Source organism: Physcomitrium patens, chromosome 3 (genome assembly GCF_059467195.1).
Source record: "Physcomitrium patens ecotype Gransden chromosome 3, ASM5946719v1, whole genome shotgun sequence".
NCBI classification, from domain to species: domain Eukaryota; kingdom Viridiplantae; phylum Streptophyta; class Bryopsida; order Funariales; family Funariaceae; genus Physcomitrium; species Physcomitrium patens.
Window position 1 is genome coordinate 7,971,717 of NC_143412.1, and position 133,625 is coordinate 8,105,341.

At 35.9% G+C, this 133,625-nt stretch overlaps 7 protein-coding genes and 1 pseudogene across 19 annotated transcripts; 6 read left to right on the top strand and 2 right to left on the bottom strand.

Moving 5' to 3' along the window:
* Positions 1 to 614: 614 nt before the first annotated feature.
* Positions 615 to 6,591, bottom strand: LOC149989490 (GDP-mannose 3,5-epimerase 2-like; annotated as a pseudogene).
* Positions 6,592 to 7,499: 908 nt separating this feature from the next.
* LOC112279954 (uncharacterized) lies at positions 7,500 to 12,369 on the top strand. The gene is made up of 4 exons (XM_024514778.3): positions 7,500 to 8,935; positions 9,116 to 11,279; positions 11,390 to 11,611; positions 11,759 to 12,369. The coding sequence occupies exons 1-4, from the start codon at positions 8,490 to 8,492 to the stop codon at positions 12,026 to 12,028; spliced, it is 3,102 nt and encodes a 1,033-aa protein (XP_024370546.1). The 5' UTR covers positions 7,500 to 8,489; the 3' UTR covers positions 12,029 to 12,369.
* Positions 12,370 to 18,860: 6,491 nt separating this feature from the next.
* LOC112280040 (kinesin-like protein KIN-14A) lies at positions 18,861 to 31,728 on the top strand. 4 transcript variants are annotated; one of them, XM_024514966.3, is made up of 25 exons: positions 18,873 to 19,168; positions 19,464 to 19,989; positions 20,869 to 20,992; positions 21,391 to 21,477; positions 21,653 to 21,817; positions 22,063 to 22,169; positions 22,692 to 22,823; positions 22,986 to 23,179; positions 23,508 to 23,669; positions 24,239 to 24,330; positions 24,592 to 24,743; positions 25,085 to 25,288; positions 25,593 to 25,739; positions 26,101 to 26,280; positions 26,693 to 26,782; positions 27,089 to 27,147; positions 27,303 to 27,540; positions 27,819 to 28,010; positions 28,369 to 28,584; positions 28,874 to 28,988; positions 29,222 to 29,457; positions 29,648 to 29,746; positions 30,065 to 30,205; positions 30,353 to 30,511; positions 30,759 to 31,728. In XM_024514966.3, the coding sequence occupies exons 2-25, from the start codon at positions 19,720 to 19,722 to the stop codon at positions 31,236 to 31,238; spliced, it is 4,041 nt and encodes a 1,346-aa protein (XP_024370734.1). In that variant the 5' UTR covers positions 18,873 to 19,168; positions 19,464 to 19,719; the 3' UTR covers positions 31,239 to 31,728. The 4 variants fall into 4 exon arrangements, with proteins under 4 accessions (XP_024370735.1, XP_024370734.1, XP_024370737.1 ...); XM_024514967.3 differs by having other exon boundaries at positions 18,861 to 19,989; positions 27,306 to 27,540; XM_024514969.3 differs by having other exon boundaries at positions 18,878 to 19,989; positions 27,309 to 27,540.
* Positions 31,729 to 38,452: 6,724 nt separating this feature from the next.
* LOC112279725 (FAS1 domain-containing protein SELMODRAFT_448915) lies at positions 38,453 to 40,464 on the top strand. The gene is made up of 2 exons (XM_024514404.3): positions 38,453 to 38,734; positions 39,337 to 40,464. Exon 2 carries the CDS (start codon positions 39,424 to 39,426, stop codon positions 40,231 to 40,233), a length of 810 nt encoding a protein of 269 aa, XP_024370172.1. The 5' UTR covers positions 38,453 to 38,734; positions 39,337 to 39,423; the 3' UTR covers positions 40,234 to 40,464.
* A 16,362-nt stretch (positions 40,465 to 56,826) lies between these two features.
* Positions 56,827 to 62,809, bottom strand: LOC112280231 (uncharacterized). 6 transcript variants are annotated; one of them, XM_090248667.1, is made up of 10 exons: positions 61,909 to 62,627; positions 60,660 to 61,758; positions 59,800 to 59,967; positions 59,594 to 59,675; positions 59,165 to 59,344; positions 58,913 to 58,989; positions 58,648 to 58,681; positions 58,462 to 58,519; positions 58,133 to 58,202; positions 56,827 to 57,982 (listed from the first exon to the last, which is right to left on the bottom strand). In XM_090248667.1, the coding sequence occupies exons 2-10, from the start codon at positions 61,521 to 61,523 to the stop codon at positions 57,329 to 57,331; spliced, it is 2,187 nt and encodes a 728-aa protein (XP_090104793.1). In that variant the 5' UTR covers positions 61,524 to 61,758; positions 61,909 to 62,627; the 3' UTR covers positions 56,827 to 57,328. The 6 variants fall into 6 exon arrangements, with proteins under 6 accessions (XP_090104793.1, XP_090104794.1, XP_024371245.1 ...); XM_090248668.1 differs by having other exon boundaries at positions 62,139 to 62,615; XM_024515477.3 differs by having other exon boundaries at positions 59,800 to 59,970; positions 62,139 to 62,608.
* Positions 62,810 to 82,821: 20,012 nt separating this feature from the next.
* Positions 82,822 to 89,517, top strand: LOC112280187 (shaggy-related protein kinase epsilon). The gene is made up of 12 exons (XM_024515374.3): positions 82,822 to 83,738; positions 85,256 to 85,567; positions 85,732 to 85,824; positions 86,234 to 86,293; positions 86,563 to 86,910; positions 87,086 to 87,142; positions 87,375 to 87,515; positions 87,737 to 87,787; positions 87,983 to 88,078; positions 88,297 to 88,380; positions 88,596 to 88,698; positions 88,887 to 89,517. Exons 2-12 carry the CDS (start codon positions 85,409 to 85,411, stop codon positions 88,967 to 88,969), a joined length of 1,275 nt encoding a protein of 424 aa, XP_024371142.1. The 5' UTR covers positions 82,822 to 83,738; positions 85,256 to 85,408; the 3' UTR covers positions 88,970 to 89,517.
* A 5,016-nt stretch (positions 89,518 to 94,533) lies between these two features.
* On the top strand, positions 94,534 to 97,969 carry LOC112279532 (uncharacterized). Of its 3 annotated transcripts, none has more exons than XM_024514051.3 (5): positions 94,534 to 94,744; positions 95,816 to 96,222; positions 96,627 to 96,727; positions 96,928 to 97,078; positions 97,312 to 97,969. In XM_024514051.3, exons 2-5 carry the CDS (start codon positions 96,139 to 96,141, stop codon positions 97,543 to 97,545), a joined length of 570 nt encoding a protein of 189 aa, XP_024369819.1. In that variant the 5' UTR covers positions 94,534 to 94,744; positions 95,816 to 96,138; the 3' UTR covers positions 97,546 to 97,969. The 3 variants fall into 3 exon arrangements, with proteins under 3 accessions (XP_024369819.1, XP_024369817.1, XP_090104795.1); XM_024514049.3 differs by having other exon boundaries at positions 94,535 to 94,744; positions 95,816 to 96,228; XM_090248669.1 differs by lacking the exon at positions 94,534 to 94,744 and adding an exon at positions 94,885 to 95,018.
* Positions 97,970 to 99,510: 1,541 nt separating this feature from the next.
* Positions 99,511 to 104,600, top strand: LOC112280688 (putative isoprenylcysteine alpha-carbonyl methylesterase ICMEL2). Of its 3 annotated transcripts, XM_073532754.2 has the most exons (13): positions 99,511 to 99,647; positions 100,058 to 100,384; positions 100,887 to 101,032; positions 101,274 to 101,350; positions 101,516 to 101,585; positions 101,739 to 101,819; positions 101,917 to 101,991; positions 102,168 to 102,275; positions 102,449 to 102,592; positions 102,890 to 102,955; positions 103,128 to 103,271; positions 103,669 to 103,759; positions 104,073 to 104,600. In XM_073532754.2, the coding sequence occupies exons 2-13, from the start codon at positions 100,166 to 100,168 to the stop codon at positions 104,229 to 104,231; spliced, it is 1,380 nt and encodes a 459-aa protein (XP_073388855.1). In that variant the 5' UTR covers positions 99,511 to 99,647; positions 100,058 to 100,165; the 3' UTR covers positions 104,232 to 104,600. The 3 variants fall into 3 exon arrangements, with proteins under 3 accessions (XP_073388855.1, XP_024372255.1, XP_073388856.1); XM_024516487.3 differs by having other exon boundaries at positions 99,537 to 100,384; XM_073532755.2 differs by having other exon boundaries at positions 99,537 to 100,384; positions 104,122 to 104,600.
* Positions 104,601 to 133,625: the final 29,025 nt, after the last annotated feature.

Sequence of the window (133,625 nt, forward strand, 5' to 3'; positions counted from 1 at the left end):
GACTGATACCAAAAGCCACATCTTATAGGTTTTAATTTTATTGTGTGTTGTCCACCTTGTAAAGAATATGAAATTCTTTTTTTATTTTTTATTTTGATGCTATTCTTTTAGAAGATTAAATTTTAAAAAATTAAAATTTAAAAAAAAAAAAAAAAAAAAAAAAAAAAAACTTATAGAACTTATAGATTCTACATCCTAGGCAACTAGGACCTGTTTTGTTTTAGGAAAATTGGGTAATATCAAGACTTCCCCTGTATTCATGATAATTACATATGTACCCCATAAGTTTTTCGCATAATTTCACTTATATCCCTGGACTTGATAGCGTATCAGATTAACCCTGTTTTAGCTCATTTTGGGGCCCAAATCGCGTGCTGCGCATATTTCAACTGGCCCCCACGGACCAGACCCCGTTGCTGTCGCCACCAATCTCGCTGCTGCCCTTTTGTTACCTACGCCAGGCTCGTTCCCTCAAAGCCTCCTCAATCTGTGGAGTCTTACCGTCGACCTCAACCGACCGACACATCTAATTCACACGGAGAAAAAAACTCAACAATTACAATCACATCATTCAGATTACTTCGAACCAACATGTGGAATTGAGTCGAATTGCTTTACTCCTTGCCATTAGTGGCTCTTATAGAGTCCAGCTGCACAAGCACCTGGGTGCCGACCACCTTGGAGGATCAGTACTTGGATGCAAGGTCTGCATTGGATTCATCCTCCTTCTCAATCTGCTCCTTAATCCACTTGCAGGTGATGGCAAGCCCATCTTTGAGTCGTATGGATGGAGCTGAGCCGAGCTTCTCCTTATTCACAGTGTTATCAGAGTTTTGCCCCCCCCCCCCCACCCCCTCGGGTCCAAGAATGTGCTTGATTGGGAGCTGCTTGTTGTCGAAGCTGAGCACAATCTCCGCCATCTCGTTCATGTTCACCATCTCGTCACTACCGATATTTACAGGCCCTTGGAAGTCGGACTTTGTCAAGCACAAGACGCCTTCTACACACTTGTCGATGAAGGTGAAGGAGCGAGTTTGCTAGCCATCGCCCCACATCTCGAAATGCTCGGTGGCTGTCAAGGCCTTTCTGTTAAAAGCGGGGGGTGCCTTTTCACGCCCACTTGTACAGCCAAGATCAACAATGGGTACTTGGAATCCTTGAGACAAAATCAAGGCAAAACAAGTACATCAACATGTCTTTCCCGTTCCACGCCAAAACACACGCAATGCAAGTCCTCCATCGATAAGGAATTGTCGCTCAAACTGCTTGCAGGACGCAGCACGGTGTGAATATGGTGTCGGTAACGTGTAACCCATTTTGTTGTGTTCCACCGACGCTTCGCCTTGGACCAAAAGCTAGGAGTTTGCAACGACCATGTGAGCGATTTGTTGGGGGAGGGATCGACTCAAGCAGAAGAGATCTTGTAGCATGTTCAGTGTCATGAAATGACTAGTGGCTAGACTCAGCAGTCAGCACAAAGCATTTGCCTCGAACTGGAGGTGTGAAAGAAAAAGCTTCATTCAGATTCATTAGCGGAAATGGCATGACCCAGGCCCCAGTACCCGACCACGAAATGGTCGCATTGTGGGCCACTTTGGAGGACATCCATGACTCATACCATTCATTCAAAACCTGCCTGATTTGTAGCATTTGGAGGCTTGAAAGTCCTAAAAATTGGAAGCAATGCTAATATGCAAGCACGGATTATCCTTGTCGATGACTGTGCTAACACCTTGGCACATACTCAATCATCTGTGCAGTGCTCAGCTCCTGGCTGTGCACATGCAAGTAGTCTTGTGACCTCTATGATCTGCACATAGGATTCCATACATGCACCGGCACTGGTTGCATTACGAAATCAAGAAGGTGAATGATATCATCTCTTTCGATCCAAGTTATGGCACTGTTAAATCTAAGCAATTCTTCGACGCATTTGTTTGTGTTGCAGCTCCTAGCGAATCACGGTGGTCGGTGACGGAATGGAGGCAGTTTATTTGGAGCAGAAATTCAAGCCTTAAAGAGTGATTTCAAAGTGGTTCTAAGCTTGCAGGTGTAATCTACAACACGGCAATCTTAAGAAATTGTATGCTTTACACCAACAGGGCCAGGCGTGACTTTGCAAGCTTGCGTGCTTCAAATCTTAACATGATCCTCTTTCAATGGCACTACTCTTGTTGCAAACCCATTCCATGACCCAAACCATTCAATGTACTGAAAGGCCACAAGTTGTGTAAGCTAGTCACGAAGGTTATTCTTTCAGACGCCGTCGAGGAAGGAATCTGTAGATATTGCAGGTGTTGTGTGCATCTGAGAAATTGGGTTTTTTTTTCATACGAATTAGGTGTGTCGGTCGGTTGAGGTTGACGGTGAGACTGCACTGAATGAGGCTTTCATTGTCTTAGTGTTTGCCGCAAGGATCCAGGCGTAGGTAACGAAAGGACAGCAGCGGGATCAGCGGTGGTGCCGCGGCGTTGTCTGGTTCGTGAGGGCCCGCTGAAATGTGCGCGGCACGCAATTTGGGCCCCGAAATGAGCCAAAACAGGGTTAATCTGATATGCTATCAAGTCCAGGGGTATAATTGAAATCATGAGAAAACTTAGGGGCACTTGTGTAATTATCAAGAATACAGGAGTATACTTGATATTACCACATCTTTCAGAGGTACAATGAAATTTTCCCTTTTTCTTACCATATGTTGCCAAAGTAAAGCAAAGAACTTCAATACTAGTTGAAACAATCTACTCTATTTTTTTAAAAAATGTGGCAAAATATTAAGTTTTATATATATATATATATATATGCTTGTATATTAATGATATTTTATCATTTAATCAAAATATAATATATATAAATAAATAAATTGACAACAATATGAGCTCAAACATATATTTTTATTTTAAAAAAAATCTTATATTTCCTATAATAAATCGATTTTGCACAAAATGACAAACAAAGTACCAAAGTTTGTACAAAAATAATGAACTAAAATAACAAAAAAATCAAAATAACTCATATAAAATTAGACTTATATATGATTTAAACAATTTAAGAAAAATTCCAATACACAATTATTTTGTGTTTACAAACATTGTTCACTATTTAAGGCCAAATTTGCAACTGCAACACAACAATCATTCTACAATCTAAAGAAGACTACAACAAAGCATCTATTTTTGTGTATTTTAAATTAATGTGCATTGTAGCACAAAAAAAAATATGCTCTAAGACACATATGTGAGAAAATAGCATAAAAAAACATTAACCAAAAAATCTATAAGAATATTTTACTGAAAATAAAAAGAAATTTTATCATATCTAAACTTTTATTGAAATTATAAAATTAAACCTTTAGTTTGATGATTTAATGATGTTGAATACTTGCAAAATAACATTTAAAATATCAGTTAAATGTAATCAAAAGAATAATTTATAACTTTATGTTTAAGCCATAAAAAATTAAAAAAATTAAAAAAAAAATAGTGAAAAATCTACACTAAAAACTGATAAATAAAAAAACACATATTTACATATTTACTTATACAAATATTATGATAATTCATTTATAGACATTAAACATTAGAATTGCTACAACTATTATTCTAAAGAAATATGACTTCAAATACAAGAACCAAAGCAATCACAAATTGAATCATCCTTACTTACATGTAAAAATGTATCATTGTTATTTAATATCCCTTAACTAATATTCATTGCTTACTTCATAATATTCATTGGAATGGAGGACTTTTCTAGATTGTAAATTCACTTCTCTTAACTGATATTCCTTGCACAATTTATAATTTTTATATTTAGTAGGATTATAAATTGAATGATGTACACTGTAGTCATTGTTTTTTCTTTTTTATTTTTATTTAAATAAAATAAAAAATAAAACAAAATAAAATAAAATTACTTGTTATAAATCTTAAAAGAACGACTTTCATGCATGAATATGGCTCTAATTTACTTTCAAGTGAATTGGACCATGTGCTTGTTCTTATAAATGTTTTTTTTAGTTAATCCCACTTATTTGATATCCCTTAATAAGCATCTAAACCAAAATTAATAATTATAATAATCATAATAATATCATTTTAAAATTTACTTCTACAAGTAATACAAAGTAATCATCCTAAAATCTTTAATTGAAAAATTACCCAAAAAAAAATAATAAGTAAAAAAATGTACACCTACATAAGGAACACACACAAACTAACCTACCTTAATTTTTAATTTATATGTATAGAGAGAGGGAGAGAATATATATACGAAAAATAAACTAAAACAGCATATAAATACCCTAAATTTAATAGTATTTTGGAACTAATAACAACCTGCCACGACATGGAGATATGCTCCGACATGACGAGGATTGAAACAGGCATACGCACCACGTGTTGGGCTGCCGATGCACGATCTAGGATGAACGCATTTCCTTAAAATTACCACATCCATAAGAAGTTTCATCCAGAAGGGGTATCATCCAACGGTGATGTCAACCAGTACCTTCCTTGGCATGCTGGTCACACGGCGATCCCTCAGCAGAGCTGACTGACTGACTGGCCCAGCCCAGCCAGCGGCAGTGAGTGAATCCATATCCATTTCTTTCATGTCCAAGGCAACGGGGGGGCCCAAGGCTCTCTCTCGTCCCCCCAATCCTGGATATAGCCAGCCAAGCAAAGCATACCCTCATTAATATCCCCCTTTATTTCTACTACTACATAGGAATATTCCACATCCAGATTATTCCACATTAATATCTCATTAGTATATCATGTGTCTCATTCAGATTGGCGTGACTCTCCCATTGACTCTCTCCCAACCCCAGCCATGCCCTGCCAATTCTACTATTCAACATGTGATTTCACTGGGAGTGGATGAATGAATGGCTGGGTGAATTAGCGGATGAATGACACAAAAAGTAACGAAGTGGCTAGAGAGACAAATAACTGTGAATTCCTACGTGGATGAAAGTTGACTATTTACGAATGAAACTGTCCCCAATAGTTTCTTCCATTTGCACGCCTTCCGTTGCACTGCAACTAGATCTGATCGCAAACCCTCCCCCACTGCACAAGGACACAAGTTTTTAATTTTAGTTGTTTTTCATGATTGTTAGTATATTCTTCCATTATTTCTCTTTGTAGACGAGCTCTAGCAGAGTTCATGGGACTGACCCTGAAACGGCAACTGTTGTACTAGGCTGTCTTTGGGTTGCCAGGGCAGGGGACTGTGTATGTGTGTATGCTCGTTTTGTTTTTGTTTTTGTTATTTGTTTTTTGCAACACTACACATCCAAGCTTGCATCGGATGAACGAGAAGTTTGTTAATGCGTTGTTAATGTGCATTAATCAAACTTATTACCCAATGGCGGAGCTTTAATACGGCAGCATGACGAAGATTCTCCGGGCTTGGCAATGATTGTACATCTCTTCCATCCATTTCCTTCTCTGTCCCACTATTTGGAGGAATTCATTAAATTGAGGAATGTGTGGGATGCAATGAAGAAACCAAGCCCAACTAGGAAGTCCAAGCTATTTGGAGGTATAAAGTGGCGGAGCCAAGAAAAGAATTCCGATTTGAGTTTGCGTTTGAAGTTTGAAAAAGACATTGGGAATTGGGAAGATGGGCGGGGAACAGCACATATACATATAAATATGTATATCTCTGTGTAAGTGTGTGTGTGTTGAATGAAGTCTATAGTATTGTAGTAGAGGTAGTGGTGTTTGTTTTTGGTGCAGGAGTTTCCAGAGAATAGTGTGTTGAGTTGGGGCCCATCTGGTAACCAGGAATAGGGACAAACAGCAGAGTTGGAGTTCCAAGGCCCTTGGGGTGAGTAACCAAATTCTGGAAGTTTGTCATTTCTTCTGCCACTTAATGCTTCCATGGATTTGCTTTCACTAATGCAACCTCTATTGCTGTGACTCAATCCTTCATAAAAAAGGACAAAATAGAGCAGAAGACACACCAACCACAAGACTCTTGAGGGATGATACCTGTGAGCCCACAGTCACTACTTTACACATCTGCTTTAGCAAAAAGAAAGCTACAGAAGTCAAGATAAAAAAGCAGTACAGGAGTAGAGGAGTTCCACAGTAGCCAACAAGAGCAAGAAAAGGAGAGATTGTTGTGTTTGTATACAATGACATCCTTTTATGTGCTGCTGCATGTCCTCAACCTCTGGCCAAGAAACTCAGGTTGGGTACAAAGCAAGTTTTGGAGCCCCACAGCAATTATTGCTTAGCCCATCAACAAATGAGGACACAAGCACTGGGTAGAATTCAGATACTTGTGTGGCTTTTCATACTTCACACAAGACTTGGCCTGTCCTAAATTAACCTAACCTGACCTAAGAAAGCTCCTACTCCCACCTGCATCTTCAGCAGCAGCAGGATGAAGGAGTGGAAATGCACACATGATGTGCCTCCTCTTCACGTAAGCAATTGAGACTTTTGATATGAGGGGGAGGGTACTTGAAAAGACCTGAAAGCATGTTGTTTGCTTGTTTGGTGTTTGTTCTCAAAGCAAAGCCTAACCTGCCCATGAAGCTTTTGGTATGCATGGATACAGAGGGAAGAGGTCCCAAGCCATGATGAGCATTTTAAAGAAAGAGAAGTGACAAAAAGTAACAAATAAAAACTAAAGAAAATAAAAAAGGTGGTGGCAACAATTGACATTTTAAGCAATTTTATGTAGTTAGAATTAGCAATATTATCACAGACATCACACACACAATGATGAAGCATTTAAGGGAGTATTCAAGTAAGCATGAACACTGACTAAAACAATACACACACACACACACATGTATGTCTATTTATATATACATATAGACATTAACACATTGTGACAGTAAAAAGCATTGAGAAAACCAAAAAGTAGAAGTTCCTCGGCTCAAACCTAACTTTCATGTATTTCGAATGACAATAAAATTATGCTCTGGAGTATGTTATAAACTCATCCTCGATCACATAGTTGCAAAGAGTTTAAATATCTGAAGGAATATTTGCTCTGACTGGTCAGATTTCGATCAAAGCATGAAACCGACCACGTAATTCTATTTGGTTTCGTCACGTCGATCAGTAATATTCCTTCCGCAGCATTTCTGTGGGCGTGAGCCTAGAGGTCGGTTTACCTAAGAATTGGCTCCATCAATCAATACACAAGGCGAAAAGGTCGGAAGCTTCAGCGGTGTTTCATCAGCCCAAAGGTATTAAAGTGGGAACCTGCCAAGACACAAAATAAGAAGGTTGGGCTTCGTTGCCCCTTCTCGGTTTCTGATATGAATGGATGAAGAAAGAGGATGAATGACTTTCATCCGAATGAAAGTAGGGTCATGAAGACGGGTCGCAATGGTGGTTGGTTGGTCATGACGACGGTGTCACGCCGCGGGAGAAGAAACGTAGAGGAGGCCGTTGCCTGCCAGCCGAGTTCCGGTTCTCGTGCATTGCTACACGCCTCGAATTGGCAAATGTCTTGTGGCCGTTCGACTCACTTTGTTTAGCAGGTTGGCTCCCGGCCCTTCCACCTGCCGCGCGAATTTTGGCAAGTCTGTGCTGGCGGACCTCATGACATGCCTTTCTCAGACCGAGTACATGGTTTTGGTTAAACGCATTGAGAGGTGGGTAGGGTGTGAATGAAGGTCGGGAGGAGGTGCCCGTGTATCGCCGTTAGTCAGTCCCACTGGTGGGAGGCTTCTGGGTTCCTGGTTGCGCAGGGCAGCGCTCAATCGTGCGCAGGAGAATTCGGTTCTGGTGTAGTCGCCAGATGTGAAGGGTTGTGCAGAGTGGAGTCGCCTGGTTGGTGCTCGGGGAATAGCTAGCTTTTGAGCTTCGTAGAAGATCTTCGTTTTCGAGGTTTTCGATGCCCTGTAGGAGTTAGTTGGAGTCCATGAGTAACACTTTCGCTTCTACTACGGACTCTAGATAAATTATTTGTTGCAGGAGGATTGAAAGTGCAGGAGTGTCTGGAAAATGAATTGCTCATTTTGAACACTGGCGTGTATGAGTGTTGAAAAGAAACGCGGAAGCGTTGTAAGCGGGTGCAGCATTATATACACGGAGTAGTGTCGTTATGTTCTTGGCTCGTACTTTTCAAGTTCAGTGGAAACATCAAAAGAATGACCACGTATTATTTGAGCATCCCACGCTCAAGCCATGGAATCGTTGTGGTTGAGTGTGACTGGCCCCTGGGATCTATCGAGTGAGGCCAGCCAACATCTACGTTCGTAGATCCTTGTGTCTATTCCAGCCAAGGTCTACAACTGGAGGCTAGTCCGGAACCTAGTCGGATATTGACACTTCCGCTGTAGGATTTGAGCTGAGGGAATGTGGTTGTTAAGTCGTCGACTTTGGTAGTGACGAACGTGCACACAACGTAACCTCGTCTTTCACCCTTGATCAGATAATTACGGCAGACGTCACCGTCAAATTCATAAAGTCTGTGCAGGTTTTGGAAAGAATATGTTGTAGGGAATTACGTCTCGCGACATGGCAACCACGCGGAGAACAAGCACCAACAAGCAACACTCCGGACCTACCGGCTCATCCACATCCTACATTAGTGCCAATGATTATGCATCCTCCCATGGCACCGCGTCCAACTCTTCAAGACGAACAGATAGCACACTTACACGCAGATCTCTTCAGGGGGATGAGCTCCGAGCACATATGAACATTCAGAATGCAGCGTTCGGAAGTGCCCAGGATTATAATTTCAATCAGTATGACAGTGCCCACGAGTCTGGAAGAGGAGGATTTGTGGGTTATCAGGAAGCGCAGATGTCGAGCTCGGTATTTGGATCCCAAGGTGCGAATTCGAGTGCACGGGACAGGCGGAGGAGGATGTCACTAGGGAGCCAGATGGAGCTGCTCCAAAGTCAGATTGAAGCGCAAGTTCAACCCCGGCCGAAGTCCTTCATAACTACTTCAGCAACGTAAGCTTGTGTCTTTTATATAAACGATGGGCTTTAATATGGCGTTCGCATTGCTCTGCGGTTGAAGCTTTGAGCATTTCCAATATTCGAATTGTGCATGCCCATTGTTAAGTGAGAACATATTTATCGGATTTTGACTGTTTTGGAAGCTAACACGGTGTAGTTGTGGATGATTTGCAGTTCTACTCGAAGAGACAGCCTTGTCATAAGGACAGCGCCGTCTTCGAGGTCAAACAGCGTCCCGAAGGTGAGGACTGTCGAGGAGAATGAAATCCCTTGTCCGCCAGGGTCGGCACGAGCATTGCACTTCGAACGTGTTTCTGAATCTATGCCAAATTTCAAACCTAGTGAGATTAAACCCGACTTTTACATCGACAGTCAGGAAAACACAAACCGACTCAGTACCGTTCAATCCTTATTCGACTCCAATTGTCGTCCAACCGTTCGACCTGTCTCAAAGTCAGAGTCCCATACACCTATCCCACAATCCCCAAGAGGGAAGCAGAGTACTCCCACTAAGTATCTGAGCGCACGCGCTGTCGCGGAGAGACTAGCTAAAGCTATTCGCGGTGGATCGAAGTCTTCCAAGAACAAAGTGGACAGGAAGTTGGCCATGGCTGCTGATAGCCAAGACGCATCTGGATTACTTTCTGATGATAGTAGCGGTGGTAAATGTATTGATCAGTGGCCTGAACCTTACTCTCGCCAGCTCGTCCAGGAGCAAGCGTTAGACCACAGTGATATTTACGCTGAATTTAACGAGAAATCACAGATATCTTCTTTCCGCGAGAAGAGGGTCGAGACCTCGCCTCGCGAAGAGAAGGAGATTGATATGCTCAAGAGCTGGTTAGACGGGATGAAGCAACAGGGAGAGGGTGTGTACGATGATCTCGAGAAAAAAGCCAAAGCAACTTGTGAGAGGTTGGAGATGCTAGACGAGGAACAAGCCATGCTGGATGACCGGTTACTCTGCTTAAACGACTTCCAATTCAACGACAAAACGCAAAGTAATGATTCTCTAGAAGCAGTTCAGCAACGACTTCGGAAGATGCACGAGGAGAAGAAGTCCTTGGCTCTAGAAGCGGCATCTGAGCTGAGGCGGAGGATCTCGGAGCGATCTGCTGCAAGGAAAGTTTTCACGTTAATGAAGCGCGAGATGGATGCCTATGCGAAAGTGATGGACAAGGAGAAAGCGGAATTGCAAAGTAAACTAGAAGAAGAGATCGCACGTAGAGAGTCTAGCTGGATGGTGAAACTTGATAAGATTAGGTCAGAGGAACGAGAACTACGGGAAAGAGTTATGAATTTACAAGAAGAGAACTCTTACATTCAAAGGGAGATCTCTACCTTGTCGTCGAGGGACGGAAGCACTAAGGGGAAGATCAAAGAGTTAGAATCAGAAGTTGACTCGTACCGCACGAGAGCCGAACAAGCTGAGGCTGAGTTAGATGCCCTGCACCAGGCGTACGGGAAAAAAGAATCTGAAGCTCGAAATTTGCGCAAAATTGTTGAGAGGTTGCCAGAGCTTTGCAGCGATTACGAGAAGCGCGTGAGCTCACAACTTCATCATAACTACCAGGACGGCCGAGTGGAGGATTTGAGTGTAAGGTCCCGGATGCCAAGCAAATTACAAAGAGACTTGTCACGGTTAAGCATCCTAGAGTTAGCATTGCAGTCTGAAATGAAAGTTCTGAAGGGTGGGCCTTCGGGCCATGGTAATCTTGAGGACAAACAGAGCAGCAATAACTATGGCCACAAAGACGTTGGCGAGCTCCAGACTGAGTTGGACAGGCTGCAAAACCTGACTGGTGAACTTCAAGACGAAAACAACCTCCTTTCTGTCAAGTTGCGATTGGCTGTAAGAGAGAAAGAAGAGATGCGGAAGGCCCTGAGAGAAGCTGAAGAGGAGATTCACGAACTGCGGGAGGAAGGAATGTGTCGGGGCCATGGCGAAGAAAACCACCGCCAGGGATCGTCGGATACGTCACCAGTAGATCGTGCTCTTGATTTAGACGGAGATTCTATTTCACAAGGATCAAGAAAATCGGCTGGATATCATATAAGAGGAGAAGCTACGAGCCAATTGCAAGTACGCGAATCACAAATCTTGAACATGAAACATGAGTTTGGGAAGCAGGAAGATGTCATTCGTGGTTTGGAGCACAGTCTCTCCGTCGCGGGCAAGACCGTAGAGGCGCAGAAAGTTCGCATTATGCGTCTCTCCGCTCGGAATGAAGAGCTAGTCCGATTATACCACAGTAAGGAAAACGAAGTGCAGGACCTTAGGATTCTGAATTCAGCCGAAGCTGAAAGCAGGCGGGTATCTGAGCAGGAACTGAATCAGGTAAAAATTCTAGTGCAAGCTTCCCTCGGCTATTCTGGTTACTTACATGATATGCCTAGTCTCTGTATTGATTCAGTTGAATTAATGTAACTGGTGCTACTATCTGGCAGTTGCGGGAGCAAGTTGTGAAATGCAAGCAGGAGTTGCGGGCTCAGGATTTGAACTGCAGAATTCTGAAAGAGAAGCTAGGTATAAAAGAGGCTGAATTAGAACAACGAAATGATGAAGTCATAGCTCTCGAGCATCGGCGAGACTGGCTGGAATCTGAAGTTCAGAAGCTGCAACGTCTCTTGAGCGAGGCCAACCAAAGAGTTACCTCCTTAGAGCATCAGGTATCAATCACTGCACTCGACGATTTATAGTCATGTTGGAGGGTGTTTGAGCGTTTAGGGAGTCCACCTTAAGCTGAGTTATGACGTTCAGCCATGTTCATCTTGGTAATCGTAGTTGACTGAGTCTAAAGTTTCTGTGGTTTGTAGTGCGAAGATCATCTCAATAGGATTCAGAGCTTGGAAGGAAATGTGGAAGATCACGTGAAGGAGCTGAAGAAGCTTAAAGAGCAGCTTCCCCGAGTCCTGAAAGAACGTGATGATTTGTCTCATGAAGCGGATCAGATGGGCCGGGAGGCACTGAGATTGGGCGCGGAAGTGGAAGTTCTGCGAAGGAAGGTACATGAGCTTGATGAGGATGTTATGGTGCGCGATGGCCAGCTCTCCATCTTGTGCAACGCCCTGGAAGACCGAGAATGAGGACTTCTATTTGGACTCGATCATTCTTGACGAAGTCTTCCATTTTGACTCGATTCCATGGAAAGAGCCTGCTCGGTTTAAGACACCATGTTTATTCCAAGCCAAGGAAGTAGAGCTTGCGAGAGAATTTAACGGTGAGCCCATGCGCATGGAGAGCTAATTTTGAGATCATGGAAGACTCTTAATTAGAGTTCTAGATTTTTAGCTGTTCATCCCTAGCTGCTAGGAACCTACCAACTACACACTTGTAATTCTGGCTCATTGATGTGTGACTTAAACATCGGTCCGTGGTCTGATGTTTGTATTATACAAACACACTAACATGAAGGATTGGTACTCCACTAATGGTCGTTATTTTTTGTGTGTACATCGAAGTTGTTTTCACTTTTAGTTGCGTCTGTATTGCGGCATTAAATTTTCAGGTTGCATGCAATTTGTGATGAATCGAGTTAGTGGACAGACGCCATGTATAATGAATTTTTAGCATGGTTCAATTCCTGCAGTGCTGTTCATTACTTTAATATTCGCTAGACGACGATGTCAGAATGCATGGTAGGCATCGTTTTCCCATCGTGTTTTGGGGGAAAACGATGAACTTGAAGGATGGCTTAGTCGCACATTCGACGGGCTTTTCTGCAGGCCTTGGGTTCCAGCCTTGAAGTTATCCTGGTGGTATCATCACCTAACCTTTGAAGGCTTGTGTTTACAGCAATAGCTACTCGAGTTAGTCAATTGGACTGGGAATCACAGGGTTAAGGGTCCCGTTCTCTCACACAGCGTTGAGTACCCTGTACATCTCGTACGTCTCGCAAGTTCAATCGAAATTGCAGCTATAACCTTGGACCTTGTCACGCACCCAACTTCTGCATGCATGTCACATCTATCTCAGAGGAAATTTTACATTTCATAGAACTTCGTTTGAGAGGTGTTGCAGCCGAGTGAGCTCCTGTGATAGAGTACTTTTGGTAGTACTCTTGAGATGTTAGTCTTGGGTTTCAACATGTGTGTCCGAATCTGTATTTCCTTGGTTTCTGTTTTACTATTATGATTGAGTCGTGTCTTGCACTGATTGGGAGGTGACAGGCATTGCATATGGCTGGACTTATACCTCTGCAGTTTTCCAGATTTTTTTTCAGGTTGTGCATAATCAATCAGCGGCTTTCGAATCCTTTATTTTTATTTTTAGTTTTTGTTGTGGTCCGTTGAAGGAGGGAATTTTTCTGGGAACTATCTGAGTTAAGAATCAACTGAGTAAACTCTTGCAAACCCGCATCGATTATTCTTTTTCTACTTACAATGTGTGGCTCTGAGTGAGTGTTGGCATTGGGAAACACAACCTTAGTTGTAGTGAATGTTCGTTTCATTGCTTGAGATTAAATCGCTATGAAAAACCTTGTGGATTTTTCTTCTTGACATTTGAAGGGTTTCACATAGCACCTGGTGTAGACGCTTAAGGTTGAAAGTTTTAGATCGGTCTTCCGTGGTGAGATGCGTCAAACAAGGGATCGTTGACGCACGGAATGGTTTCATTGGATGGATTTGGCACGTTTCTTGGCATTCCACAACCTAGTGTTGTCACAAGGGCGTGCAACATTGTATTATCTTGCGGATCTGACAAGAGTGACTATCTTCAGTGCACATTGAAAATGGACAATGAATCTATGAGAAACGCTCAACCCAATCTCCTTGCCAGGCAGGATGGGAATGAAAGGCAGGAGCACAGATGGCGGGGTGCGTAGACCTCGTCGCAGGGTCGAAATGGGATCTTGCACTCACTACAACCAAACCCTCCATGTTCACCTTCATTTCTAACATTCTATTCTACCAAAACTCCTCCAACTCAAGGTTTTTTCTCCCTAGTATTGTCTGGATTTTTTCTGTGCAAGTCATCTCTTGTACAGAATGAATAACATTTACTTCAACCTTTCATTTCGAGTTGGTTTGAGGTGGCGTCAAGTTGGATTGTCGAAGGGGTTTCACGATGGGAAACTGCTAAATCTCGCACACAAGAGCTTCAGTAGAATTATCTGGGATGCAATTATTTAATAGGAACTAAGTAGGGCTATCAACCGTAGCTGTTCACTTCAGATCCTACCGAAGCATAACACAATCATTCTCCAGCCATCTCTTTCACCAAACGAGGTTAGTGACGATTGGGACTGCAAAGATGCTAACTCAAGGATATCTTCAAACATGACCCCCCCTCTTCACACACTGATACTCCTTGCATAAACAGATAACACCTGCTGTACCTATTGATTTGGTCTCTGGATTCCAATGGCCACCAATGCTCACAAATTTGTCATGGCTACTAATCCATTTGATGTTGCCGTGCCTGCTGTGGCCGTCCGATTTCGACCATTAAATTGCAATTTAAAGAGGTGTTTCCAGGGACCAGATGGAGATGTTTTGATATCTGCTGTTTAGAATGTTTTGAACGTTGAGGGGTGTCAGATGTGAGTCTCTTGACCAACATTTTGAAATACTACTGATCGGAATTTGATGAAAACAACCTCTAAAATGAGGCAAAGGAGCTTACCCACTTTGGTTGGTGCTTGTCTTGTTGCAGACACATCGCTTCTTCTTGTGAGCCATGGACAGCTGCCTGCTCGCATGAGAAACAAGACGGTGATTAATTTAACTTCAATGTGATGACTGAATGTGGAGACAATGATCCCTTTCATCTAATCTAGTTTGCAGGCTATTTTCTCAAACTTTTTCCTCAATCTGAGCGAAACCAACACACTCAGAATCATTCAAACCAAGCCTTTAAATCACTTGCGCACGTATTAGTCTCTCTGCAGCAAACCCTACTCTTGATTTCAGACACATGATTCTGCTTGTAGTTCAGAAACATCAAATTGGCAGTAGGCACCAGAGTGCTGCACAGAGATTTAGGGTGGGTTACAAACCTCTTTGTAAGATAAAAGTTCAAGTACACTGGCTGGAAAATCCGCTAGCTCTTGTATATCAGGGTTGTCAGAACTCCAGCGTTCTATGGCTGTGTACTATTAAGAATTGAGACACTGTTCAGATTCCAACAAATTACGTTCCTAGGTTCACTGCAACAAATTTGAATCTTCATTACATGTAGACATGTCCATTAAATAAGCAACTCCAAGGGAGATCAAAACCGTACTAACATATTAAGATGAAAGTAAGCTTCCTTTTATGTCCTTAATTATTCTTTTTTAAATGAATCTGTACATTTTAGCAGTCCTTCAAATAATTGACTTAAATTAGAGATTAGATCAACTTACTTGCCTCGCCTCCAAAGGAACTTGCACAGTTTTTGGCATCACTAATACAAGTGATACTCCAATATCTGAGATCCCAAGTTAAAATTATCATGCTCAACGAATGAATAACTCAAGAGTAGAACATGTTGAGAGTGTCCATACATCCAACTAGTGCATGATACTGTAGTTCAAAGTTGCCAAAATGTTGAACAGGTGTATTTGTGGCCATTTGTGGCACCTTCAAGTGATGTACTTACAAAATGCAGGTCACAGTTTTGTTGTGATACACTCATACATTATCAAGTAATTAAAATTACAGAAAACTATTTAAAAGTGTACAAGCAAAGTTTTTTTAAACACATCTATACAACAGGCCAGGGTAAACATGATTGGTGCTCATTGGTCAGTATATGGCATGCTTTTCCACCAGTGATAAAATCATCTTTTTTCAGAAATGGATACACAGGATTAGAAACAGAAAAGCCAAATCATTTCATTCTGTTTCATCTTATTCATGCCTTAAGGCCTTGGCTGTTATTTGTCTGCTTGGTAATCATGATTTGCCTATAAATTCTCACCAAATGAGCTGTTTCTGCCACCAATACAACCAATTGGGGAACTACACAAAAGATAACCCTCCCTGTGTCTCATTAGCCTAGCAATAGCATCTGAAGACAACATGCATGAGGCACAGTATTGGCCTGAGCCATCCCCTTTGCTCCAATTTACACTGTGCACATATACCACATGCATCTCCCTTAAGTCTACTTTGATGGGCATTGGCCCAGAAACCAGGGCACAAAGCAGGTTTACTCACTTTAAGATATCTGCTTTTGGATTCTCAGGGGGCAGACCACCCAGCCAGCTCATGAATCCCTCTAGAAATCCTGGATAAAATAAACAAAACAATCCTTGGAACATGAGAGGATGAGCTTCCTCCTTGAAAAACCCTTATCAGTGGCAATATAACTCATAGCTGACAGTCTCATACTAAACTGGTTAAGCATGCTGTTAACTTTGTGAGTGAATTTTCCAGCATTAGAGAGTAAGATTTAGTTGCAAGTCCTTGTTGTGTGGAATTTCTGCACAACAAACTATTTGTGGGTTCAGTTGTAGTCCATTGCAAATTGCAGCCTAGGTGGTGGTGGTGGCATTATCCCCTTGGGTCACCAGCTTGCAGCCTTTGCATAGAGTAAGGAGGAGCAGACAAAACAAAGCTGATTAGAAGACATGAAGGTATGGCAACTCTCAAACTGGTTTCAAACCAGTTCCCATCAGAATGAATATAATCTGAAACAGTTTTGCATTCACCCAACAAATTTCAAACTGGTTTTTATTGGTTTGGTACCAATTACCATCTCTACTTGTGGGTGTGTAGAGAAAGAGACTCTGAAGGGATTCATATTCATTGAACTATGTGGATGAACACAAAACCAGTCTGGGGCTTTGACAAACCTCACAAAACCCAACTCCAGAATGGAAAGTGGAAACATGCAAAATCTATTGAAATGGACCTAGTCTCATCCTTCAAAAAATTGACCATTCTCAGAGAATTTGAAGGCTGCAAGGGAGGTTGGAGTATGAACATGCACATGTCTCTAGATTGGGGAGGACCACATCAATATGCCTTGTGAGTCAAAGTCATGCACCCCACCTCTTCATGCTCTGATACACTCCCTGCTTCTTTTGACCAAAAGGTGGGATGTTGCTCCTTTCACATAATGAAGTCATGGACTGGAATGAATTCCTTTGCACAACCAATTTGTTGTACCTATTCCATGAAAAAACCTTGGACATTTATTGTCATTTCATATATATATATATATATAGAGGAAATTGTTAAATTGACTCACATATTTTTAAGTTGACCCACCCATCCTAACCATCACCAAAAAATATCTCCACTACCAGATACACATTGATCAAAAACCAATGAAAAAATGGTTAAATTCTCAACTAATGACAATTGGTGGATTGATTTAGTAAATGCTTGGGTCACTATAACAATTCCCAATATATATATATATATATATATAAATTTCATTCATTCTCACTTTTTTATTTTTTTATTTTATTTTATTTTTATTTTTTGTCAGGAAAGTTTTTGCATGTAAGACTCTGAGCTTCCAAGAGAATTCAGATTCCTCAATTCTGAAACAGTACTTTCTAATTTTTGTCAATATGAGTTATTATTATAGTTGATATATATATATATATATATATATATATATGTATATATGACCTAACATTTCAATCAACAAGTGATATTATTTTTTTATGTTTGTTTTTGTGTTTCAATTAAAAATTCTTTGCTTGCTTATTGTGTGTATATATATGCAATTTTTTATTTTTTATTTTTTATTTTCTAATATATACAAAGCTCAAATCAAATCTTGGTGTGACTAAGTCCAAAGCCACAAACAATCAATTTCTAAACTAGGTATTACAGAAAATAAAATATTTAAAGTTCATGTTCATCTAAATGATGAATTTTGAAAATTCTATTTATTTTGTTTAATTGTGCATACATAAGTTACTAGTCTAAAGATAATAAGATTACTGTAATGGTAGAGTAGGCCAAGGGAAGATATACTATCTCCAAACAATATGATGCATTTAAAAAAACACATCACATGAAGTAAATTAAAGCTAACCCTATCATTTTGATTCAAATTTAAGACCTCTTTGGTATAGTAAACCACCCTTGCCATGTTGAACAGTCTCTCTTGTACTCTCTTGTATATGGTCTCTCTTAAAATGTAGGAATATTTATTAAAAGACTTGTTCTACTTCACACTTGTTGCTCAATTGTTACTCATATGTTGTCTTTTAACCCAGGGACAATAGGCTTTGGCTCTCACATATTACCTTGCACACACAAACTTGACTCCTTGTGGATTATAATCAATTGAATGATATTCATGCAGAAGTCAAATTTGAATTAGTTCTACCAAAGCACAGATTAAAAATGTGATATTCTTACTAATGAAACTGTATGTACATGTATATTTCAAAAACCATGTAAACAAAGCAAAACTCTTATATAACAAGCTACAAAAGCTATTCTATTTAAAATTAAATAAAACTAAGACACAAGATTAGAACAACAAGTTAAAAATTCACCAAAAATATCGTTCAAAAGTATGTGTAAAAAATATCATTTTGCAAGAGTCAAATTATGTTCACCACTTTAAGAGTATTCAATAGGGTTCCCAGAAAAATTTAAGAACGTTGTCAAGAGAGTTATCTCTTGGTAAAATTTATTTATTTATTTATATAATTACCATTAATTTCTTATACAGATAATAAGAAGCGTCCCACTGTGTCTTCTCCCGCCGTGGGAGTCTTTATCCCCATCACTATTACTCCACCTGCAAAGGGGCGGGGTTTTAAAATATACACGTCCATATATTTTCATGGTCGATGGCCCTAAGTACCGCGACTCCTATCTTACCAAACCAGTTTTTTTAAATATACGCGTGCGCTCCCGCCCCCGCCCTCACCCTCGCCCTTGCTCCCAAGTCCCCCCCCGAGCCCAAGAGACTCATCCACCTCAAGGCTCTGTACAAAGAAGAAGAACAAGAGGTTTTGCTGCATTTCTCTGCTTCTGGACCCGCCTGGACCTCTTCCCACACTCTTCTCTCAATTGCCTCAATTCATCCGACGATTCTCTGCCAGGGGCTCCAATTGCCCCTGTCAGCAACGGATTCTATTTATGACCTTGCTAAATGCTCTCGCGATTGCGATGCGCTCGGAGCCAGCGTGGCATATTAAGGCTGTTTTGGATTTTGAATCAATTCCGTCCTGGCCGTTGTAGCTTGTTACGGGCGAACGGAGCAAGTGAAGGGACTGAGAGGGACTAAAGTGGTTTTTCTGGATGCTTGAGAATCGCGATGGCAAGGTTTGGTGATGGCCTCTGTGCGCTGGGAGTCGGTCGATCGCTATTTCCATGTGGTTGATTGGGGAAATGCTAGTTCTGTTGCGGGTGTTATTGTTGTGATCGCTTGCCGACTTTAGAATAGTGGATTGGTCGAGTCTTCCTGGTTGCGATTCGCATTTTGGTGCTTAGATCGACAGGGGACTGGTGAGAGCGAGGATGACCGTGCGTTCTTTCGTTGATGCGGAGGCGTCGATGCAGAGGTTGAGGTGGTCTGGCCGTAGGGGATAACGAGGTTTTGGTTGCTCATTTTATCCAGGCCAGGGAAGAGTTAGGGCGACCTCGTTGCGTCCCAACTTCAACGTCAAGAACTGTGTTTTCACCATCTCTTAGTTTTCCGAAGCTTAGTTTCTGGACTTCTGTTTACGATCTTCCACATACTTGCTGTTCTGCATTTTACGAAGTCTGAATAATGCTCCTTTGAATGCCCTCGGGAGTACCAGCACATAAGGAATTTTGGCGATTGGAGGTTTGTCCTGACGTGTGCGCCCGCTGGAGAGTTAGTGCGAAGACAAATGGGGGATGCAGCAGAATTGCGGTATTCGTGGGGATGGGGGGTACCATCGTACAGGGAGTATGGAATTGAAGATGAACCAAGTAGACGCGAGGCGCCAGTATTCGTGCCACCGTCACCCTCTAGGGCGGGGAGAGTGCATCAGTCTCCTTCTCTGGCAGGGAGACGGCATTCTATGTCTGCCATGCACTACCCTGATACTCCCAAACAGGGGCCCTCACAGTCTCCCTCCTTTGTCAGCAAGGCTTTGAGAGTCAAGGATCGCATATCAGTGAGTTTCTGGGCATCGCCTCTCCATTGATTGATTTTTGATTTTCGATTTTCGATTTTTTTTAATGTCCAATTTTCAAACGCCTCCGACTGTGTATTTGATAGCACTTGAAAAACCGTACCGACTATGCTTGCCATCTGTCTTGATTGGTTGTTTCCTACTACTCCATCTTCTTCTTTCTCCCAGCCGATGGTTGTCGTCGCAAAATTGCATCTTCTATTCGAATTAGCGCTTCATTCAAATGGACATTGCTTGTGACTACTGGCCGCTTAGGCTGGTTAATTGCTTTGCATCCCTTAATCTTTTGATTTGTCGATTATTCTCAATTCTCGTCATGGATATTTTTCCTACTGCACCGCAAGTCTGCGCTTAGTTGTGATTTCGTGTTCAATCCTTTAAATCAATGTGCAAGTATATTCATTCCGGGTTCAGGTATGTAATGGCATTGTTGTTGATATTGCAGAAAGCAATAGAATGGCTTATTATGCTAATTTGTAAGTGTACAACCCTGAACCACGTGCTTAGATATACTCAAACGAGGGAATGGAAATTTAATGATACACTGCTCCGAGATGGGATCAGAATAAATTTCTACTCTACTTATTGTTTGGAAGTACGTAATATCGAAGAAGCGGGCTTCCTAGTTTGGCGACTTTTGCTCTAGATTCAGAGAAGTTTCACGTCAATATTCCAATCATCTTTGGAGTGTAGAAATAGTTTAAATTAACCGCCGAATAGCCACTAGAACAACATGCTTAAAGCGTTTGGCTACTGTATGACTTTTACACAAATACCTCCTCTAGCGTGTTTTCTGCAACCTTTCTAGATGCATCTTATTTCTAAATTTTGTTGACTTTTTGATTCTACTTGCATACGTAGCGTGCACGGGAGGAGTGCATTGAGCTCCGACAAGAGGCTAGTGACTTACAAGAATATTCAAACGCTAAAATCGAACGGGTGACCCGATACTTGGGGGTTCTAGCTGAGAAAGCTCGCCGTCTAGGTGACTATTCTCTGCCTTCGTTTTTCACTTTTTCTGTTGTCGTGGTTGGAACGACTCCTACCTGAATTTGTGATACGTCCAGTTGAATCGTCGACTTTTGAATGAACTGGTCTACAGTTTGTTCATAGGTTTAGGACCGAATAATAAGGTCATATTTTAGAGCGGGACAGTACAAAAGAACGACTGTTTCGTCGCAAACATTCAATTAAGATGTAACTTGCCAACTGCTGCCTGTTATGTGCCTGAAGGCCGATTGACTTATGTTTATATGCATCACATTCTGATACCTCAGGCTATTCATCTTTTACACATCAAACGTCGGTGGGATTTCCTCTAACATTTATGATATGTTTTACGAACTAGTTTTCCTTGACCGGCGGATGCTATGCCTTTTGCAGATGATGTAGCATTGGAATCAGAGTCTCGTGTCATTCCTTTGAAGAAAGAAAAGAAGAAGCTCTTCAATGATCTAGTCTCTGCTAAAGGTGATTATATTTGTGGTAGTTAATCAGATGAATGCCTTGATGTACGAGATTGATGCAACTCTTATCACGTGAATTGATCATGTGCTGGAATACTAGTTTCCTAACGACTGATATCAATGGACTCCTGTTTATTTTCTTTCATGGTAGGACCCTCACATTTTTTCCTTGGATTCAGGGAACATTAGAGTCTACTGCCGAGCAAGACCACAGTTCGAGGATGAAGATTCTAGTTTTATATCATATCCTGACGATTTCACGCTTCGCATAAATTCTAATGTTAGTACTGCTCCAAGTAAGGATTTCGAACTGGATCGCATTTACGGGCCACATATTTCTCAAGGTTGGTCTTCTAAACAGAATGCCTTTCAGAGGGCGGTGTCAGTGTTTTTTCCTGTTTGAGATAGAGAAACATGAGATAGGATGCAGTAATCAAAGAATTGCTATTGTCTAATGACGGTCCGTAACTGATTTGATGCATAAGATGGCCACTTCTTAAGCTTGACATGGATAAGTCGTCTGTTAAGGAATATTCAGCAACGTTTGCATATACTTATGAATAATGACGGTGGTCACTCCTTGCTGCAGGCGATATTTTCCAAGACCTCCAGCCTCTTGTACAGTCTGCGTTGGATGGTTATAACGTGTCCATCTTCGCATATGGCCAAGCCGGATCAGGAAAATCTTACACCATGGTATGTCTATTTGTACTGTTAATCAGTTCTTCGTGGATTAGGTGTGCATTCTCAGCATCCTGTTTGGTTATTCTGTTGTGATGTTCGTTAGGCTTTATTTAAGTTTTTATGGTCTTTATCAATCACTTGTGAGGTCTTTTAGTATCTTTTTGGAGGATTAGTGAAGCGCTTAGGTGCCACTTTTTCCTCTTGATTCAACTGTATTCTAATCCCAATAAATATGAACGGCAATTAACAATCTCTTACAGGCGAGTATGTTCGTATCCTATTTTGTTAATTCCTTAACTCCCTTGAGGCTTTATTTAACCTCGTCACTCGTCAGTAACCTGTGAAAGTAGTTACTGCAGTGGAAAACGCATGACAGTGAGAATGAGAGCAAGAGTTATTTAATCGTTGAAATTATTATCGGCTACGTTGTTACGTGTTAGTACAATTATGAATAGTATGCATCACAGTAGATTGCTCCTGATATCAGTTCAACTCTGCGCGCATGATCGCCCATATGTTGGGACTTTATCACAGGAAGGGCCAAGTCACGACCGAGGTTTATACTATCGAGCTTTTGAAGAGCTATTTGACCTGGTTAACGCTGAAAACTCGCCATCTTCAAGGACGGCTTATTATGTCACTATGTTCGAGTTACACAATGAACAGGTAGGTCAGCTTATCGCAACGGTGTCTTTTGGAGTTTTGGTTGTTAACAAAATCTTTTTTTGGTCGCATTTGGCGACATAACTGGCATCTGTGAGCTAAACTTGTGTAATTAATTAGAATAAATAGAAAAACTCAATGGTTACAATATTTTGTTACTGGTAGGTTCGGGACCTCTTGAAGACCTCAGACAGTAGTGGAGCCTCAACAGTTATGATGGGGGGATTAGGGCATGGTGTGGAATTGGTGGATGAGCGCATAGATAGTCCGTCTGGATTTACTCGAGTATTCAAGTTCGGCAGTCAGATGCGAGCGAATGTGGATGGAGTGAAGTCTGATCGCAGCAACCGATCACATTTGTATGTACTTTGTTTCTGGCATCCGTGTCCTTGAACTTATTGTTCAACCCTAAATGCAACGTTTTCATCTAAAATTCTGGTTTAACTTTGTTTAATATGAATTTTTATACAGAACGAAATTGCGAGCAATGTCGAATTGGGGTACTTATTAATTTTATGCTGCGTGTATTTTAAATTAGTTTGAATAGGGGGTTGATGAACGTCTTTTTGCGGAAGCATTCGTGCTACCTCAGTATGATATTGATGATTTAATGTACTGAATACATTTGAATTCTTGTTTTGGAATTCTTGATTTAAAATGTCCTGATATCTTAACTGGGGTGGACAGGGTGGTGACTATTCATATTTACACCACTGATTCATTAACTGGAGAAGAGCAATACAGTAAATTATCAATGGTGGATTTAGCCAGTAGTGAGCGGTTCAGCAAAGCAGAAGTGAATGGAGATCGTTTGACGGAGTCACTACACATAAACAAATCTTTGTCTGCGTAAGTATCAACCGCTGTCAGATGTTGACAAACGTAGGTGGAGAGTGCTTTATGAAATTTTTCTAATTCCCCTGCAATCTTTGATTTCTTTTGGATGACCTCAAGTTCTAGTCACAATTGATTCTTAGGGCTCTCTAATGAACTCCTTTCCTAGTGCTTTCACCAGAAACTTTTGAACCAGCGGTTTATTTTTTCATTTAATTGCCAAGTTCATTATCAAGTTGGGTCTACTCTTTTTCTTGGAATGCCCTGCTCTTGAAATCTCTCGAATACATGCTTTTGTTTCTTTTAAAACTATCACAAGAAGATTTGGCGAAGTGTAAGTCAAGCATTACAATGAAAGAATGGCACTCAAGGTTGAAAGTCCGTATGTTCAAGATGCAAAAATAGGTAGATTTAGTTTGTCGAAGTGCGTTTAATGTTGTTTTTAACCAGCACCTAATATTGTAGGATAAACTTTGTCCACGACTGCCTAGTTTCTTCAAGGGGATAAGTGGAATTTGTGGTGCATATCTGTGTACTTCCGAAATAATAAATTTGTCTAGATGCTGATATGTATCTCTTCGCAGTCTGGGTGATGTTTTTGCAGCCCTTAGTGCAAAGAAAGATTACATCCCCTACGGTCATTCAAAGCTTACACAGCTTCTTGCGGATTCACTTGGTAAGCTCTTTCGACCAACACCATTGGAAGGTTACTTTTCAAATCTCTTGTTGCGACTTTGTGTGTGCGTGTCCACCCGCACTCCATACCAGGCTTGACAGTTCAACTTAATGATGTGTTTGGACGGGGAAACTGTTTGCTTTTAGATTTTTTGCATTCGAATTGACTAATCTGTCAATGCGTGTTGTTCCTGATAACAACTAAGGGATGACGGAGTAGTACACTTGGTGTTCTAACTTTATTTGATTTTTCATTCTTCAGGAGGGGACTCCAAAGCAGTTCTTATTGCGAATGTTAGTCCTAGCAATTCCGATTTACAAGAAACTATTGCTACTTTGAATTTTGTGTCTCGTGCTCGGAATGCGGAGATCAGCCTCGGAAATCGAGACACAATCAAGAAGTGGAGAGACGTGGTAAACTTATCTTTCATGAGCCTTTTAGACGGATGTTCCTCTTCTCTATCTCGTATTTGCTGATTATTCGTCATCAACATAGTTGCAATATTATCCCAATATGTGAATCTTGAGCCCATTCCTTGTTCCACATGCAATAATTTTATCAGTATTTTTATGCATACCTGTCCGAGAAGTCTGTCTTGTTAGTGCCTTGTATTAAAGAGTTTTGGAGTCTAAATTTATTTGTGCCTACAAGGTCCTCTTTTAAGTTATTACTCCTGGAACTAGGTTGCACAATGTTCCTTGATGGTCCCCTAAGATGTGGTCGCTACTTACTAATGATATGAATGGTTGATCAGGCGAGTGAAGCCCGTAGAGAGTTATACGAGAAGGAGAAGGAAGCGACAGAGGCTCAAGGTGAAGTGATGCAATTAAAACGTGCTCTAAAGGAGGCAGATGCTCAGTGTCTACTTCTATTTGATGAGGTTCAAAAGGCATGGAAGTTGGCAAGCTCTTTACAAGCTGATCTTACTAGCCACGAATCATATATTAATAAGCTTCAGGTATGGAGTGATATGGTTGTTCTTGCTTTCTCTTCGTGATCAAGTCTGGATAAATACCTTGAAGCAATGTTATTATTTTTACCACATCATGCACCACGACATACTAGCACTTGAGCAACGGCCATTCGCACTGAGGATTGCAGCAACTTAGTGCAATTCGTGAAAATATCGCGAAGAGAAAGGGAAGTGCTTTGAGCTCTTAGCTCGCTCTTTAATGATAAGATTGCGGAGTTTCAAGCCCTAACATGCAGTATGCTGCAGCGTACATGATCTTGATGTGTTTTGTACAAATTTTTTGTGGCAGGTGGAAAATCATAGATTAAGCGAGCAGAAAAGCAGGGATCAAGATCAGTATGCCGTCGTCATGACACAATTATCAATGTTCACAATGCGTGAGGAGCAGTATCAATCACAACTGAAGGAGCGTGGAGCAAGGATAGAAGCACTTGAAGTGAGTTCTTCTTTACGCGTTTGAATGTTGATTTTCTAGTATTCTCCATATAATGTAGACTTCTGAGACTAGAGATGTCCTTAGGCAGGAATTCTTGAAGCACTATAGAATAGACACTTCTCAGAAATAAAGATCCGATTTCGATTCACATCTATGCGGAAGGAATTAACTTTAGGATTTGTAAACGCTGAGCGTTTCCCGTCCTGATTAGTTGCTTATTTGTGAGGTAACTTCACTACTTTAAAAGTGATATTTTCGTTTCTACTACTTTTGTTTCACCATTTTTGCTTCAAAGATGAGACCATAATGTAATGACTACTTGAATTTGTGAATAAGTTTTGACATTCACAACTGTCTTCAGGTCAGGGTGCAAGTGCTGGAGCAACAGTTACATGAAGCCAGATCGGCTGCAGCAAGTACTTTGCCTGCTGGGCAGGACAATTTAGCAGAAATACAGATGTTGCGTGAGGAAACTGAAAATGCTGTAAGCATTAATCAAAAACTTGAAGAGGAGCTTACCAAGCGAGATGAGCTTATTGAGGTTTGAAGAACGATTTTTTTGTCATACAATTTTTGTGTTCAATCTGACTGCGCTATTTGGTTTACAGACATGTCCTATTAACAAACTGACTAACTAACTGATTAACTAACTATCTGTCTGTCTATCTATCGTTCTATGTAGACAGACAGGAAGGAAGAATGGTAGAAAACTTCCTGGCGACGCTATTTGATCAATTTTGTCCTTGTTTTGACCGCGCTTTTAATTGTACAGACCTGTTCTGTTGATCTTCTATCTGTCTGTCTATGTGTGTATTAATCCTTTTTTGTGGATAGATGGGAAGAAAGAACTGAAGAAAACTCCCTGCCTACCCTATTTGATCGATTTTATCTTATGTAATTTGTATTAACCTTAAAGTTTGCTCAGACTTTCTTGTTTGGGTGGGCAACTTCAGAGGCTCCACCAAGAGAACGAGAAGCTTTTTGAGCGACTTACGGAGAGGACTTCGACACTTGGTTCCCCGAAGATCTCAGTCTCTCCAAAGGTGCTGCACTATTCACTGGGTGCGACCTACTCTTTGTGCAGAAGATAATTGTTTGTGCTGTATTTTATTGTTAAAGCAGTGTATATATTTCGTTTGGAGGTGCCTATACCTGTGGAGAGCATAACGTACGAACAAATGTTTGCTGGCATCTGACAATGGTAGTTTTTACTTTGTCAATTACTTTTTCTAAGTGTATCTTAATAAAAATAATCTTTCATCGCTTCTGAGATTACCGTAGCTTCTCAAAATCAGTAGGTTACTCCAACACCCAAGAGTGGACTGCTGAACTTTGCTTTTTTCATGTAGATCCCGCACCTGGAGCAAAGGGCTGTGGATGACTTCAACTTGGACGGTAGTACTTACAGGTTAGTGCAGTCGGAACACCTGTTCTTATTCTCAATCGAAGCCTCAAACATGTTAAAAATGATTCAGTGTAGCATCTAGCCACAGTCCTGATAAAGATTATATTATTTGCCTTAACTGAACTCTGGAATTCGTCTGAACCTCTGGCTCATGGAAGTAGCAGCACCGCTCCAGCTTCTCCGGACATGCGATCATCTAGTGTCATGAAAAGTTCATCAGTTGGGCAACCATCTTCCCCACGAGGCGCTGTTGAACTGCTGAAATATGGATCGGATGAACAGTTGAAGTCAACACCAGCTGGGGAATATTTGACAGCTGCTTTGATGGACTTCAACCCAGATCATTATGAGAGTGATGCTGCAATTGCTGATGGTGCGAACAAGCTCCTGATGCTGGTACTGCTCCTCTTGCACCAGTGTCGTCAATTTACTGACATCAAAATTGTATACTTTACTCAGGCACTACTTACTCATTCTTAAGGTTCTGTTTCTAGGTCTTAGAAATGGCACACAACTACAATGAGAACTGGTTGAATTTAGTTGATTCGAGCTGATACTGTGTAGCTTCCAGGCTGCTGTGTTCCTAGATTTTTTTCCTCGTTAAATTATAATTGAGCCATTGTGATAGATTTGGTGGATTTGCGATTGAGGTCTTTGTAATTGTCGGTTTACAGGTTCTGGCAGCTGTGGTAAAAGCTGGAGCCTCTCGCGAGCATGAGATGCTTGCAGAAATTCAAGGAGCTGTGTTTACCTTCATACGCAATCTGGAGAATCGAACAGCAATGGACACTATGCTTGTTTCACGTGTGCGAATTCTGTACATTCGGTCACTTTTGTCCAGGGCACCCGAGCTACAATCCTTGAAGGTACGAGACTAAAGCGGTGCAAATCTCTTGTACATCTTGAATTACTTGACAAATTTCGTGATGCGTGTTGAGAAAAACTATTGACTAGCAATTGATTAGCAGTTGTGTCAACTGTAGACGGTTCTGTTCATCATTATGGATGATAGGTGAGATGTGATTCATTCTTCTTAGTGTATTGTTTACGCCATCACGAACCTCACGTATATACACACCCTTCAGGAATACTGGAACTCCTTGATACCCTGATTTCAAACACACATCGAATTTCGCAAACTCTACTATGTTTTGAACATTGATCTACTTCATGATGTTCCTTCAAAATGCGACGTGGCTTCTAACGTATGACGTGGTTTTGTAGGTTCCGCTTGTGGAACGGTTCCTGGAGAAAGCAGGATCAGGATTTATTAGCGGGCGCAGCAGTCGTAATTCTAGCCTTGGAAGTAGTCCACAGAGGTCACCTAATCATTCGATTAAAGATGGATATGACTATCTGCATGGATTTAGAGTTAATTTAAGACAAGAAAAGCGTTCCAAGTTTTCCTCCATGTTCTCAAAGCTAAGGGGAAACGACCAGGTTTGTATTTGACTGAATATCATATCCCAGCATTTGATGTTGTTATGTCAATTTTTCAACTTCTTCTGTAAACTAGGTCAAACTTTGTCCCTTGAACGAGCATCTTATTTCAGGAAGGATGGCGGTATTTGATATTATCATGTATCGAGGTCCTTGCTAGTATTCATTCACTCGATAATGCAGACAATGTATGATCTGTCTGATGCCCTTCAATTTGAAGGTAGCAGACTTCCATCTCATTTGGTTAGACGAATACCGGTAATAAGACCAAATTTGTCTGCCTATACAGGATAGTTCTCGGCAACATGTCTCAGAAAGGAAGTTGAAAGAAACATCAGAAGACGCACGTGCTTTTGCAATTGGAAATAAGTCTCTTGCCTCACTCTTTGTGCACACTCCGGCTGGTAAGACATTCTGTAATGATTGAAGTTGAGAAATTGTGCTGTGTGTGTGCGCTCTACATTCTAACTTTGTGGTTGCTGCAATGCCGTTTGTTCTTCATTTTCCGTCCCTTGGTAATTGTAGCCAATACTGGTCAGACTTTACCTACCAGGTGTTATGTGGATTCATTTGTGCATAAATAGTTTAAGTTCTTTGGTTCTGGCCTCCGTTTGAGGTCTTGTTTCTATTATTTCAGGGGAGCTGCGGCGTCAGATTCGGGGGTGGCTTGCTGAGAACTTCGATTTCTTGTCGCTGACCGGTGGGGAAACGATAAGTGGTGTCTCAAGCCATTTGGAGCTTCTCTCTACAGCTATTTTAGATGGTTGGATGTCGGGACTTGGGGTTCCACAATATCCAAGTACTGATGCCTTGGGTCAACTGCTGTCTGATTACACTAAGATGGTCTACAATCGCCAGCTCCAGCAGTTACAGGTGATTGGGACTTAACTCATGGTAACAAAAAAGTGACGTAGAAGCACCATCCCTCTGGAGGTTTTTATGAAGCAACTTGCAGGGGTACATGCTTTTTAATCAACAATGGCTTGTCTAGATCTCTCTTACTAATATGATGAATGCAATAGATGCTGATCTGCCCTCTGAATAAAAATTTGCATGTGTCCAGGACGTTGGAGCTGCATTGGCAGCTGAGGTAGCGGAGGACGAGGATCAAGTTACCAAGCTGCGTTCAGAATTAGAATCTGTCGAGCTCAAACGTCGCAAGGTCAGTTATTAACAGCCGCTCGTGAATCTGTTCGTGAGGTGGCATTGCAGCCAGGGTTTCGTGTTATTCTACGTTGTGTCTCGCCTTTCCAGTGTTTGTGAATCGATTTGATCAAACTCGAGCATACTGCAGAAGGGGTAGCGTAATGAATATTTTGCGACTGACACTCTCTTCAAATGTTATCCGTCCGGCCAATTTTAGCTCTTATGCTTTTACCATCTCAGTCTGTTTGATTGTGTCTTGTGTACTTCAAGAGTAGTTGAATTCTTGTGTTACAGGAAAACGTAAACTTCTCCTGCTTGCGGTGTATTTGAACAGGTCCTAACGCAGATGCGGACTAATATAACTATTCTGACTGAGGAGGATGGTGCGTCGCCAGCTCGGAATCCACCTATGGACGCAATGAATGCTCGCGTTGCTTCACTTACATCCCTTGAGGATATGTATAAGCAGGCCGGGGTGTGTTGATGTTCTACTTTTATACCATCATACAAATCTGGGCCGATTATCGTATCTGAGTACTCTAGCTTCTTTGAAACAACTCGTGCAAGTGTTCACTGTTATGCAATTTGTGATGTATTCACGTGTGTTGGTGGTATTACTCAGGAAATGCGCAAGGATGCTCCCGAAGGAAGAAGTACTGCCAACAAGAAGCTAAGCTATTTGAAGCATCTAGATGCCCTTGAGGAGCGTATGAGCACACTCCTTTCCATCGATTACCCCTGTGCTCAAAGATGCATTACGGACGCAAGAAGGTTTGTCGAAGTAAGCAATGTCGCCCCTAATACTAGTATCATGACTGTGTGTAATTAGGAATCATATTATTTCGATTCGTCTTGAAATAAGTTGATTATTTGATGTGGATGCAACAAACATGAGTTATGCTGCAACAGCAAAAGTTTGGAATGTATTATCAGCAAATGTTCCTGGGTTTGATATGTTTTCTTCTCCTGGTATGACTTTCTCCAACTGGTGAATTACTCGTGACCAAATGCCCTTTTGTTGTGTTAAGTTACTCGAAGTGCACCAAGAGGTCCCTGGTGTACGGCATACGAGATCTCGCACTCTGGATGGGGTGAACAGATCAGCTGATTTTGTCCATTTGGACGAGAGGATGAACAACAGAGTTGAAAGTGAAGTCATTCAATGGAGTGTACTGCAATTTAATAATGGGTCTGCGACCCCATTTGTGATTAAGTGTGGGGCTACATCCAACCTAGAACTAGTTGTCAAAGCGCAGGCTAAAATGCAAGAAAAGACTGGAAAAGAGATTGTTGCAGTTGTTCCGGTGCCTTCTGCTTTGGCCGGTTTGTCGCTGGAGGGCATCGCACAGACTATATCACATCTCCCGGAATCCTTTTATCAGTTGGCTATGGCTAGGACTGCCGATGGCACTAGGGCACGTTATACAAGATTATACAAGACACTAGCAATTAGAGTTCCATCATTAAAACATGTTCTGGAGGAGTCTGAGGAATCTGCGTTGAGGTAAAATATTGATAGAGCTGCTCCACTGCGCAAGTCAATGCTTACAGCAATTCATGGGCTTAGATCAAAGGAGTCGTGCAGACGGCCGTCATTCTGCCCCATCATCGTGTTGCACTGCCGAAGCAACCTCTACTTACTTTGACCCGGGGTCATAGGTACTTACCTATCACATAAGATTGAGCATAGCTTCAGCAAGTTTTTGGCCCAATAAGGTTTCGGATGCGTCTAGTTTTTACTTTTTTTTCTTTTTTCTTCAAACATTTGGTTGGAAGGTACCATTAGGAGCAGAGCAGCACGTAATCCAATGATTGGCTGCTTTCGAGCGAATGCATATCCTCCAAATTAGTGCGGCGATCTGTTTCTGTACAGGGCATCTATCTGTTCCAAGTCCAGCCGCGCATGTGATACTCATCACACTACGGGCAGTGGCTGCACAGGCTTTTGTAATATAAAAGTGAAGGTAACTTCACGAGTCAGATATTGGTTGAGCTCTATCTCTTGAAGTAAATTTAATCTCTTTTGTATGGTTCAGTGTCTCCTTCAATCGAGTTTGATTTAGTGCGTCACACACGTACAATATGTTAATTGTATCTCGATTGTCTCTAGTTCTTGTTTCCCTAGACTAGTTTGTAGCACACCGCTGTTATCTCTGAAATGGAATGAAAATGCGAGGGAGCATTGCTATCACCGATGTTTCTTGCATGTAAACCATGTGGATGCACCAGCAATGAATGCTCTGCTCCAAATATGCTTGAGGATAGAATACAGCTTGTCAGTTATGTAGTCTGCACCCGGACAGTATTGTGCTCAATGCAGGACAGTCTTGGACTACATATTTTTTTATTTATGCATCTTTCTTTGGCTTTGGAAAATTTCAGTTCAAAAGAGGTAGAACAATCAGGTTGAGTTTTGACCCTAGTTACCTTAAGTTCTTCTAAACAGCATTTGGGCTGAAACTAGGACTTGGAGCCAAATTTAACACCGAGGAAATGAGGAAAAACAAAAAATCCCAATGAAAAATGAAATGAAGAGGTTAAGTCCCAAAATGTTGAGGGTGGAGCTTGTCACAGCTCAAGATGGCCTCTACCCTGTATATATGCCAGAGCCCCCAAATACCAATTTTAACATCTTTTTATGAGACATTACATTCTCTAATCAATCTAAATGCGGGCCATCTCCAATTATTGAAAAGAAGTTAATTGTAGCTTTCCAAGAAATTGATATGCAACAAGAAGCAATCTTCATAGAAATCCCATGTGAACTAATACAATTAGTAAAAAGCTGCTATCCAAATGTTGTTTGCTCAATTTTAATGGCTTGCATTTGCTCAAACTACATTGTCTGGAGAATGTTTTTGAGCATTAAGTTTGTTAAAAATATATATATATATATATATATATATATATATTTTTTTTTTCTTCTTCCACTTGATCATTAAGAAGTATCTCTTTATAGTAGAGGTGCCATGGAGAGGTTTAGTGATTATACAAATCAACTATCATCTTAAAACACTTTTATTAATAGATCACTTACAACTATTAAAATTCTTGTTAAATTGGATTGACTTCAGCAAAAGCAAATTGAAATTCTAAATTAAGTAATTAGGACCTCAAAATATCAACAAACTCATGGTTACAAAATGCTGCAAGCTTTTGTGGAAGTACAAAATGCATTTATGATGCAATTTTGTTTGATAAGTCTTACTTAGCAACTACAAAAATCATGTTTGTGATAAAGTAAATAATACACACTTTAAAAACTTTCTTAAGTGTTGTCATTGCACTAATATTAACTTCTTTAATTACATCTGCTTCAAATTGATTGACATCTTTAAATATTGTTTTTACATATGATGCTTACATTAAATATAAGCAAGTGTAATAAAGATTTGCAACTTCTCTATCAACAACTTTTAGAGATATATGCTTTTTGTCCTTAAAAAAATAGAATGAAAATGTACTAGTTTTTGATATTGTTACAATACAAAGGTTGCGATTTCTTTAAGATTTTAAAAGATATACATTTAAAAAATCGAAATCTTGTTAATAAACATTTTGATAATTGACTAGGCCAAAATTGGATAGAAATAAGAAGTTTTTGATTGATGTATGCAAGTACATGTGTGATGAGTCACAAGCCAACTAAAGATTTTGCTTACAGATTTTTATAAAATGTCTAAAATTTTCTTCAGCTGAGAATTTATATCCTTCACAAGTTTTTTTTGCCTCTCCAAGTATATAATTAATAAATTTAGATTAAAATAGAAATATTCACCTATTAAAGTTGAAAAAAAAAAAGTCTAAAGCTTAATATTGAACTAATGTAGACCACATAACAACCAATAAAAGTTCAAAAGAGAAATTTATTTAAAATAACTTCTAATAACTCAAATTTATCTTATTTTATTTATTTATTTATTTATAAATATTAATATATTTATTTTTTTCTAATAATAAGCAAGAATAATTAGAGTTTTTTAATCAATTAATAAAAAGTCTCTACTTTATTGTGCCAACTAAAAATTGGAATTAAAAATAAATAGATGAAAATTTCTAAATAAAATATGGCCATATAAATAGAAATATACATTTTAATATAAATATTCAGATTTAATTAAATAATTATTGTAATATTTAAAAATTAAATGTATATTCTAAATTAAGTATAAATAATGAATGAGTTTTTTTAAAAATAAAAATTCAATATAAACTTAGTTGGTATGCTTTTTCAAAATTTCAAAAATATTGAAAAAGCTATCTTAATATTGAGATAGTTAGAAATTAAGTGAACTGAAGTAGATTCTTTAAATCAATGCAATATCTTGCAATATGTACAATAATAATCCTATTTTTTTTTACTACTATTAGTTACAATAGTAGCTTCAAAACAATCAATCTTATTTTTAGAAATACTAAGGGCTTATTTTTTTCTAATCTTGATATTACATTGTTAATATAAAAAAATCTTTTCTAAAATAATATGAATAATAGGCTTATCTACAAATCAATAATAACAAATCCAAAGCCCACAAAAGAATGTCGTGATGTTTTTACAATGAAGTACTAGATAAATATTATTAAAGAATCTTTTTTTTTAGACATTAGTTTAATATGTTATATCTAATATTTTATATGCTATGACTTTATGTGCTTTTGATATATATTGATATAAAATATTTTTTTGAAGTAATTATATCAAAAATTTAATTTTTTTAGTACTATTTTTATTTTTATTTTTATTTATTTATTTAAGTGATCAATCAATTATATGTCAAAAAGTCTTTACAAATCTCACATGGCTTTAATTAAATGTCATTTAATGTAGCATTTGGATCTTAATAGTCAAATTTAAAGTAAATTAGTCATTACAAAACTAATAAATATGGTTTTCTAATGCATACAAAAAAGATTGATTAAATTTTAAAAAAAATATATATATATATATATATATTACTATTCCACCATTTATTGTTATATATATTATTTGGCAATGTATCATAGACACACATATTTATTCTAATAATTACCTATATAATTAAGTAGAAATAGACAAAGTAGATTAATTTTATAATATCTTCTAGAAAAGCTTCTTAAAAGCTTCATAGATGCTACTTTGACTTTATATATGTTCGTAATTAATTGGTAAACTAGAAACTTGATCAACAAATTAATTATGTGGTGCTTATACAGATAACTTGCATTGCAAGTTAAGATATGTGACTAACAAAGTCAACACATGTTGGAAGTCCTATAGAATATTGCCACATAACTTCTAGTTAAAGAGTATATATGGAGGCAAGAGTGAAGTCTTCTTCATTCTTTTCAAAGCCTTTCTAATCTTTAGTCTTGTTTCAAGACTTTTTAGTCTTCTTGTCTTTGACAATAGCCATTCTAGTTCAATATATTACCATCTTTGAGTAATTTCCTAGTCTTTTTGAGTGACACAAGAGTGTATTGAGGATTTCTTTCTTTGAGAATTATATCCTTAACACAATCTTAGCAAGTGAAGTCATCAAGCAAGGCTTCAAGCAGTGTATGTCCATCAAGTAATATCTTGATAAATCTTTGACTTACATTATAGTTTGACTTTTATACAACAACAAAATTTTAATCTTATTGGCACATAACTATCAAAAACTCATATAGGCAAACATTTACAAACAAAAAACTATCAATACATGTGCTCTCTAATGCCATTAGTTTTTTATGTAGAACATGCCCACAAGAAGTCAATGGTGGTTTATGGTTATGCTTAGGATTGATGACCTTGAAATATTAGCAATTGTTTCCCCTGTCCAACCAAGGAACAATTTCAAATAGGTCACTAGTTTTTTGAGTTAACCTCTCTTGCTTTTAAGAAAGTTAAAAAACAATGCTTCTATATCAATAATTGTTATTACAACAATGTTATATGTAGCAATATTTCTTTAAGTGCTTAGTCACAATGGCATAGTTGCAATCTGTTGTATGGTTTGAATATCTATAAATAACTCTTTTTATGAGTTGTATATTTTTTTTGAATTTGGTTGAAGAAGGCTCATTATGAAAGAAAAAAAAAGAGTAAGAATAAAAAAAAGAAAAAAGAAGAGAATGTAGAAAGAAGTTGATACAAAATTTAAATTCAAATATAATACAAATATTGTTGATTGTTTATTTTAAGGTTATACATGCTACTTAAGTAACAACTTTGTATTATCAAACATAAAGGACAATAATCAAAACTTAGAGACAAGTCATGTGGCATGAGATTACTTTAAATAATTATTTGAAGAAAATATTGTATATATATGTATGTATGTGTATGTGTGAGAGAGTAAGAGAGAGATCTCTATAACAAGAATAGAACTCACCAAGCATATGTGTTAGTATAGTCTTTATATTTATTGTACAAAAGACATGTATTACCATTTGGTTGGCTTATTGTATAAAATAACTACAAAAAAACATAACCCACTATTACATGTGAGCTTTAGTCTAGATCTCATTTTAATACTAATAAATTCTTATAAATTTAAGATACAATTTAGTATAGATTCTACCTTTACACTAATAAATTCCTATAAATTCAAGTTTCAACTTATAATATTATTATTTTATTATCATTTAAATATTAATAAAATATTTACTTATTCTATGTAAATGATTCTTAAAACATCATGACCTAAACTTTCAATACTTCTATAACAGATCATATTCCAATAATTATGCCAAATCACTATCACATTTTTATATAATATGTTCTTAAAAATTGATGAATATATAAAAGAAGGTATTATATAAAATACTTGAGTATATTTAAGTATCTATACAAGTTTACTTTATTTTGAATTATAATATTTATTGAATTATTTACCACACCTATTTTTACCTCAACATAATAATATATTATTGAAGATTGTATCATTATGCACTTTTTTTCTCCTCTTATTAGTATATGTAATATTCTTTTTTGTATAGTTCTTTTGTATAATTGATCCTTTAGTCTTCAATTACAAATGCCAAGTTTCTTCTTTGTATACCATAAAAAATTTGCAATTCATAAAATAACATTATCTTTTCAATTATTAACTCTTATATATTAGACCACACTCAAGATTCTAAGGTGTTTGAACTAGAGACGCAATTGCTGCAAGAAAAAAAGTTGATAGAATTGGACAAGGCATCACCAACTTTTTACAAGATCAAAGAGAGATTAGATAATTGTGGCATTGCCAAGAATTGGTGTGTGGAGATCTTGCATGGAGGCAAATGTGTCTCCTTAAATGATGATACCCAACTCAAAAATTACAAGAAGGTTATAGTATATGGTGCTTTTGTTTTAGAAAAGACAATACTTGGTCCTTAGACCTCTTCTACTATTGAAACAAATTTATTGTGGTTGAAGATTATGTGTTCTATTATTCAATTTTTAAAGGATCTTTCATATTTTAGTTCTTTTTATCATTAATTTTTTTCTAATTATTACATATGTGTCATTTCTATTTTTTAAATAAGTAATTTAGTTAATATTTTTCTTACTTGTAAAGTAACAAATTAAACTTAGTGCTTTCATAAAAACCAAAATTCTTAAAACAAGCAATTTAAAAAGTATAATCAAATAAATAAAGAATCTCTAAAGAATAAATAAGCATATAAAGAGAACGGCAAAATTTATTGTATTGTTGCAAAGTCCAATTCCATATTCTAAGTCTCCTTGAAGGTGATTGCTTTGGTGAGAATAAGAGAGATGGTAGAGTTGAACTTCGGAACTAGCATCTACTTGCCCTTGATGTATTGAAAGAATATGTGAAATTGGATGTGATGTTTTTAATTTCTTTGGTAAAATGTAGTATTTCTAATTTGTGGTATAGTAAAATATTTTGAATCTAAGGTGTAGTATGATGAAAGTGAATAAAATATAAGATGTGGTGAAAATTGGCAAAAAAACCACCAATACAAGGTATAGATTTTAAATTTTCTTTTAGGGGCTTTGACCTTGGAGTCCCTTGCAAGGAGCATTGCTCCTTGACCCCACTTATTAACTGGTTAGCAAGGCCATTAGAAAGAGGGCTGCCACCCATCCTAACCTCTTTCTCTTCCCCTTCCTTTCTACAATTGTATCAAGTGGCATGGTCCTCATAAAAACATCTAGCCAATCACAAGCTTCTACATTTTTTAGATGTGCAAATAACAATATGAGGTGTGTGTATGTAGCAACTTAGAATATACTTGTAACTTGAGCCAATTTTAAATGGTTAGCTAGTAAGGCTAATTAACACTATTACTGCAATATAAAACATTAGTTTTTATTCAAACTTCTTTTGTATAAAAAGTGGAAGGAGGAGGAGCCTATGTACTTCCCACATACTTTTCATGCTACCTTATTCAACTTTTCTACAATTAAAAATAAAATAAAATAAAAACACACTTAGTATTTTGCTAATAAGGTATATTACACATTGACATTCTCTTATTGACTTCTCCATTCTCCAAACATATTTCTCCAATGTGTATTCTAATACTAACACCACTGTTGATTGGAGTAGACTTTCTAGGAATTGGATTTGAATTCTCTTCAAGAGCTCAGTAGAACTAATTACAAAAAGAGAAACCAATAATTGAACCAACTGGATGACGAGATGGATGACTGCATGAATGGATGAAGAATCCTTGGAAGTGCTTTCATCTGCAGAATCCCACCCGCCCACGAGACCCTTCTGGAAACGGATTTGAATGTTGGATTGGGACTCGATTTGCGTTTGAACCTCCTTTTGCGCTCCTGCTGCATCCATTGTCACATCGCCTCTAAGTGAGCTGCGGAATAGGTTCCCAGTCCTTTGAACCAGGACTCCTATTCCCTGTCTTCACAGCGTGTATGCTCACACGCCTTTGCTCTCTTTTCATTTCCGACGCACCGTTTCTCTTCGCCAACGTTCCTCTTCCTCTATTATTGTATGCTAAGTTCTGCGATTGGAGTTGTTGCGGTGACCCTGCGGGTTCAAAGGCTGGTTGGACTCTTGAGGTAAACTCGCGATTTCTGAAATAAGTGTACGAGTATTCAGGAATGCATGAGTTAAGTTATCATCTGAAATAATAAATGTCGTAGATGCAACTGATCTTAAGTCGATCTGATTATGAATTGATGAGCGTTGTAGATATGAGTTGAGTTATCACACCGATCTTGAAACACGAAGAGAAACGCTCAATCATGTTTGGATAGATCTTTCTAGGGGAAGGAAAATGCTACAGTCCTGAGATATTGAATTTGAAGTAAACTGCTTCTAAAACAATTAACAGCTACTCAGGGCATGTATCACAGTAGCCCCCTCTGTAATGTGCTTCTGCGAAATGAATCAATAAGATGCAAATTCTTTTAGCTATCAGTGCGATTAGTTAGGCTTAAAATAGGATTATCTCTGTGCAGTTTAAATTGCGTTGTTCTCTCACAATTTTTACGGAGTAACGTCAACATATTCTCAATTCATGTGAGCAACTGGAACCAGGATATTAGAGCATCTAATTACTATCGGACTGACGCTTCCAGAATGTAAAATATTGTCTAGGTTGCATAACGTGGACCTTGATTTACTTTATCTGATTAATTTCATATACTCATGACCTCAGATAAATTTTGTCAAACGATAGTCAATCACTTCCCACTGCAGTAAGACAGGCATCGCCATAGGCAATTGAATAACGAGTGCCGATCTCATGATGGCCTACCAGAGGGGTAAAAAAGAAGTATCTGCTCTTGTCCTGCTTCTCAGCTGCATGAGTGCGTGCACCCTGGCTATTGCGTTGAATGAGGAGGATTCCAGAGGTATTGGGGCAGGAAAGTTCAATCCTAATCATGCACCTGTGATAACTGGATCCTCTCATCTTAAGAGTGAGCTGCACCAGGACGTTGTGCGAGTATTGCGGACTGTGCAGACTTACAGTGCATTCGCAGCATTGCTGGACAATATGACAGAATCGGTCATCCGACAGGGAATCACAATCTTCGCTCCCAATGACGGAGCTCTGTCCGACTTCCACAAGAGGAAGACACAAGAACATCTTGAAAATCTTGTAAGATTCCACATTATCACAACCCCGCTGCCTTTCTCAAACCTGCTACGGATGGAAGCAGGAAGCAGATTGAAGACCGCTGTGTCCAATTTCACGATCTTAGTCACGAATACAACTAAAGATGCTTACCAAGTGGACGATGCAACCATTATCGATCCTGACCTGTACACAGGCGCGACCATTGCAGTCCATGGCATTAATGCTGTGTTCAATACAACCAAAATTGGGGAAGGTCCACTACCTGAAAACCCGAAGTTAGGAAACGAAGCTCCAAGCGAAACAACACCAGGCGGAATCGTTGTAAGCGGAAGTAATAGCGGATCAGGGGGTAAAAGATCTAAATATGGCTCTGCATTTAGAATCCCCATCAATGTCGAGGGTGTTCCATTCCATGATTATCTTATGGCATTCGTTGTCATGTTATTGCTTCAGTACTTCACAGTAGCAATTTGAGTAACATTGCCCTCATCCGGACCTCTGCATGTCCCAAAGTGTACTAACCAGAGGAGGGTGAGAGATATCTGCTGTAGACATGCACGCGCAAAGAAATCACACCTATATAATATCAGATAAAGCGAATCTGGAGTATCTTGATGTTGCACGACAGGTTGACCTGTCTTTTTTCTGGGATTGGAGTCACCAACTTGGCCACATATATACGCACACCCAATTTCTCATCTACAGACACGATTTGGAGCAATCTGTCCTAAACTGCGCCACTGTGTGACTCTTCTCCCCATTGTTGGATGCACACTGCTTCGTTTTGAAACACGTTTATAGAAGAGGAAATGATATTAGAGCACTAAAATACCTGCATCCCATAGAAAGATCGTGACCAGCCCCTCAACGATGTCTTATTCTGCAGGATGAGTAATGTCTCAAAGATGCATCATGAGTATTTATCACTATCACACAATCAACAGGAAGACGGAGAAGACCTGAGATAGGGTTCCAAAAAGCCATGAACGCCTGCACATGACAGTGACACATATATGCAGTCAATACTGCAATATGTGGACTATTTATTTGTGAACAGGCTGAGGCAAGTTTTCTTTGACGAATCACACGACACATAAGAATAATGAGAGACATCGTAATACTTAAGGAATGTGGTAATTGCGGCATCAAAAACTGACGTAATTTGATAAGTCAAGAACATCATCTTGTAGATGTGATCACTGCCACTTTCGTTATCAAAAGTTTTCTGGGATTGGAGTCACCAACTTGGCCACATATATACGCACACCCAATTTCTCATCTACAGACACGATTTGGAGCAATCTGTCCTAAACTGCGCCACTGTGTGACTCTTCTCCCCATTGTTGGATGCACACTGCTTCGTTTTGAAACACGTTTATAGAAGAGGAAATGATATTAGAGCACTAAAATACCTGCATCCCATAGAAAGATCGTGACCAGCCCCTCAACGATGTCTTATTCTGCAGGATGAGTAATGTCTCAAAGATGCATCATGAGTATTTATCACTATCACACAATCAACAGGAAGACGGAGAAGACCTGAGATAGGGTTCCAAAAAGCCATGAACGCCTGCACATGACAGTGACACATATATGCAGTCAATACTGCAATATGTGGACTATTTATTTGTGAACAGGCTGAGGCAAGTTTTCTTTGACGAATCACACGACACATAAGAATAATGAGAGACATCGTAATACTTAAGGAATGTGGTAATTGCGGCATCAAAAACTGACGTAATTTGATAAGTCAAGAACATCATCTTGTAGATGTGATCACTGCCACTTTCGTTATCAAAAGCAGTTGTGTATCTATACAACATCGTATCTGATTATCAGCGGGATTTTGGTTCCAAATATTCGGAATATCCTTCCAAAATGACTGTTCAAAACAACGCTGGTGGACCGGGTGCCAAATCAGTGTTAACAAGTGGCAAAGCATAGAATTCTTTTTCGTGTGGTTTGTAAAATAAATATAATGAGCTTTCTCAATATCTGTCTCCTAAGATTTTCATGATCGTTAGCATCTTGCTGTATTGACATGTACATCTTAGCACAATTCTAATCACCTTAGTAGTGGAACTTGAGACTTAGGATATAATTTTTTTTTTTCAAGTAATTAGGTTTTTTTTATTTGTTGCTTGGTTTGCATTTCAACTACAAGGATTGCGTCTAGTCAACAAAGTGTGATGTTTGGACACCTCATACATAATTAGTTGTAACTATTATATTTTAAATCGCCTTGTTAATTTGTGTGTGGTGTATGATGCAAGTCAAATTCTCCTCTAAGCATGCGAATTTGCAATAGGTGAAGGACGAGCTTCAGACCTATGAAAGATTTTGTAAGGAGGTTGGCATGCATCAAAGAGAGGGGCAATATTGAAAACTGATTTTGTGTTGAGTAGCTAATTGATGAATAAAATAGTAACGTACTTTGATGTGCTTGGTTCAAGAGTGAAATTTGGTAGTGTTGATGAAGGCAAGAGCCAATTGGTTATCATAGTGAATGATACTAGCAACACAAAGGCCAATGGCTTGTTGGAGGTTTTGGAAGAAATGGCTTAATTACATAACTTTAGAGGTGGCTCTGGCCATCACTATGTATTCCGCTGTTGAGATAGAGAGAATTTGCCTTAAAAAAATACTAGGCTTCTCGTTGTCACTAACTGTTCAACCAAGTCTTAAGATTATTTAAAAAAAAAAAAAAAAAAAAAAAAACCAAGTTTATATATAAAATTATCCCTATAGGAACAAGTACATCAATATATAAGTCCTGAGTATTAAAGATCATCCAAAATGTGATAAAAATATTCTAAAACCTTATATATTCTTAAGGTGAAAATTTTCTAAACTTCAACAGCTTATATTTCACGATTGGACCATCCAAACAAACTAAAATTTTGCATGAAATATTGATATACTTTAAAAAATTACTACAACAAATTTTAATTACAAATTCATTATAAAACTTGAGATATTGTCAAAAGCCTAAAAATAGCTTCAAACCCTTATTTACATATACATATGTATAATTTTCTTTATATTTCATAAATCAAGCATTTAAATACCATAAAATTTTAATATATAGCTTTTAAACCTATTAATACACACTTTTGGAAATATTAAGGTAAAAATTCATCTAAAAACTCAAGATATGGCTCCAACCATTACTATCAACAAAATGATTCACTTACTGCCTTTGAATGACATATATTGTCTTCAATACTTTATAACTTCTTTATAAAAATTACAAATATAAAAATTATTTTTCAAAAAATATAGGTTTTAAAATCACCTTTGCTGCAACATCACTTGATCTCCAAAAGCTATTATAAAAGTCCTCCTATTTTCAAAAGAATAATAGTATATCATAAAAAGACACCTTAACTTCAAATGGCTATAAATTTATCATCTTAATTCCAAATCCTTTAAAATTTGTACACAAATTGTAGTCCAAATCTTAAACCTTACAACCCTTAGTTTTGATTCTTAGAAAAATGCTCCTTTTGAAGTCGCCAAAATCCTTATTATGGTCACAAATAGCCTATTGGCCATAGCTTTCGACTATTAGGGATGAAGATCTTTATCTCTTTCCTTCATCCATCTATTATCCAAAGAAGCTTCTTAGAAGTTTGAATCTTTATCTTTGAGTTCCAATCTTCTCTTTAAATATTATACTAAATATCTAAATCTTATATAATTTAAATACTATAATCAAAATAGGTAAACCTCAAAATAAATTTTCTTACATCAACTCTCTTTAAATTAATCTACTAACTATTTTAATACTTATCAATACTTATAAATATATTATATGTTTTAATTAATTTTTACATACTATAAACAATTATAATACAATACTACTTCTATGCTCAATAGGATAGTAGAGCATTGGCTTGTTGAACTCCAATTCATGTTGTCTTGCGATAATAGGAAGACAAAGCTTGAGATGAAGCATTGGTTATTTATCTTGTCAATCCAATTTAAATTTTTGTAATCAAATAAAAAATATGATATAATAGTATAATACTAATATATAATGACAAAGTGTAACATGCTATGGATGTAACAAAAATAATGTTTGCAAGTGACAATATATTTTGCTCAAAGGTTTTACATGTATTAGGCTAAGATATTCATTACAAAAACAATGTCTAAGTAGGTGTACATGTTGGTCTAGTTTAGTGAACCAATAGCATTGGCATAAGAAAAATTGTGATTGTAGCATCTATAAAAACAACGAGAGGGCATCTAAAGGCCAAAAGTTTGACTCTGGGTATAAAGAGAGTTGATACAAGTTGAACGTCTAGCAAGCCATATTCTTGTAATTTTTGTATGAGATACAAGGTTTGAAAATACTAAGCTAGTTCTACTATATATCACAAGTAATTTGGAGGCTAAGGATATGATAAATATCACTAAGATTACACAGCGAGAAATAAAAATGCTACTAATTTTTTAATATTGCAAAGAAGTAAAAGAATATTACTAATAAGCATGGTATCATTTATATTGAGCATGAAAATTATACAAAAGAAGCTATAAGTAATGTACTAGATATTATAATGGATTGTTGAATTTTTGAAAGACATTTTAATAAGGTAGATATCAATGAGTTAAAACCATTCTCTTGAAGACTATTTTAGGCCATATAAGGTGAAAGATGAGACACATTAATTATATTTGGACAATAGAAAAAAATATATATATTATAGTCCAATTCCAAATTTTAATTGAACGTCTAAGCAATAAGTTGGACTTTGTATTAGACAATGTGGCTATTACTCTTTAATTTTAGTTTGAAGATCTATTTGGATGTGATTGATTGTCAATTGGGAGGGAGATCAATGAAGATCCAAGTTCCATTTGCCACATGAAAATTGAGTTCATCAACAATGGTGGCCTTCTAGTAGACTCATTCTAGACAACTCAAAGTGTATTTGTATGAGATGGGCTTGAATAGAATAAGAATTAAGATATACACGGCTTATTTTTTTATAGGCAAAAGAATAAGGGAGAATCAAGATATCAAAACAACAAAGTCATAATTCTCATTTAGATTGCAAGGAAGAACACCTTTTATTGAACTAAACAAGGTACAACAAGAAGAAGCAGATACTAGACTAAGAGATAGTATTGCATTAAGAGAGTTATGAACATCAAGATCAAGAGATAGTAGCCAAAGGTATAAGCTTGTGAGTGGTAGAGAATGATGTCTCATATGGAACATGACTTTGATACTAGATTTTTTATCTTTATAGTGGCGGAGAAAATGAGTTGGAGCTAAATGTGAATGAAGGCAAGGAATAATGCCTCGTGACATAGGAACAAGGGCTATAACATCTAGCAATGAAGAAGAAGCATGATTGAGGAGTTGCATAGGCAATACTACTTCAAGCCGGGACAGTTGCAGCAATAGTGGTATGATAGAGGAGGAATTATCTTAAGTTGGATGATGCCCAGTATGCTCCTTAGTAATAACAAGTAGTGGAGAGACACTTAGTGTTGGATGCTCAGCAAGGGCTTGAAAAGTACTTTGCATAGTACATGTTGGTAGTTCAATCTAAAGTGTACAAACTTCTAAAATTAATGGTAAGATAAGTACTTTGAGAGCCAGCAATAATATATGCATAGTAAGCTTGATGAGTGAAGTATTGGCTATAAGATTGGTTATTTGAAGCAAGCTATTGTTAAAATAAAAAGTGATATCACTAAAGCAAAAATTGATAAAAAAAAATAGATTACAAGATTAGTTGGAAAAACATCATGTTTTTGAACGAGTAGGCTATTATCCAAAAATATTATACTTTGGAAAATAATCATAGCCTTTATATACACATCTTAAATCTTTTAGGCTTTGCTAAAGTGATTGTATCTCAAGAAGATACATTTAATTGTTGTCATGTCTAGTTTGGTTCTTAATACATTAAAAAAAAAATTCATAATACTTACTTCTAAACACCCAAAGATATGACAAATTTGATTTTTTATTAAGCTAAGATTTGAAATGAGTGGTTGGACTTAAAATAACTTTGGTTAAAATTTAATTTTGAAGATATGTTGAACAAGTGATTGCCTCTCTTTAATATTGCTTTGATAAGTTTATTTCATATAGCACACATCTAATTACATTTAATATAGTTTTATTTTTTATTTTACTATTTTATTTTATTGAGAGATATAAGTTATAGTTAATTGGCATTATATGCCATTGTCTTATAGATAGTGATCAAAAAAAGAAGAGAGGTACTCTCTTCTTTAATTGGAGAAGAGAGAGTGTATTTTATATCTAATTTGTTTTTTTTACTCCTACATGAATTTTTTTGAAGAATTCAAAGTACTTATTTTTTTAATCAAAGAAGTCAAAGGATAGTGCATTTGGAAAATTTATTAATAAAAATGACATAATATTCATATCTTAAAAAAATAGGTGTTGTAATTTTGTTGCTTAAATTCAAATGAATAATTTCTAAAGAATGAATGGCTCTAAATGTAGCTTCTTTAGAAAATATTGTAGTTATTTATTTGCTATGAATACATATAGAATATTGTCTAGGACATAAATCTCAAAGTAAGGGATTTCCAATACTTTCTTATGTCACTCAAAAAGATTAAAAAATCACTCAAAGATAATATAGTATTAAATTAAAATGGCTATTGCCAAAGACAAGAAGAGTAGAAAGTTTTAAAATAAGACTAAGGACTAAAAAGACATTAATAAGAGTGAAAAAGACTTCACTCTTGCTTCCATATATAATCTCTAACTAAAAACTACGTCGTGATCTTCTATAGGACATCCAACATGTGTTGACTTTGCTAGATACATGTCTTAACTTGTAATGCAAGTTATCTATATGCGTGCCATATAGTAAGCTTATTCCACAAGCTACTAATATGTATAGTACATGGTTAACTTGTTGATGAAGTTTCTAATCTATCAATCAACTATAAATATGTATGATGTCAAAACCACGTCAATGAAGTTTTTAGGAAGTTTTTTTAGAAGATATTATGAAATTAATCTATATTTACTTACTTCTACCTAATTGTATAAATAACTATTGAAATAAATACATATGTCTATAAAAAATATGAATATAAAAAAACTATTTTTAGAGAGATTTTATATATTATTTGATTTTGGATTAACTATTATAATCTGAAATTGTTGATATGGCTTAGGCGACAATGCCACAGGTATGTTGTAGTAGAAGATGTTGATTAAGAAGATTGGTCATTCATGATTTTAATGTTAAGAACTTAAATCAAGGTTGGTAGCAAATAAGAATTTTATGCATAATGCTCATTGGCCATGAAGATATTAGAATAAGGTGAATAAATTCAAGTTTGTTTGAAAGTTTCATCAATTTTATTTTCTAGGATCTAAGAAATAAAATTTGGTGCCATGAACAAGGTAGATATTATGATTGTTGTTTGGGCTATAACTAAGGCAATAGGAATAGTTGCTCCTAATAAGTATAGATTATTGCGGAGAGGATACTCAACAAGAATGTGGTCATCTTAATACAATAACTTGCAAGTTTTATTTTTAATAAAGATTCATCCTCTAGTTTGGTTATATTTGCATGTTGAAAATAGATTTTTGTGTAAATCTAGAATATATATGAAGCAAAGTGTAGGTACTTATTGTAACTAGAATTTGACCATTCTTCATCCATAGATTAGAAGTGTTGTATTGTTTCTAAGATTCTTAGTAATTATTAGGTGAAAGACTTTGAAAGTTAATAAATTATATTTTAATATGAGCTAGATAATGTATAGTTCTTATATCAACTATCTATTGATTGTCTGTTATTTTTTCAGCTTGGACTAATTTTGCTAAGCAAAATGCTTATATGAAGTAAGTATAAATATAGAAGGAAGGTGGAATTTCTTCCACATCTTCATCTTTCCATATTATTTTTGATTTTCTTGAATTATTTGTAATTTTGATATAAATAAATAAAATCTTGAAACTTTTAATATTAATAATTTTAGAAATTTTGATTTTTACTTTATAACATATAAATACACATATTATATAAAAACTCAAAAGTTAAAATAATTATTTTTTTAAAGAAATACTAAAATCAGTATATAAAATAATATTTACTGAGATAGCAAAAAAAATAACTATCAAAAGTTTTGGAAAAAATTATATAAATTACATAAAATATATTATTTTACATCATTCTCAAAAGCCTTTAAAGAAAGCTCAAAAATGTCTCAAAATTGTGCTCTATATATTAGAACTTTATTATTAGTGATCTTTATAAACTAATAATTAATATAATATACAATACTTATATATATGATTAGTGATAAATAAGTAGTTTTTGTCTTTTTATAACCAAATTTTATGTAATCTAAAAATCATTGTTTAATTTATAAAATTATTATAACCAATAAATAATATGATAGTCATATTATTAAGTTTAAAAAAGATATTTTTTATAATAGCATATCTAATCTTCATTTTTGTGCTAATTACAAATATATTCTTAGATGATGATAAGCTACAACATATTTTTCTTTTTTAACTACATATAGAGTTCAACTACGTGCTAGAAAAATTTTGGTACAATATTTATCCTTGATTTGTGGGCCCTACAAGAATTCAATGCCCTTGCCTTTGTTGTCATTAATAAAAATTTTAAATTGAACCACATAATACCGAAGATGGTTCAAGCACCAAGGTCCTTTTCTTTCTTCTATAAAATTATATTAAATATCATATATATCCCTAAAGTATGCTAAAATATCAAGAATATCTTTTTATTCCTAATAGTAGCATAATTTTTTCTTATATTTGTAATAATTACATATACATCCTTAGACAATGATAAGCTATAATATATATATATATATGTATATATATATATATATTTAATTGAATATGGAGTTCAATTGCATGCTACATAAATATTTGTACAACACTTATTCTTGGTTTGTAGGCCCTAAAAGAACTAGATGCCTCTACCCCTATTGTTTTTGCAATAATTTTGGAATTGAACCACAAAGCACCAAAGAAGGTTCAAGCACGAAAGTAGTTTTCTTCCTCCTATAAATTTATGCAAAAAATATCATAAATACCCTTAAAATATGCTAAAATATTTAAAACATCCTTATATTTCTAATAATATAATTTTTTAATTTTTGTAATAATTCCAAATATATATTTGGACAGTTGTACGCTACAACATATTATTTTTTTAACTGCATATGAACCTCAACCACATTCCAAGCAAATTTTGGTCCAATACTTATCCTTGGTTTATGAGCCCTATAAGAAGTAGATACCCTCGTCCCTATTGTTATTGATAAATTTTTGGAATTGAACTACAAAGCACTAAAAAAGGTTCAAGCACCAAGATAGTTTGCTTTTATCTATAAATTTATGCAAAAATATCATACATGCCTTTGAAATATGCTAAAATATAAAGAATAACTTTATATTTTTAATATAAGTATTTTTATTTTATAATAATTATAAATATATTTTTAGATAGTAATAAGCTATAATATATATATATATATATATATATATATATATATAATTGTATATGGATCTCAATCATATGAACTGCAAATTTTGGCACATTACTTTTCTTAAGTTTGTAAGTCCTATAAGAAATAGACGCCTCCACTTCTTTTGTCATTGTAAATTTTTTAGAATTAAACCATAAAGCACCAAAGAAGATTCAAGTATTAAAGTAGTTTTCTTCTTCATATAAATTTATGCAAAAATATTATATATGCCTCCTAAAATATATTATTATATCAAGAATATTTCTATATTTCTAATAACAATATATTTATCTCTTACTTTTGTAATAATTATAGATATATTTTATGAGAATAAAAAACTACAATACATATATATATATATATATATATATATATACATATATATAGATATAGATATATATTTTTTTTAGCTATATATGGAATTGAACTACACACCATGTAATTTTTGGTGCAATACTTATTCTCAATTTGTAGGCCCTATAAGAAGTGAACGCCCTTCTTCCATTGTCTTTGATAAAATTTTGGAATTAAACTACAAAGCATTGGAGAAGATTTGAGCATTAGAGTAGTTTTTTTCTTTCTACAAAATTCATGCAAAATATCATACATGCCCCTGAAATATATACATATGAATATTTTATGATATATATATATATATATATATATGAATACTTATTTTTATGATAATTATAAATATATCCTTGGATAGTGATAATCTATAATATATTATTTTTTTAGCTATATATGGAGCTCAACCACATACTATGCAAATTTTGGTGCAATATTTTTCTTCAATTTGGAGGCCCTGCATAAAATGCATATCCTTGTTGTTGCTGAGGTCACAAATTTTTTGGAATTATACCATAGAATACTAATATAGGTTTGAGTACTAAAGTAGTATTCTTTCTCTTATGAATTTATAAAAAAATATCAAACATGCCCTTGAAATATGCAAAAATATCAAAAATACTCTGATATTCTTAATAGTAGCATATCTATCTTTTATTTTTGTGATAATTACAAATATACCTTTGGACAATGATGTGCTTCAATCTATTATCTTTTTTATTTTTATATAGAATCTAATTAAATATTACAAAGATATTAGTGCAGTAAATTTTTTCTATGTCTAAACAATATATAAAATAGATGTTCCTACCTTCCTAGCCATTGCAAAATTTTCAAAATTAAACTATCAAGCAGTAGGATAGTCTTCATTTTTCTATAATTTTACAAAAAAAATATAATATGTATCCATAAAATATTCTAAAATTACAAGAATATTCTTATATTTTTTTACAATAATATATCTATTCCTTATTTTTGTGATAATTACAAATAAATATTTAGATAGTAATAAAATATGACTTCTTATTTTTTTAGCTACATATGAGATACAACCACATACCATGCAAGTTTTGATGCAATACTTTATCCAATTTTTGGACCTTATACAAAATAGATGCCCTCATGGATAGTGTTGTAAAAAAAAAAAAAAAAAAAAAAAAAAAAAATTAACCACAAATAACTATGGTAGGTTTGAGCATTGGAATAGTTTTCTTTTTCTAATAGATTTATGCAAAAATATCATACATATCTTTGAAATATAGTGAAATATAAAGATTATTTTTATATTTTTGATAATATCATAGATATACATATTTAATTAAATAATTATCTATATAATATAAATAAGTAGAAATATATTAAAATAAATAAACTTAATAATAGCTCGTTAAAAAGTTTCCTAAAAACTTCATATATATAACTTTGATTTTACATATGTTTGTAATTGATTAGCAGATTAGAAACTTGGCCAACAAGTTAGCCATGAGTTGTACATATTGATAGCTTGTAGTATAAGCTAACCATATTGCACACATATAAAAAAAAATTACTTTATAAATTAAGACATGTATTGGAGGTCCTATAAAATGTCGCCATATGGTTCTTAATTAGATAGTATATATGGAAGTAAGAGTATAGTCTTCTTCACTCTTATCAATGCCTTTTTTTTATTTTTAGTCTTGTTTTAAGAAACTCTAGTTTTCTTGTCTTTGGTAGTAGCTATTCTAGTTTAATATTATACCATCTTTGAGTGATTATCTAGTCTTTTCAAGTAATATAAGGATGTATTAATGTTTTGATTCTTTAAGATTTATGTCTTTGATACTTTTACAAGAATACTAACTCATTATTTTTGTTTTGTTTTATAAGTGAATCAATCACTTCTATAGTTTTGTTTTAAAGATTGCAAACTATCCACCTTTAAACTAACTTTTAGATCTCTAATACTATTTTTTTCTTAAAAAAAATGAACTATTTTTCTTTGTAGAAATTTTCATTTGATATTAGAATTTATGGATTAACTTCTTCTAATTTGACTTGTAGATTTTTTTGAATTTTCTATAGAAGAAAAAAAATTGGATGCTACTCTCTGCAAAAGTGGGAATAAATTTCTAATTATTACAGATCTTCATAAGCTTCTCAATACTTTTAGAATAAAAATTTCATGTATTTCTAATGTTAACCATGGAGGTAGTATTTTGATGCATATGGAAGAAGTCAACAATAAATTTAAAGTCTACACCAAGATTTTTTATAATTGTGAGAAGCAAGTAGATCAAATTTATAAATAAATCTAAAAAATCTTGCTACTACAAGTATAAAAGAAGCAAGGATAAGTATGTGAAAGAAGTTTAATAGAACAAGATCAAATTATTGAGAATTTCTACAAGTGAAGCTTTATCTAACGTTGCATCTTTCTCAATATCTTGATGGATTTACTTAAGATGGATTCTTAAATGCACTTTCATGTCAAAGTGCTCTCTCTTAGTTTTTACCTTTGATAAAAAAATAATTTATAATTATTTTATAACTTTAACTCATTCTTATAGTTATTTATGGCTACATTTTAAAAAATTAATGAAAAAAAATAATAGAGACCAATTTTGTATCTCTACAATAAGGATCACATTGAACCACCATATCAATATGTAATCACCCTTCTTTGTGGAACTCATCTTTAAAAGAGAGTAATATCATGGGCATACATATTAAGTTTAATAATTTTTTAAATAATATAAATAGGTAGAAATATATTAAAATAAATAAGTTTGATAATATCTTATTGAAAAGCTTTATAGATATGACTTTGAATTTTTACATATTTATAATTAATTGATATGTTAGAAACTTAGTCAATTAGTTAATCACATGTTCCATGTATTGATAGCTTGTGATACAAGCTAATTATGTGGCATATATATAGAAAACTTCCCTTCCAAGTTAAGACATGTGTTGGAAGTCCTTTAAAATATTGCCACATAGCTCTTAGTTAGATAGTATATATGGGGATTAGAATGAAGCCTTCTTCATTCTTCTTAATGCCTTCCTTATTCTTAATTTTAATTCAAAAAAATGTAGTTTTCTTTTATCTTTGGCAATAGACATTCTAGATTAATATTATACCATCTTTAAGTAATTGTAAAGTCTTTTCAAGTGACACAAGGATAAATTGATCTTCTAATTTTTTGATATTCATGTTCTTGACAAATAATAGCATATCTAGCTTTTATTTTTGTGATAATTATAAATATATTTTTAGATAGTGATAAACTAAATTCCATTATTTTCTTAATTATATTTAAAACTTAATCATGTATTGTATATATTTTGGCATAAGAAATTTTTTTAGTTTTTTGGCCTTACATAAAATGGACACCTTTGCTATTTTTATTGGTAAAATATCATACATATTCTTGAAATATGATAAAATATCAAGAATATCTTTATATTTTTTATTATAATATATCTATCCCTAACTTTTTTATAATTACAAATATATTCTTGGATAGTAATATATATATATATATATATATATATATATATATATATTAGTTTTTCCAACTACAAATGTAGGTCAATTGCATGTTGCAAAAATTTTATTGAGGCACTTTAGTTCAATTTTTGAGCCTTGTGAGAAATAGATGCTACCATTACAAAATTTGTAAAAGTGAACCACAAAGAACTAGCAAGGTTTGAGCTTTGGAATGGTTTTCTTTCTCCTATAAATTTATGCAAAAATATCACATATGTCCATAAAATATGCTAAAATATCAAGAATTTTCTTATATTCTTTTTAATAGCATATTTATTTTTTACTATTATAATAATTACAAATATGTTCTTGTATGGTATTAAGCTATAATATTATTTTTTTTTTTAGGTATATCTAAATTCCAACAAAGTGTCATGTAGATTTTAGCAAACACTTTTTTTTTCAATTTTAAGGCCTTATATAAGATAGATGCCCTTATTGCCATTGGTATTACAAAAATTTTGGAATTAAACCACATAGCACCCAAGTAGATTTGAGTACTAAAATATCTTCTTTTTTTGTATAAATTTATGCAAAAATATCACACATATCCACAAAATATGCTCAAATATCAAGAGTTCTTTTATATTCTTTATAATATCATATTTATTTATTATTATTGTGATAATTATAAATAGATCTTTAGACGGTAATAAGCTATAATGTTTTTATTTTTTTACATGCATCTAAGGTCCAAAGCATACTGCATAGATTTTAGTCCAACATCTTTCTTCAATTTTTAGGCCCTATACAAAATAGATGCCTGCTCCGCCATTACTGGTGCAAAATTTCCATGAAATATGCTAAAATATCAAAAATACCTTCATATTCTTTTTGATAGCATATCTACTCATCAATTTTTTGATAATTACAAATATATCCTTATATAATGATAAGTTATGGCTACTTTTTTTAATTATAAATTAGGCCCAAATGCATGCCATGTACATTTTTGCATGGCAATAATCCTTAGTTTTATGGCCTTGAGCAATATAAATACCTTTGTTTTTGGTGCCATTGCAAAAGTTTTGGAACTCAACCATAAAGTACTAGGGTAGGTTTGAGCTTTAGAATAGTCTTCTCCATCTTATAAATTTTCAAAAAATATCATACATGCCTCTTAAATATGCTAAAATAATAAGAATATCTTTATACTCTTGATAATAGTATATTTATTTCTTACTTTTGTGATAATTATAAATATATCCTTGGATGTTGATAAGCTTTAATCTTTTACTTAATTTAGATACATATAGAGTCTAAATGAATGCCATATAGATTTTGGAGCAGCATTTTATATCAATTTTTGAGCTGTGCACAAAATAGATACCCTTACTATTACTACTGTTGTAAAATTTTTAGAACTAACCCACAAAAGACCAAGGTACGTTTAAACATTGAAGTAGTTTTCTTTCTCCTAAAATATTTATGCAAAATATCATACATATCTTCGAAATATATTATAATAATAAGAATATTTCTATATTCTTTATAATAGCATATCTATTCCTTATTTTTGTCATAATTACAAATATATTCTTGAATGTTGATAAGCTATAACCTTCTACCTCTTTTACTTTTATATGGAATCTAACTGTGTGTTGCACAAATTTTGGTGAGGCATTTTTTTTTTATTTTTGGTTCCTATACAAAATAGATGCTAATGTTGCTATTACTATCACAAAATTTGCAAAAGTGAACCACAGAGCACCTAGGTAGGTTTGAACATCAAAGTAGTCTTCTTCTTCCTATTAATTTATGAAAAAATATTATATGCTAAATATGAGATTTAACTGCATGCCACACACATTTTGTTGCAATTCTTTTTTTAGTTTTTAGACTCCAAATAAAATAGATGCCTCCATCATTGTTGCCATTGGAAATTTTCCAAAATTAAACCACATAGAACTAAAGTAGGTTCAAGCACCAGAGTAGTCTTTATTCTTGTATAAATTTATGTAAAAATATCATACATGTATGTGAAATATGTTGAAATATCAAATATATTCTTATATTCTTGATAATGGCATATCTATCTCTCACTTTTGTAATAATTACAAATATACTCCTGAACAATGATAAGCTATAACTCTTTTTTATAGGTACTTATGGGGCCAAACCTTGTACATACAAATTTTTGCATGGTACTTTTTTAAAATTTTGGTACCTTACACACAATGGACACTCTTGCACTTATTGTCATTGCTAAAATGGCCACACCAATATAGAAAATATAATTAGATGTGTAGACATAGATGATCATCTATCTCTAAACAAAACTTTGACTGAATTTTTTGTTGATTACAACCTCTAGAAGCAAATAATTGATAGTCTCTTGTAAGAGATTTACCGAATAAAACCAACAAATCGACATCTCATACAAGGTCAAGTAGTGTAAAGTAAATATGTTCTAACTTGAAGCAAAAGTAGTTCTTGGACATTAATCTATCATGCAATTTGCAATTTGCCAATGATGAGAAAGATAAGAAGAGGGTAAATTTATAAGAGAAAGAAGACCACACTAGTGCTTGAATCTACCTTGGTGCTCCATAGTTCAATTCCAAAAAATTTGTGACAGCAATGGTGGCAAGGGCGTCCATTTCACTTAGGGCCTCAAAACTGAGGAAAAATGTTACATCAAAATTTGAACCCTATATGTATCTTTAAAAACAAAATAGAATATAATTTATTACCATCCAAGGATATATTTGTAATTATCACAAAAATGAGGGATGGATATGCTATTATCAGAATACATAGATATTCTTAATATTTCAGCATATTTCAAGGGCATGAATGATATTTTCCTTAAATAGAATGGTAGTCAAGGCATATTAATTTCATCAAGTTAAATATTAATGTCATAGTTCATTTCATGTAAAAGTAGCATAACACTAAGAATATTAATAACAATAATAATAATAATAATAATAATAAGATTATAAATAATGGAGTAAGATGTACTAATAAGATTTTAGAATTTTTTTTATTTTAATGTGAAATATCATTAAAATTTGTATCTATATGTAGAATATTTTATAACTTTTATTTTATTTTATTTGAGTTTTACTCAAAACAAATAAAAACACTAAAATATAAAAGCTTAATATCAAAATATTAATTAAAAATATTTAAAGAAATAACTAATTAAATATTTTTGATATTTTTAAAAAAACAATCAAACTTACAAGAGTAATTTTCTAAGATTGGACAATAGAAGTAAATTTATACTTTGATTTGATAATTTGATAATCTCCTAAAAAACGTCACATTACAAGGCAACTTTACACACTATATATTCCAAAACAAAACAGGTTTATATAAAGTTTTAAAAAATGGCTATTATTAAAAAAAAAAACTGAACTTGTATTCCATATTCAACACTTAGAGCATATATTTAAGACAAAAAAAAATGATAATATAATATAGACATAATCATTAACAGTGCACACCATTTTATTATGCTAAAAAAGTAACAGTTGACATATCTAAATACAAAGAATTAAAAAAGAAGTAGAAGATGTACAAGAAAACAAATAAATAAATAAATAAACTAAGAAGATATTCTAAGAGGCATAAATACTCTATAAAAAAACGCAAGGATTAAAAAAAACAACAATCATTTAGAAGAAAAATAAATTTCACAAAAACATCAAAAGTAGAAGAAAATAAAGTTGCATAAATACCATGATCTGAAGTAAATGTTTACATTCGCCGCACCAGGGAAGGTTGCGGTGATCTCATTGTTTCTTGTCTCCGGAATGACTAAAGAGGAGCAATTGCCCAACTTCATGTAATCTAAGTAAGCTTTCGGCATCATATGCTGCTGCTGATTTTTCCGAATAACCCACTTTAGCGATCCAACAAGAAATATATCTGCTTGCCTGTAGAAGTGGCAGCAAAGAATATTGAACCATCTCTCTCTCTCTCCGTTCACCGTGTAATCTATACCATCAGAGTTGTTGTGCTTAGTCACGAGATCTCCTCCTGCCATAGAGATTAATAATAATAATGATAATAATAATAATAATAATAATAATCGTGAGTAGCATTATGCTCAGGGAAGGAAGGACCTCCGGACCTGTGTATACTCAAGGGGGGGCAGGCTATACCAGAGAAAGATGACAATGAAAGAACACTGAACTGGGCATGACAAGCCTCTCACACAGAGGCTTGCAGGGATGTTGTTGTTGAAGTCATGCTGCCAGGTTGCTGCAGCATGCAACCCCCTTGTGGTGATGCATCGTGCCATTGCGGTGTGGCTCCTCCACCTCCATCGTCGTCAGTAATGGGTGGTGGTGGTGGTGGTGCCGATGTCGATGATGATGGTCCGTCTGTCTGATCAGTGGAATGTCCCTTGATGGAAAGTAGTAGTCGAGATGGTAAGCTCAATTGAGGAGGAGGAGGAAGAGAAGGAGGAGACTGACAAGACGCTGCGAAATCTCGAGGAGGAGCAGAGCAGCCGTGAAGAAAAAGCCCCGTCTTGGGACCGTCTTGTTTGTTGTATGCCTCTCTGAACTGCTCTTGTGGAACGATTACCATACTCGGGACCTCGACTCGAGCTCGTTTGACTGATGTCTCTCGCACTGGAGAGCTCCCATTTGTGCTCTGCTGCGGCGCTGTCTCTGATGCTTGGGAGGGTTGCGCCGGCACTACCTGGCTCTTGGGTACTTCGCTCGCGACAGCAGGAAGAGAGGCGTTGCAGAAAAGCTCAGGCCTCGGGATGAAGCCTCCAGAAGCCTTTGCCTGTGCTTCAAGCATCATCTTCAGGCTTTGCCCCTGAGCCTCAATTCGCAGTTGAAGTTCCCTTTGGATCTGTGCTCCGACAAAGAGAAGCGTTTCCGACTAAGCGAAAGACTCAAGTCGACCTACTACGTCGAAAATATTCTAGAAGTATGTTGCGTCATACATTAAATATAAGAAAACAGCGCACATCGCGAGGTAAATCATGAGGATGTAGTGTACCTCCAGTTGCTCATGCAGACGCTTCTGCACCTCCATCTGCATCTGTAAGGCCTGAGTCATTTGCAAGCTCCTGCAATTTCAACACGGCATGCAATTAGTTAAATATAACTAACTGTGCTCACCATGATGGAATCATCTGCAGAAGGTCTTCAAATTATAGCGTAGACATATCTAGTATGAACTAGAAGTCTCTCGATTTCTGTCTACAACCGAAAGTTCTAATGCGCAGATGGTTCACAACAATAGAGCGTTCTCTCAGATTGTCGTACAGCCAAAAGGTGTAACTGACTAACGGCCCTCGAAACATGATAACTTGAGGAGAATCTTACGAAGTTAAATCCATGGGGCCCAGCGAATTATCATTTCGTTTACGATCATTTCTTGCATCTGCACACCGAAGAATAGCAGTCAGAGATCCATAAGCAGTGTCCGCTTCAGCAGAGATCTGTATTCGCTTTCTTAGTGATATCTAGTATTAGATCTATCTAGTAACTTTCTCAGTTATGAGAGCATACCTTCAGAAGAAGCCTCGGGGATAAGCCTGTACTTCTGCATGTACAAAAAGAAGGAACGACCATGAGAATTGGCACCACTGACCAACCTCAAACTCAAAGAAAAACCTGAACTAGCACAACAATACATTTGAGTAACAAACCAGACGCATTAGGAAACTTGCGTTTAGAATCAAAACTTGCGTGCCTTGGCTTAGGACCATCCTTGAATTGAAGGTGTTACGTGAAAGAAAAGGCTATTTAAAGTACGTTGGTGCAAACTACTAACCTGTAAATGGCTCTTTACGTGGTAGATGGTGATCCCGTTAACGCCCATAACACGCAGTACAGCTTTCGGTGTTGCACCTGCTCAGTGTATACGGTATATGAACAAAATAAACCCCCTTTTTTCCAAAAACTCAGATCTCTCTAATGCAATAAGCTCCTTGCAGTAGGAGACACTTAAATGAGGAACGAACTTCACCTGTTAAAAGACCTAAAAGAAATGACATTGAGGATAAGAGATTGTGCAGCTACTCACGTTCAGGGCCACCCAATTGTGCAACAGCATCTACAAACTTGTCGTGAAGTTCTGGAGTCCATCGTAGACGAGTTTTAACAGAAGCTGCTTCGGCGGCTGAAGCTGCTGCTGATGATGAAGCAGTTGCTCCAACTGGTGCAGAGTTCCTTGAGGCACCTGGACTCCCCTCCGAAGCAGCACCTACACCAAAAACCAACCCAATACATACTTTAGAGATTTTTGCGTGTCATTGGTCACGCTCAAACAGTATCTATCCACTGCAGGATGAACTTAACTCTATCCAATTTCAAGTTAAGAACCACCTGCTAGTAACCTTTGACAAAGCTCGCAAACAAACAGACAGAAATCTGATGGAAAATGGTTCATACGATGGGCTAAGAAAGCTGCTTCATGAAATGGGTTGTGAAAGAGGCGAGAAGAAGCACGCACCTGAATGTTGCTGCTCAGTTCGTAAATCTTTTGTAGGAATGAGTCGAGGTGGTGGGTGAAACCTCTTTGGTTGTTGGAATACCTGCGATTTGAAGATTTGAAAACGTTGGTCAATTTCCAAGATTGCGTTAACCGTTCATACATAAAAAGAATTCTGTGAACAAACAAGTCACAGCTTACAAGACCACATGGCACAGTGATCTCACTCGTCGGTTGTTGGTGTCCAACGGCCCGTTCTCGTTGTACGCGTCAGAAAAGTTCTCCATCCATTCAGGATCCGTCCAGTCAGAAATGTTCACTGAAGCTTCTGCTGTCTGCGAGGAGCCCTCACCGTCACGAGGTATATTTTGGTCAGAAGCTCCTTCAAGCAATACCTGCTACAAGAACAAACTTTGATTCTCAGCCATTTCTTAGCTACAAATTACTATCATAACCTGGCTAACTACTGCAGGGATACATGAAGTCAATTATCTTAGATAATAACTAGACCAAACTGCTGCACATATAGTCTCAAACCGTTCTAGTAAAGCCCAATATCGAATACTTGCTAATATCTCTACTGATTTCATTCTTGCTACAGGGGAACAGAATGATCATATAATAATAGTCCTGTCAGAAGTGCTAAATGAAAAGCTATGTAAGTGACCCTGGGGTTCAAGCCCAGCTCGACGTTCAGCTATACAAAACAGAGAGTAGTCGAAAAATTCGAAAACCTTGACTCATGAATGCAACGGATATGTGTGCAACAGAAGCTGTAAACTGATTTACTAAAAGATGAGAATTACCACAGACAAGATATATCACCATCAACGATATTTCAAAAGAATTTTCTTTCGCCGATCAAAAACTAACAATGCTAATGTGACGCTTAGTCCATGCCCATCGGGTTGTCACCAAGCGATCTTACACGGCCATCGTTCTTGATTGTCTTTCCCAAATGTAGCAAACAAAGTTCTGAATTCTACACCCTAAACGTGTAAACACTCATGTTCTCGAAACTCAGATCCCTAGAAGAGAATAAAATGCAAGCAGAGAAAAATATACATATAATGGGAGGAGGACTAACATGTAAAGGATCGCAAAGGCTGATAGCATCGGTGTTGGGAGGAATGCCAAGTCCTGAAGCAGGATACTGGCCCAAAGAGGCGGCAGATCCACCGCCTCTTCCAGAAGCGGTATCCTGATACCCCATTTGTAGATCGGATTCTATTACACCATTCGCCCCAACCATGCGAAATCCTCCACCATCACCAGGTGGTGCCGTTACCACTCCCCTGCGCGGAGAATGGAAATTCAAGCAACTGTCACTTGTTGGCACAAGAGCACTAAGCTGCGCGAGAGCTGCAGGTCTGCTGCCCCCGCTTGATGGGCTCGACACCCCCATAGACATGACATCCGATGGCCAATGCACATCCGACTGGGGAGATTCTGCTCCTACCCACTGGCTATTACTGCTGGACCACTGTTGTGAAAAAGTCGCAGAGAGGTTGTGAAAGGAAGGAATCTGGAACGATGGCGAAGATCTATCCTGCACACTCCCGTAGGGCAATCCATGGTGGATGTTATGCTGGGACGACGGTGCTACGTGAGACGATGTGTGTCTGCTCATGGTCGGGGGATTGTACTCGGGAGTGGTGGATGGAGGATGGACGGCATAAGGAGATGGAGATTGCCATGAAGAAGGAGATCCGCCGCCAGTATCGACCGAGTAGTAGCTTCGCTGCTGGGTGGAATTAGCGCCGCAGACCTGATACTGGATACCCCCAAGTGCAGCTGTGGAGGACGGAAGAAAGGGCTGGGAAGCGAACTGCGCACCAGCCGGTGGAAAAGCTTGCGACACACCTGGTGATGCTCGGGGGCTACCGCTGCTGTCATAGCCTTGCTGGTGCGCAGCTAAACTGGGGAGCAAGGGTGGCATTTGAGAAGGCATTGGAGGCTTGGCATGGGTGGAAAGCTATGAGCTAAAATTTGGGAGGAGATCACTTCCTGAATTCAAGACTGGTGCTCATGCACACCTAAGTTTCTGTATTTCGATATGACGCGTGAGCCATGGTGCTTAATTTCCAACTAAACTGATGGTCTAAGTCTTGTCCACCGAGAGTCTCACCCCAAATTCTCCAAGAGCTTGACTTGCCTGCTACATTGATTGAAGCTGTGAAACCTGCCTGAAGATGCGCATCCGAGTCCAACAAACACAAGAAAGAAATTATTTTACTCCACTGGAAAACGAAAGTCGTTCGATATTGTAAATGCGACAAGAACCAGTTCAAAGCATGATGCTCTCAGGGAAGCCAGCTCATGACGAACTTGAATACCTACTGCGTCTGGCTTTGGATTCCCAAGCCAGGTTTGCGCCAAACCTTTACGCCAAATTACTTCACCTGCTTCTCCTGACTATGCAATGAACCCAGATCCATAGAAACCAAAGAGTGGTATTCAAACCTAGCCACGAATCCAGTCACCGCCACCGTAGACAAAACCCAAATCTCTGCGGCATCATTCTAAAATCCATGCGCGAGTAAAAAGATTCACATAATGAAACAACCTGAAACTCCCGAAAGTGAAACGGGTGCTCCACTTTCCCTGCCTCCTGATCCTTCTCTCTCAAGAGACTGACTCCTGAATGAAACGCAGCAAACGGGGTTGACAAAGCACACCCACCACGCGACACCCGAGAGAACTCAAAACTCTCGCAATCCGATCTTCAAAAATAAATAAATAAATAAATAACCCTCGCCCACTCCGAATTCTTTCTTTCTTCGCTTCCGTCCCCGCAACCTCTCTCTCTCGCTGCGTTCTTCGTCACCACCCCACCAACTCTATTGACCGCGGCTGTCTCCCTTCAACTCGCTACCCCGGATTCTCAGGCTCAAAGGCGCAGAAACAAGGAACCTCGCTTGACGCACCACCACCCGGAACTAATCACAACACTAATCTGCATAATCTCAAGGTGACGATCCTTCGTGCGGAATTAAGATCTCAGGGGACACCGGGTGAAGACTACGCGCAAGCTCAGAGAAGGGCAAAGAAGCAAAAACCAAAAAAACCAAAAACAAAAACAAAAGGGTACACTAGGCACCCAAGCGAGGATCTGGCCTGACTTTCTCGACCGAGCTAGACAAGAAGATTCCGTTTTTTCCATGCCCCATTTGAAGGAGAAGCCTGGAGCGATTACTTTTCTTTCTTTCCTTCTTCCTTTCTGTGTTTCTTTTTTATCTCTTTAGGCTCTGGAGACTCACTTGCAGAGTGAGTGGTAAACTAACCCAGTGGACTACAGTCATCATCAGAGAGAATCTGGAGCAGCAGCGACGTAAACAGTCGTTCGGCCAATTTCTCACGCCAAGTAGCACCACCCACATACTCCGCCAGATACTCCGATCTATACGTATCCGGTATCGTGAGTTTACACCGTCCACCTGCACTGCACCGATTCCGGGTCCAGTGCCCACATCCAGCTCCGGATCCAGGCTACTACAGTAGCGCCTGTGAGAGAAAGAACACTAACAATGATAAAATAAAGCATGAAGTATATTAATAAAATAACTTGATTACATCATATTGATAAGTGTCTATTATATTAAGTTGTAACTTCTCCATAACTACTTCGTAACTACTTAAAGGTAATTTTACATTTACTAACATGTATTAATTTATCTAATATAAATTATCTAATATATATTAATAAATCTAACACCGGCCTGCTGGAGTATCATCATCCGCGTCCAGGACCATCGATTTCTAGACACGTCTGCAGACTTACTTAAAAGTCTCGTGCGAGATTTGAAGGTTGGCTGATTAGCATTACTGGAGGTTCGTCGCCTGAGACCAGCGAATACGGAGCCGTTTAAGGACAAGGGACGGATCTGAGAGGAAGTGGGGAGCGCAACAAACGAATGTTAAGAACAGGTATTAGAACGATGAGAGCAACTTGACTGGAAGTCGAAATCGGGTTTAAAAGAAGGGTGTGAGATAACTCTGCGCTTGTGGAGTTTTCCACAGCGCCACTACCAGCGATCCCCTCTGCTAATTTCGGCACCGCCAAATCGAGTTAGAGATCATACTTACAAAACAAAAAAAAAACGCCCCCAAGGGGCTTGCCATGTTTGTGGACTACTTTCATCGGAGGTACAAGCCGCGAAAGGGGTGTTTTTCCTTGGCCGTTCATGAAATGGGGAAATTAGCGAGGGAAAGACTTGCACTTGCTGTGCTGAGGAGCATTGAATGATGTGTGCGAGGGAGGGGCCCAGGAGAATCTCCAGACTGGCAGGCGCTTTGCCAACGCTCCCTCTCGTGCGCAATTCCCATTAGCAGATCATCTTCTCTTGCGTTGTTTAGATTTTGAGGGTGGTCACGAAAAGGTGACACGATGGAATTGTCAACTTGCCTCCACTGCTCACACGACCCAACCAAGGGTGCACTCTCCGATTGGAGCAACGAGCTGCATCTCTCTCGCTCTCTCTCCGGCACCGAACTTTGCCCACTCTGTGAGGAACATATTTTGACAGGGCGCTGAGAATCGGGAGCTTAGCCGGAAACAGGGTGATGTGGCGTTCAGAAGATCATGCAAATGCTGGACAGCCCCTCCGTCCTGTTTATGGTGCAGGTTTTGCGCCTTTAGGATATGAGATTGCGGCCCATTCGTCTCTGCTGTTGAAAAGTTGAAGGTGGAGGGGAGGGGGCAGGGTAATTCGGCAGGTGGAAGTGCATTCGTGACTCCTGGCAACCAACTCATCACCGCCGAAAACAAACAAACAAAGCAAAACAAAAAAAATTGATCTTTTAAAATACTAGACTGAACTAAAGAAAATCCCCCCCCCCTGATTGTATTGACATCGTTCAGGACCACAAGAAGCATTGTTACTTTAATAGATTATATATTCAACAAATATAAATCAATACATATGTGGACAACATTTTTTTCTTTATAGGTTTGAACACGGAGCTTGTTTGCTTATTTGCTTGTGTTTGTGTATGCATGTGTAGTCAAAGCGTTGACGTAACATGAAACAAGTGGTTAGTTCAATATTTGATTTTTATACCCTTGTTATTGCTTTTGTAATACCTGGTAGGTATTGAATCAACATGTTTTTTATTTTTATTTTTATAAATGATCAAACTGTGGATTATTATGTCTTGACAGTACAGTATACTGAGTTATTACAGTTGCTCTGTAACTTATCGTGTTAGTAAAAACAAATTAGGCCAAAGTGAGGATTGTTTCAGTTATTTACAACAGGAATCAAACCAATATGAGAGACTTTCTTGGCATTTGTACACGTCACATACATTACCATTAGTTCAACACCAAATTGCTTCGTGATTGCAATAAACAGACAGTAAAACAATGAATTGAAGGGACTGTCCTTCACCAATTCAACGTGCACGATTAGAATATTGGCATGGCATGGAACACTATTCATGATAAATATTCAATCCCCTGAACTTTGCCACCACAATGTGCACCTCGATTCAGCCAAGTCAAAGATTCTGGTGTGGACACTTTGGGGCGTTCCCAATAAGTAGATTCAGTTCTATGGAATGGATTTTACACCCCTTGTCTAGTTACCTGAAGTGCCTCGTCTAATCGGCGAATTCGTTCAACCCACAAGATTCTCTCAAGCTTTATTGTTGGTGATATTGAAACATTTGTGTGTGTTTTCCGGGAATTCAGATTTTACTGTAAAACGTGCGTTCCGATGGTGTGTACTCAGACAAGGTGGTAATTCCACAAAGACGTCACTCATCCAGCAAGGCTGTTGACCGATCGACCTTTTCCTCTGCGAAGTGGCAGGCAGGCAAACCATCCGTGTGTAGACTTTTCGAGAGATTAAATCAAGGAGGGAAAAAAAAAGAAAAAAAAAAAAAAAGACAAAGTTAAAAAAAGCGCTAGTCGACAAGGATTCATGTCGAGAATGAAACTTGCCATCCAGCCTTGCGCACCATGACTAGGCCTTCGAGGCAAACGTGTTAAATTGCGCTACTCAATTTCCTGATGAATCTTCCCATTCGGAAGATTTAATTTTTTACTATTGTTGGATACCGTTGTCACTGGATTTCGATGGCAATGATTTTGACGACGGGGATTACGAAGGAAACCCAAATCGCAGAAGTTTCTCATACAACGCTCAACTGGAAACGCGGGGGCAGAAGGGACAACGAGCGAATGGGGGGTGGCGCTCTATTCGGATTGGCCTTTCATGCTCTCATACTATGAAACGTGGAAGGGCCATCTGGGTCGAAGATTTCAGGGGTCCATCTTCCCATATTTAGAAACGATGCTTATTTAGACGGTGTGGCTGGGTTCATTCCATTGCCATTAAAAAAATGTAATAGCCGAATAATGTGCAGGTGCCCTACTTTTTACCCTTCCCGCTCTAACCCCTTGACCCCTAAACCCCCCGACTCCATCGCCTCTCGCAAGTCCCTAATCCTCCCCCCCTCACATCTTGGCCACTACCAGTACAGGAACAGCAGCAGCGGTTTCTGCCACTGCAACATGCATCTCCGAAAACAAAGTGGGCGCAAGTCCCCTCTGCAAGCCGAATCAGTGCACACAACAACAACAACAACACCAGGCAAATCGACAGCACCGTCATCACCAATCGCCTGACACCATCCAACAACCTCAGATCGACAGTTCCGTTCATTGCCCTGCAGGTTCACGACGACGCTTCCGATCACCTCCCCCCACCCTCCTAGTCGCATATTCCTTGCGAATCTAGACATCGATTAGGCCACCTGATCTGCAACTAGATCGGATCGGTCCAGCGTTTGTTTTCAAGAGGAGAATAAATAAATAAATAAAACGAAAAGAGAAAAGACGACGGATCCTTATCCAAGTCAAGTGCGCCCCATCGATGCATCTTACAGATTGGATGGGTCGATTCCGGAGGCGGGGATTCACTCCCAAGCTCTCCGAAAGAGGGATCAGAGGAGGGGTTTGTCTGCTTCGCTCTCCACACACAGAGACACAACATATTCTCCTTCACTCACTCACTCACTCACTCACTCATTCACTCAGATGCAAGTCAGTCACCTACAGGGTTCGAACGGGCAACAGACAAGATCGAATATCCAGTTATATACCCAAGGAAGCTGGGACCATGGCGATGAATATTCAGTCACATGGGAGAGAATAGGCTTCGTAGCCGGGCAGTGAACAGTGCGTCCTTGTCGTCGTCGTCGTCGCTGTTGTTATTGTTGTTGGTGAGGCATCATCGTCGTCATCATCATCATCATCATCGAGCCTTACCAACAAGGCGGAGGTTCCCGGATAGGAGTGGGACATACTCCACTGTGGATGCAAATTCAGACCTCATTTCGGTGTGTGTCTCCGCATCCCACATGCAGTTTTGGAGGGGCTTCTTCTTCTGCTTCTTCTTCTTCGGGGAATCTCGGCCCTGTTGATACTTGGGGGAGGTGAGGAGGGCGATGGGAGGAGAAGGAGGACGAGGAGGAGAAAGAGAGGGTGCCTGCCTGCCACAGATTCTGACGCTGCGTCTGCGTCGTCTGCAAGGCCACCTAGTATTTGTATGCCCAAACCCAGCGACGCATTGACAGCAGGATCTCGCAACTTTTGTGGATTGTAGCGACCACGAGCTCACGCATCTCACCCGCTCTCTCCCTCTCACGTGCCGCAACACAGCCCACCCGGATGCAGCTTTCATGTAGAAATCCAATTTGGCTTACCAGTCAACAAAAAAGCGAAACAAACACACATGCACATACACACAGGGGAAAACAAAAACAAAACAAAACAAAAAAACATACACTGCCGAGGAGTAGGTATCCCTTCCGAAGGTTGCAACAAACTCAAAGGATTTCTTTACAAATCTACTAATGTATTAACCAGACTGCTGTCTGTTGCCATTCCTTGAATACTTTTAAAACCACATGCAAGAAAAAAAGAAAACAAGAACAGACACATAGTTTATTACTGAACAAAGAGGATTTTTTGATGAATGTTTATTTGTATAAAGAGGTAATGATCCTCATTATTCTTCAGTCTGTTTTTTGTTTTGTTTGCTTCTTAAACAGATGGGTGTGGGTGGAATGTTGGTATAAAAGGCTTTTTGATAGTGTGCTGTAGTATCACAATATTCAAGGGGCAATAGCGATATTGAATCTAGTGCTGGAATTGAATTATGTGTATTAAGCTCTTGATTCACACTCCTATGTTTTTGAGGGAATCCTATTCAAATATTGATTTTTTCTTTGATCAAGTACCCAGTGCACTCCAGCACCGATAATGACCTCTGAAAAAAGGAAAACAAAACAAAACAAAACATAAAAAATTATTATTTCTCTGGTGAAGAAACCATTTATGAACTCATGAACATCTATTCCTCAAAAAATTGAGTTCCTTTTTTTGGTAAAATTTGAAAATATGTGATACTTTTTAAGTAATGAGGAGATTTTTGGTTCAAAATATATTAAATTAGGTTTGATCCTTTACACAAAGAAAATTTAATCTTTATGCTATATATATATATATATATATATATATATATATGTTTTATACTCACTTTTCAAATCTGCATAATTGTTGGGTTTTTAATGACTTTAGCATCTACTGTGTGTACGTAATTTATCACATCCTGTTTCAAAACCAATTCATAAAACTTAAATTTACTTAGTGAATGATTTCTATTTTTAATTTTTAAACCTTTTGATATAATTCAGAACAACACCTAACATGATTGGTGTCTTTCATCAAGGGTATTCAATTTTAAATAAGCCAAACTAATAACTTTGTGGACAGAGTTTGTTACACATAGGGGGACGCCATATTTTATTCTTTTACGTTAAAAGTGCGAGATATTACACAATTATCAAGTTTTTTAATTATAACTTTGATTTGCGGAGATACTTTATTTAATATTTTCATTAGTGGAAAAAAGATTAAACATAAAAACAATTATGTAAAAATCTCATTTATTGATTTATCTTATGCACATGTAAAAAGTAAAATACCGAGTAATTAATAAATTATATAAGTCTATATAATATTACATCTTTGCATGAAAATTCGAGTACTTTAGTTCATCTACATAAAGCAAGATAAACACACATATGCATAAAAAACAAAAAAATAAAATTATTATAATTTTTTGTAAAACATTTTTAAAATTGAGATAAAAATATTTACAGTCTTAAATATTCAAGTTAAGATTTTAATCTTTAATTTTCAATTTTTGTTTTATTTGTTATTCAAAATTGTCTCTGTTTTACAATCAAATTTTAATAAATAAAAACCACCATCATGTTTTCTACATATTAGCCATTTTAAGCTCCAAATTTAATTTGTAAAACCAAGGCACCAACAAGTCTCATTAATTTTTTATATCAATTAACTATTGGCATATATATATATATATATATTTAATTTTTTAATTAATGGAACCAATTAATAAAAAAATCAATAGCTTGCAACACTATCCTTTTACAATTTGTTTATGTCAAATAATAAGTACTTTTGCATCTTCTCAATTCAACAAAAAGATCAGATCCATAAAAATAAATAAATAAAAACAAGAAAAGTGGAAGATAATGAACATTTTTTTGAACTAGATTGTTGCTTTTGAAAAAAATTGGATGTATTTTTCGTATTATTAATTAATTCATTAATAATAAAATAGATAATATGAAAAAAATATATATATTGGTATTAAAAGAATTATTTAAGGCAATTTATAAATTTGTTACAAGTTAGAAAAGTTTGCTAAATTTCCAATCATATTAGATATTACTTCAAATAATTTGAGCATACTAAGGTTTAACATTAAAACTCAATTAAACTTAATATTATTTATAATTAAAATATTTTAAGTATATTTGACAACCATTTTTAAGTATATAGAATGTAAAAATTGACTCAATGTTTAAGACTAATCAACATAGATTGATAAATTCTTAAATCCTACAAAGACCTAATCGAGATTGTGTCCACTTTCATATTATTAGCCAACAAATAGTTATATTTTTTCGTTATCTAAACAACCACTCTTATATCAACATTTCACAACACTATGTAAAAATAATATTCTGGAAATTACAAACATTTTTTTATCATATTAAGAGTAAAATTTACAATAAAAAACAATGCACAAGTTTAAAAATGATCATGTAATTGTCAATTCAACATGATTGTGCATGCACTAGATCTGAAAACAAAATTTATGTGTAAAGCAAAGATTTCATATGAAGCATATTGCATTTAGATTATGACTACATAAATAACAAATGCAAACTGTTTAGCCAACAACAAGTTGAATGAGATTCTGGTGATTTAATTTGTTAACAAATTCATTGTTATGGTTGGAACCTTGCTGGACTGTGGATATGGCCCATTCTGAATCTGATAGATTCATTCGTAAAGTCCAGTCTCCTCACTCACAAGCTAGTGACTTCGAAGTGAAGAGTGCTTTGATCATGAAGGTTTTATCCCGATGGCACCAACATGGTTTGTGAGGTCATTTTAAGTTCAGTTAAAGGGAGTTGGGAACAGAGTGGTTGGAAATTGATTAAACTTGAATGTGGTCCTAGTGGGATCATAATAATACAACCTCTTTTGTGGTACATCAATCAAATGAATATATATATATATATATATACATACATATATGTCTGTGTGTGTGCGCGCATTGAGAAGGAGAGAAGATGCACAACATTTGGAGAGCACCCAACAAAGTGGTTCGATGTCCATAGACTGACTAAAAGCAGTGAGGCTTGGTAACCTCTCTTGGTTGTCAAGCATGCTTTCACTCGAATGTGGGGAGAGGAGGTACAAGAGAGATGCTTATGCTCACTTCTTCAAATCAAAGATGAGGTTTATGAATGACTTTTTATGCATAAAAAAGGAACTAGATGACGCGTAGACTGCCCCACAGCTGAACACACCAGAAAACATATAGTTATATAGATATATATGGCAGTAGCAAAATCTCGACATGCCACAGCGAACAGCATGGGAAGCAGTGTCCAACAGTGGTTTGGAACACAGAATGTGAATCTGAAAGCTTCACGAGCATATATCACTACACTGAAGAAGTTCGCATGAGTGTGACTGCTAGAAGAATAGTTTGTATAAACCCGCATCCATGATGAGCAAGAATAGCAGAGTTGGGCTAAGGTTCAACAATAGAGAAGAAATGCAACAGTGAGCTGACAAAATGAAAAGCACAAAATCACAGCAACAGGGGCTCCAAAATTACAGTTTGAGAGATAAGGCTGAAGAGAAACAGAAAAGTAGACCACCCAAGACGCTGGAGATGTTGGTGTCATACTAACAGAAACGTCTCCGAGAGGAGCAGTTCCATGATCTACACACACTTGTTACCAGTCTCATTATAGTCTTGACCTGGAGAAACACATGTTCTATTTTTCAACTTGTGCATCAATCTGCATCTGAACAAGAGTCGAGTCCAGCATCATCTGCTCTCACGCCGCCACAAATGAGCTCCCTCGAACGGCATGGTTAGAGATTATGAAGCATTTCGCAAAGAATGAGTTTTTTTTTGAAGCACTCAGATTTGAAAATGCGTCAACGGAATGTTGAGAAAATGATAAGGTGATTTCGCGTCTTGCGTTCGTCATCGAACCCAAACTTAGCGAACGCAAGTAGTATCCCTTAAAGATTACTTCTTATATGCTACATAAGCTTCTACACTCCACACAGAGCTACCAAATACGAAAAAGTGAAAGAGTTATGAAACATGCTCCCTCAATTTACTACTTTCTTCAGCATCGTTGAGAATGGTTATCACTCTCTGAACCAGTCTTTCTTTAGACCAGTGCGTTGTCACATGAAATCTGGTTTGGGTCAAACTAATAAAACATTCGATGGAGTCAAGACGACATTACAGAGCGATCTTAAATCCCCACCAACTGCTATCGACGTTGAAAGATTAGGAGCAAAATTCTCAAATAAAAATTTCCGAGCTAAAACATTCATTCATAACATACTTATCAATAAAAAAATCGTTAGCTCTAGTATTCTGAAGTCTCCCTACTGGAAGTACATTGAAGTTGCACCAATGTCTGACCCCTCATACAAAGCCTCCATGAGACGGATCCGTGTACTCATTGAGCACCTTAAGAGCTAACTCCGAATTCCTAGTTGAAGATGTTTACTTGATTTACACTACTCTTGAAAAAACAGCACCTGAACAGAAGGTAGAAGTGAGCAAATACGATATGAAACTAAGAACTAGAACGTCTTTTTGTATCGACGGACACATGAATAACAGTTGAATACAAAAACACTTTGACCGAATTAAATCATGTCGTTTCGTTCATAGTGTTTCAGATGATCGAAATTTTGAGAAGGGTTCCAGTGAGAGAGTTCAATCACTGTGAACAGTTGATAGCACCTGCATATACAAAGCGCACCTACTTGAGAAAAAGAAACAAAAAAGGTTTTAAAAAATTAATTTAAAACCTATTTCTTGAGATTTGAGTTTTTCCCTCGTCTCGTAAAACCAATCGAAGACCTTAAATCTGGTCATTTGGAAGAGAATTGTCCAGTAAACGTCTATCTGATTCCGACGGAGCATGTGGGTACTTGCTAAGGTTCGCTCATTCTAGTAACTGGGGCAGCCTTGTTAAGTTATTGTGTACGTGTAACGTAGAAACTTGGCACTCAAGCACACTAGAAACAAAATCCGGAACCACACAACAGGATTGTGATGCGGAGCAAGAAAGTGGGTGAGACCAATCGCATTCGCGTGACCAATTTGTTCATTGTCCAGCTCTCAAACGTAACAGCCCTAGCTAGGACAATTCTGAGGTCTATGCAACGAAAAACGACTCACATACAGGCGTAATGAGAGGTTGATTCTGTCGTTCCGAAGGTTGAAGCAAGAGATCAACTCATTTTCCATTACTCACTCTGTAGAGAAAACACTCCTCTACAGAGAGTAATGATCCACGTTCTATGAGAAATTCCAGCATTTTATCTATGAGAAGTCCCGACAACTTAGTGTGTTGCTAATGTATCGTCGATTTTCTACATATTTGTTGCGCTGGTGCAATACTATCACAACGTTAACTAGGCAATGAAGATACAGGACCACCAGGGGAATAATCTGAAGATGTGCCTCGCAGCATGGAGATAATATAACTCCGTGTGCGTCGAGGAACCTGCTAAATCAATCATATGCGATTCTTCACAATCAGCGCACCACATTTCAAGCGCAGTAAACAGATAAGGGCAAACAGTTTATGCTGCAATTCAAACGATAGAGAAAGAGGGAGAGAGAATTTGATTTTATTTAATTTATTACTATTGTTATTATTATTTTAATACAAAACTTTTTTTTGACTTCAACTTCCTCAGATCCAGAACCCAACCTTGCAGGGCGTTCCAAGTGATCTGCATTTCTTTTCTCCCACCAACTACAGCTGAAAAATATGCTGAGCCTCCAAAACCATTGCAATATCTACTCAAATTTTTAACTTTTCTCGCGTGTAAATTGGAAAAAAATTCATCCGACTCTTGAGAGGGATTATAACAAGCATATTGTCACCAACATTCGCAATCATCCGCATTCCGTACTACATTTGGTCTCCACGTCAACATTCCCTGGATGATGTATTCACAATTGCATACTACTAAGTAAATTGCATACAAAGAAAATTGACAAAGCTTCCTAGTTCTCCAGATTCCCACTAGATTTTTGAGAGGGGCAGAATAACCTCTACAATGCGTCAACAGTGTCGTTCAACGTTACTCTCTTGTTTCTCTGAGTGTTCACTATTCTGGATATCGCTCAACGTGCATTCCATGACCGCAACGCGGGTTTCAATATCAGCAATTCCCTGGATTACATTCAGAAAGTAGATGAATTTCATTTATTTGTTGCTCCCGGGACGTGAACAATCGCATCAGTTCTACAGAGACTGAGATACAAATACGTTTCAACAGACCTTCAAACTATAGCGAATCTCATTTGAGATCGAAAAACGACGAGTGAATATTAATTGTACCTGGCAATGATGATAGTCGTTATTGTTAACATGGTCTATCATCTTGAACGGACGGTGGTCCTGATGCTCCATCGGTGAATCAGTTGAGTTGAAGTAAAAAGTTTTATCCTAAAAGCACATTTTCTAACACTGATGTCAACTCTACGCAACTCTAACAGTTTCTCTGACAATTACTTGTTCAGATGGATATTTCTAAAACTAGATTGCTACTTTTCCTTGTACCTTATCTCATTTTTATCGTGAGTTTGTTTTATACTTGTGTTCTATTGTTGATGCTTTGAATGGTTTTCTTACTGATTGTGATCAAGATTTTGAAGTTTTGAGTGCTGAGGATTCTGCTTTGTTTGATCTTTTTTATTCAATTACAAATCTCAAGATGATATCTTTTCTACACATCCCTACTTTGATTTCAAATTGTTGGATTCTACATTCCACCTTTTTTGTGTTTGTTGCGTTGTGGATAGTGTTTCAGACTGGTTTTGTTGTAGCTGGGAAGAATAACAGTATTCAAGATAAACGTATTGAAGCGTATTATTTCAATGAGTCCCCTATTGGTATTTCTGACAACACCTTTTATAGTACTAACAATGATGAACTAGTTTCCCAACTATACTTCGACAGCAAGCAATCATAAGGTTTTTAACTCCTCAACTTTTTTATTCCTTTGCTATATATATTTTGATATATATATTTTTTGTTTTATTTGTGTATTTTTATTGACTGAATTTTATTTATTGTTTGCAATAGTGGAGAAACAAACTCACTTCATGGCAACAACTATGAAGTAAAATGGATTAGTGGATGTTGGCAAGGTAATCCAATTGACAATTGTTGGCTCTGGGATTCAAATTAGTACAATCATTGCCAAAAAGCTAGCTTCATGTGTGGTGGGATTTGGGCAAGATGCTATTGGAGGAAGGGATGGATCTATTTATGAGGTTTCTGACAATGGTGATGATCTTGTAAACCCCAAACCCAAGACTTTGCGCTCTAGAGCCACAAGAAATGTTTTCTCAAAGTAATACCATCAAATTGAAAGGAGAATTGTGGGTATCTAGATTTCAAATGCTCCAGATGGTTTAATTGATATTAGCAAAGGTTCCACTAACATCACCATTTCTAACCATTTCTTCACAAATCATGAAAAGGTAAAAATATAAACCTAATAGTTTTTTGAAATACAATGTTTTTAAAAATTGGAATTAAAAATCATTTTGATTCTAGAGTTGAAACTTTGGAAGCCCTAATGTGGATTTTTTATTTTTCTTCTATTAGTCTTTTATTCTTTTATTATTATTATTATTATTATTTTATGCTTATAGAAAATAATACATGTAATGTTATTGGGTTCATCATCTAAAGATGAAATGGACAAAAACATGTGTGTTACAATTGCCTGCAACAAATTTGGACCCTATCTTATTCAAAGAATGTTGATATAAAGATTTCTTTTCATTTTTATGTTTTGTTGGATTTGATTTTTTAAAGTTTTCCTCAAGGCCATGAGAATTGAAAAGAAATAACCAAATAACTTAGAAATATGTATCTTTGAATGTAGATCTCGATATGGAATTAACCATATTATCAACAATGACTATTCAAATGGTTGGATTAAGTATGCAATTAGTGGAAGCGAAGGTCTAACTATACTCAGTGAAGGTAATTATTTCAAGCCAAAAAAATTCAAAGAAATTACTAGACATTTCAATGATAAGAATAGTTAGAAAAAGTGGAATTGGGCATCAAATCGTGATATTTTTCTTAATGGAGCTTTTTTCACAAACTCAAGAAACAACCTAAATTCTAGTATTGTGTATAACAAAGTTGTAAGCACACTAGCATGTCTTGCTCAAACAATTCTAGATATTACCAAAAACATTGGACCTTTTTTTCTTTAAAAAACTTAAAAACTACATCTTCAGATTTTGTCAAAATTCATTGACAATATTGGTGATTATCTATCTTTAATATTAATGAAATAACTATTAAATTTGATTTTTTAAACTTTATACTTTAGATATAATATTCATTTGTGTGTATATATATATATATATATATAGCATTTTTATTTATTTTTATATTATTGATACTTGCAACTCTAGATCCATGTACAGTACATTGCAAAAATATTACCACAAAAGTTTTTTGTTTTTTTATTTTTTTTTCAAATTTCTCCTTTTGAGATTTAATAAAATCCACTGCTATAGAAAAAGACAAATGAGTATGAAGAAGAATCTTTTGCATCCTCATTTTAGAACACAAGATCAAATGAGCTCTTGAAGCTTGTCTCCATTATAAGAGCATTTCATCTAATCATTCCAAGCATGGAGATCCAATAATCTGAATTTGAGTGTTTGGCATTCCATTATATACTTCAAATTGAGAGTAATTGTGAAATACAATAGCAGTACATGTCTTGCTGTAATAAAAACATACATATATATATATATATAGATATATATATATATATATGATGAAGAAATTATCTTTGGTAATAAAGTAAAAAAAAAAATCAAGTTAATGTAGCAAATACCATGAAGAAAAGAATTTGAAAAAGCAACATTTATATTAGAAATACTATTTTAGTTACGTTATGTTATGTTTCTTTTTTCTTTTTTCCTTTTTTTTTTTTTTTTTTTTACTACTCTAATTCTATATCAATACTCTAACACTAGAGTATTAATAATAATAACAACTGCATATTGTAGATTTAACAATCATGATTGGTAGTTCCCATCGCCTTGGTATCGCTGAGTCGGTGCTACGTAAAGATAGTACCATCGACGCAGCAACACTTGATCAGCTAAGAATTTGCTTCTTGAGCAATTTAAAAAATAATCTGTTCTCGAACCACCTGCCACACTTGACCGGTTATTTCAACACCTGTAAAAATAAATAAAAACAAAATCTCCACTCGCCTTCCTCAACCCCGACGCATCAATCCACTCTTCTGAATACCACGTAAATTCACCAAAGCTCATCCCAGAAGCTCCAAACCCTGCTTTCGATACGCAACGGTAAGTCCAAATGTTGACTCACGTCAACTTCCCGGCTTCGCAAAACCACGATCAAACTCCAACTCCACGGGTTCTACTCACTCTAAGAACTCTCCCATACCATTTCAATGGACCACACATACTACAATCACTCACTCCTTCATGGTCACAAAAAAACTACGACTATTCGCGTCACCGGTACCCCCCCCCCCCCTCTTCCAAAACAAACCCTACAACATCACAGACTCCTGCACCAAATGCGAGAGACAAACCACTCAAGATGAAGTGAATTCGCAGAAACCACACCGATTGAGCCGCGAGCAGATCCAAAGGAGTGATAATCAATCGAAATAGCTGCCGCGATGGGCACCTCAACTCCGCTTTGAATGGCTGTGGTGAACTGTGCCATCGAACCCCTCTTCACATTGCTTCCCCACAAGCCCTAGACGGATGAACTAGCACCATATGGATGAATTATATACAAACGAATGAGTTAAGTGCACTCGAAAAAACATCATTCATTCGTTTCGTAAATTCGTGGGATGAACTGAGATATTAACATTGTTTATTGAATGTTTCATAACTTACAAAAAAATCAATTAACACTGAAGGGTAGTTTTAATGCATTTTATATTCTATTTCCAGAGATTCAAATCAATTTATCATTCAACAATCAATTGATGCTCAATCCATGTAGTAATGACTAAAATGCCAGTTAATTATTATTAGATCTTTAAAACATTATTTATGTGCTATTTAGAAAATAACAATTAATTACATAACTAGTTCCCACCAACAGAGTCAACATTTTTAATGCTATTATTAAATATAGGGTGTTGCAAATATCACCACAATTTTTGCTATTGTCATCATAACTCATTTCTAATTAAAATTTTAAATTAATTTTTGAATAATTTGAAAAAGTAAAGCATATTGAAAATATCAATATATTATTTTATTATAATTTTTAAAAAAACACACGTTTATATTAAATGCTTGGCAAGTTGTGGTTGCTATAGCAAAACTGATGGGATTTGTTTTGAAATAAAAATTAATTTGAATGTATGTTATGAAAAGTTGCAAATACCAAAATGGCTTCTTTTACAACACTAACAGTGAAGATATTTTTTTAACATATTTTTTTGCAAAAAAATTGATCAATCTATTACACACTTTTCTTAAAGATGCATAAAATATTACAATGAAAACATTTCAAATGTAACATTGCAATTTCATTGTCTTTGGGTTCAATTGTACTGCATTAGCTGATGAAGTATTCATTTTAATTTAATTTTAACTGATTTCATTGTCACAACATTAGATTAGTCTTTCAATGGTTTACTGAATTGGATGACAAAATACATATACACACACAACTGAAGGGTAATTTTAATGCTCTTTTAAATTTATAGCGTTGCTTTATCATTAACATTTTTGTATAGCGAAGTTCTGAATACATACGTATTCTAATATTTATTTCGGTGCATCAGCTACCTACTTTTCAAAAAATTACCATTTAATTTTATTAGAAATTGGTGCAACCTTAACCTATTAATAATCTTACAATTGATATTGTTTATGAACTGTTAACTTACACTTTTTATTAATAAATCATCCTTGTATAAAATCATCTTCACACTGGTTTTTGATTTGTGAATAGGTATTTTTTAATTTATTATGAGGGGAAAATATATACACACACACAGATATATATATATATATATATATATATATGATCATTTGTATCATAAGGACATGTATCAGTTATCATTGTTTGCTCATTCGTTAGTTTGGAGGGAGGGAGGAAGGGGAAACAGCCACCGTGTGAACGGGGGTTAAGGAAAAGAATTCCGACCCCATTCATACTGGCTGTTTTCGTCCTCGCTCTCGGTGATAGGACCCCACGAGCACCCTATCCACCTCCGAGCGTGGTAATGAGGACTCATCCTGCCACGGGGATGGGAAGGTGGACCAGTGGGGTGGAACCTCGAGAACGCCGCCAACTGATTTTGAATTTCACACGTGTGGGTCTGTCAATGGAGGACAGGAATATGGTCCCAGAGCATTGGGTTTCTGTAAGCTTCGATGATTGGATGTTACGCATCCATTGAATGAATGATTAATATAACGAATGAAATAACTGACGAACGAAAGTATGTATTAATGGATGGATGCGATAGTTATTCGTTCGTTGGTTGTTTTGGCCATGTGTGACGCTGCTGGGCACAATGTGAAATGAGTATAGAACTTAGTGCGTGTGAAAAGGGATGGCGATAGCAGGACCATCATTAAATGGGGTTTCTTAATCAATGTCATGTCATGTAATCTTTTTAATGAATGGATGCAGGAATAAATAAATAAATAAATAAATAAAATTCCAAACCAATCTTTTGAGAGTGATTTTTTAATTTAATTTTTCATATATATTTATATTTAATAATTTATTTATCAAAAATAAATATTAAAACTTTGCAATTATATGTTTAAACTTTGAAGAGTGAATAAATAAAGGCTTTGGTTACGGATTTTGATTTCTTAACAATAGTCACGAATTTATATGTCTTCTTTATGTATACAACAAAAAAAAAAAATGAAAAGTATAAACTTTTTAGATTTCTCTTATCTTTTATTTTAAATATTTACTTTAAAATATACTTTTTCTAATAAGCAGAAATGAATGGTTTTGACCCAAGCAACAAGAGAAAGGAGCACAACATCAGAATTTGCCATTGTGGAACTATACTGAATATTCACATCTTGGATCGGAAAGAGAGAGAATAACAAAAGTATAAATAAAAATAAATAAAAATAAAACTTCATGTGATGGTCATAAATACGTTTATGTGCATAACTTTGAATTCTACAGTTACAATGTGTTTTCTGATAAATTTCTCTTCAAATAATTCATCCACAACAACAATTTCAGCATAGGAGCCCTAAGTGAATGGAGATTACTAATATAACTATATTCCTTGTGAATCCAAGGGCGTCCTTTTATGAAAAGATTGTTGATTTTTTTGACATGGGGGGGGCGAGGGGCAAGATTTATTTGAATAACTGTTCTTCGTTCTAACATAATAAATCAATCTAGGTTATTTGATATTTATGCAGAATATAACCCCTCCGCTGAAATCAAGACTGAGGTAACTAAGCATATTGAAATGGGAACAAATACTTTCATCAGTGGAGAAAATTTCTCTATATTTATTTGTGTATTTCATTCTTAGAAATTACTGTAAATATCATACACTTTTTGCAACTTGGACTTTTGTTTCAATGCTAAAGTTTGTATTATTCCGTTATAATCCATTTTTTTAGCTTTTTTGTCTAATAATCTGTTGGTTTTAACACAAATATTATACAGCATAGTCTCAATATTTTGTCAATCATATTCTTTTACATTTGAATATTGGGAACAGCTAGATGGACTCCCCCACATGCCATTCACCTCTACATATGCTATATAACTCTTGTTTATACAAAAAAATGTTTTAAGGTAAATTGGCATGAAAGATTCTCTAAATGGAAATAATAACCCTTTTGAAGTGAATGAAAGAATTACATAAAATTTATTACTGTATGTTTTAGACTTTCCAGAAAAAACAAACATGGTTGATATTACCATGTTGTCTACTATTGTTTGTATTTCATCAAGATTTTAGTTTTTAATTTTCTAATTTTTCATTAGTAAAGGATTCACTGATTTTCAATTAAAATTCTCCTTATTATCACAAATGCTATGATAAATTCATAATTGCTTTAAATATAAATCTATCAATAGATTTTACATGCTTTTAAAGCATTTTTTATTTTTAAGGCTTCAATATAATGCACAAATATGTAGCGTACATTTTCATAAATTCATCATTTCATACATGTATACATATAGAGGTTTTTTTTCTCTCATCTCTTCTGATTATTATTTTTTATTCCTATCTTTTATTTTAATTTTTATCCAAGATGCCCAATTACAAGGGAAAAAAAAAAAAAAAAAAAAAAAAAAACACACTTGAATAATAAAAAGCAACATGCAAAATTACAGATTCCCAAGCAAAAAAAACTGAAAAATTAACCAAGTTACAACACGATGGCATAAAATACCTCTCGTTATATACATGCACATCTCTCAAACATGTGGATGTATTTTATTTCGTGGTATATTTTTATTCATTTTATAACAAGGAAAAGACATGAATGAAGAGATTGATTGGTGGTATTCAAGTTGTCCAACAAGGAAGAGCAACCTTTATGGACTGGTAAGGGTAACAAGGAAGGGTCGGGATGGGAAAAATAAAAGGCTTTTTAATGAATTGAATGCTACCAGAAGTGTCTTGTGGGGTATGGGGAAAAGTAAGACACAAGGAAGTTGACCACCACCAATAACTTGGTGGGTGGAATGAAGGAATAAATGAATGAAATATAGTGATAGAGGCAGCCTCATTCACACATTCACACAAACATAGAAAATGAACATATCCACATATAGAAATAAAAGCATACATGGACAAAAACAAGGAGAATTCAATCTAAAAGATAATGACTATAGCACAGTCTCATTATATTCAACAAAAAAAAAAGTAAAAGAAACCAAGAAAGAAATGGAGTTTCTACCCCAACTCACTCACACAAGGGGGAGAAAGGCCCTATTTGTTGTTGTTGACTTTGACTTTTGACTTTTGACCTTTTTTTTTTGGATCCTTGGGAGTTGCTCCCCTGCATGTGGGATTTATATTCACAATTTCCCATTCTGCTAATTCTGCCACAAGGCAACAAAACAACAACTAATTTACTGCATCCTCCTATTCAGGGACTACTACTTTTGACCTCAAACACATACAAAGACCCCACCCCCCCTTCCCCATTAGCATTCTAAATTTAGGGTTGTAGGTAGGACTCACTTAATTGTGGTGGGGGAGGATAATGGTATCCTGTCTTCCCCACAGATAGACTCTCTTCCTCCCTCCCTCCTAACACACAACTTGAATTAGGGCACGGAATTGGGGGGGGGAGGAGGTTGGGTGGGTTTGCCCAACTGAGATTTATGAAGTTGGGGGAGAGGAGGGCAAAACCCTAATTGCACCCTCCATGTCAGCACCCACACACACATATTGTTTTGCCATATGGACCCCCCCCCACTCTGTCACAGTAAAGATATGCCTATTGGTGGGAAGGTGCAGGAGGGAGGGCGAGTTTGCTTTGTGAGAGGAACATATTTTTATTATCATCCACTGTGATCATCGTCACTACCTGTTCTATTCTATTCCACTCAATGGTGGTGGTGGTCATGCTTATTTTAGGGTTCACCTTGGTCCAACTAGCCAAAAACACACACTCGCACACACAGTCAGTCAGTCAGTCAGATGTAGTTATATCCATTGTGCAAAGATAGAGGGTGGAGAAGAGCAGCTTTCTGAGGGCACCTTGGTGGAAGAGTGAGCTAGATTGGTCTATTCTGGAGGGCAGACTAGATAGATAACAAGCACCCTCCCTACTTGGCAGTGATGGAAATAAAAGTTCAAACATTGCATGCTGATTTGTAAAGGGGGAGGGAGGGTTGGCATTGTAGTGCTATCTATTATTATCCAGTCTAGTGCTAGGGCAAAGCATTGGGTGCTCTGTTGGCATTCACTGCTCTCACAAACATATATATATATATATATATTCCTACAGAGGTGAGGTTCCTCGAATAGAGGATTCCGATTACTGCTCTCAAATTTTCGTCCCCCAAAATCCTACGTGGCAAATTCGCATGCACCTGGTGTGAATCAATGACATACACACGAATGACTGATCGACTTCCTTCCTCTCTTCCATGTCGAAATCCTACCAGTGCAAAACCACCTTTGGCTTTTATAACTTGGTCAAGCGCCCTCCCCCCGGTTACACCAGTTCCAGTGGGAAGCAGAAGGATGCAATGAAAAAGTCTTCGGCCAGACAGACTGCACTAAGTTAAGTTAGTTTTCCACAGCAGTGCCAAGCGTGCATGGTCCACTCTGATGGCCTTCCTTCCCCATTCTGGGAGCTCATTCAACTCCATTGAGCACCACACTTGGTGTGTGTGAAGAAGAAACGGTTTCCCCTCTTCTTCCATGCCAGCAAAACAAAAAACAAAATAAAAATAGAGCATCCAAACCCAAAAAGCAAAAGTTTAGGGGGGATGGAAGGAGGGAGAGCGGACCCCACGTCCAGGCCAGCAGTGGCAACAACATCACTTCGCAAGCGCTCCTCAGCGACAGCAGCAGCAACAGTCGCAGGGCTAGTTAGCTAGCTAGCAGGGGCAGCTTGCGCCAGCATGGAACAACAACGAGACGCAGACAGAGCCTCCATGTTCAACAGCCTGGGACTCGGCAGCAGCAGCAGCAGGAACAACAACACAATTCTTTCTTTCTTTTTCCCTCCCCGGCTGGCTATGGCGACTCTCCCCCCACCCCCACCCAGCCCTCCTCGCTGATGATGCTTTCTCGCCTCTCGCGCAACTAGTGCTGCCCACTCCTTCCTCGCTCCTCCCTCTTTTTCCTTTGCCGTGAGTCGGTCACGCCCCGTCACGCGCAGCCTAGTAGAATAGGCTTCTGCTACATCAAGTCCCTCTGTTTGTGTCTGTCTGCGTTGATTTTCGGGGTTGCTTGCGCGTCTTGTTGCGAATTTTCGGGTCTGTTGGTGTTCTTGTAAGGGTAGACTTGTTGAGGGCGATTTGGAGATTTGTAGTGAGGATTTGAGGTTGCAAGAGGAGGTTCTGGTGCGGAGGGATTAAAAGAGTGGCCACGTGCGAGGTGGTGAAAGTGCGGCGACTTTTGGAATCGGCCTTTGAGTGGTTTCGGAGGAGTCCGACCGAGTCCGGTGGCATTTGCTGCGCTCTTTTTGATACTCTTGGGTTAGATAGGGTATGTAAGACGTTTCGGAAGGATCCTGTGGAGAAGGCAGGAGCAGCGTTGCATTTGAGGGATGACATTGGTGGCGACAGGTATACCAAGGGAATGCGTGGGAGAAGAGAGAGGAAGCGTGCAGGCTGTAGTTGGAGATGAGATATGGAGGGGAGATGGAGGGCTGTGGAGATCGTAGTGAGGGGCGAGTGATTAGAAAAAGGCACCCGAAGTAAGAGTTGATGTTGCTAGCTTTTATATGCTGCATGGTTCCAGAAGTTTTAGCTCCGGACTGTTGAAAGTGTAAGGTTTCTCTTCCTCTCTGAACCAGATGCTTATATTCATTTTGGACCACATTCTTCACCTACTCCCCCCCCCTGTCGTTATTTCTGATATGTGCAGATGATCAGTGAAGGCCGATTTGACGTGGCACTTATTCGTACCTTGGTTTTGTTCCACCATTTGGAGGCAGTGTGTATCTTGAATGATTTATGGTGGATTAGCATGTACTGTATTGATTCACTGGATCGTCCTGCTCATTCAGATGGTGTGGAATAGAGGACGTCCTTGCTACATTGCTAACGAGTTGTAATGTCGCGGATATCGTAGCATGTCTTTGGCGCTTTCGCAATTAGAATGCAGCTTTTCATGTTAATGGTTTTTGAGACTTTGCCGTTTTAAAATCTCTGCTGGTCTAGGCTGCAGAAACGGAATGGAACGAAGTGGTTGGTTGTGCAATCTCTTTCCTGAGTTGTGGTCACCCGTTAAATCCTCATGGTTTTGACTGCGTTCATATAAAAATGTTCACCTGTTTCTGTTGATGACGTTTTTCACCCTTAGTGTTTTCCAACGATGCCATGGCATCTGCCAGTTGAGGTCCTTGGAGTAGGCTATCCAATTTCTAGTTGCACATTTGATACTATCTAACAATGGTGCTGAACAGCGGGACGGAACCCTGCATGCCTCGCTTGTTCTCCTGTTCAGTTTGGGCGGGTGAAGGCTATCGATTTTGATCATTAGTGTTCACGTATATCTTCGTTCTACTCCAGCAATACAGTAGATCATGGGTTAACTATTTTTGAATTTCTTAGCTCTAGGCCTGGAGTGAGCGTGCTCTTGGAATGGCCATATCTGCTTACGAAGAGCACTCACTTTAGTGATTTAAATGCTGTAGGTCGGAGAAAGTCCTCCGTTTCTAATTACATGTTTCAACTCTCTACATGAATTTCTGCATCTTCTCGATATCACTGTAGATTACCGTGTATTTGTAACCTGTCTAACTTGTCCGAATGAATTGTAGTCGTGAGGTCGAAAACGAGTACGGAATACAGTTTTCTTCGTCTCAACTTTGCATGTGAAATTGCTTGGATCAGGTGTTTAGTGTAATACGCAGAGAGTAAGATCACGAGGGTTTATAGACGCATCAATTTTAGGCCTTGAGCTTGCCACTTACTGTGATTGCTGATATCACTTCTAGTAGCTTCGGGCGTGTTATCGTACGCAATGTTCTGGCTTACGATTTACATCTCCATTTTGTGTTCGTATTACACTCGTTTATGACTGCAGTAGTCATACTTTTTTTTGCTTAAGTTTCCCCGTAGTGGACTTTGATTACAGCTTAAGTGTGATTGTACTCTAAGAAGCAGGCGCAATTTTTATAAAGTGCAAATACACCTTTAAACTCACACGTACACCAGTCTGAATTCTCCAAAGCACTCTTAACCTTGTCTGAGCGATTTTTGTATTTCTTGCCCGTGATCTTGTAATACATTTGTTCTATGAAGAAACCTAACATGGACCTGTCATCTGTTGTGTTACAGTGAACGGCTTCTATATTATCGACAGGGACCGTCGCGGTTATATGCAGCTAGCGGATGGTACTCAAAAGGCAGAAGAACCTAACATAAAGTAACAAAGAGATTTTGAAGCTGAGAAGAAACGAGGGACTTACCTCTGGGACTAGCCAGCCTCGTATGGCCACTGCAACTGCCTCCGCAGCCAGTGGCACGAATATGATAGGAGGTGGAGGGGCTGTCCCAACAAAAGCAGGTTCTAGCGGCGTGGAGTCGTTACCTAAAGAGATGCACGGGATGAAGCTAAGAGATGACAAGGTTGACCACAGCGATGATAAGGTCAGTATTCACTTGTGATTTGAGTGAATGCAGTCACCGATGACCAAAGATAAATGGTCGACGCCTTCTCTAGACATGATATTATGCATTGATTGATTTTTTATTCATCTTTTAGTGGCAGGCAGTGGAGCTGAATAACATAATATTTTGGTCCTGGCATGCAGGAGTTCGAGGCAACAGTAGTGGATGGAAATGGCACTGAGACGGGCCACATCATAGCCACCACCATTGGAGGGCGCAATGGGCAGCCGAAGCAGGTAGGATAATTAGACTCTGAGACAAAGGTATGCAATGCGAGAGCAGCTTGGCATGTTAGAACTGTGTCTAATCCTTACATTGAAGGAGTTAGGCCGATCATCGAAGACGCAGCAGAGCGTCATTCGTTACGATATAACGTGTAGATCCTCTACGTCTCTTGAAGTGCTCCGGACTTAAACGTTGCCATTTCAAATCAGACTTTTCATTCTTGCACCATATCCATAGTTGCTTGAAAACTCCATCCAGCTCTAGATACATTACAAGGATTTGAATATTAACCCATACATTTATTTGTGTGCGAGGCTGCAGTCTGGAGGGCTTTGACAGCATCATTCTTCTGCGGAATTGACTGCACGATACCCGTTCTTATCATAATTTTTTATTGTTTCAATTGGATGGATTGTGCAGACTATCAGTTATTCAGCAGAACGTGTTGTCGGCACAGGATCATTTGGGATCGTGTTCCAGGTAATTTGCTAAGCCCTAACTCCTCGAGTATGAACCTTTGGTAGTTTGTAGTTCGGTGATGCTGCGCACGGTGGTGTTGTTACCAGATGCACAGTAGTACAATGTCGAAAAGCGTTTCCGTATGTTCCAGGTCGAGTAATTCGATATTGAACCCTGAAACTGTAGTTTTTAACTTCACTGGAGCCAGACATGGGGCTGATCTGTCCATGTGACGTTCAAGGTGGTAGAACTAGGGGATGTTCTGATCGCGAGGGTAATTTTGTTGTCAGGCAAAATGCATAGAGAGCGGAGAAACTGTGGCTATTAAGAAGGTGCTTCAGGACAAGAGATACAAGAACCGAGAACTTCAGATCATGCGGCTGCTGGAGCACCCGAACATTGTAGCTCTGAAGCACTGCTTCTTCTCGACGACAGAGAAGGATGAGCTTTATTTGAACTTGGTCTTAGAGTACGTCCCCGAGACGGTGTATCGTGTAGCAAAACACTACAATCGCATGAACCAACGAATGCCATTGTTATATGTGAAACTGTACACTTATCAGATATGCCGGTCGCTGGCATACATTCATAGTGGCATTGGTGTGTGTCACCGTGACATCAAGCCCCAGAACCTGCTGGTAAGTGAATGCTGGTGTATATGTGATGGACTTAAGCACATGGATGGTGAGCATAGTTTAGCACCGACAACTATTATGTCACCGGAGTTTGTGAATAAGGGCCAGATGTACGAGCGTCAAGGAGTTGTGAGTGTATGGAAGTATGATGATGACGAGGCCGGTTTGTGCACTGCAGGTGAATCCTCATACGCATCAGCTGAAGCTTTGCGATTTTGGTAGCGCGAAAGTTCTGGTGAGATATGTGATATAAACGAGCGTGGTTGCAGTTTTCCCCTGTGTATTAGATGGGTCAATAAAATTTGAAAATGCAAGGTTTTGAAAAAAAAGAGATCTTTTTCTTTGTGTCTGGGTTTCTAGAATAGTTAGTAGTGGGTAACACATGGCATGAATAATGTCTTCTCCGCTATCGAGTTGAATATTTGAGTGGAGAAAGTGGCGACACTGAGAATTCGAGTACTGTGCAGGTGAAAGGGGAACCTAACATCTCGTATATCTGTTCACGGTATTACCGTGCTCCTGAGCTGATATTTGGAGCGACGGAATACACCACTGCGATAGACATATGGTCGATGGGTTGTGTGATGGCGGAGCTTCTTCTAGGGCAGGTACGCCCATAGTTTAGGGGAGGTAGCTGGTACAATCAGTTAACTTGCTCCTGCTTACTAGCATTGTTTAAAATGAAGGTGGATCACTGTGTCGATGGAAGTGAGACCATGAATTGTATTTTAGATGAGTTTGTGTGAGCTGGAAGCGAGTTGTGAACTTTATAGTGTTGGTTTGGTGAGATTTTATAGATTCTGACTGGATAGTCTGGATGTTGGTGCAGCCTTTGTTCCCTGGAGAAAGTGGAGTCGATCAATTGGTGGAAATCATCAAGGTAGCTTACATATGGTAGATGTTGAGGAAGTGCAGGGGTCTACAGCAGATGTCGGTGCTGGTGTTTGGGTTTTGTCCGTTTGAAATGTTGTGTTGCGTTGAAAGGTTGTAGCTGGTACTTGCTCGGTGTGATGTTAGTTATGACTTCGCTAGAATGGATATGTAGGACTTATGGGTAGTTGGGTGTTAATGTTAGGTGTTGGGGACACCCACACGCGAGGAGATAAAGTGCATGAATCCGAACTACACGGAGTTCAAGTTTCCTCAAATTAAGGCTCATCCTTGGCACAAGGTACGGCTGGTCTGTGTGTTAGTGGTCTGGTATGGTGCTTTGGAGATGTACTGTAACAGTTGATTGGAAAGCGTTACCTGTATTCATAATAACGGTGATTTTGGATGTATTCTTTTGCATGCCAGTAGATCGAGGCTCCTTTGTATCGTGATTGCAAGAATGGGGTTCTTTGGGATTTGCCTAACCAACGTGGTACGGGGTTGGTGTCGTGATGGCAGGTTTTCCACAAGCGCATGCCTCCAGAAGCAGTAGATCTGGTTTCAAGGCTACTTCAGTACTCTCCGAATCTGCGGTGCAATGCTGTGAGTGATGACGGGGTTTTTCTGTTGTGAAGTGTTGATCGCGCAGACCATCGTTGGTTACGATGAATCTTTCTCTCTATTGGTGGGAACAGGATGTTGATTTGGTTGTGAAGACGTGAGAATTGGCGCGCTGTGATGGTTTTGGTTGTAGATCTAGGAATGAATTATTAACATGTTAATGCGTCAGCTGATTGGTTGTTGCGAACGGTGTGCAGTTGGAAGCTTGCGTGCATCCATTCTTTGATGAACTTCGAGATCCCAACTGCCGTTTGCCGAGTGGGCGGCCTCTGCCCCCGCTGTTTAATTTTAAGCGTCAAGGTGTGATATTATGTTGTGTTTTTCGATTGTCTTGGGCTCTCAAATTTTAGCATTGAACTCTGCCAGGTAGTGTTTTCCAGGTTTGGTTTTGGTGTGCGTGTTTGGGGAGTTTAGAGTTGCAGGTAGGTCGTTGGTGATTGCAACGATTGCCGAAGTGTAATGTACTTGTGAACGCCCTTTTCATGCAGAATTGAAAGGTGCCTCTCCTGAGATTCTGCAGCGGTTGTTACCTGAGCACGCAAGGAAGCAAAATCCGATGCTTGCATTGTAAGCGTGATGTGGAGAGAAAAGGAAGCCCGTTTTCAGGGACTTCCGTGCTTGGAAGTCTGGACAGCTATGTGCAAAGCTTCAATCGAAACTGTTTCCTTTCTAGTTTGATATCATTTGGTGCCCAGTCTGATTCAATTCCCTGCTCTTCCTATGTTATTCAAGGAAGACGGAGTGAATTTTTAGCATGTCGGGTTCATCAGCAGTGGTGGTCCTCTGACTGAGGAATATCCATGATACCTAAGGGTGTGAAGGGGTTTGCTTAGCTTGTCGATGTGGGTTAGTGTGTGGGAGGATACAGTGTGAGGATGTATGTCTACGGCAGGTGCGCATTTAGGTGCATGTTGATGAGTCAGTGTGGTAAGATGCGCGGCATTTGGATGGGCAGGGAGCGGAGATATTAGGTGTAGCGAGGCTCAGTTGGGCTGTTACATATAGGGACCCAGCGAGTGCTGGACGTTTGTAGCGAGTGTAACGGGATGTTGATGTTGGGGGAACAATCAGAATGTAATTTTCCGTAGGAAATGAAAGTTCGAAAGTGGTATTGTGTTTTTTCTGTGTTTTTTGCAACAGTTCTTTCCCTCATTATAGTAAATTTTTTGTGTACTTTCATTTTTTTCTCCTTTCTATTTGTGTACCAAATATGACAGTGACTTGTCACAGATATCATGATTTTATTGTATTACCAATTATTTGCATCTATCAGGCACGGCTTGTTTGCACTGGTTTTCTACGATAACTCCGCAGCTCCATGTTGAGTTCGCACTCTCATTTTAATTCAATTTTACAGTTGGCTTATTCATGTTTCCCTTAGCAAATTCTCGGATATTACTTACAGGATTGTGTAAAATTAATTTTCTTCGGATGGTGGTAGAGGCAGATGTCATGACTGCAACTTCGATTAAATGAAAATGTCTGATTTTGTTAAGTCATGCCATTTCCCTGCTCAGATAATCATCTATGCAATCTATAGAAGTTCCCTCATTGACAGTTGAGAGAAAAAAGGTAACACATTCACACTTCCTTTTCGCATCGATACCTGCGGGAATATGGGAGACAGAAATCATGAACTGGAGCGAGCATCTAGGTGGTAGTGACAGTGAAAAAGATTATGGATCTTGATTTACGTGATCACAATCACCATTGAAATTCACATCACAGAGTGTTGATAGAGGTTCGCTAATAATCGACAAATCAATTCGCACTTAAGTAAAAGCTTCAGTGAGTATCTCAGAAGTAGTGACAATTGAAGTAGAGACATAGAGCAATTTCGCGCTCTCCTCATTCGTTCAATGGTTAACATCACTGATACTAAAGGTAAAGCAGAAACTAAATGAAAAAAATGTGCCTCAGTGGTAGTGACAATGGAAATCGACAACATGTGACAGTCAAAGACTGGGCATTGGCATGATTTATGAAAATCGTCATTGGCACACGGCACTGGCAATATTGTAATTACAACCGTCCCCACAAGAATACCTAGAATGTATCAGAGCGAACACTTACAGTAGAACAAGAATCCTTCCTCAATCCGCAGTTATCCGAAACATCCTCGACTACAAAACCCTATCCCGCAAAAACAAAACCTACAGATCATTCAGACCTCCATAAATTCTACCACAACAAGTAGATTCACATCAAACGGCAAAAATCATCAACTTACAACAAATGCACCCACTCTACCGTCTCCAAACCCAATGTTGGACGTGTCCAGCAACCCGATACGACAGCGAACTAGACGAACTACAAGACCAAGACCCACAAATCAAAAATCCTCACAACAATCTCCAAGACTCCGAAATCCACAGTCCAGCAATCATCCCTTGTTGCAGGGCCGAATGGGGCCACACCTTCACGCGTGTTATCACGATTCTCCCACGTCTTAAATACGCTTACAATGTGACTCTCGTCAGACGTGGTCAGTGTACAAATTGTTGCCAAGTGCACGATTTCGATTGTTGCCAGAATACAGTGTGAATTTGTGGACGTGGTGGATTCGTGTGGCGGCGGGCCGCAGCGGCTCCGTGTAGGGTTTCAGTATCGTCGACGAAAGGAGTGCAGGATTTTTTTTCTCGTCGGACGTTGCTGATCGCCGTCGTTCGATCCCAGACGTCAGTTGATAGGACGGAGGGGTCTGGCATGTTTCCGTCGACGGAGATTCAAACTTCGTTTATTATTCGTCCTGAAGTGGGTTGGGTCGGCGTTTGTGTTGGATCTAGGTTTCCTGGGTGGAAAGTAAAATGTGGCTTCAAATAGTGTGTCAAAAAGAATGAGATTAATTTGTTAAAACTAGAATGGAAGTTTTTATTATTATTACATTTTTAATTTATATAAATATTTTTTTAAAGTTATAAATTATAATAAGTGATGCTTTTACATTACAGTTAATGATCTTAAAAAACGAGATTCAAACAGGTGATCATAGAAGTTGTGTAAATTTATAACAAGGAAATTTTGACAAAAATACTTGAATGCAATCCTTAATAAGTTTTTTTAAATAAGATTTTCGTAGATTACCTTAAAAAATGTTATTTTGATGAATATGAAAATAAACAAGAATTGTCACAAGCTAAAACATTGAAAATGAAAAAAAGTGAATAAAGATTGTGCAAATATTTTCATTCGTATTTTTCTTGCAAATTTTGAAGAAAATAGTTAAACCTCCAAAAATACAATATTTTAAATTATTTTTATCTGATAATTAAAAAAAATATACATCAAGAAGAATACAAAAGTTTCTAAAAAAACATTTATAAGGACTTCAATAATTAATTTATTTTATAAATGTTATATATTAATCAAATAAAAGAGGATTTTAAAATTTTAAAGTCAATTTTAGTACTCAATATTGAAATTAGACATCATAAATAAACTTAGTTTAAAATATGTTTCCCTAAATGCATTCAATTGGTAAAGATATAAAGCAATCATTCTATTTTGCAATCCAAATACATGTGTGTGTGTATATAGTGACAAACAAAACCGAGTACAAAATCTGAACACTCATAGTTCATTGATCCTTCCAACTGACATATAAGTCAATTGATAGAATTACTTTATTATTGTGTGTATTCATCCAGTCCTCTACATGGATGAAAAATCTCATTAGCATTTGAGGTAGGGTTTATGAGAAAAGTGTTGTAGAAGCACACAGACGTGCGTACTCAGTTTTGGTTGCTTCTTCTTGCTGAATTTCGAAATTTCAATGTACACTCCTTGTTGCAAGATTTGAGGGCATTTTTTGTTTGTTGTGTTGCTCTTGTTGTGTACTATCTATAGTGAAAGTTGATTTGTCAATTGTATCTCTATGCCTCGATTGTGTGAATCATTGAAGCACCAAGCATTGGTGCATCTTAGGAGTGGTGTTTCTACAAGAAAAGTTGCAGACTCACTTGGAATGAGTCAGTCTTGAGTAGCTCATCTGAGGAGGGAGATTAGTGGTGAAATAGAAAAGCAAAGAGGAGGACGTTCAAAGGTTTTAGGAGAGCAAGAGAAGCGACTTGGTGTGCACCTTGTCACTGCTGGTTGTCTCAAAACGGCAAGAGCAGCTGCAAAACAACTTCGAGAAAAAACAGGTAAATACTTCTCAGACATCACCTTGAGGCGTGGTTTGAGAGAAGCTGGTTTGGGTGCTTGTGTGCAACAAAAGAAGCCTCTACTTGCCAAAAGACATGTTCTTGCAAGGTTGAGTTTTGCTCATAAATACAAAAATTGGACCGTTGATGATTGGAGACGGGTTATTTTCAGTGATGAGACAAAGATTAACCTAATCAACTCAGATGATAGGTCTTGGTATTGGTTGAGAGAAGGAGAACGACCTGGACCTAAATATGTTAGTCAAACTGTCAAACATGGTGGTGGTTCAATTATGATTTGGGGTTGTATGACTGCTTTTGGGCTAGGTGCTTGGTATCAAATTGAAGGTAGAATGGAGCAACACTTGTACAAAAAAATTTTAGAAACCTATTTGCAAAGTACCACACAGAATTACAACTTAGATCCTACTAAGGTGGTTTTTCAACATGATAATGATCCCAAACATACGGCAAAAAGTGTTCAGTTTTGGCTCTCTTCACAGCCATTTCAGCTCCTTCGATGGCCAGCTCAATCTCCACATTTGAATCCAATGGAACATTTTTGGGCCCTTCTCAAACAGCATTTAAGCCAAGTCACTCCAAGGCTAAGAGGTGTTCAAGAATTGTGGGAGAATGTTTGTAGTATTTACCCTAGTTTTGATGCAAAAGATTGTGAGAAACTATACAAAAGTATGCCAAGAAGGATTTCAACTGTTTTGGAAGCAAAAGGTTATTGGACTAAATATTGAAGTTTGAAGATTTTCTTTGAGTAATACTGAGTACAAGACATAGTTGTTGATTTGACTTTGTAGAAGGATGTTTAGTTATCAATTTGATGTGCAACTTTGTACATGTGTACAAGACTGTGTGTATTATTCCATGTAACTTTCAGATTTATAAAGCAATCATTGAAATTTCTGTAATTGCTCTTGAAAGTTGGCACTTCAGATTTTGTACTCGGTTTTGTTTGTCACTGTATATATATATATATATATATATATATAAATCTAAACATAAATACATAAGTAAACATACAAGTAGTCTTATGATTTTTAATTTCATTAAAATAATTCAATATAAATCTATAAAAATCATTAAAATTCAATGGAAGATTGGTTTTGATTGAAAATCAATATTTATTGAATTAATTTTTTAATAAAAGAATTCCTAAAATTGGTGATACTAAAAAATCTAATGATACAATCCTTTTAAAATCCATCCACTTGTTTAATAATTCAAAGTCCATGTGCACCAAGTCGTGAGGTCTTAAAATATCACCTTGTCATGAATCATCCTATTAAGCATGTAAGATAAAAAATACTATATATATATATATATATATATATAAGCGTTATTAGCAGCAATTTCAAATTATAATAATTGCTGTACATCGCATATTTACATACGTCTATTTAAAAAAATAAAAAATAAAAAATTACTCAAACAATGCTCTTTTCAGTGGAATCTATAGTTTAATATTTTTTTTTAACGGCGGTTAAGGTTTGTAATAAAAGCACCAAATAAACAAACAAATAAATTTTACAATATATTGGTACAAATTTTACACAACCGTAAACAAACTGTTTTGGCAGCAATCTAACTACCAATTTCACGGGGCATTTTCATTAGGTTCACCAATTAGGTGCACGATACATACAAAGTGAATACCAAAACAGGGCATATTTTGACTAAGTTGCTTGCTTCAACAGTCCAAAATCTTAACTTTGATGGTTTTGTGCGACCAAATATGAATACTTCCACTTAACAACATCATCATCACTACATTAAGACAACATCCTGCAAAAATTGCTACAAATCGTTGTGTAAAACAATACAGAAACACAAGCATCTTCGGCCTTTATTTGTGTATCACTGAAATACTAGCAACAATAATATTAATAATATTAATAATAAAATGGAAAGAAAGAAAGAGAATGATGAGGAGACCCCCCTCAAAGCTCCCTTTTGCAACTGTGGCCCCAAACTCCTTCGACCTCAATTTTGTGGCCTGGATTGTGCCTTTCTTTGGCACTGCTTTGGTGCCGTTTCAGAACCACCTTCAGCTCAGCTCATTGTTCACTGTCCAGTGGAGAGTTACCCTAACTCTCTCTCACTACTGAGGGCTTTTCACTTCATCAGCTTGGCTCTTTGCTAAAACCACATGGCCATGTTTGCACATTGCCCCGCTTGCGTTTAGAGCACCTGTAAGTTGCCCTCTTTGCTGTCTGTCGTCCTTGAAAGTGTGGTATGCTGGATGCAAGCTTGATTCTGCTCTGTGGGTACTCCGTAGTTGGGGAGAAAACCGATTTGTGTTTCTCACAAGAGTGACGCTCTGTGATTGCAGGTCGGGTTTCTTGTCTCTGTCAATGCTCGTTTGCATGATAACTTGGGTCTTTCTGTGACTGACTGTATGTTACTACTGCTATCGTTGTCGATGCTACCGTTTCGAGTTGTCAGAAAATGCGTGTCAGTGCTTCGGTATGTGTTTTGCTGTGTGTCTGTTACCGATGTGGTTGTTTGGCTGTTGAAATCCTTGTGTTGAACTGTGACCGCAACAGAACCTGGGATTTTCCTTGGAATGGTCGGGTTGGTGTCACCGTGAGGTTTCTAATAACCATTGTTTTTTCTCCTTGGAAGAGCACACTTTGCAACATATTTGTAGTTGGGTTAGGATTCATTTGAGCTCAGGGAGGTGTAGGAGTAGATAGGATATTTTATTTTCCATAATCCACGAATGGCATGCTCAGATACGGGTGTTTCTTCACATTTTAACTTCACTTGAAATTATTCTAGCTTTGGGTTCATATGTTTTCCTCAGCCGATTTTTCACTGACTATTACATCTCTCAGTGCATTGTTTGAGTTCGCGATTCCCTCTTCAGAGCCACGGATACTCGTCAAAAGTGGGGCACATTCTGTGCATCTACTTTTGGCATGTGCATGGTCTCATTCCATTCGGCATTTTCTATTTCATTCACCAAGTAGTTTTATTTTTGTATTGCGTGAATCCATCCGGTGTGGCTCCCTATCACAAATGTCTTAGAAGTAGTAATTAATACACATGCACATAAAGCTCTACTGAATACCTGCTTAAGAGTTGGATAAAATTGTTAAAACGTATGTTTGGATTTTTCTTCGACGGTTACATGGAAGCTCGGATTATTATCATGAAATCCCAGAAAGTAGGCTTTCTATCTAGAAAGTTTCTGATCTTCACTCACCCGATTTTCTTTGGTTTTGTCAGCACAGTAATCCTTTCGTGATCTCTCTGTGCAGAGAGAGGTTGGAATTGAACTCTTGGTAAAGTTGGTGATAATTTCAGAGAATCCTGCTGGGGCGTGGAATCAGCTCGTGTATTAGTTTTGGTTCATATTGCTCAAGCATATTCTGAATTGTTTTTCATAGTACCTGCTCAGGCACCATGGATGATGATTGGGGTGCATGCCTCTATCGTTCCTACTTAATGCTATCATGAGGCTTTGCATTACAACCCTGAGTTTTTAAGTGAATTTGATGTTCATCCGTGGCGGAGGTCAGATCTTGTGTGTATATCGTTTGTAAACTCAGAATCCGAAGGTTTTGTTGTCTCGCTCCCGGTGATGGGCAGTGATGAAACCAAGAGAAATAGCCAATGGGATGATGAAGACAAAGAGGAGGAACCTCAAGAGGAGAAGAAGAAGCATGTACCTGTCCGTTCCATCTTCATTTTACAAATCATTTGAATTATAATCTGTCACAGGTGGTCATCTAAAAGCAATGGAGAGAAGGATCGGTCTCTAATTTTTTTTTTTACTGATAGGAAACATTCCTCACTTATATATAAAGAAAAACCGGTCACCTTTTTTTTTTTTTTTTTGGCGTGTTTCTTTCGTTCCTGATTTTAGGAAGGTCCATGGACTTTCTTCGACCTCCTCTGTCACGTCTAGCACATCAATCACCCAACCTAAAATCCATGCAGTATAGAATTCTAAAGCCCCATTAAGCGAGTGTATTCATTGTGTCTAATTGTTATTAGCGTATTTCATTCTTTATCATGTATCTTCATGTCAAGACTGGATGGTCTGACGGTGGATCTCTATCACCACAGGAGGTTGGATCTAAACCCAAGGAACATGAGAAAAGTAATAAAACGGCTGATGATGATGGGGTTGTTTCTGATCCATTGGTGGAGAAGCTGCGTCAACAGAGGTAGCACTTACATCTTTGCTTGTTGAGTTGGTACCTGTTGACATTTAACATTTGTTTGGTTTTGAAATGGCCTCTCTGAGATTATGGTCCAACAAATGGAAGAGGAAAAAAGTTCAGATTGATGTTCATTGGTTACAACCTTTACAAGTATTTTCATGTGTGCGGCTTATTGAGCTGATGCGGCATTCGGCATTTAACAGGTCGGTTGAGGAGGCTGATTACCAGAACACATCGGAGCTTTTTGGAATCAAGTCTAGGGGAGGTGTTAGTTTAAACGATTTTATCCCGAAATCCGAGGACGATATTCTAGAATATGCTGAAATGATTTCTCGAAAGATAAGACCATTTGAGGTACAGAAGCTGTCTTCTCTCTTAGAATCTACGTTTGAAGTTCAATATATGTGCAATTTATCTACAGCTACATTTTCCACTCATATTTTTAGGAATTCTGTTTTTCTAGGTTCCGATGAATACGAAGTTCATGATAGCCTGTTTGTGATTATCTACATTTACTCACGTAATTGGCCAGATCATAATATTCGTTTTTCGCTGAATATCATATGAGCCTCGTGTAATGTGTGCAGAGAAGTTTCCATTACATGACACTTCTGAGGGCGTTGTTGCGGCATTCAGTTGCAAGCATGAAAGGCTCGGACGCCAAGGAGGTTGCATCCAGCATGACTGCAATTGTTAATGAGAAGTTGAAAGCCGAGAGGAAAGCTGCCGCTGGGAAGAAGAAGACAAGTACTTGCATACCCATTTCCTCTGTTAAATTGTTGAAAATTGTTTTAAAACTGTATTTCTTGAGTGAAAACTGATTCACGTGGACGTGCTTTTGTCACCTTTTGTGGTTTACTCTTTATGTGCAAGAACATTGTCCTTACCTTGTTGTTCAAACATTTGTAGTGTTCTTCTTGGTGATTACAGAATCCTTAAGATTTTTTTTTTAATCTTTCTTAGTTTCTCCTAGAAGTAAGGAACATTAGTTGGATTAGTTCATAAGATCAAAGGTGTAAATAATAATGTAGAAAAAGAATAGATAAAGGAAAGGTGAAAGGGACCAACTAATAATCCTTGTTTTTAGAAAGAAATAACTTGTGGCCTTGGACCTCTATAGTCCTCCTTCCCTTGCATTTGTTTATATTGTGCCTTATTCCAGTACTATCATCAATGTCACAAAGGACTTGCTCTTGTGAGACTGTATTTTGTTTTTCTATAAGATTTAGCACCACATTCTCTTTTTGGACTAGCCTAGCCAAATGGGATTGGGTTTCACCAATACTCTCTTTGTTCTTCTAAATACAGAGTTTCAACATTAGTCAAACAACCTTCACTTCTTGCAGCAATGTCCAAGCAATGTATCAATATGGGTCTACTAATAGCACCTCTTAAGAGTGTGACTCCTCCAATGGAACCATTAAAGTTTGCTGCTCTAATTTGTTACTTGTATAGCCCTTCTCTTACATTGCACCACCCCTTCTATGGATTGGTCTATGGATTGGTCTAGGTGTCTCCACTAATCTTTATTGGCATACTCAATTATTTAAAGCTCTTCATTTGGAAATGTTTTACTAACTCTTTCATTCGTTGCATCTTTGTTGTTTTATATTATCTTCAAAGATGACCAAATTTTCCATACAACTTGATAGATTGTGAAGCTGCTAAAATCCTTCAAGACAAACAAAAAAGTATTCTAAACATTTGTCAAATAGAAAATTCACCTAGATGCAAAGGACATTGTTCTTGTTAAAGAGGATTTAGAATATTGCTCTTGATTTATGGATGCATATTAGGAAAACTATGAAACTCTTGAGTTGGTTGATAAATCACTCAAGGATGAATATTTATTAGATGACAACAATTATTCTTGAACTCATTTTTGTTTTTGGATTTTCTTTCTTTGGCATTTGTTTTGCTTTTTTCAACTTGTATATCCAATAATCCCTTTGAATACCTTAATTCAAGAAAATTCATTTCAAAACTAGAAACATGCCTTCAAAACAAAAGCCTCTTTAAATCCTCTTTGAAGACTTACAAAAATCAATATTATTGTAAAAAATATCCTATGATATACTATATTAAAAACAAACGTTAGTAAGAAAAAAGAGAATGGATAAAAAGTCAATTAGATGACAACATAACAATGTGACAAGGTTTTGTGATTGCATCCAAAATAACTAAAAGCAATATTCATGTAGCTTACAAATTTAACAAGTTATCATCTACACAAACAATGCATAAATTTAATCTTAAAAGCTACACGTTTGAATCTAAACTTTTCATTACTTCTATAAATTAATATCTGAACTCAATTACTATTCAATGTATTATACATACATACATACATAAGTGTGTGCATATATTTTCTATTTTTTTTCGTTTTGATATAAAAAACTCTACAATCTAATCAAAATATCGAAGTTCAGAACCTAATGTCACAACTGAGAGCAACTCAAAACCATTTCTACATACACGCATCCAGTGGTTCAATCACTTTCACCAAACCCTTCTTCCCTCAAAACCAAAAAATAAGATTTGGATCCCAGTCATCCAACCCCACCACTAAATTGCACACTTTAGGGCTACCCACCATATCGACAAAAAATAAAACACCAAAACTCGCATCTTTGTACCAAACGCAAAGCATCCGCGGCAGCAACCGAGGCACTAAATAAAAATAAAATGAAATAAAATAAACAGTACAAAAGCGAAGCACCTGAGCCAATGCCAACGCTAGTTCGAGCCACCCAATCTGTGCAACACGGCAAAGCAAAACCTGAGGCAAATGCGGATGATCAGTGTGAAGAACCCACCGGGCTCTCTCTGCAACACGAGGACGCCGTGGAGACGATGCAAATGTGGATGGACCCAGTGGCCGAAAGCGCCGTGAAGAGAAGTGTGAAGTGATCGAGACAAAAAGGTTTGCGTTGCCGGCACTCTCTGCGAAGAGAGAAAGAGAGGGTCCGTCATGTTGTTTCCATGAACCCCCTTCCCTCCCCCATCTCGCCGTGCAATGCCCTTTCTCTGATTCGCAACCACCACACCCGTTTCTTGTCTCACGGAGGCAGCGTTGGTAGGCCATGTGACGTTACCGTCTATGTGCCGTAGGGCGTTTCAAGCTCGAGCTGAGAGTTTGAAACGCTTCTTGTAGCCGAAGAAACCCGGGATCGTATGCTGTTGGGAGTGATGAGGGTGGTGGGTTTATGAGTAGCTGTTTCGGGGGTGCATTGGTTGTATGGTTGGGTTGTGCATCGGAGCTTAGATTGGGTGGGTTTTGTTGAATTTTGCCTAAACTTAACTTATGTAAAGAATTGTGGAGGTGGGGAGTAGTGTTTCAAGTAGAAGGAGATGGGAAGGATTTGTGTTGTGTGCGCCAAGAGAGCAGGGTTGTCATATGAATCGAAAAGGAAGAGGCGGAGGTTTTAGGAAGAGGGGAGAATGCCCTCTTCTGTGACTGCAAACAGCGAAAGTTCGCCAGTGGTAGCTCCACAAGAAATGGATGTGTCATATGGGAGTCGTTCGGTGCGGCGCGCTAGCGATCCCGGGTATACGCGGGTGGCCGTTCACGATCGTGAGGAAATTGAGGAAGTCGACACGGTCATAAATGTCGATGATCTTCTCAGGAGTAGACAATTTACTTCGGACGGAGCACCGGAGGTATGTGGAATCAGTGTCATGTTGTATGGGCTTGAGTTTTTGATTGGGCGGTACTTAAGTTACTCGGTCTGCGATTCGGTATTCTATCGACAAGCGATTGATCACCGAATTAGATCTGGATTGAGTGTGGTTGAGCTTAGATTTTGATGGTCCACTGGCATTGTTGAATGGCCAACTAGTTTGCAATCCAAGTGCTAGTAGACGAATAGTTGATGCAAGCCTAGCTGTGAGATGCTGGAGATTGTTCATAACACATTTGAAAATGGCTATTTTTTTTTTTTTTTTTTTTTTTTTTTTTTTTTCACTTTTAAAAAATACTTTGTATATAATCAATGCCTGATTTTACAAGCAACATTGGGCCAGCTTTAGCTTATAGCTTACGAACTTTACGTATCTTCACCCAAACATCCTAGGGCATTTTGTTCCAACATCAACTAGGTTCTGTGCGCATTGATAGAGACCTGTATTTCATGGTTTTGTTGATCCTGGCATGATCGAGCAGAGATCTCTTGCTGGAGAGGAGTATGGAAATAGGACTTGTTCGGAACGACAGGATTCTGTGAGGTCGTTGACTGAAGAAGTGCAACACATTGCTTCTGAAACGTCGTTAATCACACGACTCTCATTGACTCTTCTGAGATTTCTTGGGTAAGTCTTTGTGTAATATCTAAACTCGTTTTGAAATGCTGCAGCAGCTACTGTGCTTTTGTTGTTTTTACGGTGTCCCCCCTCACAAGACTTTTGGGGTTTTTGTTCTCTGTACCAACTCATTTGTGCTATGCACTTAATCCTTATAGCTTTTCTTGCCAGTTTTTGTGAGGACAAAGCATACGGCGAGTGTGTGCTTCGTTTCAGTATCAAATTATCCTGTGCTAATCCTGTTTGACAGAGTTGGGACCCGATGGATTGCTAAGTTCATACGACTAGGTGTTTATGCTCTGTGTTTGATGCCTGGCTTCATTCAGGGTATATCTTCTGCGCACTGCTTCTTAGATTGATCTTCACTTTTGGTATGTGATTTACGTATTGCGTCCAAGTTTGGCTTTAATAGCCGTATGCGGCGGAACCTCTCCCACGTACTATGTAATGTGAGTTTTGGTATCTAATAAAATATTTTCCATCACCATGCAGTCATGTACTATTACTTTTTTTCCAAGAATATTCAACGCAGCCTGGTGTATGGGGACCATCCTCGCAACAGGTGAAATGGGCCGGAATCTTTAAAGGCGGTACATATATGAATGCTGGTGAAAAATATTAAGTTTGGAAATGGTTTCGGTCAACTGTTCTCGTTCATGTTATGGCCAAGCAATTTGACTCTTCAATGTGTGTATGTGCATGAAAACGGGGGCAGATTTGACTTATTTCTGCCAACAGGAGGGCACAAACCGAGACCTGCGGTGATCTTTGTCACGGGTGGTGCTTGGGTGATAGGGTATGTTCGACTCCTTGATATTTTGAAATCTTCCTCTCGGATTTTTTCCTTGTTCTGCTAGGAGCAGACTAAGCGGACTTCGACGTGAGTCCTGTAGGTACAAGGCGTGGGGTGCTTTATTAGCAAGGCAGCTGGCTGAACGGAATATTATTGTGGCCTGTATTGATTACAGGTAATCTTCTCGTCCTGCCTTGTCATGTAGTCTTAGTGCATTTATCAAGCCAACTAAGTTGTGAAGACATGGACGAAATTTAGTCAATTTGTAATGCAGTTATTACTGGTTCACAAAATGTGTTTAAAGGCGTGAGGGGCGTTTCAAGTCTTACACAGCAGTGGAGTGCTCTGCAGGAATTTTCCACAAGGCTCTGTCAGCGACATGGTGTCAGATGTTTCCAGGGGAATCGGTCACTTATGTCAGAACATTGGAGATCCAAACATTGGTGGTGATCCAAACAAGTACGGGTTTTTTCCATCTTTGAATTCATGTTCTAAATGAGGGATTTGAATGCCTTGAAGTCGATCGGATGTGGTGGGGAATATTTTGCTAGTGCTCTTTGTCTCATAAAGTTTAATAAGGTTGTCTATAAAGAACTTGGAGGAACTTACAGTTTCCTCGGATGGTTGAGCAGAATATATTTAGTGGGTCAATCAGCTGGTGCACACTTGGGGGCATGTGCTCTGCTATTGCAAGCGGAGAAGCAAATAACGGATGGAACTGCTGGACTTACTTGGATTTCGTCTCAAATAAAAGCCTATGTAGCCCTTTCAGGCGGGTTAGTCAACTCAAACTAGGACTTTCTATATATATATATATATATATATATATATATATATGTTCTGGTTTTGGTGATTGTAGACCTGTTATTGAATTTGTACATGACTGTCAAACTTTCGTAAATATACTCGCTTTCGGTTCATGAACCTGTTACCAAGCCCATGAAGCTACTACCTTAAGATGATGTTTACATGCAAAGGCTTCTTGCAGTGTGTTTTCCGATGAGTTTTTCCTGTATTTTGACTGTGGTTAGCATGCTGGTTCACTAAAATAGTAATAGTGTCTTCTGGAGCAGGTACAACCTGAGGAATCTTATGGAACATTTTGACAGACGCGGTTTGTACAAATCATTGTTTTTAAGGTAATGTGATCTTACCTTCGAAGGTCTTGCTTTTCCTGGTAAAAACCATTCCCATGACATTTTGTTGCTTATTTTTCTGTCCGTTCAGTTTACTGTGAAAGCGTGCAGTTGAGTGGGATAAAATAGTTGGAAAAAACTTAACCGGATAATTACATTTATTCTGAAATTGCAGAATCATGAAGGATGAGGAGGGATTGACTCGGTTTTCTCCAGAATGTATTGTCAGAAGTCCGTCCTTTAGGGATGCGGTGGCTCTGCTCCCTCCAATTACTCTGGTTCATGGCACAGCCGATTATTCGATACCTTATGAGGCCAGGTGTTTAATTCGCTCGCTAATATACTTCATTATGTAAAGTGTGGTCAAGTAAGAAGCTACATCTTGTCTATTGTCGTTAACGTTGTTCATTTTAAACCTGCTAGCTGAGTTGACCACAACCTTTCATATGGAACAAATGCTGGGGATGACGTTGTTAAGTTTACATCGCATAACAAGCTTTGATGTGACGAAATCAAACATGCCGTCAAGGAGTACGACTGAGTTATTTTCGAATTCACAATCTTTCCTTTTTCCAGTATCAAGTTATTGGAAATGGGAGCCAGTGCATCATTGTAATTGTATCATAGCAATTTTCTATTTTCTTATTCCTGCTTGTGGCTATTTCAAACACGTATGTTTTCATGTTTCTTTGTTCTAAGAGATTCTTTATGTGCAGTGTTGAGTTTGGTGAAACCTTGAAGTCAGTAGGGGCAACAGTTTCTACTCTGTTGTACCCAGGGAAAACACATACAGATTTATTCCTGCAGGTATGCAGATAGTTATCAATCTTAGTTGCGTGGGACTTGTAGGGCGCACTTTTGGGCATGCATGGAGGATGTTGTGTGTCAAATGTCTTCCTAGTTCTTATTTCTTTGCGAGTATATCTGCACTTGTGATCGTCATTTGTTTTCACTATTTTCTTTTTTCTTTTATTATCTATTTTTTTCTTTTTAACATATTCAGTTGTTTCGAGGGTTCGAAAAGTCAAGATGACAGTAAAATCAGTTGTGATTACAATTGAAGGTCCTCCACAGAAACATACCTGGTCTTAGTAATGCATGTGACTGTCTTCGAGTGTAGGATCCCATGCGAGGAGGGAAGATCGACATGCTAACAGATATTTTGGCAGTAATTCACGCTGACGATGAGGAAGAGCAAGCTTTAGATGCAGCCATGACGCGTCCTCGGATGGTGCCCGAATGTCTACTGCAGTTCGCACGCTGGGTTAGCCCCTTCTGAAGGTGGACGAGAATTTGTTTTCAAGTTATGATGCTTTACATGAACATGACACTCAAATGATTCTCAAGTGGCTCAACAGAGTGCAGGACAGTCTTGATTATTGTCTCCATCAGTTGAGGTAGTTGATTCACCATTCGATGACCAATTTCTTGGCTGGTGGTTGTAAAATAATTACTTTCATCTCGCTTTTGGAAAGCAAGATTTAATGTTAGACATGTGGACAATCGTGAGGACACATTGTTAAATATTGGTTTCACGACCACGTGAACAGTATACTAGTGGAAACTTGTGCCGTTGGTCACGAAAAATATTTACTGAACAACACATCCTCGCTCTTACCAATAGGATCAACAATCGCTTTCAAACCAATCCTCAATGCACAAAAACTAAGAAGACTAACTTCCAGTGTTGCGGCACAGAACCTCTACTAAAAACCATTCACGTGACAACGTATACCACCGTGTCTATCCTAAGGAAAAGTTGAGTTGCGTAAAAAATTTGTGAGCAACAACACGGATTCTATTATGGCCCTGTGAATTCCAGTTTTGTGAATTCCAGGTTTGTGAATTCACATTTGATGTTTTTGATGAAAAAAATGAGGGTTACAACAAATTAAAGAGGGTTCTTGTCTCCTCTTGCTTATTCCATGTATTTTCCCCCTCTATGTATTCCATGTGTTTGTAAAGCTATTATATACAAGTGATTTGGTTCAATTCTAAATGATATTAGGGTTCATTTTTCATGTGAATGCTTGTAGTACTAAGAAATTTCTCAAGGACTTGTGGTTCATTGCTTCATTTATCCTATCAAATTGTACAAATCATGAATATAGAAAGCCTCTTAATGACCTCAAAAATCATTATTTATCTTCCTCCATGAGTGTCTCTAAAGAAATAGTATATCAACAGAATCCAAAGTACATGAGAAATTATGCCTTATTTTGATGTAGTTTTATAAATAATTTTAGCAAGATTACTTTTTTTAAGTACTTATTCTAACTCTATCTACAATCATGATTTTGAAAGTGAAGATTCATAATGTCAAGTTTGAACAAGTTGAAATAGATTCACATGCATATGTATTTTTAATTTAGACTTTATAGGAATAATTCTATGATACAACAAATATTTAGATATTTTTAATGACTTCAATATATCTCATAGAATAGATAAGATATTACAACTCTTTATAGACATTGCTAAGGCAATCGACATGTTCTGGACTTTGTTATAGCAAACTTTATATAATACAAAAATTATTGAATATCATGCAAATATAATTTTCTTAGCAAAGAAAATTAAATTTGTACATGTAAAAGTTATAGTTGCTCATTTGTTGTCTTTTAAAAATCTAATCTATAAAACCATTCCTTTAGATGTAGCAACTAATAGTCGTAATAGCATAGTAATATTTTATATTATAAGAATTCTTTCCAACTTATTCATTTTAGGTTTATTGTAGCTAGAGAAATATAATTCTTGAATAGACTCAATTTCTTGCAATCTTGATCTTCTCTATAGCAAAAACTTAACTCCTATTATTCAAGTAGAAAGTCACAAGTCTAATACATCCAAATCCTTATTTGTAAGTACAAGAATTTTTATGCATGCAACAAAAAAATATTAATATTTTATTATTTATGTCACACCTATTTTTAATGGTGGAGAGACTTGAAGCAATATTTTGAGCAAGTATAAGGATTATCAAGATATTTATAAAAAAAATAAAAATATTCTTTGAGAGCATGTTTTTTTATAATAGCTTAATTGATTTTTAAAAACAAATCCAATCATCATTTGAAGCAATCTATAGCTTATTGCAAAATAAGTTGATTGCACCAAAGGAATATATTCATAAAAAGTTTTATAAAAACTTTATATGTCATTTAAAATTCCTAGTAGAAGACTCTATTTTATTTGTAAAAAAAAAGATGGAGCACTATAGATGAATGTCAAATATTAATGACTTAATAAGATCATTATTAAAAAGATGCATCTTTTATCTTTAACATCATGACTTTTTGATTAATTAAATCAAATAAAGATCTATATAAAAACAGATCTATATAAAATATACAATCACATACTCATTAAATAAAGAGACGAATAAAAAAATTATATTTTGGATTAATTATGGATATTTTGAATTTAATATCATATTTTCTTAAACTCACAAATGCATAAATTATTTTTTAACATCTAATGAATGATGTTTTTGAGAATTCTTAAACAAGTTTGTAATTTTTTATTTAGACAATATTTTAATATATTTTTACAATACAAAAGAATATGAATGTTAAGTTTATTGTATATTACATAAACTTAGAAATATAAGATTATATCTCAAAATAAAAAAGTTTGTATGTCATACAACTTAAGTTGACTTCTTAAGATATATCATTTCAAATAATGGCCTTATGATAGATCTTCAAAAAATTTAGACTATCATGGATTGAAGTTTCTAAGAAAAATAAAATTTGTCTAATATTTTTTAAGATTTACCAATTACTATCAGATCTTTATTAAGAACTTTTTTTAAGTTGTAGATTTGTTTAGACGTTTGACTTGTAATAATAAACTTAAGTAGAATAAAGAAGTTTAAATAATATTTAAAGCTTTAAAGATGATTTTTATTTTTATACCAATATTATTTTATATCAAATTTTTTAAATAATTTAATATAAAAATTAGTGTATATTATTACAAATAGGAAAAAATGACAAACTTCACCTAATAGCTTTTTATTTAAGATACTTTTAGTAGCCAAGATCAATTCAAGATCTACAACAAAGAACTTCTTGTAATTATGGATTCATTTTAAGAATGGTATTATTATCTAGAAAATGCTTCAAGTTCAATTATTGTATATACAAATCAAAAGAACCTCAAGTATTTCATACCAACACATATTTTAAATCATTGCTAAGCTTGTTGAAACATGTTTATGTCAAGATTTGAATTTAAGATCATTTCTTGAAAAAAAAAAAAAAAAGAAGTTTGTTAGATGTTCTTTCTAGATATTTTTATCTTTCACCAAAAACAGATGCAAATTTTGATCTACAACAAAAAATTCTTTTGAAGACAAATCGATTTGATTTTTAAATAATAAAATCAATATTGACTCTTGATTCAATATTTCTTAAGCAAGTTCAATCAAATATATTTTATATTTTTCTTATTCATGATATTAAGAATTATCTATCTAAATCTTATGATACTTCTAAGATTAATTTAAGAATAATCTACTATATTTTCAAAGACACTTATATGTTCCAAAAGACAAAATACAACTACATGCTCTTTAAGCTTGTCACAACTTTCTAGTTGCAAGACATTTTAGATATAATAAGACCTTAGAATTAATCTCAAGATTTTTTGGTGGCCTCAAATATAATAAAAAGTTAAAAACTTTTTATTATCTTATGATATTTGTTTAAAATCAAAAATTTCTTATTACCAATTTTATAAGTTTTTTTAGCCATTATTTATATCAAAAAAACATAGTCTTTTATTTATATAGATTTTATTATAAATATTTTAAATCTATTATATTTATAAAATATATTTTTTATTAAGATAGTACATTTTATATTATATACAAAGTTTATCAAAAGTAAAGAAATAACTAAAATTTACTTTAATAATAATTATTGCTATGATGAATTATTCAAGAATATTATATTGGTTAAATGAACTCAATTTGTATCAAAGTTCTAAAGAACTTTTTTTAAGATTTTAAAAGTAGATATAAAACTATCTTTTTTATTCTTAAATTGATTGGCAAACAAAAAAAGTGAATTAGGTTTTGAAATAGTATTTGAGATGTACCATTAATTATCTTTAAATTTATTGGATAACTTTTTTGACAATGGTAGAGTTTGCTTTTAATAATATAATTTATTTTTCTATTTAATAAACACTCTTTTTTACTAATTATGGTTATCATTGTAAATATAATATTTTTGACTCCTCAAAACTTGATAATTCTATATCAAAAAATTGAAGTACATCATTTATCATAACTGCAAGCAAAAATAAAGGCATAATTAAAAGGAGCTCAAAATTGATAAAAGATCAATTCAAATGACTATTGCAAGAAAAAATCTCAATTTTACATTGACACTAAGATATGGTTACTTTGTTGTAATATTAAGATTAGTCATTCTTGTGATAATTTGAACTATTATAGATTTAAACTATTTTTTTATTTGTGAATAAATCAATCTAGTTACATACCAATTAAAGCTACCAAAATCAATGAAGATCCATCCTATGTTCTATGTATTTTTTTAAGCCATAAAAGAGAATGGATTTACCGAGAAGAAGAAAAATGCCACATTCTCATATAGAAGTGAAGAATAATCAAGAATTTTAGATCAAAGAAGTATTATACTTAAGGCTATGTCAAAATATGTTAAAATATCTTGTGCATTTCTACAAATATGATATTAGTTAATGTAACATGAAAGCCAACTAAGAATCCTGCAAATGAAGCAAATAAGGTTTATGATTTTTTGTCACAAACATACATATTTATTATAATATTTATTTTTATGATTAAGTAGAAGTAAATAAAAGTAGATTTATTTCATAATATTTTTTAGAAAAGCTTCTTAAAAGCTTTATAGATATTTTTTTGATTTTACATGTATTTATAGTTGATTGATAAGATAGAAACTTGGTCAATAAATTAATCATGTGTTAGTAGCTTGTAAAACAAGCTAACTATGTAGTGTACATATAAAAAACTTACTTTGCAAGTTAAGATATGTGTCTTGCAAAGTTAATACGGTTTAGAGGTCCTATAGGATATTACCACATAGCTCTTAGTTAAGAATATATATGGAAGTAAGAGTAAAGCCTTCTTCACTCTTATCAATGCCTCTGTAGTCCCTAGTCTTATTTCAAGACTTTCTACTCTTCTTGTTTTTAGCAATAGCCATTCTAATTTAATACTATATCATTTTTGAGTGATTTTTTACTCTTTTTAAGTATCACAAGGGTGTATTAAAATTTTAGTTCTTTGAAGATTATTTCCTTGAAAATTTGATAAGAATGCTAACTTATTATTCTTCTCTTGTTTTAGAAGTGAGTGGATTATCTTACTTCTAATATTGTATTTTGAAGGTTACGAATTATCTGCCTTTAAACAAACTATTCAATTTTCTAATACCAATTTTTTTCCTTAAAGAGAGTAGATTATCTCTCTTTGTAGAAATTTTCATTTGATATTAGAGATTACATATCATTCTCTTCTAATTTAACTTTTAGATTTATTAAGTTTTTTAAAATAGAAGAAAAAATTATAGATGCAATACTTAGTAGGAATAAAAATAGAATTACAAGTATTGCACATCTTCACAAATTTGTTAATACTCTTAGAGTGGAAATTTCACACATTAGCAGTGCCAACCATAGAAACACTAATCTTATACCCATGGAAAAAGTTCAAAATCTACGTTAAAAAGTTGTGCACTTAAAAGAAGCAAGTAGATTGACCTCACAACCAAATTTACAAAGTTTTGCTTCTACAAGTATAACAAGAACATGGATTAGTATGTCCGATAAGTTTGATGGAATAAGATCAAAATTTTGAAGATTTCTACAACAAATGAAGATCTATCTAAGATTGCATTCTTTCTAATACTAATGGATTCACTCAAGTTAGGCTCATAGATACACTTCTATTTGGAAGTATTCTTTTTTAGTTTGCACCATTAATTGAAAAGGGTTCACAACTCTTTTATAATTTGAATTCATTCTTAGATGTATTTTTGGCTACATTTGGAAATAATGATTGAAAAAGAATAGCAAAGACTAAGCTCTCATCTTTATGACAAGGATCATTGTCAACTATTATATATGTTGCTGAATTCTAAAACCTTGCTTACGACATAGGTTAGAATAATTAAGCTCTCATCAATCAATTTTAATATGGATTAAAGGATAACATCAAAGATTTATTATTTACAATTCCAAAAAAAAATCTTTGAAATAATTTATTTCTTAATTTATTATATGGAATAATCGATTATTTGAAAGGCATCAAAAATAAAGATTTGGTCAGAGAAAAATAAATCAAATAATCACTGCAAATTCAAAAATTTCAAAAATTTATATATTAAGACTAAAACCAATGCAAATTAATATAGTATGTTTTAAATCTCTCACTAAGTAAGAAAAGACTCAATGTTGTCAAGAAAGTTTATATTTATATTATAGAAAAGCTAAACAAACTGCTTAATATTGTACAAAGAAGCAATACAATCACAAAATGAGGAGCATGATTGCCAAAGAAGATAATATATTGGAAAACGAGTTTATCCAACTATAATAGGAACCTTGCGGTTAGAAAAATATGCAATATCTAGTAATGATTCTATCCTCAGATCCTTCACTTTATTTTACAATAGATGTATATTTAGGACCTAAAAATCACAAAGTCTTTGCATTATTAGATTTAAAAGCCTTAGCCTATTTTATAGATAAAGACTTTGTTAAATAATAATAAATACTTATAATTAAGAAATCTAAATCTGTACATGTAGAAATAATAGATGATTATTTTTTGTCTTTTAAAGATGTTATTCATGAAATTATTATTTTAGATGTAGTAATTAAAGATCAAAATAGTGTAGTAATATTTAATGTGATAAGATCTCCATTTAATCCTCTTGTTTTAGGATAATTGTGGTTAAAAAAATATAACCCTCAAATACATTGGATTTCTCATAATTTTAAATTTTCTTGTAGTTTAATCCAAAATTTTGACAATAAAGTAGAAATAGATAAGTTTAATACATCCAAATCCTTATTGGTAGGTGTAAGAGCTTTTATACATATGGCAAAAGAAACGTGTCAAGGATATAAATCTTGAAAAGAGAAATTCTCAATACACTCTTGTGTCATTGAAAACAACTAAAAAGTCACTCAAAGATCATACAGTATTAAACTAGAATGACTATTGCCAAAAACAAGAAGACTAAAAAATCTTGAAATAAGAATAAAGACTAGAAATTCATTGACAAGAGTGAAGAAGGCTTTACTCTTATGTCCATATATACTCTTAACTAAGAGCTACTTGGAAATGTCCTGTAGGACATTCAAAATATATTGACTTTATAAAAAATTTATTTTAACTTTTAAGGCAAGTTTTTTATATGTGTGCCACATAATTAGCTTGTTTTACAAGCTACCAATATGTGGTTAACTTGTTGATCAAGTTTCTAACCTATCAATCAACTACAAATACATATAAAGTCAAAGCAATGTCTATGAAGTTTTTAGGAAGTTTGTCTAGAAAGTATTATAAAATTAATTTATTTTTATTTACTTTATCTACTTCTATTTAATCATATAGGTATTTATTAGAGTACATATCTACATCCGTGATATTATCTTTTCTTCTAGAGATGAGTTTGATGAAGATTGGTCATTATGTATTGATGAAATCCAAGATACAGCAAATTATATCTGTCACATACTCTGGTCTTTATTCTCTTTGAAGATGATTGACAGGTCTTCTTAGCCATTAATAGTATCCTATATCAAAATAGATAGACCACCTTGTTATTTGATCATTATTAAGGCCTTTGTAACTTTCTTCAAATAAAACATTTAGAATACCATCAAGAATTATTTCTATCTCTAATAAAATCACCAAATATCAAGACTCTCTTTTAAAGTCATAATACAATATAAATTATATCTTACTATCTATTTGAGAAAAGACATGTCATTTTTTAGGATCTTCATCTTGATTACATTATTTTGAAAGTTGTAACAATTGCAATGTCTCATTCGGTAAGTTAGCAAGTAAAAGCTCTTGATTTAAATCTATTGGTTGTTGATTCTCCATCTCCTTAGTATTACAAATATATAGAAGCTACAAAAAATAATAGAAAATAGAATATTATCTTTTTTAGATTTTGTTTCTTTTATAGCAAAGATTTGCTATTTTTCATCTTGATTTTAATTGATATCATTGATGAAAAGCCTCAACTCTCTTTGCTGCATTTGCAAGATTTTTTATTGGCTCCCATGTACATTCATCAATATCATATCAATGCAAATGAATAAGATCTTCTAACCTATTTTGGCACCCCCTTGAATCTAAGACTTCTTCCACCTCAAATTATTTATTATTATCCACTTCTATAGGTGGTATTTCTCTTCTTCTTGAGATATTCATTGTCTTATATCTCCATTAATCTTTTATCATTCTTGAGCTTCCTTTAACTACACCTTCATTGTTGCATGTAGCTCTGAAAAATGATTTGCCAAATCTTTTATTGCAAGATTATCAACTTTTGAAAAGTCAAAAATATCAAGTCATGAATGATAACCATAATTGGTAAAAAAAATGCCTATTGAGTAGAAGAATGTACCAAATTATTATATGTAGACTCTACCACTGTTAAAAAAATTGTGCAATCATCTTAATGATAATTGATGGTATACCTCAAGTACTACTCTAAAATTTAATTCACCCATTCTATTTGTCCATCAATTTGAAGATAAAAAGCTAAAAAGAGCTTTATATCTAATTTTAAAATCTTGAAAAGGATTTTCTAAAATCTTGATATAAATTGAGTCCCTTTATTTGATATAATATCTTTAGGCAATCTGTAATAGTAATAGATGCTGTTAAGAAAAAGCTTAGCCATTTCTTCATTTGTGATAGATTTTGTATATGGTACAAAATGTCCCATCTTATTAAAAAGATCTATTACCATGAATATAAAATCATACAAACTTAAAATTAAAAGATCCATGATAAAATCTATAGAAATAAAAGATCATAGTTGTATTGAAATAAGTAATGGCTAAAAAAATCCATAAAATTGATGGGAGGAGTTTTGAATCTTGAACAAATGTTATATGATTGTACAAAGTCTTTAACTATCTTTCATATTTGAAGCCATCAAAAATCTCTCAATATTAGTTCTAAAGCCTTGTTGTATCCAAAATGCCAGGCTGTTAGAAAGTCATGATTAGTTTGAAGAACACATAATTGTACTTCACCTTTCAAAATATATAATCGTCTTTTGAAATAGAATAGATTATTTTTGAACTCGAACTTAGAAGTATCATGAGACTTAGAAGATTTATTCATGATATCATAAATAAGAAGATTAAAGGACATAATTGATTGAATTTGCTTGACAAAGGTTGAATCAATAGTCAATATTGATTTTATTGCTTGAAGGTGAAAATGCTCCATCTTCAAAAAAATTATTTTTTGTCGATGTAAAGATGTATTTCTTTCTTTTGATACAAGGTTAGAATATCTAGAAAGGACATCTAACAAATCTTATTATTTTTTGGATCAATAAGTGATCTTGAAATCAAAGCTTGATAAAAACATGCTCTAATAAGTTTGGCGATGATTCAAAACAGGTGTCAACATGAAGTACTCGAGATTCTTATGATTTGTATATACAATGATTAGACTCTAGGCGCCTTCAAAATAATGATGTCATTTTTGAAATGAATCCATAATTGCAAGGAGCTCTTTGTTGTGGATCTCATAATTAATCTTGGCTATTGAAAATTTTCTCGAATCAAAAGCTACTAGATGAAGTTTATCATCTATTCCCATTTGTGATAATATTGCACCTAAGGCAAAGTTTGATGCATTTGTTTCCATGAAAAATGCCTTGGAGAAGTCAATATGATATAAGATTGTTGCAAAAATAAATTTCTTTTTTAAAACATCAAATAATGCTTTAATTTCTTTACTCCACTCAAGTTTGTCTTTATAAGTCAAATGTATAAGTGAAGCTGTAACTTAAGAAAAATTCTTGATGAAGATTCGATAGTAATTGGCAAAGCCCAAAAAACATTGCATGTCTCTTATTGTTTTTAGAATCTTCTAATCTATGATAGTTTGGACCTTCTTTGAATCCATCATTAGCCTTTCGTTGGAAATGATGTATTTTGAAAAGTCAACTTGAATAGTATAGAATACACACTTTTTAAATTTGGCATATAATTTTGTATCTCTAAGTTTTTGCAACACATGACAAATATGAACTTCATACTTTTTTGTGTTCTTAGAGTAGATTAAGATGTCATCTAAATAATAGACAACAAAATCATCAAAAACTCATAAAAGATCTCATTCATTAAATGTTAAAATGCAACTTATGCATTTGTGAGTCCAAAAAGTATGACATTATATTCAAGATGCCCTTACTTGGTTTGAAACATAATTTTCCATTCATCTTTTTTTTTAATGCATACCAAATTATATGCTCCTTGTAGATCTATTTTTGTATAGATCTTTTCTTCATTGAGCTAATCAATAAGTTTAAAAATAAAAAATAGATGATATCTATTCTTGATGGTGATCTTGTTGAATTTTTAATAGTTGACACACATTTGCAAAGATGCATCTTTTTTCTTCAAAAATAAGATAAGAGTCATAGCTGGAGATTTAGAATGGCATATGAAATTCTTAGCCAAGATTTCATCAATATTTTCTTTCAATGCGCCTAACTCGTTTTGTGATAAGTTATAGATTGGTCTAAATAGTGGTTGAATTCTTTTGTGAAGATCGATGGAACAATCATAAGGATGATGCTCTAGAAGAATATTCATATTTTTTTTTCAAAAATATCTTGGAAATCTTGATATTGGCTATGAATATTACTTAATGTCTTCTCACTATCACAAATAGGTATGGTATATATAGCAAAAGATAATTCTTCTCTTGTGGCATACATGAAAGCTCTCATACCTACTAGTAAAGATTTGGATGTATAAGACTTACGTATTTTTACTTGACTAACAAGATTTGGGATTAAACTATCAAAAAAATTAAGGTTACAAAAATTTCAATCTATTTAAGGATTATATTTTTTTAATCAAGTTAATTCTAAAATAATCAAATTGAACAAAGATCTTATTATATTAAATATTATTATGCTATTATAATCTTATATTACTATAGCTAAAGGAACAATCTCATGCATAAAATTCCAAGAAGGTAGCAAATAACCATCTATAACTTCTACATGTATATGTTTAGTTTTTTTGACTAACAATACTTTTTATTTTTTGACAAAGTCTTCATTTATAAAATAGGCTAAGGCTCTTTAATCTAATAAAGCTAAGACTTTGTAATTTTTTGATTCTAAATAAATTTCTATTATAAAATAAGATAAGGGATTTGAAGAAAGAATAGGACCTTTACTAGGAATTATGCAAGATTTTAGCCACACAATTTCTATTGTAGCTAGAGAAACTTATTTTTTAATACATTATCTTCTTTAGCAATCATGCTTCTTATTTTGTAGTTATGTTAATTCTTTGAAAAATATTGAATAGTGGATTTAGCTTTTCTACAATATAAGCATAAGCCTTTTTGATATTGTCGAGTCTTTTCTTGTTCTGTGAGGAATTTAAAATATACAGTATGAATTTGCATTGGTTTTGGCCTTGATGAATAAGTTTCTAAAAACTTGAGAGTTGCCATCATTATTTCACTTGTTCATTTTCAGTCAAGACTTTATTCTTGATATCTTTTAAATAATCAATTATTAGATGCAATAGCTTGAGCAATAAATTGTTTCAAAGATTTTGTCTTTGACATTATTAATAAAAAATCTTTAACATAATCCTTCAATCCATTTCAAAATTGATTGCTAAGAGCTTTGTCATTCCAATCCATGTTACAAGCGACATTTTGGAATTCAACAACATATGTGGTGGCTTACTATGATCTTTGTCATAAAGATAAGAACTTAGTTTCTGCTACTCTTTTTCAATCACGATCTCCAAATATAGCCAAAAATACTTCTAAGAATGAATTCAAATCATAAAGGAGTCATGAATCTTTTTTCATTAATAATGCAAACCAAGAAAGAGGACTTTTTAATAGAAGTGCATCTATGAATTCGACTTGAATAAATCCATTAGGATATTGGAAGAAATGCAACCTTATATAGAGCTTGACTTATTATAAAAATCCTTGAAATTTTGATCTTGCTCCATCAAACTTCTTAGGCATATTAATCCTTATTCTCATCATATTTATAGAAGCAAAAATCCTTAGATTTGGTTGTGAGGTCTATCTACTTGCTTCCTTCAACTGCATAATTTTTTACTACAAATTCTAAATTTCTTTTATAGGTGTAATAATAGTATATCTATAATTTATATTGAAAATATATAAAATTTCTATTTTCAAAGTATTGACAAGCTCATGAAGATCTACAATAGTTACAAATCTATTTTCACTTCTATTGAAAATAACATCTATATTCTTTCCTTCTATAGACAACTCAAATAAATTCAAAAAGTTAAATTAGAGGAGGGTTATCTACAACCTCTAATATCAAATAAAAATTTCTACAAAGAAGAATAATCCACTTTTTTTTAAGAAAAAATCAATGTTAGAAAACAAGATTGTTTATTCAAAAGTAGGTAGTTTGTAACCTTCAAAATACAAAAATAAAAGTGAGATAATCCACTCACTTTTATAATAAAATAAAAATAAAAAATTAGCACTCTTATCAAATTATCAAGGATATGAATCTCAAAGAAAAGAACATTCAATATACACTTATATCACTAAAAAGAACTAAAAAATCACTCAAAGATGATATAATATAAAACTAGCATATTTATTGTCAAAAATAAGAAGACTAGAAAGTCTTGAAACAAGACTAAGGATTAGAAATGTGTTGATCAGAGTAAAGAAGGCTTCAATCTTGCTTCCATATATACTCTTAACTAGAAGATATGTAGCAATGTCCAATAGAACCTCCAAAATGTGTTGACTTTATAAGACATATATCATAACATGCAAGGCAAGTTTTCTATATGTACGCTACATAGTTAGCTTGTTTTGCAAGCTATCAATACGTGGTTAATTTCTTGACCAAGTTTGTAATCTATCAATCAACTACAAACACATGAAAAATCAAAGAAACATCTATAAAGCTTTTTAGAAGCTTTTCTAGAAGGTATTATGAAATTAATCTAATTTTATTTATTTTTTCCTACTTCTACCTAATCATATAAGTATGTATTAGAATACATATGTATATCCATGATAAAAATTCATCATTTGTTATATATGCCACATCCACTTTTGATTATGAAAAGACATCAAGTGGTATTTTTAGCCAATATCAAGATTTTTAGGATGTTTTCAAAAAAAAAATTTAAATATTTTATTAGAGCATCCATCCTATGATTATTCATTTGATCTATAATAATTAGCTCAACGACCATTTGGACCAATCTACAACTAATTACAAAATGAATTGGCTGCACTAAAAGAATACATTAATAAGAGCTTGACTAAGAACTTCATATGTAATTCAAAATCTCTAGTAAGAGCTCTTATCTTATTTGTGAAGAAAAAAGATGGATCATTGCAGATGTGCATAGACTATCGAGTACTTAACAAGATCACCATGAAGAATAGATATTCCTTACCTTTGATTTTAAGACTTTTACACCAACTCAATAAAGCAAAGATCTACATAAAAATAAATCTACAAAGAGTGTACATCCTGGTCAACATCAAAAAAGGAGATGAGTAGAAGATTACTTTTTAAACTAAGTATGGATGTTTTGAATATAATGTCATATCTTTTAGATTCATGAATATACTAGTTACTTTTCAATATCTCATATATGATGTCTTTTATGAGTTTCTTGATGATTTTATTATCTATTATTTAGACAATATACTAATCTAATCTAAGAACATAGAAGAACATGAATTTCATATTCATTGTGTATTACAAAAACTTAGAAATGTAAGATTATATGCAAAGATAAAAAAGTGTATATTCTATACTACTCAAGTTGATTTTTTAGGATACATCATTTCCAATAAAAGATTAATGATGGATCTTAAGAAGGTACAAACTATCATGGATTGAAAAGTCCCAAAAATAGTTAGAGATGTGAATTTTTTTTGAGATTTGCCAATTATTATTGAATCTTCATTAATAACTTTTGTCAAACTGTAGGTCCTCTTATGTCCCTAACTTGTAAAGACAAACTTGAGTGGAAAAAAGAAGCTAAATCATCTTTTAAAGCCTTGAAGCCATCATTTATTTCTTTACTAATTTTATATTGTATCAATTTTTTTATGGCATTCTTTATAAAAACAAACGAATAAGAATTTTCTATAGGTACTATCTTATTGCAAATGGAAAGATATGATAAGCTCCATTCACTACCTTGTCATTGAAGAAATTATTTTGTAATAAAAATTAACTACAAGATCCACAAAAAAGAGCTTCTTGTAATTTTTGATTCATTTCAAAAAAGGCATCTTTATCTAGGAGGTGATTCTAGTACAATTATTATATATATGGATCACATGAACCTTGAATATTTTATATCTACATGTATTTTGAATTGTTGCTAAACCTATAGGAATATGTTTTTATCAAGATTTGATTTCAAATTCACCTATAGATCTAAAAAACAACAAGATTTATTAGATGCTCTTTTTAGATATTTTTATCTTATATCAATAGATAGGAATGTAGTTTTTAATCAATAAAGAACTATTCTCTTGAAGCCAAAGCATTTTCAACTTTAAGCAATAAAATCAATATTGACTATTGATTTAATCTTTTTCAAATAAATTCAATGAAGTATATCTTTTGATCTTTTTTTTTCATGATATCAAAAATAATTTTTTTAAGTCTCATGATACTTCTGAATTCAAATTTAAAAATAATCTACTCTACTTTGAAAGATGATTATATAGTCTAGAAGGCAAAGCATGATTACGTATTCTTCAAGCTTATCATGACTTTCTACCAACCGGACATTTTGGATACAACAAAACTTTCAAGCTAATATGTAAAGATTTTTGGTGGCTTCAAATTTGGAAGGCAGTCAAAGTCTTTGTATAATCATGTGATATTTTTTCAAGATCCGAAACTACTTGTCATCAACCTTGTAGACTTTTTCAACCATTACCTATTCCAGAATAACCACAATCTTTTGTTTTTATGGATTTTATCATGGATCTTCTAATCTCAAGTTTGTATGATCCTATATTCATGATAGTAGATTATTTTATCAAGATGACACATTTTGTATTATATACAAAATCTATCACATATGAAGAAATGGCTAAGTTTTTTCTTAATAACATCTTTTACTATCATGGATTGTCCAAGGATATTATATCAAATAGAGGGACTCAATTTATATTAAGATTTTAGAAATTCTTTTTTAAAAAATTTATAAGTTGATATAAAGCTCTTTTTGAATTTTTATCTTCAAATTGATGTGCAAATAAAATAAGTGAATCAAGTTGTGGAGCAATTTTTGAAGTATACCATTAATTATCATCAAGATGATTAAACAACTCTTTTGTCATTAGTGGAGTTTGCGTATAATAATTCAATACACTCTTCTATTCAACAAACTCTTTTTTTTGCCAATTATGATTATCATCTATGATTTGATATTTTTGACTTTTCAAAAGTTGATAATCTTATGACAAAAGATATAGTAAATTGTTCATCAAAACAATATGCAACAATGAATGTACAATTAAAGGAAGCTCAAGAATGATAAAAGATCAATATGGATGCCTATTGCAAGGAACAACCACAATTCAATGTAAGTGACAAGATAAGACTACTTTGTTGCAATATCAAGACTACTTGTCCTTGTGACAAGTTGGACTATCATAGGTTTTGATATTTTCTTATTTATAAATAAGTCAACCATGTTGCTTATTAATTATATCTACCAAAATCTATGAAAATTCATTCCTTATTTCATGTATATTTTTTTAAGTCATTTTAGACAATGAATATCTATCACAGACATACTCATGTAAGCCAGTAATTACATATATAAATATATAGAAGTAAGTAAAAGTAGATAAAAGTAAGTTAATTCTATAGTATTTGATATAGTAGCTTCCTAAAAGCTTCATAGATGCTGCTTTGACTTTATAGGTGTCTTTAATTGACTTTTTGGATTAGAAACGTGATCAACAAGTTGGCCATGTGCCACACATGTTGTTAGCTTGAAGACCAAGCTAACAATGTGGCCCACACGTAGAAAAATTTGCCTTGTAAGTCAAGGCATGTGTCCTACAAAGTCAACACTTATTGGAGATCTTATAGAACATTGTCATGTAGCTCCTAGTTAGATAGTATATAAAGAGATAAGAGTGAAACCTTCTTCACTTTTGTCAACTCCTTTCTTGCTTCCAGTCTAGTTTCAAGGGTCTCTAGTTTTCTTATCTTTTGGCAATAGCCATTCCAGTTTTTCTTTCAATATACATACTTGTTTATTTATATTTTGTTACCTTTCTTTGAGTGAAGGCTCACTTATCTGAATTGCTTTTTCATCGAGTTCTTATCTTTGACAGATTGTCAAGAGTATACCTATAATATCAGAGCTTTGTCTAATCTTGTTTAAGAATGGATTATTCATTTTTCTTCATAAGATATAAGTATATTAAAAGTTACGGATTATCCTCTTCTAAATTGATATTATCCTTAGTATTTTTTTTGTTCTCAAGTCCTCTCTTCTATTTGTCTTGAGCGATATTAGACATCTTCTCTTTTCTAAGTGTTATCATGGCAGAACTTGTTGAAATGAAGAGTGCAATGGCACAAATGTAAGAGCAATTCAAGGAGTTAATGCTTGCGATGCATCAATATAATTTACTACCACAAGAAGCAACAAGATTGGTAGGAAGTGAAGATATAGAAATGGTTGGAACTGCTTCAACATCTGTACCAAATCATGTCCTTTTTCCTATGGTGGAACGTCCTTCTAATATTAGAGAATCAAGAATTATCCTATACAAGAAGTTTGATGGCACCACATCCAAGTTTTGAAGATTTATCAATCAAGTGCAACTTGTGATTGAACTTCAATCCCAAATCTATCCAACTCTAGGATAGCAAGTTAGATTCATTGGTATGCTTCTTTCAGGTTCAGCACTATCGCCGTTTTCATCTTTTCTTGAATGACGAGATCTAATATTGGATAATCTAGAGGCTTTTCTAGCAGAGTTTTGATCCATGTATGGAGAACATGATGAAATTTGTGTTGCAACTAATAAGATTCGTATTTTATAACAAGAGAATTGATCAGTAATGTTGTATGCTTGTAATTTTGACAACTTGCAATTGATATCAAGTGGGATGATGTTGCACTTATTAGCCAATTTCTCTACGGATTACAATATGATGTAAAAAAAATTAATGTTCAACTTACCTGATCTTCAAACATTGAATCAAACAATTGACTTTACTGTGAAGTGCGACAATCACCTTTTTGAATTTCGATCTGAGAATCATATAAGTAGACCTCAACATTACTATAATTCAATGAAAATGCCGATACCTCTTCAATACATACATTTAGAAGTAGAGGATATGAAAATTGATGCAGTATGTTTCAAACCTCTTACTGAGCAAGAAAAGACACATTGTCGTCAAGAAGAATTATGTTTATATTGTGGAGAATCAAAACACACTGCTCAACATTATCCAAAGAAATGACGTAACCACAAAATGAGGAGTATGGCTCTCAAAGAAGACAATATGTCGGAAAATGAGTTTGTCCAACTACAATAGGGACCGTGCGGTTGGAACCTTACACAACATCGAGTAAAGGTCCTATTCTTTCCTCAGAGCTCTCTTCTTGTTTTAGATTAAATGTTATTTTAGGACGTGAACATTACAAAGCCTCTACCTTGTTAGATTCAAGAGCCTCAGCGTGTTTCTTAGATGAAGAATTTACTAAAAGACATAGCATATCTTTAGTAAAGAAAACTAAACCTGTTCATGTAGAAGTTATAGATGGTCGTCTATTATCTTCTGGAGATATTATTCACGAAACCCTTCCTATAGAAGTAATAATCAATGGTCATAATAGCTTTGTAGTATTTAATATCATTAGATCTTCCTCTAATCCAGTCATTTTAGGTTTATCGTGGGTAGAAAAATACAATCCTCAAATAGATTGGATTTCCCAAACTCTTATTTTTTCTATAAGTATAACTAACAATGTAGTTAATCAAGTAGAGAGTCATAAGTCCGGTTCAATTAAATCCGTGTTTATAGGTGCAAAAGCTTTCTTACATGCTGTTATAAAAGAATCACCATATATTATTTATGCCACACTAGTTTCTAATGGTGCAAAGACTTCATGTGATATTCCAAGTCAATATCAAGAATTTCAAGATGTATTTGAAAAAAAAGAATGTAGATACTGTCACGGCCATAATCATATAAGCTAATAATTACATATAGAAATAGGTAGAAGTAAGTAAAAGTAGATAAAAGTAAGTTAATTGTATAATATTTAATATAGAAGCTTCCTAGAAACTTCTTAGACGCTGCTTTGACTTCATAGGTGTCTTTAATTGACTTTTTGGATTAGAAACGTGGTCAACAAGTTGGCCATGTGCCACACATGTTGTTAGCTTGAAGATCAAGCTAACTATGTGGCCCACACGTAGAAAAACTTGCCTTGTAAGTCAAGGCATGTGTCCTACAAAGTCAACACATATTGGAGGTCCTATAGAACGTCGCCACGTAGCCCCTAGTTAGATAGTATATATAGAGACAAGAGTGAAGGCTTCTTCACTCTTGTCAACTCCTTTCTTGCTTCTAGTCCAGGTTCAAGAGTCTTTAATTTCTTGTCTTGTGGCAATAGCCATTCCAGTTTCCTTTTAATATACCTACTTGTTTATATTTTAACTTATTATATCGAGATAGCCTTTTGGTGTATATTTTCCCTCATCGAGTCTTTGTCCTTGACAGATTGACAAGAGTACACTTACAATATCAGAGCTTTGTTTTTTCTTGAGTAAGAGTGGATTACCCCTTTCTCTTGACAAGACATAAGCATATTAGAAGTTTGCGGATTACCCACTTCTAAACTGATATTGTTCTTAGTATCTTCTTTGTTATCAAGTCTTTTTTTTCTTTTGTCTTGAGCAATATGAAACAAATTTTTCTTCTTAGTGTCATTATGGCAGAGCTTGTTGAAATGAAGAGTGCAATGGCACAAATGCAAGAGCAAATGAGGGAGTTAATGCTTGCGATGCATCAACTCAATTCACCAACACAGGAAAGAACAAGAATAGCAGAAAGTGGAGATATAGAGATGATCGAAGCTGCTTCAACATCTACAACAAATCACGTTCCTTCTCCAATTGTACAACACCCTATAAGCACTAGAGAACCAAGAATTGTCTTACCTGAGAAATTTGATGGTACGAGATCAAAGTTTCGAGGGTTCATCAATCAAGTACAATTGGCAATTGAACTTCAACCGCAAAGCTATCCAACTCCAGGATCACAAGTCAGGTTTATTGGCACTCTACTTTCTGGTTCTGCATTATCGTGGTTTTCGTCTTTTCTTGAACAATGAAATCCAATATTGGACAATTTGGAAGCTTTTTTGGCGGAGTTTCGATCTATGTATGGTGAACACGATGCAACTCGTGTTGCAACAAATAAGATCCAAATTCTGCGACAAGGAAATCGCTCAGTAACAGTATATGCTTCACAATTTCGACAACTTGCAATTGACATCAAGTGGGATGATGCTGCACTCATCAGTCAATTTCTTTATGGATTGCAATACGAAGTAAAGAAATTGATGCTCAACTTACCTGATCCTCAAACTTTGAGTCAAGCAATCGATTTTGCGGTAAAATGTGATAATCGACTTTTTGAATTTCGATCTGAGAATCATTCACGGGAACCTCAACGTTATTACTCAATGGCAACATCAACATCTTTGCCAAACGTACATTCGGAAGTAGAAGACATGCAAATTGACGTGGTACGTTTAAAACCTCTAACTGAGCAAGAAAAGATTCGTCGTCGTCAAGAAGGATTATGTTTATATTGCGGAGAACCTAAGCACATTGCTCAATATTGTCCAAAGAAACGACGCAACTATAAAATGAGGGGTACGACGGTCAAAGAAGATAACATGTCAGAAAACGGATTCGTCCAACTACAATAGGGACCGTGCAGCTGGAACCTTGTACAATTCCTAATGAAGGTCCTATCCTCTCCTCAGAACCCTCTCCTTGTTTTATAATAGACTTATATTTAGGACCTAAGAATTACAAAGCCTCTGCTTTATTAGATTCGGGAGCCTCAGCATGCTTTTTAGATGAACAATTTGTTAAAAGTCGTAAAATATCCTTTGTACAGAAACCTAAACCAGTACATGTAGAAGTCATAGATGGTCGTCCCTTGTCTTCTGGAGATGTCACTCATGAAACTCATCCTATAAAAGTAACAATAGACGGTCATGATAGCTACATAGCTTTTAACATAATTAAATCTCCGTTCAATCCAGTTATTTTAGGTTTATCTTGGCTAGAAAAATATAACCCTCGAATAGATTGGAATTCGCATAAACTTGACTTTTCCAAAAGCGTTATTAATAGTTCTACGAACCAAGTAAAAAATTATAAGTCTAGTACAGTAAAACCCGTACTGATAGGTGCAAAAGCATTTATACACGCAGCAAAAGAAGGATCAACTTTTGCTATTTATGCTGCACCTATTTCTGAAAACGTAAAGACTTCAAGTGGCATTCCAAGTCAATATCAGGAGTATCAAGACGTTTTTGAGAAAAAGAATGCAGATATTCTTCCTGAGCATCGTCCATATGATTGTTCAATCGACCTCAAGGAAGGAACTCAGCCACCATTTGGACCAATTTACAGTTTATCGCAAGATGAGATGGCTGAATTCAAGACATATATTGACGAGAATTTAGCGAAGAATTTCATACGCCATTCAAAATCTCCAGTAGGAGCTCCAATTCTATTCGTAAAGAAAAAAGATGGATCTTTACGAATGTGTGTTGATTATCGAGGACTCAACAAGATCACAATCAAGAACAGGTATCCATTACCTTTGATATCAGGACTCCTTGACCAGTTGAATCAAGCTAAGATCTATACAAAAATAGATCTAAGAGGAGCATATAATCTAGTACGGATCAAAGAAGGAGATGAATGGAAGACTGCGTTTCGAACCAGGTATGGACATTTCGAATATAATGTCATGCCCTTTGGACTCACGAATGCACCAGCTGCTTTTCAACATCTCATGAATGATGTATTTCGTGAATTCTTAGACAATTTTGTCGTCTGCTATCTAGACGATATCTTGATCTATTCCAAGAACGTCGAAGAACATGAAATACATATTCGTCAAGTATTACAAAAACTTAGAGATGCAGGATTGTACGCCAAGATGGAAAAGTGTGTATTTCACACTACTCAAGTTGACTTTTTAGGATACATCATTTCAAATGATGGTCTCATGATGGATTCTAAGAAAGTCCAAACAATCGTGGATTGGAAGATTCCAAGGACGGTAAGAGATGTCCAATGTTTCTTGGGATTTGTCAATTACTATCGGATCTTCATCAAAGATTTCTCACGAGTTGCAGCTCCACTTACACGCTTGACTAGTAAAGATAAATTTCAATGGAATCAAGAAGCGGAAGCAGCATTTGAAGCCTTGAAGACATCGTTTGTCTCTGCACCAGTCTTATATCGTGTTGACTTTTCCAAGGCATTTTTTATGGAAACAGATGCATCAGATTTTGCCTTGGGTGCAGTTTTATCACAAATGGGAACAGATGACAAACTCCATCCGATAGCTTTTCATTCAAGAAAATTCTCAGCAGCCGAGATCAATTATGAGATCCACGATAAAGAACTTCTTGCGATCGTGGATTCCTTTCAAGAATGGCGTCATTATCTAGAAGGCGCTTCTAGTCCAATCACTGTGTATACAGATCACAAGAACCTCGAGTATTTCATGTCAGCACGCGTGTTGAATCGTCGTCAAGCTCGTTGGAGTATGTCTTTGTCAAGATTCGAGTTCATTATCACTTATCGGCCAGAAAAACAATAAGGTTTATCCGATCCCCTATCTAGACGTTCTTATTTTACACCAAAAGAAGGAGATGCAGCTTTTGAGCAACAAAGAACGGTCCTCTTGAAACCGGAGCAATTTCATCTCCGAGCAATGAAATCAACATTGACTGTTGATTCAACTTTTCTCAAGCAAATCCAGTCCAGTATGTCCTCAGACCCTCTTGTTTATGATATCGAGAATAATTCTTCCAAGTCTCATGATCCTTCTAAGTTTGAGTTCAAGAATAATCTATTATATTTTGAAGGACGCCTATATGTTCCAGAAGGAGAAGCACGTTTACGTGTTCTTCAAGCACGTCATGACTTTCCAGCAGCAGGGCACTTTGGATATAATAAGACTTTGAAACTCATATCAAGAGATTTTTGGTGGCCACAAATGTGGAAGTCAGTCAAAGACTTTGTACAATCATGTGATATTTGTTCAAGATCAAAAATTCCTCGTCATCGACCTTACGGACTTCTTCAGCCATTACCTATACCAGAACAACCATGGTCTTCTGTTTCTATGGATTTCATCACAGATCTTCCAAGCTCAAGATCTTATGATTCTATATTTGTGATAGTAGATCGTTTCACCAAGATGGCACATTTTGTGCCATGTACAAAATCTATCACAGGTGAAGAAACAGCTAAGCTTTTCATTGATAATATCTATCGCTATCATGGATTACCTAAAGATATCATATCGGATAGGGGAACTCAATTTGTGTCAAGATTTTGGAGGACCCTTTTCAAGATTTTAAAAGTGGACATAAAGCTATCTTCAGCTTTCCATCCTCAAACTGATGGACAAACAGAGCGCGTAAACGAAGTCTTGGAGCAATATTTAAGGTGTACTATCAACTACCAACAAGATGATTGGACAACCCTTCTGCCATTGGCAGAGTTTGCTTATAATAATACGGTACATTCTTCCATGCAACAAACACCTTTCTTTGCCAATTATGGCTATCATCCACGACTTGATACTTTTGATTTTTCAAAAGTTGATAATCCTGCAGCAGAAGATATGGCAAATCGGTTGTCAGAGTTACATGCAATAATGAAGACACAATTGAAGGAAGCTCAAGAACGACAAAAGATAAACGCAGATCTATATCGTAAGGAGCAACCACAAATCAACGTGGGTGATAAGGTATGGCTACTTTGTCGCAATATCAAGACTACTCGACCTTGTGACAAGTTGGACTATCGTAGGCTTGGCCCCTTTTCTGTTTCTGAACAGATCAATCCAGTTGCATATCGGTTACATCTACCGGAGTCAATGAAGATCCATCATGTATTCCACGTATCTCTTCTTGAACCATATAAGACAGTGGATATACAAGGAAGGAGACAAATGCCACCGCCTCCTATAGAAGTAGATAATAATGAAGAATTTGAGATGGAAGAGATATTAGACTCAAGGCGGCGCCGAAATAAGCTAGAATATCTTGTTCATTGGCGCGGATATGATATTAGTGAACGCACATGGGAGCCATCCAAGAATCTAGCAAATGCATCAACTAAAGTCAAAGTTTTTCATCAACGACATCCATCAAAACCAAGATAAAAATCTCTCTTATAAAAGAGACAAGATTGAGGCAAGATAACATTCAATTTTCTATCCTTGTTTGTAACTTCTTTGCATTTGTGACGCTAATTAGATGGAGAGCCAACAACCAGCGGATTCAACTCAAGAACCTTCGTTTGCTGACCTGCCGGACGAGACATTACGATTGTCACAACCTTCAAGACGACGCAATCGAGATGAAGATCTTCAAGAACGACATGTTCTTCCTCGAACAGATGGTGAGATACAACGCGTTTGGTATCACGATTTGGGAAGGGACTCCCGATGTTTGGTGATTTTGCTAGAGGTAGGAACAACTCCTGATGGTGTTCCGAATATTCTATTCAAAGGAAGTTATGAAGGCCTCAATAATGATCAAATAACTGGGTGGTCTTCCCGCCCTGGTATGGGACACTACCGATGGTTGAGAGGCCCTATCAATCATCTTCGAAGAGAACAGAGATCAGAGTATGTGGCGAATATAATTCGTCGCATCATAGATTTCCTCAACATATGATGACCGCTCCTCGTGGAACTCGTCTCTAGAAGGGGGGGGTAATGTCACGGCCATAATCATATAAGCTACTAATTACATATAGAAATAGGTAGAAGTAAGTAAAAGTAGATAAAAGTAAGTTAATTGTATAATATTTAATATAGAAGCTTCCTAGAAACTTCCTAGACGCTGCTTTGACTTCATAGGTGTCTTTAATTGACTTTTTGGATTAGAAACGTGGTCAACAAGTTGGTCATGTGCCACACATGTTGTTAGCTTGAAGATCAAGCTAACTATGTGGCCCACACATAGAAAAACTTGCCTTGTAAGTCAAGGCATGTGTCCTACAAAGTCAACACATATTGGAGGTCCTATAGAACGTCGCCACGTAGCCCCTAGTTAGATAGTATATATAGAGACAAGAGTGAAGGCTTCTTCACTCTTGTCAACTCCTTTCTTGCTTCTAGTCCAGGTTCAAGAGTCTTTAATTTCTTGTCTTGTGGCAATAGCCATTCCAGTTTCCTTTTAATATACCTACTTGTTTATATTTTGACTTATTATATCGAGATAGCCTTTTGGTGTATATTTTCCCTCATCGAGTCTTTGTCCTTGACAGATACACTCCCAAAACATCGTCCCTATGATTGCTCAATTGACCTTCAAGAAGGAGTACAACCGCCATTCGGATCAATCTACAGTTTATCATAAAATGAGTTGACTGAACTGAAGGAATATATTGAAGAAAATCTAGCCAAGAATTTCATACGCCATTCTAAATCTTCAACAAGAGATCCAATTCTATTTGTGAAGAAAAAAGATGGATCATTGCGGATGTGTATTGATCATTGAGGACTCAATAGGATTACCATCAAGAACAAGTATCCACTACCTTTAATATCTAGACTTCTTGATCAACTAAATCAAGCTAAGATCTATACAAAAATAGATCTCCAGGGAGCATACAATCGAATATACATCAAAGAAAGAGATGAATGAAAGACTGCGTTTCAAACTAGATATGGACATTTTGAATACAACGTCATACCTTTTGGACTTACAAATGCACCAGCAACTTTTCAACATCTAATGAATGATGTTTTTTGAGAGTTTTTGGACGATTTTGTGGTCTGTTATCTAGATGACATCTTGATCTATTCTAATAATCTAGAAGAACATGAACTTTGTGTTTGTCGTGTGTTACAAAAATTAAGAGATACGGGAATATATGCCAAGATAGAAAAATGTGTAGTCTACACTACTTAAGTCGATTTCTTAGGTTATATCATTTCAAATGATAGACTTATGATGGATCCTAAGAAAGTTCAAACTATTATAGATTGGAAGATTCCAAAAATGGTAAGAGATATCCAATGTTTTTTGGGATTTACCAACTACTATCGGATCTTCATCAAAGACTTCTCTCGAGTTGCAGCTCCACTTACACGATGTCGTATTACGTGAAGTCTTGCTTGAGAATGTACCGAGCACCTGGCTGTGGAAGATAAAAGAAAATTATAACAAAAAGTCCTAACAATCCAATAGTATTATAGAGAATATATAATTAAATATTAACAATTATAATCAAATATTAAGCAAGCTCAATTAAATTTTATTGAAGTTATAAAAGAAACACAAGGAAATCTTAAAAAAATATAAAAGAATATTAAAAAAAACTTATTCAAACCCTAACAAAAATCTAATAAAATCTTAAATTCTAACCAACCCCTAATCCTAATCCAACCTTAATCAAATCCTATACAAATCCTAAACCCTAAACCAAATCCTAATCAAACCTTAATCAAATCCTAAACCTTAAACCAATTCCAAATCAAATCCTAATTTAAATCCTAATCCAAACACTAAACCCTAAATCAAATCTTAAACCAAATTCTAAACTCGAAATCCTAAACCAAATCTTAAACCATATTCTAACCCTAAAAAATTCTAAATCCTACACCAAATCCTAACTAAATCCTAATCCTAAATCCTAATCAAATCCTAATCTAAATCAAACCCTAATTATAGATTTGAAAATTAAATAACTAAAGATTGAACTATTGATTGTAATTCAAAATTTTCACACTTCTTGGAATTTAAGTTAGAAACCAATACATAAATTTTGAAGAAAATTGCACTTACCAATTAGTCGATGACCTCAAAATTCCGCTCGGATGTCGGCTGGTCTCTCCTTCTCCAATCTTGATGCTAATTCAAGCACTAATATCTCCCTTTTCCACCGTTTGATTGCTTCCAAATTTTACTTGCATATAGAAAATCAAGTCTTCTACTAATAAAATCAAAAATCTCTCCAATCCAACTAGTAGATTGCTAGATATCTAAAAAAACCTTACTAGTCTTCAAAACCCTAAATCCACAGATCTTACTCCACAAAAACCTTCATATGTATCGATCTAGCTATTTGATTGACCTCAAATCTCTTACATACATTCATGACAAGCATACCAATAAGTCTCTAAATTTTCACCTATAAAAATGCTACAAAAGACACGAAATCCAAAAATTTGTAAACCGGTTTTATTTCTCAAAGATTTGAATTCACAGAGAACATCACTCGCTTTGAAAATCTCTAAAAAATCCAATACTAATCCAAACGATACAAAATCACCTCTCAAAAATCCCTCCATAAATCTTCTCTCTAATTCGGCTCTCTGGTCTTCCAAAGAACCCTTGAGTCGCCATCAAAGCTCAGTTTTGTGCCTTAGGATCTGATTTCGACCTAGGTTCATAACCGGTTCTCTTCGAGTATCAACTTTCGTCTTCTTGAGGTAATTTTTACTAATTTGTACTCCTTACTCCTCCCAACATATGCCTATATCCTTTACTTTTCTAATCTACCTTGTTTTGTCTTATTTATGGCCTTACAAAGTAAATAGAAGCATAATTTGTAAAAAGGCAGCATTAACACCTTTAATTTTTCTATCCTTTGACTAGTATCTATTTTTCCAAGATAATTTGCTACAATATTTTTGAAGTGAGATCCTCAAAACATGATATTTTCTTCACCCTTTCACTTGTTAGCCATGTTACATCATGACAACATTTGACTTGTAAAGACAAACTCCAATGGAATTAAGAAGGGGAAGTTGCTTTTGAATCTTTGAAGACAGCATTTGTTTCTGTACCAATCTTCTATGGTGTTGATTTTTCCAAAGCATTCTTTATGGAAACAGATTCATCAGACTTTGCTCTGGGTGCAGTTTTGTCACAAATGGGAACAGATGACAAACTTCATCCAATAGTTTTTCATTCAAGAAAATTTGCAACAGTAGAAATCAATTATGAGATCCATGACAAAGAACTTCTTGTAATTGTGGATTCTTTTCAAGAATGGCATCATTATTTAGAAGGCGCTTCCAGTCCAGTCATCGTATATACGAATCATAAGAACCTCGAGTATTTCATGTCAGCATGCATATTAACTTGTCGTCAAGCTTATTGGAGCATGTCTTTATCAAGATTCGAGTTCATCATTACTTATCAGCCAGGAAAACAACAAGGTTTGTTCAATGTCTTACTTAAACATTCTTATCTTGTACCAAAAGAACAAAATGTAGCTTTTGAGCAATAAAGAATGGTTCTCTTGAAGCCAAAGCAATTTCATCTTCGAGCAATAAAATCAACATTGATTGTTGATTTAACTTTTTTCAAGCAAGTCCACTTAAGTATGTCTTCAGACCCTCTTGTTCATGATATCAAGAATAATTCTTCTAAATCTCATGATCCCTCTAAATTTGAGTTCAAGAAAAATCTACTCTATTTCGAAGGATGCCTATATATTCCAGAAGGAGAAGCACGTTTACGTATTCTTCAAACTCGTCACGACTTCCTAGCAGTAGGACATTTTGGATACAATAAGACTTTGGAGCTAATATCTAGAGATTTTTGGTGGCCTCAAATGTAGAAAGCAGTCAAAGATTTTGTACAATCATGTGATGTTTGCTCAAGATCAAAAATTCCTCATCATCAACTTTTTGGACTTCTTCAACCATTACCTATTCCAGAACAATCATGGTCTTCTGTTTCTATAGACTTCATCACGGATTTTCCAATCTCAGGTTCTTATGACTCTATATTCGTGATAATAGATCGTTTTACCAAGATGGTACATTTTGTACCATGTACAAAATCTATTCTTAAGTGAAGAAACAGTTAAGCTCTTTCTTGACAATATCTATCGCTACTATAGATTATCCAAGGATATTATATCACATAGGGGAACTCAATTTGTGTCAAGATTTTGGCGGACTCTTTACAAGATTTTAAAAGTGGATATAAAACTATCTTCAGCATTCTATCCTCAAACTGATGGACAAACGGAGCGTGTTAATCAAATTTTGGAGCAATATTTAAGATGTACTATTAACTACCAACAAGATGATTGGATAACTCTTTTGCCATTGGTAGAGTTTGCTTACAATAATACGGTACATTCTTCTATAAAACAAACACCTTTCTTTACTAATTATGGTTATCATCTATGACTTAATACTTTTGAATTTTTAAAAGTTGATAATCCTGCTACGAAAGATTTGGTGATTCATTTGTCAGAGCTACATGCAACGATGAAGGCATAGTTAAAAGAGGCTCAAAAACAACAAAACGTCAATATAGATGTCTATCGAAAAGAACAACCACCATTCTACTTAAGTGATAAGGTATGGTTACTTCGTCACAATATCAAGACTACTCATCCTTGTCACAAATTGGACTATTGAAGGCTGGGACCATTTTTTTATTTTTGCACAAATCAATCCAGTCGCATATCGTTTACATCTATCGGAGTCAATGAAAATCCATCCAGTATTCCACGTATCTCTTCTTGAACCATACAAGACAGTGGACATACCAAGAAGACGACAAGCTCCACCTCCTCCTATAGAAGTGAATAATAATAAAGAGTTTGAAGTAGAAGAAGTCTTAGATTCAAGGTGACGTCGAAATAAATTAGAATATCTTGTCCATTGGCATAGATATGATATTAGTGAATGTACATGGGAGCCAGTAAAGAATCTTACAAATGCAACAAAGGTGGTGGAGGCTTTTCATCGATGACATCCATCAAAATCAAGATAAAAATCTTCTTTATAAAAGAAATAAGATCTAGGCAAGATAACATTCTACTTTCAATCCTTGTTTATAGCTTCTTTGTAGTTGTGACGCTTGGGAGATGGAGAACCAATAACCAGCAGATTCGACTCAAGAGCCTTCATTTTTTGACCTGTCAGACAAGACATTACGATTGTCACAACCTTCAAAAAGACGCAATCGAGATGAAGATCTTTAAGAACGACATGTCCTTCGTTGAATAAATAGCGAGACACAACGCGTTTGGTATCATGACTTTGAAAGGGACTCCCGATGTTTGGTGATTTTATTAGAGGTAGGA

Bases quoted from the DNA above. Each gene is read 5' to 3' on its own strand.
- LOC112280040 (XM_024514966.3), top strand. From the start codon at position 19,720: ATGGGGGATGCAGCAGAATTGCGGTATTCGTGGGGATGGGGGGTACCA. The intron at 22,824-22,985 runs GTAGGTCAGCTT...TGTTACTGGTAG, and splicing joins TCGAGTTACACAATGAACAG to GTTCGGGACCTCTTGAAGAC. The intron at 28,011-28,368 runs GTACGAGACTAA...GTGGTTTTGTAG, and splicing joins CCGAGCTACAATCCTTGAAG to GTTCCGCTTGTGGAACGGTT.
- LOC112279725 (XM_024514404.3), top strand. From the start codon at position 39,424: ATGATGGCCTACCAGAGGGGTAAAAAAGAAGTATCTGCTCTTGTCCTG.
- LOC112280187 (XM_024515374.3), top strand. From the start codon at position 85,409: ATGGCCACTGCAACTGCCTCCGCAGCCAGTGGCACGAATATGATAGGA. The intron at 88,079-88,296 runs GTACGGCTGGTC...TCGTGATGGCAG, and splicing joins AGGCTCATCCTTGGCACAAG to GTTTTCCACAAGCGCATGCC. The intron at 88,381-88,595 runs GTGAGTGATGAC...AACGGTGTGCAG, and splicing joins CGAATCTGCGGTGCAATGCT to TTGGAAGCTTGCGTGCATCC.
- LOC112280688 (XM_073532754.2), top strand. From the start codon at position 100,166: ATGCCCTCTTCTGTGACTGCAAACAGCGAAAGTTCGCCAGTGGTAGCT. The intron at 100,385-100,886 runs GTATGTGGAATC...ATGATCGAGCAG, and splicing joins CTTCGGACGGAGCACCGGAG to AGATCTCTTGCTGGAGAGGA. The intron at 102,276-102,448 runs GTACGGGTTTTT...ATGGTTGAGCAG, and splicing joins ATTGGTGGTGATCCAAACAA to AATATATTTAGTGGGTCAAT.
- LOC112279954 (XM_024514778.3), top strand. From the start codon at position 8,490: ATGGCAACCACGCGGAGAACAAGCACCAACAAGCAACACTCCGGACCT. The intron at 11,280-11,389 runs GTAAAAATTCTA...ACTATCTGGCAG, and splicing joins CTGAGCAGGAACTGAATCAG to TTGCGGGAGCAAGTTGTGAA. The intron at 11,612-11,758 runs GTATCAATCACT...TGTGGTTTGTAG, and splicing joins TTACCTCCTTAGAGCATCAG to TGCGAAGATCATCTCAATAG.
- LOC112279532 (XM_024514049.3), top strand. From the start codon at position 96,139: ATGGGCAGTGATGAAACCAAGAGAAATAGCCAATGGGATGATGAAGAC. The intron at 96,728-96,927 runs GTAGCACTTACA...GGCATTTAACAG, and splicing joins GAGAAGCTGCGTCAACAGAG to GTCGGTTGAGGAGGCTGATT. The intron at 97,079-97,311 runs GTACAGAAGCTG...TAATGTGTGCAG, and splicing joins GAAAGATAAGACCATTTGAG to AGAAGTTTCCATTACATGAC.
- LOC112280231 (XM_024515475.3), bottom strand. From the start codon at position 61,523: ATGCCTTCTCAAATGCCACCCTTGCTCCCCAGTTTAGCTGCGCACCAG. The intron at 59,345-59,593 runs GTGCGTGCTTCT...TTTTTGGTGTAG, and splicing joins AACTGAGCAGCAACATTCAG to GTGCTGCTTCGGAGGGGAGT. The intron at 57,983-58,132 runs GTACACTACATC...GTCGGAGCACAG, and splicing joins GTCTGCATGAGCAACTGGAG to ATCCAAAGGGAACTTCAACT.